The 137754-nt window shown below is 41.6% G+C and overlaps 1 protein-coding gene across 1 annotated transcript; it reads left to right on the top strand.

The window, feature by feature from the left end:
- Window positions 1-30943: 30943 nt before the first annotated feature.
- On the top strand, window positions 30944-120829 carry MET (MET proto-oncogene, receptor tyrosine kinase; the record flags this gene model as incomplete). Its single annotated transcript, XM_082308805.1, has 21 exons — window positions 30944-30989; window positions 51199-52413; window positions 66792-66983; window positions 78660-78794; window positions 80196-80369; window positions 85826-85986; window positions 87166-87268; window positions 87482-87618; window positions 90015-90179; window positions 91052-91151; window positions 99857-100075; window positions 105946-106092; window positions 108389-108545; window positions 109340-109480; window positions 111908-112138; window positions 114541-114621; window positions 115229-115410; window positions 116724-116833; window positions 119266-119431; window positions 120337-120473; window positions 120619-120829. The coding sequence occupies exons 2-21, from the start codon at window positions 51214-51216 to the stop codon at window positions 120827-120829; spliced, it is 4149 nt and encodes a 1382-aa protein (XP_082164931.1). The 5' UTR covers window positions 30944-30989; window positions 51199-51213.
- Between the last annotated feature and the right edge of the window lie 16925 nt (window positions 120830-137754).

The raw sequence follows: 137754 nt of genomic DNA on the forward strand, positions 1-137754 counted from the left end.
TTAATTAGAAATAATGCTTTAATTAAAAATTATGATAAATTTCTCATTGTAAAGCTGCCATGATTGTTATACTCCATCAAAATATTTGTATTTGAAAGTGAATAATATAATAATACCAGGTTTTTACCTTTTATCAGTATATCTCATTAGTGTGACCCACTATGAATAGGATTATCTTACAAAAGCATTTGAAAGTGTTTATGGAACATTAATGAGTTCTGTCCACAGCCCTCAGGGGGGAGAAATGTGCTTTTACAACAATTTAACAGTTGGATAAACTAAGGCAGGTGGTTTATGCAAATTATTAGAGGTCAACAGAGAAAAATAGCACCTCTTACATCCCGAATGCTCTTGTGCTCAACGAACAGCTTCCGCACTCTTTCTGTGTATATTTATTTTATTTAATTACAGTTTAAAAGACTCTTCTAAAAGGCTGCTGCCATAGCTGCAGGCAAGGTAGGATCTGGAAAAATATGCAATAATACCCTGATTAAATATTAATACATTCAAACAGGCAAAATACGAGGCAGGCATCAGGATGCTGTAAGAAGTCCATCTTCAGAACCACTGGAGCTGGGACATAGGTTTTAAAGCGGAAAGATGAATTAGCTGGTGATAAAAGAAACTTCAGTTCCACATCCACCTCCTTATTTCATCCCATAGTCCTCCTTTTGTTGTTTGTATAAAAAAAAAATCACCATATTAATGGAAAAGAATAGCCTGTCACCTGAGCTTAAATGGGAGTGGGTTAGTGATAATCTGCTGTCCAATCTATTGCATCTGGAATCTGATTATACATCAGAGCCACAGGCAGTTATCCCATTTCGCTGTTGTACAACAATATGGGTAGAAAGGCTTTTCAGATTATTATTTTTTTAATAAATAGGAAGAGGCAGAGTGTGTGGATGCCTACGTATTTATCTAACTGGAAGAAACCCTCCCCGAGGAGCAGCTCATCAGAGCGCTGTCACTCACGGCAGGGATGCGAAGGGGCTGCAGTGGGGGAATCGCACGGTTCCTCTGCTGAGCGGCACCACTGATCCTCCTGTTTTTTCTGAGAGCATCCCTGTGCCTGGCAGCTTGTTTAATGGTTTGTAAAACCACCCTGACAGAAATGTAAAGTCTCTTCTGATCTGTAAATGAAGTTATATCTTCGGAGCCACTATTTAAGCTGAGCTAACAAGCCACGTCGCTATCGGCCGGTTTGTAAAACTGTTGAAGAGCCGTTTGACAAGCAGGAGTGATGACATTTCTGAAAGATTGTCACAACATTAGTTATTTAATACTGTACTGAAGTCAAAGACACTTGCCTGTGCGGGGACATGTTTCTATCACAGATCCAGCATACTAAATACTGAGTACTGGCTGGATTACTAGCAGCTGAAAGTAAGAATTAATTTATACTTTGGGCACTTAAGTAGGAGTCTAGTAAGAAAATCTTGCTAATATTTTGTTGAATATTCAATTGTAGATGCTAAGCCTAGAACATAACCAGCAAGCGATTAAAAAGATATATACTGTTCAATTATAGTCTCAGTAGTTATGTTTTCTGGTTATTTTTAAGTCTACCTTAGGAGTAAAGATACATGTCATGATTTTTAAAACACAGTTCAATTAAGCATAAATTGATTACTTTTAATCTTCAAGAAGCTTTAGGTAATTGTTTGGAGAAGATGAAATAAACATGTAAAATACCTAGAGGTTTGCAATCACTGCAGTCCTCTTCCCTGGGAAGCAAGAATCAACATTCACATCTATGTTGGACAGAACAGACTAATAAATGAAAACCATCTGAAAGGTGCATTTGTTCTCCAAACTGTGTCTGCACAGCAGATATGTTTTTTATTCGGAAGGTGCCATGATCCATTTAGTATATGGATACCTGCTTGTTTTCTAATCACAATACACATTTACTACTCTCTACTCCATGTGGTGCTGCAGAACCATTATGGGCACCTATGGGGTCACCCAGCTGCATCTGCTCCTGGTGATGCAGGAGCTGCAGCATTGCCAGACAGGTTACACAGTCAGAATCCATGAGTCAGGAGAAGCAAACTTCACTTGCCCATGCGGGCAAAACACCTCTAGGTCTTTAAAAACATAGCATCTTTGAACTTGAGATTGGTCACGTCCCAAAGAGTTAGCAAACATGGGAGCTTGTGGTGGTGCATTCCCCCCCGCCCCTTTTCTTCATCCGAAAGTTGCGGTTCGGATACTCACATTTGAGAGTAGGACTGCCAGTTCGGTTATCTCCCCTCAGCCAATTTGAGCTGTTTGAACCAAAGGTAGATCTTACACGATACAGTCATGTATAACAAAGGAAGCCAGACTGACTGCGTGATAGGTAAACTAACAGGTTTACCTATCAAATTAGCAATCAAAATTAATATTGTAGAAGAGCAGTCTCCAGAAATATCCTGAAGGCATGGCAGGATTATTTTTTTCCTGGGCACAATACAATTACATAATACCACTATAAGACAGACAATTGTTGTATTAAAATTATCCTCGCAGCTGTAGATTTGCTACAGTAGCTTTATTAAGGCAATCAGAAAATAATACACCAAGTCATCTTGAAAGCCCATAGCCCAATTTCGCCATGGCTTTCATCCCATTGACATCAAAGGAGTCAGTCAGTGAATCGTGTTTGCTCCATCAGTCTCACAGGAGAAAGAGAAGGGAGAGACAAAAGACATAAGGTATCTTGCAAGACACAATAGTTCGTTTTCAGGATAAAATCAACTAACATGCCTAAATCCCATCAATTTTCTGTGAATTCGCTGTTCCTCAGTGCTTGTTACTTTTAAAGTAATACAAAAGTCCTTAATTGGCCTGAAACTCTGAAAATTTCATGCTTGACTTCCACTAACCAAAGAACACCTTTTTTGCTGCTGTGTGGTTAAAAGTGGGGGGCGGAGAATGGATGTAGAAAGAAATGAACACAGAGAAGCTAGGAAATGAGAATCTCTCACCAAGCACTTCAGCTGACATGAAAAACACAAGTTTAACAGAGATCATAAATGCATAAAGCATTTTAGACAAAGCCATAAGGCCCAGCAAATTGTTTTATTATAGGTGGAAAATCTTTGATTCCCACAAAGAAAGCAAAGATAGTAGTGAGCATACCATAAACCAATGGATTTTAAATCCACATTTTGGACAGAAGAAACTACTCACCAACTTGTTCTTTTTAGCATCACAAAACCTGGCTGAGGTAGCCCATTGCAATAAAAAGAGGAGAAAAATCCTCAGAGGTGAACTCAGGCAATTCAGAGACCTGAGACAAAGTGCACAAAAGGGTGAGAAAGCCCCACTTGTGCAAACAGCAATGTGAGGGGCCTGAAGAGCTGGCTGAAACGGGGAGAGGAAGGTGTCTGGGAATGTAACATCAGGACCTGCTGCTGCAATAAGGCAGCCAAAACAACCCTGCAGGTTCCGAGTTAAAAAGGCAATATATTTATTTTGAAAAAACCTAAGACCATATAGCAAGAATGAGAACAGAGATGGGAAAATAGATGACATTCAAGAGGCAGTCATGCCAAGCCTTAACAAAATAGTACCCAAGCAAGTTAAAAAAACTTCCCATGCAAGACCTTCTGGTCCAAATACATTGAAAATGAGCCTGAAATTGTTAGAAAGCAGTTGTGGGTAATGTAAAATGCTCAGTATTTTCAGGTGGTAAAGTGCTTATCCTACAGGTTCCTTACGTAGCAGAAGAGTTCGAACACCCAAGCGGAGGTGGTCAGTTCGTGTTTCCCAGTTTCCGTTGTGTTCAGTACTCTGTGTGTGCATATCTCAGGTGCAGCCATTTACAATTGCATCAGGCGTAAATCTTATAAACCTTCCTCTGGTGTGGCACAGACCAGCTCTCTGACAGAATTAGCATTATCCCTTAAGAAAGGAAACTACTTAATGATATGCAAACTCTTTATCACACTGTTTTCTGACAAGTTTTCAGCTAAATTAACTTCCTGGTGAGAACTAGACATTTATTGGACAAAATGTCATGTTTTTCAAAAAGCGGATTACCAGAAATCTAAATTAGCTTTTTTTTCTTTTTTCCTTAAATCAGATTACCAGAAATCTAAATCATCTTTTTCTTTCTTTTTTTTTTTTTTTTTTTTCCTCCTTAAAAAACCCAAAACATTTCAGGATTGTCCCTGTGGTGGTTCATGAAAGCTGTAGCTGTCTTCAGTCCCCTCTGTTGCCCATGTTTTGTAGCTGGACTAGATATCATGTAATGAGTCCTACAGCCAGGAACTCATACAGCAGGTCAAGGGAGGAGCAGTTTGTTTAAGAAGCCCACACAGCTGAAGGCTTTGGAGTATGAAGCATGCAGACTACTGCTCCCATGAGATGCTTGAGGTATCAAAACAAAACCATTTTCAACTGAAAACATGAGCTTCATTTTTCATCATAAGGCATAATTTTCATTAAGAAAAATAATTTCTGAGCAGCTCCAAAAACAACAGTCCAGTGGCATACACAGTTCAAAGGCTTATTAAAACTGAAGTGGGGAGTTTGCATGTTACGAAATTGGGGCACGGCCAAGATATTCTCGGAAAAAAAGAACCAGGGGACCTTTGCTAATCATTAACAGTCACGGATGCCAGTGATAACACCTCATCCAAAACCTGTTACCTCCAAAGTCCTGCACCTCCCCAAGACCCTGTGAAGGAGGCAATCAGGAAAGATTCAGGGAAATGTAGCAACTAATAAACACCTATTTTTGCCAAAGGTGAGCAAAACTCCTTTCTTTTGCCAACAAGCAAATAATGCAACATGCATGTGTCTTTCTCCGTCTTTATTAAGATGGAACACTCTTTCCTACATTTGATTGCTGGTCTTATTAGAAATACTGAATCAACAGACAAGATGCATATCAGCAAGAAAAGCATGTGACATTTTCAGCACAAACTGAAGCAACTTCCCCAAGTGCATGTTTGAAACCCCAACTGCGCGTGGCACAGCAAGTCAAAGTACTTTAAGATTACTAAAAAGCTCTTGTTCCCTCAACACCAGGCAGCTGGGGTTGTTTACCACTGTGGGATTTACTGGCAGCCGTGAACTTGTAAAGGCTGTCAGAAAGTGGGCACTATCTTAAGGTCATATTGCAGCATCTTAATGAAGTTTTTCCATAAAAATATTTGCTGCCCAATGGCTCTAACAGTCAGGACCTTTCTTTACTCTCAATGATTTTTCAGCACTCTCAGAGACTATGTGAAAGGCACGATAAAAGGAAACGGCACAGCCCTGAAGAGCATCACCAGAAGGTGGGTGACGGTCTTGAGAGCAAATACACTGAGCTAGCTCCAGCCCCACGGGCTGGCACCCTGCCTGAGTGCTGCCTTTGGCAGAGGGGTGTGAAGGACAGGCAACCGGGATGGACAGGCGGCCATGAAGCAGCTGTGGAGTCTGTCTGTAATTGCTACAACAGTCCTAATGTTTCAGCAGCCCTGGGATGGAGAAAGGTTGACTGAGGTACATTAAGGAAAGGTTAGATAACAAAGAGAGTGGCTTGCCAAGAGTAGAAGCCCAATCTGAAAAGGGAAGCCTATAATAGCTGGTCAAATCTATATAATAGGTCAAAAATCTGCAGGGAAAATCCTCCATTAAAGGATTATAGTTGCAGAGCTGTCTAAAACAGGGGAATATTTGAGCCTTCCTACATAGCTATTCACTACAAACTTCCTATTACTTTTTCTAGGCCCGTTCAAACTTTCAAGACAGATTCTTTACAGAAGTTTTGTACTTACAAAAAAACAGAAAAGTAAAAATCAAACAAGAAAAAGTGCAAAAAAAAAGGTTAGAATGATCAATGGTTCATTTCCAAGCTGTCTAGTGTTGGCTGACTAGCATTTTTTTAAGCAGAATTTATAAAGAGATTAATATATTTATAGTTCATACTGCTTAGCTCTATCTTTCTATATTCATTCTGCCTTGGACTCTAAAAGATCTATTGGAGTTAGACTCCTTTCCTAAAAATTTTATATCTTCACTGATTTACATTTCCAGTGTTCCTTCAGGTAAGAGAAAGTACTAAAATACAACCCTCTCTTCCCCAAAAGCTACATTTGAAAGTATATCTGCACACTGTTCCCTAAATCCCTCTTGTAAATGTTCAGTCCTTTAATTATTTGCTGATAGATGAGAAAAACATCAAACCTCGCACTGTTTTTGAATTCATAAAATAGTGTTTGGCCTCTGCTTACGCTGTGAGATTAAGACAGGCTTGCAGATAAGCATAAGGACATTGAGCCTCGCGTCATGCTCTCCATCTACGGATGGATGCTTTCCATACCTATCCCTGCCTATTAGTTTCACTCAAAGCACCTGTGCTTAGGGCAACCCATGAATAAGCTCTGGCCATAGACTGGTCCAGGGAGCCCGACCTCCCCCATGCTCATCTGTTCAGGTCACCCAAGAGGGCACCGGTACCAAGGCGGTGACCAGACCCAAGCTTTCGTCCCCAGGTGTATGCTGAATATCCATCTGAGCCCACAGCAAAGCACATACCTGCTCATAAACAATGCAGAGGCTGGGCTTGAGCACGAGCTTGAAACTAAAATAGCAGATTAGACACATCAATGGTGCTTCTTCTACACACGGCTGCAGCAGTGTATTGCATGTCACTTGTCCACGCCCATAATTATTTCCTCAGGGAAGAGCAGGACTCTGTAAAATTCACTTTATTTGCAAACGTATACAAAGAAGATCAGTCAGGCACAGTAGAGAAAAGTATTACTTGGATGCAAACTGTGCTGCTTGTATCCGCCTATGACAACAATAAAAAATACACCACTTAGGTGAAATTGCTGACTCCCTAGTATTTTGGTATTAAAATATAATATTGATATTGACTTTAGATCTTGCCTGATTTACTTTAATTTGAGACAGGCCTCTACAGAAACCTGTTGCCTAGGTAACAAATGCTGTGTACCATAATAAGGAAAATTGCTGTTGAAATAAGTAGTAATTATGGCCCTGGTTTCAAAAGTATTATCTTTCTCTTTATTTTAAACTATTCTTGGGTAAGGCTGTAAGCACCGGCTTTGTTCATTCATATCATCTCATTGTGCGGCAGCTGGGGGAAAGAGGAGCACACACTCGCCTCCCCGTCCTCCCTCTGCTCCCCTAGCAGCTCTAATCGTGTACGTATAGATATTTTCAAACAGTATTTATTTCCTCAAGGGTGCATCAACACAAAGTATAAAATTCCCATCAGGAAAGAGCAGGGGTTGACATTATTCCTGTTCAGCATCTGTTACAAGAATTGCTTACAGATAAGCACCGTAAGTGAGCCTTGGCTTACCTGAGGGCTCACAGCCTTTGCCATGCACCCTGAAGAGTCCTGCCGCGACCCGGGGCCTTGCATACCCGTTCACATCCATCGGGCACAGGATTTGTGCAGCATATATGGCTCTTCTTCTAATAGTTCGGTGATTCACAGACAAGTATGAGCTTGAAGGAATGAATAACGATGTCATGCCTAACATTCATCCATTTGTATTCATAAAGTATTTGCACTGGAAAAACAAATGTGGAAGGAAATTTTCATGGCTGCTTTCACTTTTTCCCTTCTTCATCAGTTTTTGGTTGAGTGTGGTGGTCTCAGCTCTCACAGTGTACCATGACCAGCCAAAGTCTGGCTGCCCCGTGTGTGCCCTGGGTGGGCCGCGAGGGAGCACCGACTGTGGGGAGCACTTGTTCACATGCCACCTGGGGCTCCTGCTGCAGCCCCACTGCAGCACACAGCCCAGCCAAAGTCCCATATCCCCCCTTTCTCCATAGCAATCAGGCCCCAATGCAAGAAAAAATACTGCCAAGCAGATATGTAAGGAGTAAACTGCAGTGAGACCACACAAGAGACTTTGTAACTCCATCACATGTAGGAGCCATCAGCCAACATATCGGCAGGAAAAGGGTATACAGCCTCCCTGCTTGGACCTGTTGCCCACACCGTGGAAGAAGGATGCTCAGGTTGTCACTCCACACAACAGTTCCTCTGCAATCCACAGATGGGAACAGATGCCCCCCATGTTTCCCTCTGCAGGGAGTGGGGTGCAGAAGACAAACTTATTCGGCTGTAGAAGATACGTAGAGTGACAGCAAGTCCATCCCTAGGTATACTTTCTACTGACACCAGATTTAATGGGTTGTAATGAACTAAAAAAGCTAAGCTGCAGTCCTCCCAAGCTGGTAGACCTCTGGAGTGGTGGCACTGTCTTTAAAACATTCTTTACTGTAATGATTTTCTTGTGATTTCCCTGGTGTTTCTACCTCTGTCATATGTTTGCTTCCCAGAGCTTTCAGGCATTCTGCCTGATAAACTACCATAGATCCCAGTTTAATAATATTGGTGTGACAGCAGCCAGGGAAGTGAGATGATATGAATAAAAGAAATGTTCAAAATGCCACTTTGCTCAGGAAGATGTCTTCTTTCCATTAGGAGAAGCTAAGTGCTGGGGTGAGGGCGGAGTTGGCTTTGGGCAGAAGGGGTAAGGCCAGTCCTCCTCTTCACTTCTCCTCCAGTCTTGGAAGGAACTGCAGCCCATGGGGACATCCCTGCATAATCGCATCCTCTCATCAGGTTTTTCCAACATGGCTCAGATTTGGTCACGGATCCTTTCAAATGGGGCCAGGAGTCCATCGTGGGTATCCTTATATGCCTGTTCCTGGTAAGCTTTGAACACCTCTTTGGAAATTCAATAGGAGTTTTGAAAGTAAACTGAGCTGAAGCGGAGGCAGTCGTTGTGGTGTAAGCTCTGGGACACTGCCCAGGCAATGGGTGCTTAGTCAGGCTTTAAAAGCTCCATGCTGAGAATAAAAGGATCAGCCATGGAAAGTGAATTTTCACCTACTTTGGCTACTTTTTGAGACTTCCAAAAATGTGCAGAGCATGGATTCATTGCCCTGTTGAGAAAGAATGACATTTTCTGGAGCCATCAGCCCAGCTTATTTAATGAGCCCTGAAACCACTTTAAAAGTGCCTGTGTGTGCATGCATGCATGTATGTACTGGAGGGCAGGGAGGCAGAGGGAATCAGAGACACTTTATCAGAAAACATGATCTGTTCTTTACGGAGTTTGACACACACAATCTTATCTAATTATTCAGAACATTTAACATCACCTAACTCCAGATAAAAATCTCTTTCCTCCTCCCCTGCCCCCTCTTTTCTGAAACTTAATACACAGAAACTAATATGGAACAAAACCGTCTCATTGAGCTTTAAGATGTAAGACGACAACTCGTGACCTTTGCCATTGATTGCCAGCCAAGTTACATATGTCTCAGAGTCTCAGCAGGCCACCATTTGTCACCGCGCTGACAGTGAAATACGGCTCAGCCTATTGTTCTGCAGAAGTAACCTCAGCCCCGGGCCAGTGGCGATGGGGGCAGTTTGCAGGACGTTGCGCTGTGTTCCCCGGGAGACCTTGTTGTGCTGTGTACCCTGGATAATCCGCGGGGTTTGGGAGAGGCCATCGGGGCAATGAGAGAGCTATTCCTTGGAAGAGCTTTCGAAACCAGGAGTGCCAGCATTGCCAGCCCAGAAAGGGTAAACAAACGTCATGTTTTGGGAAAGATCATTATAGCTTGGACAAAAAAAAAAAAAAAAAAAAAAAGGAAAAAAAAAGCCTTCCTCACCAGCACAGTGTATTTCTGCAGTAAGCTGCTGTTTGTGAATCCTGTGCTCTCCAAACTGGGGGTTGCCGAGTCCCTTCTATGCACACTTCATTTAGCCAAAGGAAAGAAACTCTGAATCAGACTGTTTGCTTGGGTGTAGCTGCTCTCCCACTGTGCTGGCCAAATTTCCCTTGTAGGCTTAGAAAAATAGCTAAAGGCCAAGCAGGCTGTCATTCTTTATCATTTGGTGCCCACAATTGAACAGGTACAATTGCGAGGACGCTTTGCATTTTGTGAAACAGGCATGCACACAGTCCAAGCAACCGGGTGCTTAATCTGACTTCTGCTGCGTGGGAAAGCTCTTTGCCTCCAATTACTATCTTCACAACAGGGACTGAGTTTCCTAACTGACTCCTGAAGTCCCAAATTAACATCCTTCAAACCTCCATTTAACATTAGATATACACACAGAAAACCTCCTGCCTTTCTACATTTCTGCAGATGAGTATACCAGAAGCACCTACATTTTGGCAACACTGAACTGTTTGAGCACACTTCTTTCATTTAAATCCTAGTAGCACTGCTCCATACCTAGCACTACAATACTGTGGTCTTTGCCCATCCTTTGAGAACTGACTTGATAACTAGGAATGCATTTAATCCTGTAGAAACCATGTTGTGATGAAGATGCTGGTATCCTAGGTAATGTTCTGATTAAGTACCTACTTGCACCTATTTGGGATGGCAGAGGTGCTTTCCTGTCAACAGAAGTAAAACTGCAGGAAAGCCATACGCAGACAGCTCAATGGCCCAGTGCCACCAGTATTCTCCCCAGCAGTGGCAGCCTCTGGCCTTCCAACTCTATCAACTGGACTGCTGGGTCATCTAAATAAAGGCGCTCTCAGTTCTTCCCATCTGAGGATGCTTCTGATCACATGCATAAAATATCCAGAGGAGGCAGAGACTCCCTCTCCTACAGCATATATGAAAGCTCTAACTGCTGATCTTACAATGCTAAATATTTATGGGGTGCCAAACAGAAGCAAAAGCACAAGAGAGAGCAGCCAGAAACACCTTGGAAATGGGAGGCCTGGAATCCCATCCCACCAGGCAGTGGAAAGATCTGAGTGCTGATCGCTCTCACCTCAGGTGAGTCCCCAGACTGCCAAGCTACCAAACAGAAAGAGAAGGAAAGCTCTCCAGATTGGTTATGAGAAGTGAGACGGGGGGACCCCAGCTCCTAACTTAGACAAGGTTTCCAGGCTCCCAGCCCACAGGGTAGTACCCTGGAAGTGGTACCTTCCTATCTTTTAGCATCCTGGGCTGCCAAGTTTATCTCACATGTGATTCTGTATTTAAAAACTTACAAGTGCATACGCTTTGGTAAAAGAATAAAAGCCTTAATTCTAAGTGCAAATATTTGTACTTCTGCTTCTAAGCACTATGGTATTTGACACTGCTCAAATTAAAGCCCCAAATGTTAATCCGAGGCTCAAGTAGCAGCAGCATGAATACAAGCTTTCTTCTTTGTTTTCCCAGTGACCTTAACCATTCTCTCTAGAAACAAAAATTCTTCCCCAGGATGCCTCCACGATTTCTGGCTCGTCAAAGGAGTATTGCTGTGATAAATCCAGTAGGAGCTCTCTTGTCACATGTAAAAAGACTGACCATTTCTCTTTCTTGTGTTTAGCCATATATCATTGCAGAGTAAGGAGGAAGGGAGTTTGGTGGGTTTTCTTCTATTTTGGTCATTGGTCTTTTACTAGGAAAAAAACCATAATTATTGATTATGCTGGGTTTTGTTATTCATGTTAGTATTTCCGAACTCTAAAAGATAGCGTAATTAGATTAGTGACCCTAAGAGAGGATTCAAATAATTTAACAGTAGAGTAGCAATCAGAAGAACATAATAAAGGTTGTACCATGTCAGACGGATAAGTCCACCCAGCCCAGTACTCACATATCTGACAGCAAGCTAACCTCAGAAGCCTATGAAAGGGTATTAACACAGGGTCAGCACGCAGTAATACCCCCTCAGCATCCAACAATCTGCAGATGTTGAGCTTCAGTTTGCATATCATAGACCTTGGTGGGTTTTTCTTCCTTGAGTTTTTCAGGAGAGAAAAGTCATGCGTAAGACAGGAAAATACACTGGGGAAATGAGATAAATATCAGAACTCTGCTAAAGTCAATAGACTTATATTTGAATAAAGTAGAGAAAAAAATAAAGGTAGATTTTAAAATAGACTATGGATAGGCAGAAGAAATTGTCTTGACTGGAATCAACAGGAATATGTCATGGTATTGTTTTATGCATCTTCAAGCCCACTCCCAGCTTCAGAATGTAAACTCTAAGTACACTATAGTTTTCCTACATACTATTGAACAGCTGCACTCTTCCATTTGATTTCATTTCAGCACGTGGGGTGTTTTTATCACACAAATAGTAAGTTCTATAGCAGTACAGTTTGTGTTTTCATTTTGTTTGAAATTAAGCTGATACCCCTTGAATATAATGCACGTCCTACAAAAAATAAATAATACTGTCATTCATGTGCATTTTAGGTAGATGTTACAGTAGCAAAGTCAAACCATCTCAAAGACAGTAGTCAACTGACTTCTGCCTCCCCTATGCATGGAGATGCACTGGTGGTGTGTAACACCTCTAACCAGGTGTGCTGGCCACTTCTGAAGAGCAGGTGTGATGGCCCTGCCATCTGCGCCCTCCATTCCCTGCCCCTAGAAAACAGGGAAGCACTGAGCATGCTTGGCTTGTAACTCAGCCTTGGATACATTGCAGAAGTTCAGAGGAGCAGGCAAGAAGCCTGGCAGCCAGGGATGGGACAATCTGGAAAGTGGCTGTGGAGTACTGGCTTGGTCCCTGCCAACTCCTGTGCCAGGAGTCTCTGGAGGATTATCTACAATCCGTCTCCTCCTGATGATATAATCGATTATTGTCTTTCTTGCCTTTCTCTTGAGAATTATCCAAAGCAGAGGTATACCAGCAAGAACAGAGATCATGTTATGATGGATATGACACAGAGATGTATATTTTTACTGTCACAGTGCAAAACCAAACTGTGCTGTCCTCCTAAAACTCCTTGTATATGCATGTGATCAGGCTAAAAAACCATCCTGAGAGAGGTGAATATGTGAATTCTGAATGTCTTGGGGATTCTATAATCACAGGAGACGTTTCTACTATACTCACTGTGAGTGTTTCCAGTCCTGAGAGATGTTTCCAAGCTAGTTTTAGCTTAGTTATGATGAGTACTGACAACAACAGAGCTAAGGAGGCATGGACTATAACAGGTCAAAATACTTAAGGTTCCTGGCAATTTCAGTTCATAACGAAGCTCATTACAAGAAGGGCAGTTCCTTCTTGCCGAGAACACTGATCATTAAGTTGTGTTGTGTAAAACATGAAGAAGTTCAGTCCTGGGTATAACCATCCATCAACTGCTGTCTTCCGAAGCCATTTCAAGAGTCTTAGCCCGGTTTCAAGTGTACATGTTTGGATCACAGAAACACTGTCACACCTTGTACCTTCTCACATCTCCCTTGAGCGGTTCCAGATGGGCCATCCTTTTGCTCTGAGACATAGTTCCTCTGTCAGAGCACCGCAGTTCATCGGTGCAACAACACTAGGGAGAATGTAATTATGTTCTTCAGAACGAAGGAGAAATTCATACTTACAGTGACATTGCTTCAGGGAGTAAAATTTTAAACAACCCCTCCCTGTTTCAAGACTATAAATAACTCAAATCTCTAAACTTTTTATGCTATGACTGCCTGAAATAATATGTGTTCATCTCCCACATTTCTCAAAGTAACAAGAGCAATGCTTCTGTGAAAAGCAAGACAGGGTAGCCAGTAGCAGCCAAAGTCTTATCCATGAACTTCATCACGTCCTCACAGCTGAAACATAATCAGAACTTCAGCTATACAGAAAGCCAACAAATAATAATGGCAAGGTTAGATTATGTGCCTATATAACATAAGAGGTTCTCTAGTCTTCACAGTCAAACAAAGCCAGATTACTTAAGCAGCCATCTACTGAATACCATTCCCTTCATCAGGAAAAAAAAGTGTGTATAAATATATATATATTTATATATTTACACTAAGCATAAAGGTAATTTCAAATAAAGAGACATTTGCAGGTAAACGTGCTGATGACAATCCCTCTAGTCCCAAACTGTGTCTTACACCACCCTCTATGAACCTTTTTATGGAATACCTGTTCACAGGTCTCTTGGCACTGTTTCAGAGGAACTCAGAAAAAAAGAGGTTCTTTTTAAACTGGGATGTCTTTCCTGTGATAAAGAAAAGATTGGATTCAGTGTGAGTATAATGGTGGCCCTTCATGCAGGTGCCTTGAAGGAGAAGACCTGCAGATAGTTCTGTCCCTTGGCATTGTAGATTATAGACCAGTTCCAACTCATATTGCATAATTTTATTCTGCGTGTGTTTTCCTGCATTTTCTGGAGCACAAGTTAGAATGTATCATGGAAGGTGTCAGTTATAAATGCATAATTATTACCTGGAACTTCTTTCTAAAACAGAACATCAAAATGGCAAGATCAGACTTGAGATGACAGTAATCACTCCTGTTCTTAAACTGTAATGTTTATTTCAAGTAATAAAAAATCAACTAATATTCAGGCTAATTAAAAAATGAGCAGTGATAAGCTCAAGGTATCCATCATTATAATATTTGCATCATCCTTGCAGAAAACAATACTCTTTTCAGGAAATCAGGGAAGTTTACTTGGGAGACAGTGTATTTTCCTCCAGAAAACAGTTATTTCTATACAAAAAGGTCAGTCACAAAAAATTGCTAAACCATTCTTCAAAACTCACTTTTAAAAAAGATTCTATTTATTCACATTTACAAACTTTCCTTTCTAAAATGAAGTATTGCAAAGTATAACAAAAACCATGAAGCTGACTTCCATGAAGCAAGATGATGAAATCTCATTCTAACACCCTTCCAAAACCATTTCCAGTTCTTGGATTTCTCCAAAATACTGTTTAAAGCCCAGTTCTCTATCAGGAAAAAATTTATTAAACTCTGCAACAAGCTAGTTTTATGATTGTCTGATCACATAAGTCCTCACTGCTTTTATCAAAAACATTGTGCCTCTTCAAATAGTTAATTACAGTTGTAAGATTCAAAATATTCTCAGTTATTACAGTTTGGTTTGGCTTTCACTTTTGCCTGTGGTATTTCATTTATTTTCTTAGTTTCTTTCTGTATTTTTGCCCTGTAAGGTTCCTTCTGGAATTTATGGTGTCATCTTGCCTCCAAACAGACTTTTATAGCGTCTTTCCACTCTCTGAAGTATTATGGTAGTTTCTTCAGTTTATGTGAAGCATTGCATTAACCAGTGTGTTTCTATCCTGCAGTGCTGGGAGTCAGCCTTGAGCCAAGAGCCACTGCCCTCAGAAGAAGTTAGCCCCACAAAGACTTTTATTTATCACGAAGCCCTGCCTTGCAGCACAGCCGCGCAGCCTCTAAGTGCCCTGGACCAAACCTGCTCCTCGACAGGTAAGGCGTGCCCCTGGGGAAAGGTAATGAAGGCGAAGAGCTGGAGCCTTCTGAGGATGTTGCTAGTGGCACCTCACTTCATCCTGCCTCTGAACTCAGCCACGCCAGAGCAGAGGTCCACACATCCACTCACAGAGCTGCCGGGAAGTAAATACGTACCGGTTCTGAAAAATGCCAAAGGAAAGCTGAAGCCGCAAGGCAGCTATGTACAATGTCTGATATCTGCTCTCTGAGAATCATTGCTGACTTATCTTTAATTTACACTTTTCTGCATTGTACCTTTTTTTAAGACTTTGAGTTATGACCATCCTTCGACTCCTAGACTTTACCCTTCGTGTGAGGAGTGCAGTTATGAGCTGACTCCAGCTCCCTTGAGAAGAATAATGCGACCAGCTAGGTTATGTCTCAAGTTTCCCCTTAGGTTTCTCATTTGCTGCAGTCTTGTCCCTTTACAAGTAAGTTTGTTTTCCATTTGAGTATTAGTCCACAATGGCGCTCAGGATGGGAATCACCTAGCATCAACACTAACTTTCTAAGAAGTCAGCTCTACAGTTGTTGTCTGGGCTGCTGAGGGCATGCTAAAAGTGAAGTCTAAAGTAGGCAGAATGGTTGCTTTCCAGATGGATCCACCTCTCTTCATTGACTACAGACAGGATTTGACTAGTTTACATTACTTACCAGGCTTTCACACTCTCAAAATTAGGTGCGGTGAATCTCATTTTCAGCAATTAGAGGAGCTTGAGCTTTATGTTTTGAATTCTGAGAGGATGAGCTCTGTGAAAAGCAGCTCATCAACGAAATCCAGGGACCTATGTCAGCTTAACAGCTCTGGTGGGTATCAACAGGAGGCAGATCCAAGTACTTGGTTTCTTCCGAACCCCCTGCTCTGTTCAGGGGTGTTGACCAGCACCTTTTGTCTTTACTCCAGGTTTTAATCCAAGCATGCTCTGGGCAATCTTCTCACTATAACTATTTCAAATACCAAGCACAGGAAGGATAATAATTGCAGCGTTTTCAAAAGGTTAGTAAAAATCCTCACCAAAATAGCTTGTGAAGACACAGCAGTATAAACAAAAGCTCTTATTCAAATTTTAACCCTAAAGTCCACCTACGCACACAAACAAAAAATTTTACCTTCCTTTGGATGTACCTTGAGAGCAAGTAAATTATCCCACTGCAGACTACAGTTAGACCTATATTTTTGTTAACCTGGTATTTTGCAGTGAGGATGTTGACTAACTCAGCTGAAAGCTGATAGCCTGCCAGTACTTTCCCATAATTTCCCTTGAGGGATAAACAGATTCTCCCCAAATTGACTGAGAAAGCACAAGGGCTAGGAATTACGCAGCCAGATACATGCAATAAATTGTAAAAACAAGGAAGAAACAATTGTACACATGTGGGTGTGCAGTTCACACCCAGCTTGCATTAATTTGGCTTCTGAGACCCGAGTGACAAACTCTCCAGCTAACTTTGAATGAAAACATACTGTAAAAGAAACCTGTATATTCTCAAAATCTGAAACGTTATATTATTATTAAGGAAAGTTTATTGGTTCTAGAAAGATTTGTTTTCATAGGCTTCTGGGACTGTCATTAAAACATGGTAGAACTAGAAAATATTTGAATACAGTGGCAAGGATGATGTTCAAAAAAGAGACTAAATCGATCAGGATTTGCCAGCCTGGAAAAGGGACACCAAGGGGAAAATGTAAGAGGTACAGAAAAGTGAAAGCATCACAGAGAAAAAAAAAATGTAAGGAAAAATTATTCAGTATTTCTAAAAATACAGGAATCAGAAGAAATCAAACAAAATGACAAGGCAGAGGGATTAAAACAGGCAGGGGGAAGTGCTGGGTTTTTTTTCCCACACAGGTTCTAGTTAAACAGTGGAGCTCATTGGCAGAAGACAGCGAGGGCCAGAAGTATATACAAGTACAAAACATGATAGGAAAAATGGATGGAAAAAATGTGCATCAAGAACAACGAAACAAAAGCCTGAGGAATCGGCAGCTGGCTCAGGAAGCCCTCCAGCCACAGAGTGTTGGAAACTGGGCAGGAAAGCTAGAGAACGTACGTTTGCCTTGTCTTATGCTTCTTCCCCAAACATGTGCTGTGGGTGACTGTCAGAAGTTTGATGGGTTTTTTGCACCTTTGTCCTGATCCAATATAGCAATTTTTATATACTTAGGTAGTCAGTGTCTCTCCCTGGACCTCTCCTTCGTTGCTATGGTTATAAATACTTTCTGAAGTTTCCCAGTATAACCATACCTTCAAAGTGCATTTTGTCAAAGCTGGTGAATTTTCTAATATTTCCCAGGTCCATTCTTCTCAAGTTATCTATCGGGCCTTTGTCTCCACAAATTCACTAACTTTGTCATATTGCGGATTCTGATCTATATTTCTCGATACGAGCTTTGGGATATAATGAGACTTCCTCTTCGCATGTGTTCTTTCTTAAACCTAATCAAAACAAAATGAATATTTTTTTGTGAGAGAAATAGGAAAAATATATTTAGTTATATTCTTGCCAATATTAAACAATCAAACTGCAGTAATGAGTAAGCATGTTATGAATACCAAGTAAGGCGAAAGCAATGATTAAAACAAATAAACAGAAAACTCCTTTCAGCAATTTGAGGACCATATTTCATGCAATGCATTTTTTTAACTAGCCAGCAGAAGTGTGAGTATGAGTAAGATGCAAGAGCTAAAACCAAAACAATAAGACAGTGTTCAGACTTACAGAAGAAGGAAGTATGAGCAACTTAACTTAAAAAGCAACTGAGAACTGGTAAATAGAGAAAATAATAAATGCAAATAAATCACAGCTGCAGAGGGAATTACAGAAAGTTAAATGTTTGATGATGTGAAATCTAAGTAGTTTAATTCTAAGTGTTAATTATTTCAAGTGCCTTTTGCAGCATGCTGAGTCTAGTGAAACAGTATGAATCACTGTCTAGCCTTAAATATGAACCATAATGGAGTTTATTTCAGTGATGGTGTCTGTTTTCCCATTTTTGTACTAAAGCAGTCTTCAGGCATTGTTTATTTAAGGGGTTTAAGGCCCTTCCCTGAGCTTCTGCTTAGTCTTTCTACAGCACAACAGCTCTTCTTTCACAAATGTCTTCATAGCTGACTTTTAAATATGCAGAAGTGCTATTTTTCATTCCCCTAAAGGGAAGAGCTGTCTTGATACAAATATTGATATCACTGGTTTATTACAGCTGCCAATAGTTTGGTCTCAGAACAGATTCATGTTGCACATCAAGCTGCAGCAACATTTTACAAGAAGCTCTGCTTCAGATACTGGCTCCCACGCATATGGGATTTGGGTATCCTGGTGCTGTTCTTGGTAAACTCAAAAAGCAAAAACAGCACTGAAGTTGCCATAATATGTTTTTTTTTCCTTGTGCCTTTACTCATTAGGCAGTCACTGATGGTGTGCTGAAGGAATGGTTCCGATCCTTCAGAAAAAAAGAGATTTTTTGGGGTCTCTCTGGACCCAATAGAATAGAGCACTTCTCAGTCCACGTTATTTATAGACCAGAATACCAGAGGTGAAAGGAAACCTCAGATGCACATACCCCAGACTTTCTCAGAGGTGAATTATGAAATTCAGTTTATATTACAATGAACAATTACACATGGACTAGTCTTTTATTCCTCATATTAGCAGCCTTCAACAATTTTAGAAGAATTAAATCCCAGGCACAATTTGCAAGAATCACTACACCTCAATGTAGCATTAGCTTTTGTGGATGCTATAGAGGAACTAAGTGGCAAGTTTAGACTAATATTGTTTTTAAAGCACTCCTTATGTGAGGGTATGCCTCATAATAGAAAGGAACTGTTAGGAATTTCACTTAAGCAGTTGCTTACATAAATCATAGTATGATGCTCGTCTATATTATTAGAAGCTTAAATGTTTACAAAAATACGGACTCTATATTTCAGAATTCTGTGGGTAAGAAATGAGCTATTATTTGGCCGTGAATTGTGACACACGTTTATGCCACTATGTAAATAGTGATGGTAAAATATGATCTAGATATTATCTCAGAATCCACGAGGTGGCAGTGTCATAGCTTTCTTAGCGTCGCGCCCTGAAACATGAATTTCCTTTTAAAATACCTAAATTTCATTGTGATATTTATCACCCTAGTTTTGAAAAATTTGGGGAACTATTTCGGACATCTCCTTCACTTCCAAAACCTGACAATGAAAAATTATTTTCCCAAGAAAAGACATAAACTGTGGTGTAAAGATGAGGAGCCGGCTTCCCGTCAGGCATCTGTCATGTTCCTGAGTGTTCAGTGCTGGGGTGCCTGCGGAGACTTGTGAAGGATGCTGAATTCAGACGTGATCATATCCTACAGAGAAATCAGAACATCACACCCTGAAATCAGCCAGTCCTCAAAAACTACTTTCATTTACAGCAGTAAAAGTAAAATAAAAAATTAATGGCAATTTTTCCCTATTTCAGATTTATTTAGAAAGCCTTGACTTTGTTATTTAGCAAAAATACTGAATGTTAGGCCTATGTTAGCTTATGTCTGATCTGTTTAATAAAAAGCTCCTTATTTAGAAAATGGAATACAACATATGTCCCTATGTTCATGAAAATATATCTGCATTATATTTTTAAAAACACTAAGAATGCAGAACTACTAAGAATATCTAAAGGGGGAGATACCCTTGTCCTATTCTAGTCTTCCCCAGGAAACATAACATCCCTATTGCAAATGAAGGAAAAGGTCATGCAGAATTTAACGAGTGGTTTCATTTGAATTCCCTGGCTGCCGTTGCCTTCGCACCCGCTGTAAGGCTGCTTGCAGGCTGTTTTGCTCTGTCCCGAGGGCTGGGGTTGTGGGCATTGCCCTGGCTGTTGGCTCTGTGCCGAGGCGGAGCCGGGTGGCCCACAAAGAGTTGTCATCACATTGAGAAGATTAATGCAATTGGATAGATCACATCCGTCAGGATCTGTCGGATTCCCAGGAGGATGATTAATTAATGTAGTCTTATTCAAATATGGTATATCAATCCCAAACTTTTGTCCATCCAATGTGAGCTTTCCTCCCATACTCTAGCAAGTTCTTCAATAAACACCAGGGATGTGAGGCCATGAACATGCAAATGGTGGTGTTCTCAGACGACCCAGCACTGGGATTTCCTAGCCACCTCTCGGAGCAAGAGCTGCACTTTCATCTAGCTCGACCTGTCAGCTCCTTCCAAAACAACCAGCTAGGCTCCATGGCATCTACAGTCCTCCTCTTGAAAACTCACGTCTGTGATTGTATCTCTTCCTTTTCTCCTGACCACTCCTCAGTGTGATCTTCTCCTCTTTCTTTTTCCAGTTCTCCACATGGCTCTCCCTCTTAATCCCCTTCTCTCGTCTCTCTCCCAGGGTAATCTCGCCCACACATAACATCTCAGCCACGATCCCAGCTCTATTACCGTTCCAGACTAGACCTCAGCTCGGTGATGAAGGCACCCGCCTGGAGGTGCCTACTTGCAGGTGTCTGCCTGTGAGCTGGGTGCTCAGGCCACATTGCGTGGAGGTGTCAGCCAGTTCAGGAAACATTCAGACATCTAAAATGAGTCTCATCATCTGCAAGACATACTTCATCCCTCTGTTCCAGTCAGCCTTTCAGCTTCTCTGTGGACATCTCCCATCTCCAGCAGCTTAGGTTAGACCTGGTTAAGACAAAGCTTTCAGCCTTCCTCGGTCACCTGTGTCCTGCTGCAAGCCCGAGGCATGCCACCACCACGTGCCCTGCCCAGGGTCAGCCTCGCCTCGGACCTGCCTCCAGATGCTCACACCTGGCCTGTCTCTAAATCACAGGTTCAGTCCGAGTGAGACCTCTGGAGCCTTTCCAACCCATCCATAGGTATTCAGAGCAGCGGCACTCAGCTCTAAGACCGGGCAGGGGTATCAGGACAGGTAGAACTCACTCTGAACCCCTGCAAAAGGCAGGGAGGCTGCTTCCCATCCAGGAAGGAGGCACATGAGGTTTACACTCAAGCCAGTGAAAAAACATCAAAGTTTGATTAGGAAATCCCTTACTGGAATCTTCCAAATTTAAAAATGGCAACCTGCTCCACGTAAAGTAAATGTTGATCAGACTATTGGAACTGCCAGGATATGAACAGCAGAAGAGAAACAAGGAGGTGTGTGAGCCAAAATCTCTGCTGTCTCTTGGTGTCCATTTAAGAACTATCTCCAAAACTAATGTGGCAGAAGTAGATCAGCAGTCCAAGTGTATCTCATTAGCCATGCTTTTCATGAAACTTTAATGAAACTGTTAATTATCACAACTAGTAAAATCATCTCTGTATAAGGGTTAGTTTTTTATGTTTTCATCTGTGGATTTTGTCTGCTTTCTCCCTCAAAACAAAAATGGCCTGCTGCAAAATCTCTTGAATAACACTGGAGATTACAAAATTTAGCTGGAATATTTCCACTGAGACTTCATCTAAATTAATTGGTTTTGAAACTTCCATCTATTGCACTTGTCTCAGTGCTTCCTTGGTAGCATGCAGGCAAAAAGGCCGGGTTCTTCTTGTCTGACTGCCGATCTTTAACCGAGACCCAGACAAGAAGCATTAGATGTCCTACATCTTGCATGTAGTGCATGAAGAAAAATAAAGTGATTCACATTTTAGATGTACTGAGTTACATTCTCAGACGTTTTTCTCTGTGCTGCCGTTTTCTCTAAAAGGAGACCAGACTGACAAGATCCCCAGCTTGGGCATCTCAAAAGGCATGTGAAGTGAGTTGGGTCTTGCCCAGGTGAGGGGAGAGGCTGGGAGCAGGGGCGAACCCACTCCTAACATAGAGGTCACCCCATGGTGGGGTGATGGGGCTGGAGACCTTCCTTTCCTTCCTAAAAAGGAGCAGCCTTTCTTTTTTATCTCCAGCCACACCTCCACCCCAGCCACTCCCCTGACATGTTTGGGTTGAGATTAGGCCTCTTCCCTGATTAATGCCAATAGGATGTGTGCAATGAGACACATCGCAGCCTTCTAAGATAATGTTAACAGTTATTACATCATTATTGTCATTAAAGTGCACTAACGCATAGCAGCAAAATGTTCGCAATACATTTTAGCTCTGAGAAAAGCATTAAAAACTACTTTAAGACATAAAAGATCTGTCTAGGCTTGCACATTCAGAGGAAATTGAAAACCCCCAACGAATGGCCAATCTTCCTGCATTGCTTTCAGTGTAACTTCTGAGAGTTTCGCAGAACTGGTCCTTTATTTCTCAGGGGACTGAGAGGATAGGCTGAAGTGACCTGGCTGCTTCAAAGTGGCTAACTGACCTCACAAGCTGACTTGCCCAAGGAGACCGACGTGACCTCCTTCATCTGGTGACCAGGATGCTCAAGAGAGATGATCCAAATAACTCTGCTTTCTTCCCTGTTTCTCAAGAAATGGCTGCATACAAAAATCCCTGGATTTCACAAACAAATAGTTATGGAGCAGCTGGCTGTGCAAATAAGTTACTAATGTATAGATTAACAACACAACACTGGCAAAAGGAATATTTTCAGAATTAGCTTCATAACTCAAGGTCCCAATTTCAAAGCTGCTTTTTAAATTTTATTTTCACGTGAGGCTTACCTCCCTGACCTATTTAAGCATCAAAAAAAATGTTTCCTTTAGGATTTTTGGACCTTCAGAAAGATAATTCTATATTAGACCTACTTTCCTCCCTCTGCTTCTCTAGAGGTTTCCTTCCTGTCTTACCTTAGACAAGAGAGTGGTTTTCTCTGTTCCTCAGTCCCTTGTCAGTAAAATGAAGCTAATAGCACTTCTCAGCAGTGGTTTTTGGGGAGGATTAAGACAGCAGGTGCTTGAGATGTTCTTCAGTACATTAACACGGGAGACAGCTATAAGGGGGAAGAGCGTATGCAAGAAAGAAGAAAGAAAGGGTAAAATCTTAGTTGGGAGTCAAACTTTGGGAGCTAACGTGGGAGTCAATCAGAGATGGATTTGTCCTGATGGTAATTGCAGCTTTTATAGGATCATTTAAATTGTCTGTCAAATGAAAATATTTCTGTATAATGAGCATGCTATTAAAAACACCCCTGCCAAACCGAGGGCAGACACAGTCACCATATCTATGAGGGACTGGCACAGATGTGCAGCTACCACCGAGCCAGGTAAAGAGCAGTGCACGACGCCTGAGCCTTCCCTGGTCCTCTGCAAATGGGCTGGGCAGGTAGGCAGGGTAAGTACCGTGATTTAATTTGGAAAAAAACATCACCTTCCAGTTTCTCACTTCTGATGTACTCATTATATGTCTAAATCTCCTGAACTGGATTGGTTTTGCCCTACTGTTCCCCTCTTTCCTGCTGCCCAGTTCTTGGTGGGGTGCTTTCGTTCCTTCTTAGAGATAAAACTAAACCTATGAAAGAGACCAAAATCAGGAAGGTGTTCTTACAAAACCCACATTTTAACTTTGAATTTCGCCTTTGTTAAAATACTCTCAGAGAGCAGATAGAAGAAAGTGAAACATAAAATTACAGTGCTGAAGTAATCACTTTTGGTTTGGCTCAGTATTACCTAGAAACTCCTTGTTTCATTTGATTTGAAAATGTTCCCAAACTCAAAGTTAAACTTTAAACTCACCTGAGTGCTTGCTCGCATGTTAAACATGCCTTCTCTCTGGATGTTATGCCGCAGTGTTACTAGCTCCCAAAGGAATATAAATGGTAAAATTTTAATAATAGTACAAGGACACTCTGAGTTTTACTTTTTTTTTTTTTGTGAAGAAACATATTGCTATCAGTATAGATGTATTGTTAAGGGCACAAATATTTCCTGGCTACACATTATGGGTGTGCTCCTGCCTAATTTAAAATAATGGGATTTTAACGTTGACTTCATTCTCCATAGTATTAGATTCATAATCAGCACATGCGTCTAATTAAATTATGAAAGTTATTGAAAGGAATAATCTCCTATCAAGATTCTTATGAGTTGGGCTGTGTCCTAAACCAGCCTTATGAAATACAGCTTTTGGCAAATACCATATACTTACATCATTACAGAATCAACAATGTTATTCTAAAGTTAAGTTAGAAATGCAGATTCTTTAATGATAATGAACCAAATCCAGGCCTGACTTAAAATAAATTGGCTTGATCACAGAATACATTTCTTTATCTTTAAAAATCTGTCAGAATAGGTATTGTACATAAAATGCAACATATTCTAAACCACATCTGGGAAATAGCTCATATTAAATGACATTAAGTAAAAAGCCACCATGAGTTTTTAGAACTGTGTTCTTCTTCTTCATGGCCATGTAGAAGACAAATCTGGTACACTCATATATGCATAAAGGACCAGGGTTTCCAGATCAACGAATAATTCTGTGTATAAGCCCTTAGAGGTGGTGAAAAGGTGATGATGAAACCTAGACACAGTTCTCCAAAACTAAGCATGCCATGCAAATTCCCACTATAAACTACATCAGTCTGAGGTTTTGCCAAAGACCTCCACTTTGGTAGTTACAGAGAGCTAAGATCCAAGCTCCCAAGTCTGCAAACGCTTATGTATGCAATTGATTTCATTACCAAACACGTTCTGTAATGCCTCCCCTTTCCTCCACTTGATGCCTCGTCAACATTATGCCAAGGAAATATAGGTCGATACAGGATCTATTTTCTCCTATATTCCCTGGCGTTTTATGGAAGTTTTATAATGATAATTTCTGGCTTTAAAGCACCTTCCTCTCTCTCACACATTGAAAAAATTATTGAGGAAAAAGCTTTGAGTTAACCTGATAACAAAGTGTTATAAATGCAAGAAGTAAGCAGAAAATAAAGGGATTTTTTTTCTCAAATCTCTGTCCATTTCCATCTGAGATAGTGCTTACAGCAGCATCACCTTAGGCAGTAGCATTCTGAGATGCTCTCAGACAAAGGAGAAATCTGAAGGCAACAGTTCTCTTTCAACTTGCAGGAGCTCACCAACAATAACACTTGTGCAAATGGCATACTGCGGAGCTCCGGCGTGACCTACAACGATGAGCACAACCACAAAAAACAGGCTGCAAATGCCCATGGCACTCGGCATCACCAGACTCAGGTATGTGCTCTAAGCATCCAATTAGCCCTGGTGAAGCTTATGTTCTTCAAAAGGAGGCTGAATCAGGATTGTGTTTGTTCACGTGTGCTCACGCATGTGTTCGTACAGTCACATCTTTCCCCTGCTCACCAGGTGCACACATAGCTGGGGGCAGGATTTGTCCCTGTGCTTTTAAATAGGCAGATTTTCTATTTCCAATGATCTGGCTGCTTTGTAAACACAACCAGCAAACTGAAGGGAAAAAAAAGGCTGCACCTGAGTCACAGGCACTGGACTGAAAAGAGCCTTATGGAAACTTTCTAACAGTTGGTCCAAAGATAATCTTCCAACACTGGAAATATCATATTCAGAGTGATTTTACTACAAGACAAATGCAACAAGGGGGGGAAATGCATTTAAAATGTGCTGAAAGGAATGTCAAGAAACAGTTATACTTATCAGACCATTTTAAGACAACTAAATGTGCAATACCAGCGAACATATGTATATAATACACAGCAAATTCTTCACTTGGTAAATATCTGACTTTTTAATATCATCAGGTTCGTTTCCAGTTATACAAACAAATCTACTGTGCCAAAGTGGCACGTATATGATATTGGGGTTGGTTTTTGCCACTGTGCTTTGCCTGAAGCCATTCACAATGAGCTAGAAACGTCCTCTACAGCGTGTGCTGGAAAGCCTTTGCTTCTGTTGTGTGAGCTCAGTGAATGCACCGAGGGCTACTGCGCTTCTATCCATTTCAGGGACGTGAGCATAAAATCATAAAGACCATTGAGCTTTCCATCCCTGAAATGATTTCTTGGTTTTGTACGTTCAGGGATACTTATTCAGGGATTTAACATATTTCAACACCATTAGGAAGGGAGGCAAGGCAAAGGTGGGGAGCAGCACTGCAATCCACCCCATCTGCTCTCAGTTCCCCTGCTGCTTTCCGGAGGGCGAGGTGCTTCCTCGGTTTAAACTAACGTAAATCTCGGCTGCTGCAAGCCCACCCTCCTCCTTGGTCTCTGACCTCATCCTTTTGCAGGCACTAGCACTCATGTTACTGCATAGCAGATGGATTTGAAGAGCTGATCTGTCTGTAAACTAATCTTTTGATTTGTTCTTTTGAGTGATTAATTTTTGCTGGATTCCTGAACTTGATGTACCAGCTTCCCACATGGTCACCAAGGCGCTGGGGCTGGCACAACAAGGGCACAGACCCACGGCAATCCGGACTTCAGATGCACGAACCCCATCCATATTTTCCTCTGTTCTCAAGCAATCCAATTAGTTGATGCCTGCACCGTTCAGATTTTGGAATCGCTCAGTTGTGGTGTTCAGTTACAACCAGAAAGACAATTAAGGAGGAAAACTCCGTCAAGTTAAACAAAGGACTTCCTTTTGCTCCGTCAATAAATAGAGAAAAGAAATCACCTGTGATCCGCAGCGCAACGAGTAACCGAAACATCTTCGGTTACAATCTGTGTTTCTGTACAAATGGGGAGCTGCCCAGGGTAGCTCAGTGGTTAGATATTAGGATTTCTAGCTGGGGACTTCTATTTCTGGCTTTGCCAGGGACTTTTGCAACCTTCAGCCACAGGCTGAAATTTCTTCTAGTGCCATTGTTGACCCTCTTACAAACAAACGGAAAGTACTTATTTAGCTTGCAGAATCTATGGGCTTAGTTAATAAATGCCTACATAATTAATAAATAGCTATAAAGCACAATGATGATCAAATCTTTGGAGCCTACAGTTCTAAGTATTGGTTGCGATATTCAGCCTGGTTTCCAGAGAGGCACAACAACCGTCACGGGCATGTTTTCTCCAGACCCCAATTCCCCAGTCAACGCTGTCTGTCCCTGCCCACCGTGTGCTTTTCGAGCCCAGGGAAGACAGCAGTGAAAGACAGATTTTGTCAGATGACTTGAAGGCACAAAGTAGTCACAGGGAACTGTGCCTCAGGCACAACCCCTTCCCTGAGCTGCCCATGGCATTTGCAGTCAGGCTGCCTTCCAGTAAACAAGGATCTACAGGAATTACAGTTACACATTACCCCAGCAGGCCGTTGCACTGATATTTTACCTTTGGATCACTGGTCTGTAAGGCAGTTGGGTTGGGTGGAGTCATCTAAGGCTCTTTTTTTGTACATCACCTGCCAGGGAGACTCAGACTGAGCTACTGTCAGTCCACGTTGCAGGATACTGCAGCAGGATGGTACTTGATACTCACCACTGCTAAGCTCAGATCTACAGATCTTTGTCTCCCATGTTCTTAAGCATTAAATTAATTCCTTTCCACTGTTTTGCTCCTTGTGAAATCATTTACTCATGAGTAAGCCCCGCTAAGTCAGAAGTCTCTGGAGTCTCACAATGACGTTTGCATTTGCTCCCAAAGGTGTGAATGACTGTGGCAGAGAACAAAGAGCAAATCTACTGATGGCATCATATAGCTGTGGTCGCATAAAGTATAGCGTGGTCCTACAGAAATGCACAGAAGACCCATTTTTGATTCTGCAAGTTTAAAAAAGTGGTTAGATCCAGATTCACAGAGATACTTACATTTCTTCTCCTTATTGAAATTAAATAGGAGTTGGGTACCCAGGTGAATCTGGTCTTTGGACTCCATTTTGCTACCTGTAGTTATGGTAAAGCATTTCTTAGGCTCTGAACAGAAGTCACAATCAAGCCCATAGGACTGAACTGGGCCCCTCAGTGTGTTGGGGGTGCGCTACTGCCAATACATAGAAATATGAATTATCCTGTGTTTTCATTCCTCGCTTTTACGTTTGAAAGTTCAACTTAAACATAGCCTTGCAACTCATTTTTCTAACTGTGTGTTTGTATTCTTGGACAAGTGATAGTGTTTGCTCATCAGCTCCCTATCTTGAAACACGTCAGGGCTGGTAAGCACGTGCCAGTCCTCTCCCCAGTGCGTTCCAGTTCTCTTGCTGAATAGATCACCCCGACAGACTCTCCTTTACACATTTGAATTGTTTTTTCCAGTGCCGTCAGCTTTCTAAAATGTGCCACACCGTCATACTTATGCCAGATGCCTTAACAGAGTGCAGAGGACCAGCTCCTTTTGGACAGGAGAGAGAAGAGAGGAAAAGTCATAAGAAAAACAGGATGATAAATATGAAGGTTGTAGTTTCTTTTTCACCAGTTCCTGCACCTTAAAGGAGCTTCAAGCCTCTGAGAAGCTGTTCATGGTGCATACACATCATTGCAAGCACAGTGAAGGGAGTATCCAAGGATTATCAAAGTCCCGCTGCAGTGTAGTTGCCTCATACAGCTAACCTAAAATAACATGGCATCGGCATGGTCAAAATGGAAAGGAAACATCTGTTTCTCCTTTTTATGTTAGTGACAATCCATTTGTTAGCTTTAGAATAGCACAGGCTGTCCCACTGATAACAGCTCGGGCGCTGGCTGTTCAGCCCAGGCAGGTGCACGGGGAAGCGAGGAGCGGACTGAGAACAGATAACACATGGGGCTGTCCTTAAGAGGATGAACAGCGGACTGAAATCTTTTTCTTACCATTTTCTTTCAAAACTAATGAGGAAGATTCTTCCAAATCTGGTGTAACTGTATGGATGCACACTGATTAACTGATCACTAACTGAAGCCCAGTGAGTAGCACGATCTAACTGTAATCACGCCTTTCCCTCTAGGGGCTGGCAATGTGTGTGTTGCTTCTCAATCTTCCTTTTCTAACAACTGCTGAGTATTAATTGAAGTAAAGGTCATTGAAATAAATGGACAGATTTTCAGGGACTTCAAACAAATGAGATCAGATCAGTCAGAACATCTGCATTGCTGGTTAGTTTTTAGCAATTTCGTCTTTCAGGAACAAGGAGAAGAGGCTGGTTTTATTTTCACTTGGCGTAATTTTTAGCGTGTTGCTAACATACATGAAATGAAGAGGCAATAAGTGTAACCTCACCTGTAGCCATCGTACGCTTTTCTTATTGAAATGGGCTGTCTTTTTTGCGATCTGTTGCCAGTAAAAGATACTGCAGAGTATGAATTTCACAAGTTAAACACATAAAAGGTTACACGCTGCCTCGATCACACATTTGTCTTTGCGAAGAATTGGTTTATAGCTAGGTTAGATGTCTTTATCACTAGTGCCAAAAAGCCCATAGGAAAGAGGAGACGTAAACAAATTGCGAAAGTGCTGCTGATGCAGATTAGTGGAAGGCTGGCTGGCTGCTATTGAAAAGCGTTTTGTTCTGATGTACAGCTTTGTCTATATACACATCACGGTGACATCCCAGGCCTAAACCAAATACATGCAACACTTTATTTAATTTTCCTTTCAAAATGTTTTGATGTAAGGTCTGACATTTTTCCCATGCTTAATCATGAAACTGGGCAATGTTTCTTACAGTTCCTTGTACTTTACTCATGCAAAACATTCATTGGTTTAAATGGTATGATTAAGGGGAGCAGAGTTGGGGCCAAAAAAGGAAGCATGCAACAGGAAAATAGATGTCTCCAATAACTTCCATTGGAATATGGAGCCTTTCACTTAAAATCTGGTTTAAATCAGTAGCTGCTGAAACCCATTACCACAAAAAAAGACGGGTCCCCTGGTGCAGGCCCCGCTGTTGAGACTTGCAGTCTCTCAGCAGCTCCCCAAGCGCACGTGGCATTGCTCAGTGACTCAGTTTCTCAGCACCTCTGAAAGATGATGACACCATCTGCCTTGCAAACCTTGCGAGGGAGAAACCCCAACCCGTGCCGTTTAGTACCCCGTAAGAAGCGCGTATGGGGGGAGATAGCTGTTTGATGGTCTGTACGAGTTGAGGTCGTTTACTCTGAAATACACGCGGACAGACGTTCAGAGCACAGCCAGTGCTGACACTACGACAGGGGCAATACGGGCTGAATTTGTTCGCTGCTACACAGCCTGTGGCGTCGGGGGACAAGCCTGGAGGTGCCCAAGTCTCGCCCTCTCAGGGTAGGGCTTCAGCGTCGCACCGGAGGGTGCCCAGCGGCCGGCAGCGCGCAGGGAGGCCGTGCCCGCACGCCGCCGGTGCCCGCACGCCGCCGGTGCCCGCTCGCCCCGAAGACGCGCGGGTGCAGGATAAGGGCCACCGAGGGCGGCCGCGGCGGGTCCCTTCGTGGCTTTGCCCCTCTGGGGAGCGCCAGCCATGGCTCCTGCCCCCGGGCTGGGGGAGCCTGGCCGGGAGGGATGGGGGGGAAGGAGGAACGGAGGGAGGGGAGAGGGAGGGAGGGAGAGAGGGAAGGAGGCGCCCCCTCTCTCCTTCCCCCCGCCGCGCACCCGGGCTCCTGCGATGTGGTGAGTCACAGGCAGGTCAGGACCGCGCCGGAGGGGCGGAGGGAGCCGAGGGGACCGGCTGATTTACCGCTGGGAGCCGCCACCAGCGCGGCGGAGGCGCCGGAGGCAAGGGCGCGCAGAGCCGCCCCGCAGCCCAGGTGCCGGGCGGGAGGCCCCTGCCCGCCGGGGCGCGCAGCCCCCGCCGCCCCAGGTAGGGACGGCAGCTCGGGGCCGGGGCGGCGGCGGCGGGGGCTGCGGGCGGGGGGCAGCGGGCGGCGCGGCGCGGGGTCGCGGAGGTGCGCCGAGCTGCGCCCCGCTCCGCCCCGCCCCGCCCGGGCTGGGCCGGGCTGTGCCGGCTGCCGGGGCGAGGAGCACGGAGCCAGCCCGCCGGGGTGCAGCGCTCGCCCCTGCGGCGGCGGTGCCGGCGCGCAGCCCGCTCCGGTAAGGACCGGCAGCCGCGGGGAGGACGGGGCGAGCCGGGGGACGCGGGCTGAGGCAGGAGCGGGGTGGGGGGGAGAAGGACGGGGAGCGGCCCGGGTGCTGCGCCGCGCCGCGCCCCGCCCGGGAACTTCGCGGGAACGCGGCCCCCGGGGCCGCCGCTGCCCTCCCCGGGGCGGGCAGCCTTCGCGCCGGGCGGGCGCCGCGGGGGCAGGTGAAGGGAGGACGCCGGCGAAGTCGCAGCCGCGGGCAGGGCAGAGCAGGGCGGCCGGCGCTCCCCGGGCTGCGCTCCGCAGCGGAATCGCTGCGGAGCGCAGCCCGGGGAGCGCCGGCCGCGCAGGCTGAGGGCGCTTCCCGCTCCGCGGCGGCGGCTGGCGGCGGGGCTGGCCGCAAGCGCGGCGGCCGAGTTGCAACTCGGGAGCGGTGGCTCCGAGGTGTGGGGTTTGGTGGTGGTCGGTGCGGCCGCCTTCCGTGAGGCCGAGGTCTCGGGGGGAAGCCTGTAGGATTCCCCAAGTTGGGGATTTGTACTTTACGGTTGTACAGCCTTCACAGTCTGCCTCGCTCTCGTATTGCGGTTTGGGCTTCCCCCCCCCCCATTTTTCAAATGCAGGTTTTGCTTCAAATGGTAAATAATTCGCACCATATAATGGCATTCCACCACTGTTCCGTGTCAGCATTAAATTAGGTGGTCTTTGGCTTTGAAACACTAAATGCACTCCTTAGAAATTGGAAGTTTCGCACATAGCTCTTAAAATAGGGATTAATAATCGGGTAACAGTGATGTTTAGCAAACTGTGCGTTTGTAACCCGTAGGAGGTTATTCAAACTGCAATGCATGCTTTTTCCAAAGAACCTATGCCATGTGCAGTAGTTCACTTGCTTTCATCCTACAGGTGCTTTTTGCATTGTCCACCAGCAAAAAGGGCATGGTGTCTTTTTTTTTTTTTTTTTAATGAGATCTGAGACGTTTGGATTCATAATCAGGCAAGATAGAGTGTCTCACATGTTTCTCTAAGAGCTGGTTAAATGTTTACAGATCATACATTGCAAGAGCAAAAAGCTAGCCTTTGGCAGGAGCTGCATGTTGAAAACAAAGTTAGAGAATGACTGTATTGCTTGTTCTTTGTGTGCCCTAACCCTTCTTCAGCACTGTATGATTCTTTTTCTGACTGTCTTCTAATACAAACTGAATCATTTGGAAAAAGGAATATTTTGTAAAACATTCATCCCTCTATTTACAGAAAAGAGAGTCAGCTGCTTAGCCTTTTTGGTGGGGAGGGAATGAATTGTCTGTCTTTATCCTATAGGGCTTTTTTTTTTTCCTTTTCTTTTTCTTTTTTCTCCAAAGGATAACCACTGCATAGCAGTTCTTTACTGGTAAACTAAATTGCACATGTTGTGGTTGGGAGAGTGGTTTGTGGAGGTGTCGTTTGCTGAGGGGAGGTGGCAGTGCAGCCTATAGATGGATGCGAGCACACTGAGTCAGGGTAGACCAGCCAGAAAGCCACAACTCAGCAGAGGTTCAATGAACAGCTCATGAATGCAAAGCTGAGTGGCAAATGTTGTCCTCCCAGGACTGCCTTTCCCATCCTGATCTTCCTGCATTTATAGTTTTCTGGTACCTTAGCTGATGACCTGTAACTTCCTCCTGCTGGTCCAATGCAACTGAAGGGGCCAACCCACCTACTCTCATTCTTCTATGATCTGCAAGTGACTGCTCTGTATTTTTGAACTCAGAGGAGAAATTCAAAGGCTGCTGCCTCCCAAATTTGGCTTCCAGGACTCCAGAGAGTAACTGGCACAGCTGGCTGCAGTGCAAGAGCAGCAGCTTTGCCTTCACAGCCGCAAAGGGAACCTGATGCTGGCAACATGCTGCGCCGGGGTAGCCAGAGAGCCTGAGCTGCAGCCGTGGGGGTCCGAGACCTCTGGATGATGTGCTTTGTACCATGATTGCTTTGTGGTGGTGATGTGTCTAGACTTTGTTCACTTCAGGCAGAAAGCAGAGAGGCTCTGCATCTCCACGTGTGTTTGTGGAATATCTAGCGTAAGGGAAATCCTGCTTAGGCTTTCTCAGCACTACAGAAACACACATCATTTCTTGAATGAGAAGGCGATAGAGTAGCTGAATAGCATTCTCTGAAACTACAGCAACACGAAACCCAGAAGGGAGTCACAGGATCCGTTTGGTGCAAAAGAGAAGGAACGGGTTGCAGCGTGACACTTCAAACAAACCTTCCTGAGATTTTGGGTGGCAACCACACCTTTGTGGCTGGTTTCTGTGAAACCCTTGTGTCCAGGCTTCCCACCACCCCACCCCCCCCCCCGTTGCTGCCTCGCTGGCTGGCCTTCGAGCCAGTGACACAATTTCGTGTTTCATCAGGCTGTTACCCTCAGCTGAGCCATCAACCTGTGCATCTTGTCGGCCGTGGCCACAGCCTGTGATTTTTGCCTCCCACGCAAAGTTTGTAGCCGGTAATTAAACCCATGCCACGCACCGCTGACGGTCACGCCACGTGGTCCTGAGCAGCACGCCGTCACCGAGGAGGCAGGACCACGGCTCCACGGAGGACCCTGCAGATGGCACCTCTTTGCCTGTCCCTCCCCGTGCAGCCAAGCCAGGAAGGTTTCTGTTGTTGTAAAAATGTTGCGTTTTTCTTGGCAATGGTTTTAACAAATCTATATCTCATGCATAGCGACTGATGAGAGCATGTTAGCAGAAGCCATTTTTAAATCAGTTTCCTGACCCAGGGGAAATGTAGTATAGACAGGGCCTTCAGGAAACGAATAATTAGGTGACCTTTTTCCCCCCAGAATATCAGGTCTGTTTTATGTAGAGCTGTTTGAAGTCACACAAATTCTCATTACTCTCCAAATCTCTAACCTTGCCTTGTTTAAGATACCTTTTAGGAAATCAAATCAGTGTTTCAATCTAATTTCCAAAGGCATTCAAACACATGGTATGTGTGCTAACTTGTTTCCTCTAGCATTAACAAATCCAGCAAATTGCCAAGCTATTTGCCTTCAGGAAAACTATGATGTTGTACAAGAAGATAAAGTCTCTTTTTCCTCCAATTTTAAACATTAGAACAATAAAGGAAAGGTAAAGTTATCAGACCAAATTGGTCTAGGATGCAACTCCTTTGAAGGAAACAGTGCTCTCAAGTAGATTGCCGGTTTTTTTGATCCATTCTGAGACTCTTCAGTCGCGCTGTGATCTTTTCCAGTCACTTGATGTGGCTCGATGGTGACCGAGTCCCCTTGGCTCAGAGGGACCTTCCTTGAATTAGTTGTGATTGTGTACACCAAATATTTGAGTGGAAAATGGAAGTGGAGATAAGGAATTAAAACCCTCAAATTTTAAGGGTTTTATAACCCTCCTATTTTAAGGAGAGGCTGTGTGCATAACCCAGGCGCAGGGTGCACGCGGTGCAAACAGGGAGGCGGTGGATGCCCTCAAACCCCTCTCCTCCGCCTCTGTCCCAGGCACACCAGTCTCCAGGGAAGCAAATGCCTCGGAGCATTTCATTTTTCAAGCAGGTGTCAATAACAGAAGAGTTTCTGTCACGCCGAGGAGTTTAATAAGCTCAAAATACTTAAACAAAATGCTTTTTTTGCGCATCCTACAGCTCCATGATAGTCTGCTTGTCCCAAGAAAATGAACGTGCAATTTTCCTTTTGTACGGAAGGCAGTGGAAGGGATCTTGTTTGAATTCATGATAAATTTGGTTGCAAATGCATGCAAAAGGAAAATTGCCGAATGCTTTCAGAAGATTTTCATTTTGCTCAAGTGTTCACACCACGGCCATCACCATGGTATTTGATAGCTATCCATTTTGTTGTGTACATTGCAGCTTTAACCTCTCTTTGAAGGGTCACATTGGCATATCTTTTTTCCTGTAGTCACAGAGAAATAACAATTTCTATGTAAGTTGCTTTCCTCTACCGTAGCTCCTTCATTTTGACGTTTATCCAACTAAACAGTATCAGAATCTTTTTGACATGTCCTGGTATAATTTCTGCGAAGGATCAGTGACCTAGCTTGATAAATTTAAAAAATCAGCAATATAACTAAATATGTGACATTTATTGAAATTCATTCTTTGCCATGGAGCTACTTTCTTTCAAAAATATTGAGAATAGTAAGGGATTGCAGCTGCAATTTGATTAAATCTACAGTTGTTACCATTTGCCTTCTGAAAATTGATTCCCTCCCCTCCCCGTCCCCCAGCTTGACATGTTTATTGATTAAAAACTCCACGTTGGCCTAAGCCAGCATATATTTGTTAGTGTTTGTGTGCTTCCCATGCAAGTTCGGACAGGCTTTCGACCGTGGAAGCCGACTCTACTCCTAAGCTATTGGAAATGGTAAGGTTCCTTAGCAATTGTTTTAAACTATATGATGACACATCTTTGAACCCCATTGTACGAAGGAAAAATACCTTCTGACTGGAGAGAGATTTCCTGTTTATGTGTGTGTTTGCTGGAATTAAGCCTTCCCCTGTGTGTTGGCCGAGTTTTTTTTTTTTTTTGTAATCCAAAATGGCAACATGGCAAGTCACCTCCAGAGTTTATTTTTTGGACAGGATACAGGTCTTTTATTTTCAAAATAATATGGTTCTGGAGTTGATGATGAAGCATAGGGGCCTCTCAGTTACACTTCTACAAGCAGAGTCAGTTAATTGAGGTGGCACAGTTATAAAGACAACTACATTTAGGCAATAAGTAATTAACTTTTATTGACAATTTTATACAGTGTGAGTTGTTCACTTCCCACACAGGAAGTTTTTGGCTTCAGGCAGATGTTCTTTCAGCATAAGGATATGAAATTTGCCAAATGTATAATTTATTTTATAAAATGGCTAGAATCATAGCTTGGGTTGTGACTGAAGAGAGTCTCGTAAAATCTTCTGATTGTTGTTATAGAGCGAAGAGTAGCCCAACAGGTGGCCTCCAGGCGAGAGCCCAGCTGCAGGAGGGTTGCATGCAGTACCTGAAGGGATTTCAGCTGTGTAGACATGGGCAGGTGACCAGAAACTAAAGCATATATAACACTCCTGCCTCTTGCTATCTGGGGTGCCTATGTTTGTGACCTTGTAGCGTGCCTCTGCACCCTATGTGCCATAGCCAAAGCCCCTTCAGAGGGGAGAGTTGTTGTTACGAGACTCAAAAAGGCATTTTGCCTATAACAGTACCGAGGCTGGACCACCCTGAATTTAGGCAGTAAAGTTATAGTTATTTATTAAATACAGTGTTGAGGTTTCTGGTTTGCTTCAAATGATGCTCATTTTAAACAACTGTCTGGGACTGGGAGAAATCTGGACTAATGGACTGATTACGCTGAGCAGTTGTTGGGGCCGGGAGCCACATGGCCCCAGTGTGGGATGTCCGTGTCCCAGCCCCAGCTGTGCCAGCTGCTGCCCCTGCCCACACCTGGCAGAACATTGCCCCCAGCTGAATTCCAGTCCCTCTATCACCCACCATAACGGCTCAAACCTGCAACACATGTGGGTCTTAAGCAACTTGCTTTTTATATCTCCTCTTGTGGTTGTGCTACTTGCCTGGTAGGAACCATGAGCAAGACTGTGGCCTCATGGTTGTCCCTGGGAGTTTTGCCACTGACTCTTCATGGACAGTGGGTTTTGCCCTGCCTTTGTGTGTGTTTGCACAGTATTTGCAAAATGGATTTCCTCTCCTTCAGTTTTAATAGAGGATTGAGGTATCTTTTTCCACATGAAATTTTTCTCATTAATATTTGCACAAATGGATAATTTTTGCAGGCTCTATTTATTTTTGTCTAAATTTTGTGGAAACAGAAATCCTTTCCAAGCATGTCTAATGAGCAGATGAAAACAATTACCAGCTACAGTTAGAATTTCAAACTTACTTATTTTCCCCTTATTTTAGGAGATATTATTTCTTTTGTTTCTTTGTTTATTTTTTTTAGTTTGTTTGACCTGGATGCTGAACCTCACCTTTCATTTACATTGTTTTTTTCCATACTGAAACTGTTCTAGCTAGCATGGTTTCAAGCTCAGTAGAGGTCTGTTGTGCCGTGTGAATGCCTAGAGACGTAGATGGGTTTTTTTACTGTTTTGTCTTTAGCTTTGTCATAAATAAGGATACTTTTTGGATTGGTTGGCCCAAACTAAATCATCGAAATTTCAGGACCATTAGAGATATTTATTAAGACATTGGGGTTTGCTTTCCCCTCCCCCCCCGGATGATCCTATGAGGATAAAGGTAGCATGTTTCCAAGTAAACCCCAGCCTTTGAGAAAATTCCCAGATCTGTGGGTTGTCCCAAATGCATGACTAGAAAAGAACATGTTTTGCTCTGTAAAACTGAAATAACTTCGCAAGCTTCATCTGTCTTCAGATATATGCTGGGGTCAGCTTGGATTTCTCTCTATCTTTAAGACTGTTATACAGCCAAAATTGTATTAGGATTTCTGTTATGGGAATTATATATCCTTTTATCTGTTGTTATATATCCCCGTATCTGTTATGGGTATTATTATATCATTTCATGTGTCGTCATGACATGTGTCTTCTCATCCAAAAATACCGGGTTCTATTGGTTAGGTTGTATTGGTTATCCTGAGAAAGCAGAATAAAGCAGAGAGAGGCAGCTTTACTAAAGACAATGAAAGGTGTTGGTAGTTGAATTCATGTCAAAAGTTGATTAATTCCTCTTTCCTAATGCCATTGAAAATGTTAAATTAATTACTGGAGTTATATTCGGTTTTCCTGTCTACTTCTAGAAAGTGGGTACTAATTTTAAATGTTATATATTACTGTCCTGCAAAACCTTTGCTTAAACTCTTTAGGTTTATTGCTTTTGCTCTTTGGATTAGAGGCTAATATTTTTCCTGGGGAAAAATGTTTCTTGTTAATACTCGGTATTTGATATCATTCTTACAAATGCCCAAAGCTGCAGTAAAAAAATACAGTCGCAATATTAATAATGCTTTAAAAAGTAGATGGAATGCAAACAGTATTGGACTCCAGTGAAGCAGTGAGCCAATGTGAAGCTCCCTATGTGATTAAACACTTCTGCATCAGAGAATATAATCCAAATTTCACCCTGAAAAATGTGTTTACCATCCATTTAAATCAGTGGAAAATGTTGTGCGTGTTTGAGGATGCAATTTAGCCCACGGTAGCTGATTGAAAACTTTGTCTTAACTGCTGTTTAACCCTTCTGATGAAGGAAAACTCTGGCATCCACTTTGCTGTTGCCTTCCCGTACGTGTTCAAGGATGGAGTGCTGCATGATAATGAGTTTTATCCTTGTTTGTGTTTGAAGCGCTTCCAAATAGTAAATGGGGGTGTTCCCCCAGCCAGGATGTAGGTGCCTTTAGTTAAACTCAGTGTGTCTGGATACAAGTAAATTCCATCACCTTCAGTGGAAACCATGCAAGTGCTGAGAACAGGTAGAGGACCCACACTTGTACTATGGCTTTATTTCTATCCTTTGCTCTGTTTTCCCCATTTCCTAGTATTTAGTGTTTATTAAGTGCATTGCAGTCAGAATCTGAAATTCCCAAATGTCTGTTTTTCCTGGTATTGCAAACACTGGCCTTACATATGAATCACCAGAGAAAATGGCACGGTGGCAACATTTCACTGTGTCCTTTTGCCTTCTCAGAGGATTAAATAGCTCCTTGTCTGGGGACATCGTCTCCTGTGACATTCTCCAGATCTTGCCAATTCTTCACCATGGCTTGTCAGTCAGATTTCCACAATGGGTGGAAATTCCTATTGAATCTACCCAGTATGGGAACCCTGCTATAAGTTTTTGAACTATCCTATGAAATTTAATATCAGTTCTGTTCATGCTTCAGAACTGCAATATGTTAAAACCCCATTACATTTTATCTTCCATTAAATCCCATAGAATTGCTACTCTTCTTTGTATCAGATTCCATTGGCTTTTTGTCCTTATTATCCCAACCTTATGTATACAAAAGAGATAGATTGCAAGGCATGTCCATTTGTGAGAAAGGGATGATTGCCTCCCTCTCCTGGTTATATTCAGAAAGACCTGACCAACAACAGTTTATCTTTTTGCCTGGATAACTATGGCAGGCTACATGAGAGGAGGAGCTCTGAATGCAGAGTGTCCTAACAAAAGGTGGGAGAGATGAGAGCCAGGCAGGAGATAGGTAAAGTCAGCACAGAGTGCATGAAATCACAAAAATCGTTAGTGACCTTCTGTTGTGGTTTAACCCCAGCTGGCAACTAAGTACCACACAGCCGCTCGCTCACTCCCCCTGGGATGGGATGGGGGAGAGGATCAGAAGAGTAAAAGTGAGAAAACTCATGGGTTGAGATAAAGACAGTTTAATAGGTAAAGCAAAAGCCACGCACGCAAGCAAAGCAAAGGAAGGAATTCATTCACTACTTCCCATCGGCAGGCAGGTGTTCAGCTATCTCCAGGAAAGCAGGGCTCCATCATGCGTAACGGTTACTTGGGAAGACAAACGCCATCACTCCGAACGTCCCCCCTTTCCCTCCTTCCCCAGCTTTATATCCTGAGCATGACGTCATATGGTATGGAATAGCCCAGGCCAGTCTGGGTCAGCTGTCCTGGCTGTGCCCCCTCCCAGCTGCTTCTGCACCGGGCAGAGCATGGGAAGCTGGAAAGTCCTTGCCTGGTGTAAACTCTACTCAGCAACAACCAAAACATCAGTGTGTCATCAACATTATTCTCATCCTAAATCCAAAACACAGCACTATACTAGCTACCAGGAAGAAAATTAACTCTATCCCAGCTGAAACCAGGACACCTTCTAATTGCAGAACTGAATCCCATGTTTTTTCTGGAGGGCTAAAAAGGGAGAACACCGTGCATGGTCATTATCAGTCAGGAGGACTGTTTGCCAGTTCTCTGGAGTCGTCTTTCCTTCTGAAAACACATTTACAAAAATAAGTATGTGTTTGTTCTTCTTCAGATGTAAGCTGCCATGATAAAATCAGCTTGGGGAGAGCTCAGAGACATCTTTGCTGCTTCCTGAAAATTGCTGTGTGTTTTCTTTTGTTTGTTTTCAAATTGAGAGGTTTTCATATAACATGCTTTGAAAGAACTCCTTTTATGCAAATAATACCACATTTCTCTCGTAAACTAAACACAGGCTGGGCCAACCTCTGCCTGCAGATAAGCACGCGTGGCTTCCAAAGTTCCCCTGACTGCAGCGGGAGGGCTTCTTCCTTATCTGAGGAGAGTACGCGCCTGAAATCCCTGCAGGGCACAAAAATAAGGTAACAACCAGTGAATTGTTTTCACAGTACAAAAAGCCTTTCAGGAGGCAGCAAGGAGCAATAAGAGGTGGCTAAAGGATAAGAAAGCACCCCTTTCCCTTCTGGAAAAGGCAAATCTGAAGGTAGGTTATTTACCAAGACCTCCATTGCATGCTATTAATAGGGGTAAAATCCCGTCAGTCAAATATTTGACTAGGCAGGGTTTATAGGGATTTCAAAGACATATGAAAAGATAATGCCCGTGTCCATTAGCTAGTTACTTGGAAATGCAATGTAGGTTAATTCAGTCTTGCTTTAAAGAGTAATGATTATCTTCATTAACAATATATAAGATTTTTAAAGATGTACTCTTCTGCACCTGTCATCCCTGTTAAGTTATGCCTTCTACATCTCGGTATTTACCCTGTATCATCTATTGCTCATTTTAAATGAGGTAGTATTGAGATTCTGTCATGTCAACAGATCTTCTGCCTTTCAGGCTGTTTTAAGCACCCCGTTTTCTAGTCCTTAGTCAGCTCAACTATCACAGGAATCGATGAGAATATTGTTTGCATAAAGAGTGCGGAGTCAACTCTTGGAAAAGGTGGTGGCTTCGCAGTAAAGGAATGTAACTTATCCTGACAAACCTTAGGTCTGAAACCAGGCTTTCATGTGAAAATCCAGATGTGTAAGAATTTAGATCTCTCCCATTATCACTCCCAACAGCTGTATCTTGTTCAAATTTAAATTGCTCAAGTGAGTAATTATTAATCACAAGAGTAGTCCATTTTTTTATTTGAACATGACATACATGGTGTTAATAAGCAATACAATATAATTTGAATATTATAAGTAGGAGCAGGGCTGTAAAAGAAAATGTTCTTGGTAAAGGACAGTGACCTTTGCTCAGTGCGTGAAGTATTGAATTCAGTGCTATCAACTACTTAACAAAACCTCATGCTCAGGAGCAATTGTTGTAATATAAAGTCCTAAATTAAAAACATACATTAACTGACATTTCCAATTTTACCACTGCCATTTTATTTTCCTTTTGGATAAGCAGACCAAGCTTAAAATTATGGGTAAGATCCAGAGAGGCTACTTTGGCATCTAAAATGGGGTTTAGAGTGAAATCAGGGCATAAGTCCAAGAAAGGGATCCAGAAAGCTAACACTCGCTGGCCACAAAGCTCTCAGGTGCTTAGATTAACCGTGCCTGCACTTCGTGCTGAATATGCCCTGGATCTCACCTGAGCTTCAGCTCTGCAGGAGAAGAAATCATGTGGAGCAGTAAGAGGCCCTCGGTCCTGGCCGGGTTACAGCTCCCAGCTAAGCTCGTTTGCAGTCCCCAGACAGGATGGAGCCAGGCACCACAGACGGGTCCTGCTGCTGACAGGCAGCCTCCAGTCCCAGGGTAAATCCCGGCTCTTCCTCCTGGCCCGCTCAGCTCCGAAGCATGAGGACTGCTTTGCCTAGGAGGACTCACATCCACACCTTCCACTGTCTGCATCTTCCCACCGGGACAAGAGGAGGAGAGCGAGGAACGGCCTTCAGGGTGGGATGCTGGATCTCTCACGGCAGAAGGGCAGGGGAGCACAGGCAGGGGCTGCCTGTGCCCAGCGGAGAGCAGGTGGCAGAGAGGGGCAGAGCCAAGCCCTAGTCCCAGATGTAGACCTTTGGCCAACCTGTTCATGCAGGGATGAAGACCATGGTTGTAAATCAACTCCTTTATGGCAGGCACCATCCTACAGCTCAACCTTGCTGTGCTGTGCCTCTTGTGAACACCAGGACTAAGCCCTTCGTATTTTGGAGGTGTTTTGTAAGAATGAGCTAATTTATCCTCATGTCACCCCTATGAGAAAGGTAAATACTCTCTGAAGTTTGGAAACAGCCTCTTTGCTTATCTCACAAACTCCTTGAATCTGTTTCCAGATTCCCAAAGGAGACATTCCGGGATCTGAACAAGTCCAAAACCTGGTACCAGACCCTGTATAAACAAGAACCCTGAGAGCAGCGGTTGCACATTTAAGTTTCCCAGGTCTCCCCAAAATGAGGGATGAGGAAAGGCTGAAAGAAAGTAAATGAAGCAGCTGAAAAATCTGTTCAGGAAAAAAAACCAAGACGACCTCATTAGCATGAAAAAACTCAGACGCTCAGCCATCCCTGAACACCTTCTTCAAACTATTGAGCTTTTCAGCATCTTCTGAAGGTCAGCACAATATTTCAGAATAAAAGCTGTGGCTGACAGACCCTCGCTGAGGGACATCTGCCAAAAAACAGGAGCTGAGGCTGCTCCAGATCAGCCACTCTACTGATTGCAGCTGCGACACTGTTGCCTCTGGTGAGAGCCGGGATGTCAGATAGGCTGGTCCCAGGCCATTTCGGGATTTATGAACACCAATACCGTAAAGTCCTTGGAAGCAGATCATGAATCACAGGTTCACAGCAAGGCAGCAGTCATGCCAATGAGCCATCATTAACTCAGTTTCTAAACTGAGTGAAAGTAGGGCATCAGTTAAAGTGCATTGCAATAACGTAAACTTGCAGTGACAAAAGTGAGGTCAGCATTAAAAAGAAAAGGTCATAACCCCCTAACCAAACACAGATGGGAAATGAACACTATCCTTGACATTGCTCCTGTTTGATTATCAAAAAGCTGCTATGAAGCTAAGTAGACCATCAGGTTATTAACTTTGGTACCAGATAAAGGATGTGTTCTGCTAAGCTAAGACATAAATATAGACTTCATTACTTTCACTAGGTGGTTTACAAGCACAGCCAATTCAGTTTTCTCTGTAGCCATTCTGAGGGTCTGCGTCACATTTTTTCATGGGGCAAAGACCACTGAGTTAGTTTTGCACGGAGGCAGTTTGTGTTTGGCAGGGCTAGCAATCTCACATACAACATTACACGATCGTGGTTATACTGCTTGTGGAGCCAGCTTGGGCGTGGAAGGAGTGCAGTCTACTTTCCAACACTAAATATAATACATGTGGACAAATCACAGTATCAACAGGCTGTGCCAGGCCAGACTGCTTCAGCAGCCTCACAAAAGCTCCTAGATGCAAGGGGTGGGCTTGGAGGCAACCTAAAGGCCTCTCTGCAGTGCGGACACAGGTCCACAAGCAGAGCTTTTTCCTGGTTTCTTCTGTACCTGATAAGCCACCCCCAGCAGGCTGAGTAAAGGAGAGCTGGCAGTCTCATTACAGCCCTTGGGCAAGCTCTCTGAATCTGGGGGCCCAGCTCATTCTTACAGATGTGCTGGTCTCGCTGGGACCCTGCACGAAGTTTGGCCGTGACACCTCGGCTTGATGAGCTATGTATCAAGCAAGGTGTCAGCAACTTATTGGAAATCCTTGACCCTAGGTTTTGTCACTAATTTGCCTTGTGGCTCTCGGAGACACATTGACTGAGAAGGGTGAAGTCATGGCACCCAGTGGCATGCTTTATGTGTGCCCGTGGAGCAGAAAAGCCGCTGCCTGACACCGTCCTGCCAGCTCTTTCAGAGAAAAGAACAGAGGCAGCACAATTCCTTTTGCTTGGTATCCTAGGTATTTGTACACACCTTGGAGGAATTCAGGGACTTGCAGGGTTTTAGTTGCTGTTATTATTATACTTACTATATTTACTATGACATCAAAAGGAAACTGAATAATTTGGTGTGCATGTAGATCCTTTGGTACAGTTTTCATATAATATACTTCATCATCACTATCTATTGATGTACAGAACGTTTTTTTTTTCTTAGAGATTAATGTTTGGCTATGAAGGGTTATTGTCTCAGGGACTCCTAAGACCCATTAGCACCAATTGACAATTAAACTGCAGGAAATGCCCTGCATCAAGATCATTCATAATTGCTGTTAGAACATTTAGATCAAATCTGTATGCTGTCTTGGTTACTCATGGCTATCTGCCTTTTAATCTTTTTCATTTTATGACCTATGCCATTCCTTTAATTATCACAGTATGGAAGGCTGTTAGCTTTACAAGACAGGAAAGGCTTCCAAAATCTGCTCTGCATTTCAATACAAGAATTCAGGTAGATAGATGTTATAACCATAAAGTAGAAAATCTAGGTAAGTGCTGAGAGTAGTTAGGGGAATCGAGCTAAAACTATGCTTGCAGCCAGGTTTGCCAACTTGGCTCTTTAAGAAAGGAGGAACTGCATTCCAAGGAAATTACACTGTCCCCATTCTGTACAGACAACCACAAAATGCTCAGACTCATGCAAAAAGCTGATCAACGGGATCAACTCAGAAATACAAGAAAACTGCTTTCTCCTAATGTAAGGTGTTTTTATGCACACCAAAAAGGACTTGCATCTGTACCTGAACTTGTGTGACTTCCTTGGTGAACCAGGGCGCATGTCTGCATTTATCTCAACTGTCTAGAGTCAAAGGTCTTGGCTTTGCATATGCGGTGAAAATACATTAAGAGATGAATTAGTCTGTCCAAATGTGAAAAAATGGGTGTGAAACCCAAATATCTCCATATTCACTCACCTGAAACAGAAGACCAACCTTACCCTGTGTTATTGGTCATGACACGTACAATAAGAAGCATAACATGTTATTCAACCCCACACAGAGCTCCTTTTCTACTTGGGCTGAACACTTGGACTGAATAAGATGTTCACATGTCAGTTGTCAGGCTGAATTATTTGCTGTAGATACCAAGCTTAAGTCTGTGCTAGAACTGGATTTATTTTATTGCCAGTGTAGTGGTAAAAAGCCACAATAGCATCACAGGTATTTTCTTACTGAAGCTCCACAATTGCTGACTTGCATTACAGATGAACGGAGTGGATCAATAGTGTTGTGTTGTTCAAAGTTTACTTTCTATTTTCTTGCTATTGCCAAGCAATATAATTAAAAATATCCCCCCATCCTTATGCATCCAGATGTGGAAAGCTCTCCTCCTGTATTTAAAGATCCAAATCCATGTGGAAATATAAGCATAAACAAACAACGAAGGACCTACCTTATTGTGGATATTTCCTCCCCATTTTTCAATTATTCTTTGTATATTTTGAACTTCTTTTCTAGTTCCTGTTCTTTGCAGAATTGATTCCTCAGCCTTTAGAATGAGTACCACTTCCTCACATGAGACATTTCCCTGAATCCCGACAAATGCTGTATACCACCTTTTAAATTAGTCGTTTTGAGCAAGGTATAGCTCTTGATCGGCTCCACTCATTTGTAATATATGAGTGAGTGAGTGCTGTGGTTTGTTATGAAAGAATCTGTAGTGCCATTGTAGCCCATCACAACAAAAAATGATTAAATAAATCCAGTTGTGCTACAGACCCAAGACACGAGTTGGCTTTAGAATGTTAAGATCTGAAGCAGATTTCAAAGAAAATGCTCTACGCTTTATTGCAGGACACCTACAAAAAATAATGCTAAATGAGTACAAGGATAACATTTTCTCCACTGCAAAGGATAGATTAATGTTCTTGTGTTTTAATGCCTGTTAAAAATAAACCTGGCAGACAACGAAAATGCTTCTATTGATAGCTGCTGTGAATTACAATGGTATATTGGACCCAGTAATGGACCATGTATATTAAAGAGTATATTTTATGCAGAGAGAATTTATATTCTTTTTTTTATTTGAATATTGTAAGAAAAGGCTTACAGATCAGTTGAACATGCTAATGAAAGCAATTTCTTCTGACACACACGACTGCACTGGAGATGTAGAGGGTTTAGTTAATGGTAGATCCTCCAGCAATTGCCTAGGCTGTGCCCTGCCCGCCAGTTCTTCACCGTCAGTCATCTGCATGCACACACACCTCCCGGGAGTACCACAGAAACCGCCCAGCTCCGTTATGAATGAATTTATGACCTAAATCACCACTGCTAAGTCCTGTGACTCTATACACTGGGAAAATGCATCATGTAAGCATATGTATCACGCTGCAGGGAAGTTATATTCCCATCCTAGTCAGGATGAGTAACCTAGAGTTAAAATAGCGCTGAAGACAAGGGAACATGGATTTTAACTCAGCCATTTGAAGTCAACTCAGGGATCATTTGTATGTTTGCTGCTGACTGACTTTCTCACATTTCCATGTTCTCTGTGTTATTTTAACTCAAGGTAGCTAATTCAGGTTAGCAGTTCTGACTTAAGAACATTTTTGATCTGTGGACATAGAAAATAGGTGAACCTCAATAAGTGTTTTACATATAACCAATCTTGTCTACGATGCAATCGGTTAATTGAAAAGTCTGATGAACACGTCCGCTGTGAGCTCAGTCCGTTGAAGTTGATGCCAGTGCTGTGACAGATTTGCAACAACAGATTAAAGTTGGGTGGATAGAGTTGTTATCATCTCTCCCTCTCAGTTGCCCTGTCCTGTTAAATGATGCTGCTGTCTCCATGGCAGGGCATCTGATCCACAGGGAATCAGGTCCTGAACTGGCACAGATTTTGGTCCAGGATAGTAAAGCAAACTGAACTCTCTGGAGCAGTAATCACTATGGTTACCCTATATAAATTTGCCACCAGAAGTCTGTCAGAGCCCATAGTAACAAGATGTACTATCCCACTGGAAAAAATATAAAACTGTGCTATCAAATAGTTCCATAAAGAAGGGAAAAGGCTACAATAGAGTCTGTGAAATATGAATTAACATGGCTCTGCTGGTACCTAGCCAGAAATGACCTGAGGACTAAATGAGTGATGCGCAGGACCTTGTCATTTCCTTTTCTGTAATAAAGCAAAGGAAAATGAGATGCACCAACCAACCGACAAAACGCTTGCTCTCATGTCAGCGTGTTGTCTTAGCTTGTGCAGATCCATGGAGTGCTTTGTGATCAGAGTTAAATGGGACCCGAGCTGTTGAAATGAGGGCTAGGAAAACAAGCATGACTGTGTTTTCTGGCTTCCTTGCGTATGACAGCTTGAACATTATTCCACAATAAGGCCAGGCCTGACTTGTCAGTACGGTGGCAAACAGCGTGAAGAAGAGACATGATGTTCAGTGTTTACAAATTATCACCCAGGCCATAATTAGGGAGAATGAAACTTGTAGGAAGAAGATTGCCATTGATGGTACACAAACACTCAAGACCGAGCCTGGTGGGAAGCATCAGCCATAGCACTTGAGGTTGCCAGGCACACTAAAATGACACATCATTACTAGCCACTTGCAACAGCTGACCAAAATCCATTTTCTCATCAGTTATACAAGCTAGTGTCTGCTGAGGGTTAGAAAAATGAGCACATCATGACACAGGCTTTGAAAATATCTCTTACAAAAGAAATAATCCATCCACAGCTATTGCTTGCTGATAGTTATCACAGGCCAAAGCTTGCAACTCTTCTGTAGACACATGAAAGACACTGACACACAAGTCACGGGAAGGTCACAGAAGAATGAACAGCATCCATCATTCAAACCAAGTAGAGAAACAAAGGGATTACTTGTTTTCCTTTTGCAACTGATAGGCAGCAACTAGTTCTTTGACCTGTATTCAGAAAGTATATCTACAGCCTAAGTATGTTGGTTCTAATTCAGCAAAACTCTAAGTGCTTAAGTTCAACTGAAATTACATTTGAGTATATGATAAGGAGAACTGGGACTATTGGACCTCTGAAGATAGGTGGGACTGAATTTTTAATTCTCCAAAGTTTTCCTGCTTCTTCAGGATGTATTCAAGTGAAATGTGTTTGCAATGACCTAGTCTGGAGGTTACAAAAAAGCAACTCTGTGCTGCAGGCTGCAGCAGTGAAATGGAGAAAGACCCTGGGTGAAATACAGATAAAAAAGAGGCACCAAACATCAGGGAGGCTCACTGAGGAACAGTGGAGTGTATGTGATGTGAGGACTGTGAAAAAACAAATGCCTAAAAAAAGGAGTTCCACACTGTACTCTTCACGTAACTCCTGTGTCCTCCCTAAGCTATAAATGTCTCACAGTAGAGCACGTATCTTCTGATTTCAGGCACCTTGAGGAAAGATACACAGTGTGCTAGAGACATGCATTGTGGGGAACCGTCTTCCCTAGAGCTGCCCGTAAATCTCAGCCTGAGCTTCCCATAGGTGGGAATCAGCAGATTTCTGCCTGGGAGGATGCTTGAAACACCTCAAAATCATACAAAGGAAGACACAAAGGTGGAGCTCAGATATGAGAGCAAAGATGACTTGGTTTTCATTTGTTGCTCCTATTTTCCTTTCTGTAGTGGTGAAATATAGTCCCTATTATTCCTGGCATCCTTTGCATTACACTGAATCCTGCCCTTGCTCTCGCTGTTAAGCTCTTTGCTTTGGATCTCATTTACTAAAGGATCTAAGGAGGAATTTTCTGTCTCCAGAGCACAGATTTAAACCAGTGCTGTTTTACCAACTGCATGTAGGCAGAGTAGCCTATCTGAGGATACTGGCCTCACATCCCAAGATGTGGTTTGAGGGAAAGAATAAGTCAGACAGTATTTATGGCTCTAAATCCCTCTGCAGTGCACACTGGTATTTACTGTTGAACAGCTAGGGATCCTCTTTTTCAGACACTGGAAGAATGGGGAGGATTGTAAACTGAAGACTGAGGGGCATACTGGGTCGGAGATCTATTTGGGAGCAGGTTAAAATAAGAACATAGCACAGAATGTACTGCAACAACGTAGGTACCTGTCAAGTAACCTGGCATCTTTTTTCCTGTATTGGTGGTCAATCATCCTCATCCTCATCTAGCTGTTGTCCCACTTACTGTTTTCTCTCTCCACTGCAGTGCCACCTCTGTGATGTGGGTTTAAACTCATTGTGGTGAACAATATACCTGCCTCCACGTTGTGTCAGAAATGGAGCACTTTTGGAATTTTCTGCTTACTCTAGTATTTGTTAGAACATGTTGGCTCGTCAGAAGTGAATCTGCAGGAATGTATCAGTTTTAGCAGTTTCTTGGGTGGAAGTGCTGGCTGAAAGGAGGCAGTCAGACCAGGCTCCCACTCCTCCCATTGCGGGGACCAGCGAGGCAGGGACGTGAACAGGGTTGTTCTTGGATCGGGTGTGACTTCTGGGTGTTTCACAGAAACTTTGAAAGCTCTTGGTTTCATCCCAACACAGAGCAGGAAAAATACTGTAATAGCAAGAAGTTTCAGAGGACGAGAAAACAGTTTCCTGCCCTGTACAGTATAGAAGTCAGCACTCTGTGCACTGGGGCTATTTTCTAATTATAGCAATATCCCCGCTCTTTTTTCTTCTCTTTTTCTTTTAAACTTCAATCCATGTTTGATTTGTTTCCAGGATTCTGTTATCACTAATTAATATCAGAAAATGTTGTTGATTTGAAGAAAGATCTTCATTTCTCAATACCAGAAGTGTGACTTGTTCTTACCAGCTAATACTTGCAAATAGCCTGTGTTTCTGATTTTTATCCCCAGCTCTTGATCACGATTCTTATCAGGTAGCAGGGAAGAAGAACAATTCTTTGTTTCCAAAACCTATTATTTTGTGTAATTAATGAGGTAAGCCACAGAAAGGGTTCAGTGGATGCTGAAATAAAATGTCACAAGGAATGCAGGAGAATTATTGATGGATTGTTTTAACCAATCTAGTGAAAACACTGAATTTATACACAGCTGAAACAGTTCTGGTCTCTAGTCATCTTTCCATTTTGCTTGAAGTCTTAATGAAATAAAAAGTCAATACAGAGCTCCTGGTTCCTATTATTAGTTTGTCATTTTCAAGGTTGTCTATTTAAAATCCTTTCAGTGGTCATAAGCATTTCTCTGTTAGCAACAATTGCTTAACTATAGCCAGACTATAAGTATTTTCCCAAAATATGTGATCATATTGCTGCTAGAATGCATAATTGTTTTCTCCATGAAGAAGCTAAATTTGGCTTAATAACTGTGTCATGGCATTAACAGAAGATGTCTGGTGTGACAGGGCATAGCATGGACACTGCACCGAAACGCTCATAACCACAGTTCATTTAATTGATCTTCTGAGGGGGTGAAATATCACACTAGTCATCTGCCTTTGGTTTTTCAAGCCACATCAAACAATTGTGTGGAGATGTAAAAAAAAGAAAAGTGCTAGGTTTTTTGATTTCATCAGTTAATGGCTGTAGGTCACTTGATACCCCTTTGTTTACAATACAGTGATATGCCTGTATCTTGTAAAGGTTCACCCGAGTGACTTACTGCTGTGGTACAGGGCCTAAAATAAAACTTGCACATGCCAAGCAGCACATGATGCATAAAATATTCTAACAATATATTACAAAACCTTGTCAATGCTAGGGAAAATGACTATTCCAAGAAGTAGAGCTGGCTGAAAAAAACATTCTTTTTTCTAACCCGGAGCCTTATGAAAGACAGTGATTTGGGGAGCTGGAGGGAGAGAGAGAGCGGTTTCTGCCTTTGGTCTGGTGGAGAAAAGTCTTTTCCTTGGTTCCTCAAAAATGTCAACAGAATAAAAGAGAAGCCCACTTCCAGCTCAAATCTTCACATTATTTCATGTCCTTCCTATTTCTCATTTTCAAGCAGCTGTGCTAAGAACCAGCTCAGCCCCTTGAGGAACTTGCCAAATATCTTAAATCCACGCACTGAAGTGCTACAACTGCTTTGCCTGCAGTTGTGCCCTGAGTGTCCTGAGCAGATTTGCTTTCACCTACCTGTGCACCATCATCTTCTAAACTGTATCAGTCAGCTGGTTTAATGCCAGTGTGGAAGTCGTCATCTCTCTTCTGCTGCTGTACAGCACACCAAGGGGTCTTGCAAAATTCATCAGAAGAAAATCCTTCTGTGAATCGTTCTGAAAGCAGTGAAATGGGTACCCACGAAGAACAGGAATCGTAGCAGTGTCTAGCACAAGACTCTTAATGACACTAGGCAAGGTTACAACGCTTCTTAAACTGAAATAGTTCAGCTAGTATATGCAGCCTAGAAACAGATTTCCGTTGACTGATAAAGTGATGTTTTAGTACATGAAATATAACCACTCTTTCCTTTAAATATATTTTGACAGATTAAATCTCTGACAATGAAGCCTTTTACTGCATATCCTTCTGGGTTTATCGTATTCCTGTTTGCCTTGCTGCAGCGGAGCCATGGACAATGCAAAGAAGCAGCTAAAAAATCAGAGATGAATTTGAGTGTAAAATATGATCTTCCTAACTTCATTGCAGAAACACCGATTCAGAATGTAGTTTTATACAAGCATCATGTTTATATTGGAGCAGTCAACAAGATTTATGTACTAAATGAAACTCTCCAGAACATTTCTGTGTACAAGACCGGGCCCATTTTGGAGAACCCTGACTGTGCGCCATGCGAAGACTGCAGAGATAAAGCCAATTTATCTAACAGCGTATGGAAGGATAATGTCAACATGGCACTGCTCTTAGAAACTTATTATGATGATCAGCTCATCAGCTGTGGTAGTGTGTCCGGAGGCGTCTGCTACCGTCACATCATTCACCCTGACAACCCTGCTGACATCGAAAGCGAGGTGCACTGCATGTATTCACCCCGGGTGGACGGAGAAGCCGATAATTGTCCTGACTGTGTTGTAAGCACTTTAGGAACCAAAGTTTTGGTGACCGAAAAGGACAGGTTTGTCAACTTCTTTGTGGGAAATACTGTGACATCTACATTTCAGCCTCCTCATGTGCTGCATTCAATATCGGTCAGAAGGTTAAAAGAAACACAGGATGGTTTTGAATTTCTCACAGATCAGTCTTACATAGATATCCTCCCTCAGTTCCGCGACTCGTATCCCATTAGGTATGTCCATGCCTTTGAAAATGATCACTTTGTCTATTTTCTGACTGTCCAGAGAGAATCTCTCGACTCCCAGGCTTTTCACACTAGAATTATCCGCTTCTGCACTTTAGACTCAGAGATGCGCTCTTACATGGAAATGCCTCTTGAGTGTATTTTCACCGAAAAGCGGAGGAAGAGGTCCATCCGAAAGGAGGTGTTCAACATTTTGCAAGCTGCTTATGTAAGCAAGCCAGGTGCAGCTCTAGCCCATGAAATGGGCCTTGGGTTGAACGATGATATTCTCTACGGTGTTTTTGCACAAAGCAAGCCAGACTCTTCTGAACCAACCAACAGATCTGCTGTCTGCGCCGTCTCCGTGCGAACCATCAACGAGTTCTTCAACAAGATTGTCGACAAGCAGAACATGAAATGTCTCCAGCACTTTTATGGGAAAGAGAGCAAATACTGCTTGAACAGGGTAAGTGACAATTAATTTGTTACATTTTGGGACTCTCGTTCTTTCTTTGCTTGCTTCATTGCCAGGTAGCCATCCCCTCAGTTTCAGTTACAAAATGTAAGTCCCTGATCATTTCAGATTACTTAGCATTGCTGATGATTCATCTGTGTAAGGATTAGTTCCTGTAAACTGAGTAAGAAAATCACTGAGGTCCTTATGGTGCTAAAAATGTATTAGTGGAACTGGGGAAAAAATCCTTTTTTTTTTTAATTTGTAAGTAATTGTTTTTCTTGAGAGACTATGATGGAGATAAATGGAACATTTAGGCAGTTATTTATTTTAACATCTCAAAAAAGTATTCATCAACTTTAGTATCCATATGCACTGAGGAGTCCCTGAAAATATCACTCATATTTTAAACTATGTTAGTGCTGAATCACTGCCCTTCTTGGAAAAAAATGAAAGAGCTGGTTTGGAACATGCCATGAAGAGCCAGATTGTAATACAATTACTCATGCTTGATACATAAACGGTCCCACTGAAACCAGTTTTCTTAATGAAAGAAGTGCCTATGAAAAGTGTATCTGAATGAGGATACTGGTAGTCTGGGATGGGAGGGTTGCCTCTCTCTACGCCATGTGTTCAGGTGGTTGCTGCTTTCCAACCATCTGAAATACTGTATGTGAAGGAAGCATAGAAGTTATTTCTTCCCTTCTGGCCAGTGTCTGTGCCAGTGTCAGTTCTAGTAAAGGAAATACAGAATCTGGGAATCGGGTACTTTTAACATTTATTTTGAAACGTGAAACATTAGAGCTTTCAGTTATACCTGCTTATGCAGCAGGGCCTTAAATGTCCTCTCTGGGGTCTTTCTGTTCTCAAATACAAGAAAATTGGAGCTCAGAGGTGGCACACTGTCCTCTTCCAGAGGGCAGGGCCAGAGCTGTTATGATGGGGCTCTGCTCAGCCTCGTGAGCCGGGATGAGGCCTGTGTCAGGATGGAGCAACAGCTCAACCTGCATTTAGGCCTGGACGGGATCCATCATGCCCCGTTGCTGGGATGGCTCCTGGTGAGATTGGGAACCACGGGCCTTCATCACCCCTATACCACCAGGGTCTTCCTCAGCACAGCTGCCCAGCACGGGAACTGGATGGCCTTTGGAGGTCCCTTCCGACCCAAACCATTCTATGATTCTATGATTCTATGACATCAGGACACGGGGCAGTGGCACATGCCCCCTTGGAGCGGGGAGCCTCTTGCATGAAAGGGCTGCTCTTCACTGCCAGGGGTGAGACGGGGTGGTGTGGGGAGAAGCGTCTGTTACAGAGCTGCTGTGGCTTCTCCCCAGCAGTGGGAACGTGCTCAGGGGTGGGGTCCGTCCCGGTCTCATCACAACAGCCTCAGCTTTCGGGCGACGATTGCTTATCGCAGGCTCCAGGTGTTCAACACAGATGTAGACATTGCCGGTGGATGCTGATACAGCAGCCACAACAGACGTAGCATTTTATTCCCTTTTTTTGGGGCAAAAGGCAATTTTCAGGAGCTAAAAGCAAGTTAGCAAACATTCAGCACAGTAACTTCTTATCTTTCTTCACTGTGTTATTGCTGTCCTAATTTTTCATTTCAGGTCTTAATATCCTTTTTTTTTTTCGTTTTTCAGTTCATTTTTAACAATGAACATTGTTCTCTGAAAGTACTTTTTTTCCTTATACCTGGGGTATTTCATTTGTGAGTTACTGTCGTCAAAGCTCATGGCCTTTAACTTATCTCATTCTGTACTTGCCTATACGTCCATTTCATAAGGTGATCTTTTCATAACAAAGTATACCATTAAAATATTGACAGAATAATTTGCCACTTTTCACATGCTGGGAAGTACTTTCCTGTTTCAAAAGCTTTTCCAGAGTCTGCTGCTGCTTTGCATATCAGAACTGAATGTCTTATACTGCAGACAGTTTATTATAGTTGCCCATTTTCAAGAAATGTCATCAGAACTCTGATTTCTGCTACATTAAATTGATAAAGGGAAAAATGTTTCTTGATTTCTTGTGGTTCCTTTAAATGGCATAAAGGCAGTCAGAAATTTTTGTCCTGATTGTTTGCTTAACACTGAAATATCAAGACTGTCAAGCTTTGCCATTCCATTTCCTTTGCTTTATTCCAGAGGGCTCATTAAGACTCCAATAAAAAGTGTCCTGTGAGTTTTTTCAGGTTTCAATTGGCCAAAAAGATTGGCAAGAATCTGCCAGGCATCCTTTATACACCTCTTTTTCTCAGGTGTGTAAAATAGACCTGCAAGGTTGGAAGGTGAAGGAAGGGAAGGAGCAGGCAGAAGAAGGAAAGCACAGTATTTCTTATGCTTGTGTCAGGAATGTCAAATCTGGTCTTCCTTGATTTTGCTGGAGATAAAATAATAATTAAAAAAAGAGTCCCAGACCCCTCAACTCTTCTTAGGCCCTTTTTTGTACATTATAAAAACGTACATGAGGGCATAACCCATTTTTCCCCTTTTGTAAGTCACCTTCAACTTAAAAGAAAGCTTTTATAAACTGTAAGAGTTTGTCACAGTTTATTTTGGCAAAATTCAAAACTTGCTTTTTGCAATGTAGCCAAGATGATCTTTCTCTTTGATGTGAAGAAAATGAAACCACAGACCACTGATGCAAGTGAAAGGGACTGACCACTGTGAGATTAAGTCATAGGACAGTGAAAACAGTACAGCAGTAAATATGGTATACCACTAACTTCAACATTAAAAAGAAAAATGAGCCTTTAGCTATGTTTGCAAGGGAGTGCTATCTGATAATTTACAGTTAGGGTCTGATTGATGAAGGCCATTTCATGTTATCAAAAAAAGTCCCACAAGACAATTGTACATAATTCTGCTGGACTTTGGGTAGTCCATCTTTTTAAGTGGCTGTCCCTCGGGACTGTTTAGTCTGAGGCTGCTAAAGGTAGAATTAGACCAAAATAAACCCGAATAAAGCATCCAAAACACTTTCTCAACTTGTTCTTCTCAGATTTTCAGCATTTAAAAAAAAATAAAACTTCAACTCATCTTGATGTGGTTGACAAAATTTGTTAGTTTTTAGCCTTGTTTCCTAGAAGAATGAAGTTTATGTGGTCACGCTATTGTATGCCTGTCTTTCTGTTAGTTGTCCTGACAACCCCAACAATAGAAATCTTAAAGATGTGAATCCAGGTGTGAATCCAGAGACAGATAGAATATATGCTCAGGCTGTGGAAACCGATGAACTCCAAGGAGCCCCTTTATAAACATCAGAAGGACTCACGGGACCAAAGCAGGTATTGCTCACCCATGGGAAAAGTCTCCGTCAGAGCTTAGTTGGACAGCAAAGTCAACCAACCACAAGATATAAATCTAGACACAACTGTGCTTCACTTATTCCAGTGCTCATGGAAAACTTTATAAAATCAGAATAAAACATTTCCAGTTGTGTTTAAGTGAAATACATAAGAAGCCAAAACCTGGACTCACTGAAGTCAGGGTTAGGAAAAGTGCATCCGATGGCACGTCTGATTGGTATCAGGCATACCTCAGTGGAGCTGTGACCAGGTAGCACTTGCTAATAATCTCCTTCAGCGAAGAGCTGGCTGTCACTTCAGTGAGAGCAAGGAGGAAACAGAACTGGCTTTGGATTAAAAGAACACTTTGGGGTCATAGTAAAGGGGTTTTATCGCCCAGGTCAGGACAAGGATATCTGAGAGGTAGCTGCTGTGGGGGGTTTTGAATCACTGTTGAGGAATCTCCTCACCCACAATGAAGAGAAAACTGGATGTAGGCTTTTAGCAGAGTTTATTTGGTCACAGTTAGTCATGATCAGCCCTGGTGTGGTACTCCTCAAAGCACAGGAGTACTTAGATGAGGAGACAAATGCTGCTTACTTCATTTGCAGACATGGTCCAGTAGTGTGCACCTCGATCATGGATTAAATGTGATTTGCCAAGTGAGGAAGATGGGTTGAGTTTAGCCTTGACAATCTGAACTATACATTTCAATTGTCATTAGTTAGATCATGATCTTATGGGCTTTGTTTAACCTTTCTGCACCTCTGATGTGCTAAAGAATTGTGAGCTCAATTCTCCTGATACTTCAGTCAATGGCCTCAAGTTGCACCAGGGCAAGTTTAGGTTGGATATTAGGAAAAATTTCTTCACTGAAAGGGAAGTCAGGCACTGGAAGAGGCTGCCCAGGGAAGTGATTGAGTCCCCGTCCCTGGAGGTATTTAAAAGACAGGTAGCTGTAGTGCTTAGGGACATGGTTTAGTGGTGGACTTGGCAGTGCTGGGTAAATGGTTGGACTTGATGATCTTAAAGGTCTTTTCCAACCTAAATGATTCTATGATTCCATGACTTCCATGGAAAAGCACCTCTAAAAATTAAATCCAAATTTCAAACTGTAAAGTTCCTGTGGTTTTGGTTCTTCTATTGGTAAGTTCAGGTGAAAGCCTAAAGTAATCCATTCACCTTACAGGAAAAGAGATACCACAGACAGGCTTTTGCCACCATGTTCCCAACAAGTGTCCTAAAGGAAGACAAACTAGTCACCATTCCCTGCAAATGAAAGGCACAAACAGTTGGAAGAACGTGAAATGAAAACAGAAGATCACCAAAACAAAAGATAAAGTGACAGTAAAATAAACACATGCTGATGCTTCTTTATTACCATTACACACATGATAGATGAGTAAAATTGGGTTATGCTTATATTGTAATGGAAGAAAATAATTGCTGCCTTCTATCAGGAAACCGCAAAGGCACTTATTGATCTGTCATCCTAAGGGTATGTCTAGGAATATTTAATAAAATAAACAGAGACAAATAACTCTTTTGAGGCCCTGTAACCGTAATATCCCACACCATTTGGCTTAAAATTTTTGGCAGGTTTAAAAATAACACCACGTCTCTCTGATTAGGAAGGGTTGATGTGGCTTATTTAGATAATCTCACAGCATGGAGGAAATGTTTTTTTATATTGCAAGTAAAATGTGCCTGAATATTTTCCCTAAAAGTCAGGCACCAGAATCCGTTGGATTGGTTCAGTCGTTTATTCCTCTGGAAATGCTATATCAAATGGCATACAGCCCTCTGCCTGGCACAAAGCCTGCTCCCATCCGTACAGATTTTGTATGAGCTTCTCTATGGGTTCTGACGTCTCCGAAGAGTAAGCGAAGAGGAACTGGGTGATGGGCAATGTGCACTGACACCCTTTAAAACAGGCTTAAACCTCAGTAGTAAGGTGACAGGCTGCATCCACAGTCCTGTTCTGCGCTCACTGCCTGTCTGCTGAAAGCCCAGGTGGTACCCCGAGGGTCCCCGTTGTGCCCTGCACAATACAGTGCAAGGCAGGGTGCGCTCACCACCCAGCTCCCCTCCACCATTAGGTACATGGCCATCTACCCACCTGGCCATGCAAGACCTGACTGGGGCAAATAGCATGGCCTAAGGGATTGCAGGAAGAGTCTGAACTCCAGTTAAGCTGCATATGAGGGAGGCCTGGGTGTGGGTACAGGTACAGGTAGAAATAGGGGTATGAGTGTGTAGGGAGTATAGTATGAGCATAGGTTTGGGTATGGGTATGGTTATCTCAGGCTGGGCCAGATTCAGCAGAGGTGTAACGATAGAGGTAAGGGCTGTTTGGTCCCTGGGACTGGCCACGTGGACACCGTCACAAGGGAGTTGCCGAGGAAAAGGCAAGGCAAGGAAAAAGGCAGGTTGGGGACTTACTTTGGAAAGTACCGCACCGCCCTGAGTGATAGATATCTTTGCAGACTCTTCCGAGCCCCAGGAGCTATGGGGCCTGGAGGCTGACCTGTTAGTCACTGAGTGCTGCAAAAACTACAGAGGGTTTCCTTCTCCTGATCTCCTGGTAGAGGCCTGTCTCTGTTTGCCTCCCAGTGCTGCTGCTTGGTGTTTTATCATCATCTCGATGAAAGCTGGATTTCTCTGTGAAAAAGTGGTATCCGTTAAACTACCATTTTCTGCAAATGGCACTGCTTTATCAGCCAGAGTTACTAATAATGTTCCATTTCCAGACTTTTTAATCAAATTCTTCCACTGAAGGCAGGGTTCCCTATGGGTTATTAGTGTGGAAGAGTGACTGCTGCTTTTCTCTGGAATTGCACACAAATAATTTCAGGCAGAAAGTAAATATTTTTTTTCTTAACATGGATATCTAGATTCTCTGGTCATGTGTTTTTTATGTCTCGGAGTTTCAGAAGGCCCTTAAATAACACTAGAGACTAGAACTGGATGCAGAATAATTTTCTTATCCTTTGTAACTTTGCAAATTTGAAAACCTTTACAGTCCCACAAGAAGAGATGTCTAAAATGTAGACTAGCCAGTATGCAGCATTAAGGACACTCACTAGAGATGCGTAATATTCAGAACTAAGCCTCTTCTCCTGGGTTCAGACCAAATTCTAAGGCTCCTTTGCCCCAGATTAAGTTCCTGTCTAGTCTGCTGATGGCTCTTCTGCAATGGGACTGTGTCAGCCCCTCCTGAAAAAGCTGCTTGGATTTCTTTATAAACAATTCCATGTTCCAGAGAAAGAGAAGCTGATTCTGCAGTGCACTGCATGCAGATCTAAGTCCTGGATTCATCCCACCTGGCTTTGGTAGGTAGTTGAGACATTAAGTAAGCAATGAATTTTCCTCAGGTTCTGCTGCCAAACGATGGAGAGACACATAAATCCTGACAAAGCAGACATCTGCCTTTCAGCTCACTCAGCACCAACCTTACCTCAGCAGTTTTCTCTACTTACTCTACTTGATCTGACTCAGGACCACATACTGCCGTCATTATTGCTCACTAAAGCAACAGTAGGTAATTATTATCCAGGAGAGTGTTGCGTTACTCGAACTTTCTAGGTGGCATGTGGGTTTCTGATCTCAGACAGCTTTTGCATCAGAGTGGAATTACTCCTTGTTTCCAAACATACAAGTAAAACCAGAGTCAAATCCCACAGTAAATAAAAAAAAAAGATACTGCTAAGGAAGAAGATCCATGGCATAAATGATTCAGAAAGCAAGTGTAGGTCACAAAGAAATATTATGTGCACTATCTATGGTGTGGGTGAAAACAATGAAATGTTAGAGGAGGAATGATCTTGGGGGAAAGGATAATGAGAACTTCATTTTCTTAAGGCAGATGTTACCCTGCTTTTATATACAGCCTGTGGAAATGAGGGCAAATTGCATGATTTTCTCCTACTTTCTGGACTCCTTTCTATCCCACACATCTCTTGCACCACTGTTTTGGCTAGACATGCAGTTGTTGTGCAATATTATCTTGGAATAAGAGTCTCCACACTCAGCATTATCTTAGGATAACTGGTCTACTTGGAATTCACAGCTTTTCTTTTTCATCACAGCTTCCATGTAAATAAGGACTTCTATGAAAAATGCACCTGATGTACGCTACAAATGTACAGCAAAACTGCTTTTATCAACACAGCATCTCCAATGCTTTATTTTATTTCTTCAAAAGATGTAATTAGTCAACACCTCTCCATGATAATCTGTATACTGAGTTAAATGTTAAATTAATATAAGGGAAATCAGCAAAATACAAAGATTACTTAGGTCCATTTTATCTGCTGAATCAATAGGATTTACTTAGTGCTAATGCACTAACCAGATTATGAGAACTAATGGAGCATTGTTCAATGACAAAAGCAAATAACTCTTTGAATGATCTTGACAATAGAACATGTAGTCATCTTAATTTGTATTAGCTAATTACATTTAACATGGATGTCTTTTTACCTATTACCTTAAGTGGAGCACCAGTACGGCAGCTTCCTTCCCCGCTCTCATTTTAGCAGTGAAGTAGACCGAAGCAACAAGTATTAAGAGCTAGTGGGATGGTACTATGTAAAATTTTACATCAGTGGAGTTCTTTAAAAAATTCCTTGTTCTCTAGGGGTCATAAAAATTTGTGTAATCTTTCCATTGACTTCACTGAGTTCTAGATCAAGTCCTTGAAGTTGAAAGTGTAGCTTAAAGGTAGTTAATCCGTCAGGAATTCCATCTAAATTATTCCTTATTTTGCAACAAGTAGTATTTTGAAGGGTTTGTTTCCTGTGTAGCTCCGACCATCTCCAGGCAGTGGCAACACGTAGTAGTGGCGGCTGTGTAGTTAGGATTGCTTGATTGTTTCCATCTTAAAGGACTGTTTCCAGTTGCTTGCTTTTTCAGGTCTCCTACTTCAGAGTTGAGATTTGAAAAGTTTATTCTCAGAAAGGGAACATACTTTTCCTGTATTCTATAAAAAAAATCTTTAAATTGCTTTCAAGTACATGAGGAGTTTGGGGAAGAGGAGGAAGGAAGAAGAGGGAAACAATTCCTTGTTTAAAACAAAAAGAGGAAAAAACTCTTTTACCTTTTAGAGTAAAGCTTCAGTGCCTCAGCAGAAGTTCTTAGAAACAGGAGAACGCAGTCCCCTGCCCCAGGCGTGTTCAGTTCTCCATGAAGGCTGGACTGAGTTCACAGCACCTATACCCTCAAGGAGTCTTTCACTGGTCAAGAAGAAACCAGAATCATGGTGGATCTGCTTCTATGGCAGTTGCTTAGCACATAAATTTGTGTCCGCTGGCAAAATTCAGCTGTTCCATTTATTATTTTTTTCCCTTCCTTAGGATTACAAGAAGTGCTCAGTGCACAGTGTCTGGTGCTACTGTGCAGAAATCTGTTTTACAAAGCACATAGCATTTTGAATACTGCATTTTCACATACTTTTCTCCTGTGATGTGACTTCTGAGTGATTTCTGTTCCACTTCTTCCCAAGAACATGGAGTTCTTGGGAAGAACGAGTTAGTTGTTTGACAAAACAGGGCTTGAAGAAGAAAGAGAAATTCAGCATACCTAGTAGCTATCGTGGCCACATTAACATGGAAATTAGCTGTCTTTCTGTGCTGTGAGAGCAGCAGGTGGAGTGCACACTGCGTACCCCCAGCAGACTGCTCTCGCCTAGCTTCCGTGTAGTCTCTATGGCAAATAATAGCTGATTCTTTTCCTTTTTTCTTTTTCCTGAGCACTTACTGACCCTATCGGTACGAATCTGTGCAATAGTTCAATACAAAAGACTCAATCTCTTCATTGATAATATTTGATAAAGGAAGTGAAATGGGACAATATGAATGTAATGCAATCTTGGTGCCAATAAGGAACATGGTGCATTTGGCCTGCTATTGAACAGTACCTATGAGTAGTACTGATGTGTGGCCGTCCCTGTGTAGTTTCCCACAATTGCTTCTCTTGGAAATGCAGCAACAAGTTTTGGGAACTCACACTGCAGTTATGCTGACCCAGCGGGTGAGGAGTCTCACTTTGGACTTGCAGTTGATCGTGTTGGCAAAAGCCAACATGCTACATCCAAAGAATTTCTGTTTCTCATGTTCCTCAGTTCTGGCTGGCTTCTCTTCTGCTGTTGTACAGTGCTGGAGTTTGTTCACAAGAAATTCTTTTCTGGTCAGTTACTTCCAAAAAATAAATGTGTCCATATTTTTTCCATGTATCATCCTTGAATGTGCTCATAACCGTGAAGAATTCAGACACCCTGTGACAGTTATGTATAGTGAGAACAATAAATATGACTATGACTTTTTAGAATAGCTAGTAGTAAAATTTTGTCCATTTCACAAACTTTCTGTCTTGCAAATTGCAGAGGAAAAAATATTCCTTTGTGATAGCATAGTAGAAAGCTATTTATATATTTCTCCTCTTCTCCGTTACACTTTATTGACGCTGACCAGCTATGGCATGGAACCACGTGGGAGAGGAGAAAGGAGATAGTCCCTTTGCCAAGGGAACTGACAGAAGAAGGCATGAAGTGAACAGAGTCTGTAAATGTGCCAGAAGGCAGAAAGTTTGTCCTGGTTATTTCTCTTGCCTCCTCATTTTGTCAAAGAGCTATAAGTACATGGATCTTAGTAGTCATCTCTAACTGAGTCCAGAATTAAAAAGACTGGTATGTGACAGCTGGGAAGATTTATGAGGTTTATGAAATGTAAGGAGTAATTCCTTTCAAGATAACAATGATAGACAGGCCAAATTTATAATGTCCTTCACTTTTATTTACATGGACTGGGAAACAGACAATACAGGTTCTAACTCCAGCCCTCTAACAGACCTCCCAACATGGTGCTGATCAAGTCACTCATCCTCTTCAGGCAGCACCCTGGCTTCGCTGAGTTACTGGGGCCAGAATTTCACTTCTTGTATTTCACATGGAGAGAAGCAGTGATCAAATGCACTTGTCACCTGAAAAGAAATACTGCAAACTACCCGGAAAATTCAAATGTAGTACAGAACAGCAAAACAGCGTTGGCTAAAAATACACGAGAAAATTTAGAGAGGAAAATCTGGTCAGGTTCTTCTGTGTTCCTCACAGTTACTCTTCCTGTTCAGAGTCTGCTGTTCACGTAAATTGTTCATCATTATGTGCTTGATTCCAGTAGGACACACTCCTGAAAATGCAGTTTTATTACTCATCTTAATTCACTCACCTCCACAACAGAAGAGATAAGCAACTCATACACCGTCTGTGATTTTAATTGGCATGGGAATCAATTTGTTATGTAGAATCATCTATTCATTCACTCTGCAGCAGTTTCTTTGGAAAAGGATTTTTGCCATTTCCAGATATCAGGATACAGCTCATTTAGCAGTAGCTCATTTCCTCCTGCTCCATGTTGTGCCACAGAAATGCTCAAAGGAGAAATGTTGTTGGCATTTGTGGGTGCCCACTTCTCTTGAGGAAGACTCCCAGGATCCATAGCAGAAAACAAAAGTTCATACTTAGGAATTTGATTCCTGATAGTCAACAAGTTAAAAGTCATATAAACAAACCAGCAGGAAATAAGACTCATGCTTACTCCTACTTTCACTTGAGTTCGCCTTCATAACTGTAGTATTTTACAATTGACACTAGGAAATTTTACCTAGTTAGTTTCAGACCATTTCTCCAATTTGTCAAATTAAATTTTAGTTTTAATGATTTCCTCCAAATCGCTCACAAGACAGTATTAGATGTTCTGCAGTGATTAAGTCATTAATTTCTAGTTTATTCAAGACATTAAATGTAATATCAAGACATTACACATAATATCATTTTCTAATTGAGCACTGCACTTAACTAAGAAGAACAGGTTTTGGTCAGCTCTAGAAGGATGAGCCTAGAGGAGTGTTTCTCCAAACTGCAGCTGCTGCAAATAGTAGAAAAGCTCCCAAATAGTCTTCGGTTAAAATTTTGATTTTTTCTTTTTTCCTGAGTCTAGCTATTCAGACTAGAGACTAGACTATATGATTGGTTCTGACACTGACCTAACTGAGTATTTTTTTGAGATTTTAATTAGTGGCTTTAAAATTTCCTCCTTGCTTTGCACTTTTGACTTCAAATGTGCAGCTCTGTCCAAAATATTATTTTTATGCTCACTGAATGTGATATATAAATCATCAGTTAACTGCCAAACAGCGACAGCTCCTGATAGCCCAGCTCAGTGATGTCTAGAGACTTTTTTGACGCGTTCATCTTCTGTGGACCAAATCCAGGGTAAATTCTGAAACACTACAACTTCCCTTATGAACAAACAAGATAGCGTTGGTTATCTCCTACCCTTCTGGACACGGCCGAAAGGCAGGGCTTGCCCACACCTCATTGCATTCCAGTGCACACCTACACCAGCTTCACAAAGCCCTTGCTATGAATCACACCCGCAGTTGGCACCTCTCATCCTACAAGAGAAGCAATATAGCCCAACCCAAGCACTTACCCGCTCTCTAATCGTCCATTTCAATAGTTGTGTGATTTGTCACTGGAACTTGGCATAATATGCAGAGTGCATCATCTGACATCAGTTATTTTTCCACATTGACAGCCAAATGGATACTTACGTGTATGCTGAGAAGGAGGGAGGGAGGGAGAGACTCAGGCTTCAAAGAGTTAATTTAAAGCAGCTTCTTTGCTGAAGTTTTCTGTGTTATCAATCTTCCTTTAGTTTTCTAAGTAGCCTTTTAATCTCTGCATTTCTACTCAAAGATCAAAGCCTTCCTATTTCTTAAACAGCTAACCTTACATTATGGTTAATCCATGAAGCGCCAGGTTTTGAGAGCGCCATATGTGGAACGGTCTGCAGGTTCTTGGGCAGATACCCAAAATTACGACATCTCTGAGGAAGGCTGAGCTGACTTTGTGGCTGAACTGACTTCGGGGAAGCTAGGAAAGGTGCTGGGACAAGCGGGAAAATCTAGCCACTTGTTAGAAAGAGCTTGAACAGGGTTTCATGAGGTGTGTCAGGATGTTCAAATTGTGTTAAGATGACTACATAGGAGGAAGTACCTTCTTAAGGTTAGCATAGAAACGTCTCTCCCCAAAGTCGTTTGCTCATGGCAAAAAAGGAGTTACAGCAAAGAGCAGAGATCCCAAGTTGGGGGAGGGTAAACTCAGAAATCTGCCTTATTTCAAAAAGCATGAAAACTGTACATCTTTCTGCACTTGAACTATTCATACTCATTGTATGAGTAATCTTTGCACAGATGTTTCAGAAATACTTTTAGACTGGATAGGATATGAATGCAAAAGAATAAAGCTTTTAGCTTGTTTGGTGGCCAAAGTAAAGAAAAGCTAAATTTGTCCCTTGTTGATCAGTCAAAAATATTTAAAGTGTATTCAATGAATGTTCAGTGTGCCTAGTGCAAAGTATTAGTTCAGTTCCTGCTGAGCAAAACACACCATACTTTAACAGTTAATACCAAAACTAACCACTTTAGCATGTGGATAACCAAACGGTTAAGTCACTGCTCTATCAGATCTAATCTGGAAGCCTTCTTTCTGTATCATTAGGCAGTGCACAGAGATTTCAGTTGCTCTGGTTTGGTCTTAATGCAGGTTTTTACCTAGATGATACAGTAAATTGACAGTGCACCGGAGAAAAGCTGGCACCCCAGCTGACTGCAGCTCCTAGAGATTATAGAAAACTTCACCCACCAGTGCTGTTGCTGTGCACAGTTCAGAAACGTTACAATTCAACAGCAAAGGACTGAGCTATTAGGTTGAACATTTTGTTAATAGCATTTTCAATGCCTTGTTTTTTCTCCAGAATTCACCAGAGTTAAGCCAGCAAGAAATTCTTGTTCATTGCTTGCTTTCTCATAGTACTTTGATTATAGGTAGTAGAAGGAAAATAGTATGAATCAAGAGTGTAAGAAAATAAAATTTTACTCCTACTTGTTCTTTAAGGTATGATCCAGATCTATTGAATTTAGTGGAAAGACTAGTGGAAAGATGTAGTTGTAACAACAACAAATCAATAAAAAAATTAGGAAAAAGGAAGCTCTCTATTGATTTCAACAGAGGAACCACCATAAGATCCTTTATAATCTCTCTACATGTTTATTCATAAAGTATGTCACAGTGGGAACATGCTAGATGACTTCCAAATTTAAACTGGTTAGAGATCCTTTAGGGGGTTCCTAGTTATTATCTGTACGATCTCACCAAAACAGATGATGTAGTATCAATAGTAATGGAATTATCAGTTAATAGATTACTATTGAATTGTCAGGACAGTAGGTTATATTCTTCTCTGGAGATAACTTAAAGTGTATTGTTCAAGAATTTTTCCAATGAAAATTAAAAACATGTAATCTCTATTCCCAAACTGAAAGAGAAAATCTGCAAATGCAGCAACTATTATAGTACACTCAAGACATATAGAGATTGGACAAAATAGTGCATGATCCATAGAAGATCAATACAATAGCCTAAGTAATTATAAAAAGCTGGCTTCCCCATGGTTTCATTTAGATATACAATCAGAAACATATTTTTCCTGGCTTATCTCCCTTTTCTCTTTCTCCATCTTTTTATCCCCTTTTCTCTCTTATCACTGGAAAAAGTGTTGAAAAGAGAATAGAAAGAGGAGAATACTGAAAATTGTTATTTTAATGCAAAAAAAAGGTTAAAAAAATTGCAATGTTTTAAGACAATCATTTTCTAGGAATCACTGTTTTAGAAGCAGGTGTGTCGCTTGCCAGGCTCTGCAGTCAAGGAATTCTGAGACCCTTGGAGAAGCAGCATTACGGAAGTCACTAAGAGAAAGGATACCTTGATATATGTGCTTATACACGTATCATCTGGTTAAATAAAGACCCTATGTCTTATTCCCAACCGACAGGATAAAAAAAGTTAAAAGATCATTCCCATAACATTAAGAAGTCGTTGCCTTCCTCATGGAACATCATAACTGATGAAGCAATTAAGTTTGAAACATTTTAAAATACTTTTGGTCAAATGCATTTGTGCTAAATGACTTCACTCTGACAAAGATCTATTCCTACTCGTAAAGACAGTATTCATCTGTACTTCATTTTCTAACAGGCTTTTTCAAGAAATGCTTCATACTGCAGAGCACAAGATGATGAATATCGCTTAGAAGTTACGACTCCTTTGCAGAGGGTTGACTTGTTCATGGGCCAATTCAACAGTGTCCTGTTAACTTCAATATCTGTCTTCACCAAAGGGAACCTCACCGTTGCTAATCTGGGAACTTCAGAGGGCCGCTTCATGCAGGTAAATATTACTTCGACACCTTCACAATAAAAAAACCTACTGGAGTTTAGCAGGATGGTGAAAAGTGAGGAACAGTATTATCCCAGTTTAACAGAGCATTAGAAAATTGAAATTGCTCAGTAAAATAGAGCCTCTGGAATATAAACAAAGTGCCTAACAGAGCATTCAGCAGTGTAAGTGTTTACATGGGCTTTGTGGTTTGGAGAAATGGTTTTGGAGCAGATTCCACCATGATCTCCACTTAGTCCTGCTGGTTCAGTTCACAGAGCAGTTTTGGTCCATACAAACCAGATTTCTTTCAAAGGAAACTAAACTGAAAGCTCTGTCTTGGATACATTTCAAATATGCTTCAACCCCAGCTGGGGCAGAAAGGTCCAAAACACTGATTGACGCTTCAAACAGCTTCAGATATACGCTTCCTATGGTCATTTGGTCTAGAGGATCAGATTAAACCTAGTTCAATGTAAAATGCTGAGACAGTTTATAGTGTAAAAGCAGGAGCCTTGGCACTAGTTGTTTCTATATACTGATGCACTCCTCTGGCACCAAATTACTTGCTAGTGTACCCATAGCCTATGACTCACAGCTCTAGAATTGAGATTAGCTCCTCCTCCACCTACTTTCAAGTCTCTCTCAGTGCCTCTTAGATTTTTGGGCTCTTGCTCACTCTCTTCTCACTCTGTTCTTTTGGACAGCAATTCTTCCTGTCGTAAAGCAGGTTTTCCATAATAAGTGGTCAGTCACCCTCCTGAGAAGTCTGTCTCCCATTACAGTACATGACTTCTTTGTAGGTGACTAATGAAATAAATCTAACCCATAGGGCTAACAATCTTTTAAAAACTTGGCAGTCAAAATTAAACATCAGAAGACAAAATACTTTGAAAGCACCAAGGGCTTCCTCTATTCACCCATGGTATTTCAAGAACTGTCATCCTGCAATGACCACCTTGGAGAGTTTGGCTTCTCCAGCTGCCACAGGGTCCAGCCTGGATGTGCATCTCAGCCTGGATCCCTCTTGTACCCAAGGACCTGTGTCCTTTTACTCTGCCAGTGTTATTTGTCTTCTAGTGGGCTTCCTGAAGTATTGGCAGTCTTTGGCCCTTCTTGCTCTGTAGGCTGCAGAAAGTCATCAAAGTTGTTCCCCATCCATCATTAACTGAAACCTGAAGAGATTTGCCATCATGAGTTGCTGTGCCCTTCCAGCTTTACCATTTCCCAAAACCTTCCATTAGAAAACACTTGGGCACTTGCACCTTTTCAGAACAATCTTTGTGTGGTGTAAGTCATCAGATAAGATTAACTAACAAGCCTTCCCTTTCTTCTCTATAGTAAGTATATATAGTAAGTAGGGTTACATGTTGTCCCCAGTATTTGTTAGCCCACTACTGGCACCCTTTTTGGACAAAGGGAACCCTTCACCTCCACTTCTGTCTTCTGCACAGACTGGACACAGAACCTGCCCCACATAATGCGAAATCCGTAATGCTTCTACAGGGAGGGAGGTCAAAGTGATTTACCACAAAGGACAGATGAAAAACTGGAGAAAGTTATGTTTCTCTTTCCCCCTAAAAGATAAGAATTTAAAAAAATGTTCAATGACAAACCTGCCAGTTTTACCTGAACTTCCCACGATGACCTTGGTAACTTTAAGCTGCAGTTTGTCTTCAGTGCAGGAAAGGCAAATGCTAAGAGTGACGCATTGAGCACAGGAGCAACCTACGCTCTGTTCTTAAATGTAGATACTGGTTCACACAGCGAACATGAGCAATTTGTTTAACCTTTCTGAAGCCATTTCCTTATCTACAAAATACAGTTAATAACAACTACTGTCTTTACTCGCTGCATTTCTTCTGGGCTGTCACAAAGCTTTTAGGGAGCCTTGGTGGAAAGCACAAGGCAGCATTATTTTTATTTGTAACATTCTTTAAATTATTCATTCAAGTCCTGCACCACACACTTCATTCAGACGTTTGCCCAGCTCAAGGAACAATTAAAATATTTCCAGAATACATTTCCCATTCCAGGTTCAGTTATGGATCAAAAGAAAGGCTATTGTGTAAACTGCACATTGCCATTAGCAGAAATATTCTCATCATTGAATTAGATTGGCTTGAGCTACAGGGGGAAGTCAGAATTGGGCTCATATTGTAATAAGCAGGAGGTTTTTCTTTGAGGGTTTGGTGCAACCAGCAGGAGAATAAGCATACTGACTACCTTTGATGATGCTACCTCCAAATAAAAAGGTTAGTATTTGTTTTGCCTTTAAATGTTCTTGAAAGGGATACTAGGTCTGTAGGATACAGAAGACACAGCTTTTTTTCAGAATTTAATGTTCACTTATATTAAATCTTTTTTTTTTTCACTAATAGTTATCTAGGAAGTGCTTTCAAACCTGTTCATTAGCAAATGCCCAACTAAAGCAGATTTGCAGTGTTTCTATGGAAATATAGCTATTAACTGCAATGAGATGGAGATCATTAAAAATTGAGCTATTAAACGACCATTACTGAAGTAAAATGGGTTAAAAAAAAATCAGGATAATCTAACAATGACTTAATTTATCAAAAAGATATCTCCAAACACTTCCCCCCATTTTTTAGCAAAGAAATGTGATGATGTTCTTTTTCGTTTCATTCACAAATCTGCTGGAACATATTGCAAAGAATCCTCTGTTTTTCACTTATTATGCACCTCACTTTTGCACAGTCATTTGCACTCGTATTTTTAGCTCTTTGTCCATGCAAATATTGAATTTTCCTGTGCAATCCTCTTGTAACTTGTAGGTATTCAGAGTTGACTATATCCCTTCAGAGGCAGGTATGCTTTCAGAGAAAATTAGTTGCAAAAATTCTACCTATCAGGGAACCTGTTTTAGAACTGGTTATATTGTATTAATATCTTGCGAACATATTTTCATGCCAACTATTTAAAAGCAAAAAAAAAAAAAATTCATATATAGGTTTCTAAAATTAGAAAATCAGCTCAGCCCTTCCAGTGAATCCAGTTCATCTTGTATCCTCTTTGAAATACCAAACCTTACCATATTTAGACAATTTAGTTTGTGACATAAATTTCAGCACTAGCAGTCATCCATGAGATTAAAAGAAATAGTAGTACAGTACCTCTGTCTCTGACGGCTGCACCCTGAAGTGCCCAAATATGAAACAGCTTGGTAAAGTAATGAACATTTAATTCACATTTTTACTGTATTAATTTAGGGTTTCCTTTAATTGTTATGAAACATTTTGTGGGGAAAAAAAATGTTTAAAACATAGTGATCATGCCACCTAAATTGAATTGAAGCTCCAAGGCTGCTCTGTGGAAGCCAGTAGGTGCAGCAGCAAGCTACTGATAGTCAACTTGAAAGAAATCTGTTTGAAAACGTTTCTCATATTCTCCCATTATACTTGCTTATACTTGATCAGCAGCCAGCCACTTGTTTCTCCTTCTTTTCTCTCTTTCCTTTTTCTTGCTGTCTTTCATCTCCTTTTGCACTTTCTTCTGCTCATCACTTTCTGCCTTCCTACTGACACCTCATCTCTGACTTTGTTTCCATCTCCATCCATTTTTCTCTCTTTAACACACAACTACAGCACAGCATTGCTGCAAAAGTCAACAGAAGGTTTAACATGTAGTTTCTGAGAACAAAGTTTTTCCTTCTGTAGATGATGGCTACCTGATTCTGGAGTTTTGATGTATTTGGAGATGTATCACATTGAATAGTTCCTATCTTTACAAGTGGTTCCATTGAAACTTACGGCGTTACCCATCAAAACTGTGCTAATGATGCAACTCAGAATTTAGCCTGTATTTTGCTTTAAAAAAAAGTCATCTGAGGAGCCAGTAATATCCAGAATGCAAAAGCAGGTATGTTTTATCCAACCAAGGAATAGTCACCTGTTGTTTTCTACTTGTGCTTTTAGTTCAGTTAAATAGAATGATTCATTTAAACAGCTCTGGAAAGTACTAATACTGAAAAGGAAATACAGCCTTCTTCACTAAATGTTTATTGTTTTCAGCCAAAATCTAAAACTAAAATCAAATCAATCTGGATGGTCCAAATACAGAAGATTCATGAGTTCTTTTAAGGAGGATAATTGGGGCCAGGAGGTGAATTCCAAAGCTCTCCTGGAGAGTAATTGCAGCCCATTGACATACTGAGCATGTTTTGGCTGCATCAGAAATGTTAAATCTGTATTTGGCCATGAATAGGTTGGAGTTTGTAGTTTACCAAATATTGTGGAGTTTCTGTTACAAAACAGAGCAGTAATAATTTTTCTAAGACAGCTGACATGCATGAGACGGAAAAGAAAAATGGTTTTACTTCCTTCCTAAGCTGGAGCCTGACAACAAGCTTTTTTTCCCCCCTTCTTTTTTTTCTGTTGAGAAGTTGCAGCTGTTTCGGCCTTTCTTATTGTGCTTGTTTTCAGAGTGTGACTGGGAACACAGGCTGAAAGTACAGCTGTTGGGTGCAAAGTGAATCAGGTATTTCACAGTGGTTATTTGATTAGAAAACAGCACCCAGTCACACTGCTGTAGTTGGGGAATCAGATTTTCAGCTGGTATAAAGCAGCCTTACTCTGCTCAAGCCAAAGGAGCTATGCTGAGAATACGACTCACAACTGGAAAAGACACGTTCATTACCAGCCAGTATTTTGGGAAATTATAGTTTGTCAAAAAAAAAAACCAAACACAATATATTGAGATAAAGTATCTTCTAGTTTTGCTCAGTTCCAAGGTGATTTTTTTTTTTTTTTTTTTTTTTTTTTTGCCTGGAGCCTGGTATTATTTCAGAGAGTGGCTTTTGAGTGATGAAGAAAAGAGCAAAGTTCTTCAGGAAGGGGAAATCTTTCTGATAGCTCTGGGGAGAGTGGGATATGGGAAAGTTTTACAAGATTTATTCTGAAAAGCTCACATTTGGTCTGGCCGTAACAATGAACAAGAGACCAATGCCTTTGACGTATGCAGAGGCTGGTTTTCAGCATAACGCTATGTTTGGAAGCAGGATACTGCTGTGCTCCCTACGCTTGAAGCTGGCCTCGCCGAGGTAAAGCCCAAGCAAATGCACTGCTTATTGGTGAGCTTCTTGAGGAAGAGAGGGATAGAGAAGTTCTCACTGTATGTTTTACAGCTACTAGGGGCAACCACTCTCTTTAGATGCAATTTTGGCAGCAGGGCCATCTCATCCTTCCGACTATAACAGTGAAACTCAGTGCACAGTGGGGCAGCACTGGGCTGCATGCGGACTGAGGAGCTCCCCTATGTGCCCTCTCTTCTTCACAGGGCAGTAGGACATCCATCCTGTTGCTCCTGGAGGTAAGGAAAGGGTCTTCCCATGGGTATACATACACCCTGAGATGCAGTCAGCCACATGCTGGCTGCAGTCCTGTCCAAGCTAGCTGGACATGAGCCAGCTCTAGCTGAGAAGCCAAGCATTCGCAAAACATGGTCATGCACTGTCGTGTCTGAACAGATTCTGGACTGAAAATGGCTTAGGGCACGAGAACCAAAGCATGATGGCACAGATGATAGGCCTCGTCAGGGTAGAGCACATCACACAACAGGCTATTCACCCTCCTTGGGGCCTCTCTGCACTTGTTAGACACAAAACAATGCAGAATAATAATAAGCCTTATTCTGGGGACCCATTATATCCCAGTATTTTTAACCATTTTTTTTAGCTCAGAAAGGATGTATGGGGTCAGAATAAAGGTTGAAGGAGCACAGTCTCCTATCTGTGGCAGGGGCTAAGATGGATAAGGGAGAGGTATTAGGCAAGTAAAAGCACACAGGGATACTTCTCCCAGTACCCTCCTGCTTCTGGCACTCAGTGGCCCACAGATTCCCTAGAAATTGCACCCATATCTGGTGTTTAATAGTCCTTGATGAACTTATTTTCCATCAATTTTTCTAATTGTTTTTTGAAATTATTTGTTGCTTTGTCCTCTACAGTACACTGTGACAATGACTTCCATAATTTCATCCTGCTTTGAATGATGAAGAGCTTCCTTTGGGGTTTCCTTAACCTGCTGCCTTATCGTTTCATTTGGTGCCCCTGATTCTGTCTGATGAGGAACAGGGACTGGGCTCGCACAAATCAATGGTTTGGGAAATTTTCACACACTGAGCACAAACCTGTTGTCTTTCGTGCCCAAGCAGACAGAACACTCGGTAGTCACACTCATTTCCCAGGAATACTTATGATTAAAAACAAACACCACCACCACCAAACTTTAACACACACATCTCATTTCCCTGAAAAGAGAGAAATTAGCATGTGCCATAGCTGCTTTCATAGATTACATGCCAGGGAACATAATGCATGCTACAGAAATTAGTATAGACAAAAATAATCACATCTGCTTTTTATTTGTAACTGCAGTCAAGGCTTGGAAAAATTTGTCCCAGAATTCAGCAAGAAGAGAGCCAAGTCTTCAGCATTGCTCTCCTCTTGCAAACAGCAAAGTGGCAAGGCCTCACCTCTCCAGGAATCGAGGCTCAAAGCCATGGTGCCTGTCAGCAAAACGAGTTGACGCAGAGCGAGGAAGTACAGAGCTTTGCATCTTTCAGTATGGTCATTTGAATCCATTTTATACCACAGCATACTGGAAGCCATTTCCACCTTTGAACTGATCAAACATCTTTTGATCTAGTTCCTGTCCCACTAGACAAATATAGTCATCACAAATCCCAGCAGTGCCAGTGTCAAGCCATGTTGGAAGCAAGCGCAAGGAGGTCAAGAAATGCACGAGCGCGGACCTTAAACCTTACAGAGCCAGAAGGAGGAAAGAGTGATGGGATGCCCATGGAGTCATTGCAAAGGCTGTCCTCAGTGCCCACTGCTGTCCTGCCTCGGTGGTCCAGCAATTCTCCTGGATTTTCAATACTGGCAGTCTGACCTATTTAAACCTAAATGCAAACTATGCACACCTGCGTTTGTAGGAATGCAAATGGTTGCTGTCTTTCCCACTTCATCATTTTCAAACCAACAGAAAACTGTGGCAAACTCTAGATAAGTAACATTTTCACATCTATAGCTCAACTCTTAATAGTTTTATAATAGCAGTTCTTTCTGTGGTAAAGAATGTATCTTGATGCTCCCAGAAAAAATATCAAATATTGCATAGTGCAAAATCCATATAGTCAAATTAAAATTAACACCTGATGCCAAATAACTGTTTTGAGAGCACACGTGTTTTAATATTCAGTTTGAGTAGAAAAGCTTACACCCTTCAGAGGAGATCCATTATACTCTCCATGGATTAGAATGATATACAGCACTTAGAGAGCTACATGTGTGCCTTTTGCAAGGCTACACTGCATATCCCAGGGCATTTGAGGCGTTACACAACAAAGTTAACCCTGAGCCTATCTCTGCTGGGTAATGGCCTACACCTGCCAGACATCTAGGGAAAAAATAACAATATGATACTTAGATGGGATTGCTTTTAGAAGGCCTCTCATTTTTGCAGAAGATATTTCAACATGCAGACAGTAACATTTGTAATTCAATCCTGCTGACTAGCAGAACTGAGCATCAGAATTATTTTTAAAAGAAGCTGTTGCATGCTGTTTTTCAACTCAAGTTATTACAGTCTTAATTTGCCATATTATGCATAAACGAACCTAGAGTCAAGTCTTCTTACTTAACATTAATACTAGCTGATGGCAATGAAAGAATATTTAAATGAATTATTTTAATGGTCATGGACCTAAATGATCACTGACTTCCAGTATGAAGGATATATTAATTAATATATTCATTAATTAATTAACTGTTGGCTGTTGTCTTCATGGAAGTATTTTGAGCTATGTTGAAACACCACATATCTTTTTGGTTTTCTCTTAAATAGAGGGACATAAATATTGTGTTTGCTTTGAGAAGGATGTCTGGGGTTGTAGCTACTGATAATGAATGTGATTCTTGGAGGGGTTATTTGTAAGAACATCAGAAGAGCCACATGGGTTTAAACGAAGGGTCCATCTAGTTCAGTGCTCTGTCTCCAGCAGTGGTGACAAGTGGATGCCTGGGGACGCAGGCAACATATGTAATACCTTCTGCTTCAAGCCTCCAACTATTTTCCATTCTGGGGATTTCCTGAGCTATTGAGTTTTGTCTGTTTATCTCTTTCCATGTACATGTGGAGTTTCCCTTTGAATGTGTATTCCTCTTGCATTGACATCCTTCAGCAAGGAGTCCCATAGATCATCATGTATTTCTAGGAAATCTTACTCTTTTGTTTGCTTTGAGTCTGACTCTCGCTTTTGTCTTTTGATGGTGTTTAGTACTTTTATTAGAAGAGAGTAAATGGTCGGTCTCTACCCACTCATGATTCTGTATGTCTTTTGCATAGCGTTTCCACACCTACCCTACTCAGTTGTTCATTACAGCCTTTTTATCATCTTCGTTACCCTTCTCTGAATCTTTTCCCATTTTAATATACTCTTTGTCATGAGGCGTCCAGAACTGTACAGAGAATTCCAGGTTCAGGCAAGCCATGAATTTGTATGACATCAGGATGTTTTCTGATTTGTTCTCTAATCTTTTTCTAGTAATTCCTAAGTTTTTATTTGGGGTTTGTTTTTTTTTTTTTGACTGCTACTGAGCAGTGAGATGATGTTTTCACGGAACTATCTATCATATACCGCTTTAAATTCATCTTCTTTGTTGTATTTCACCTGCCATTTTATTGCCTTGACATGCTGTCTTGTAAAGTCCTTCTGCCATCCTTCATAGTCTGTCCTCATCCTTATCACCTTGAATACCTTCAGATCATCAGAAAACTTTGTCACTGGACTGCTCAACCACTTTTCCAACTCATTTATGGGTATGTTGAACGGTATAGATCCCAGCACAGACAACCTTGCAGAACACCTGTGGTGACTCCTCGCTATTGCAAGGATGACCATTTACTGCTAACGTTTGTTTGTTCTCTTTTAGTCAATTATTTATCTGTGCAAGACCTTCCCTCTCTCCTAACTGCTTGAGTGCAGGCACGTAGATATACTTTCATTTCTCTTATGCTCTGGAGAAATGCTTGGTTATTAAATGAATTATTAAAATGTAAAAAAAACCCAGCACCACCACCCCCCAAAAAAAAAAAAAAGCAAAAACCAAACCAGCACTTTACATCCTTTGTAAAGAGAAATCCTTCTGTAGTACTGAAGCATTTCCACGGTAGAAGTAGCCCCTGTATGGTGGTGTGTCCACGGTAGATTAAAGCCACAGTGTATGCATACCAGCCCAGTCCCAGACAATAAAAATCAGAGGTTTCTGAGAGTGACACTGGAGTCCTAAGTAGCCTCTTCTTCCTGCTGTAGAAGCTGTCTTCAAATTGCCTTTTTCTTCAGGATTATGTTGGATAAGGGTAAGATAGAATTTCAAGGACTGGGCTGATGCGTGCAAAAACTGGACAGTTACATGAACCAAAAAGAGCATTTTTGCATCTAGTATCTGTTACAGCAGCACCGTAGGCTGGTAGACTACTTCCAAGCAAACTCCAAACTTTTATTCCATAGTCCCAAATGAATTAGGAAGTGTAATTTGAGCTCCCTGTGTGTCATGAGGTCAAAGTCTATTCATTTGGGCTTTGAGCAGGTGATTTGACTATCAGCCTCAGTAAAATAAAGGTCGGTCAGTGTTTAAAGTACCGAATAATTTTTCCAAGATTGTAGAGATGGGATCCAAATTTTCTTGTATTGCTCTGAGGTTGCAAAGCAGATGTGTTTAAAGGGTTAACGCTGTGGCTCAATCAGAAAGAATGCTTGGCAATAAGAGGAAGCCTGGATTAATGATAGAAAAGAATTCTTAGCATTTTATAGCAGTGGGTATTCGAGATGAGACACGGCTAATGATCAACTAAAAAGGTATTTGCAGCTGTGGTGCTACCTCTCCCCATAATGCCAACATTAATCAAGCTTTTTCATGCAGCTTTGCCGTCCATTCTATTTTTCATTGTCCTGAATATAAAAACAGAGCTCATGCCCTAATACACTGAGTCAGAGACCATACTTCTGTGTCACCGAAAATGATCAGACCTTATTGATTTCTAAAAGCTGCACTTTCTGTGCTGTGAAACAAACCCATAGCAGTCTTTAACAAAGCCAGTTTCATTTTAAAGAAAAAAAAGCCTCTTGTAACCCCAAACTGTAAATACCTCTGGGATGTGAAGCACTTATCACCATTAATTAACTGCTCATGTATTTTATTTAAGTCTTGAATTACAACAAAATGTCAGCTGTAATTACAGCATCTCTAAGTCTAGTTTTGGAGTCAGCCATCTTGTTGAAAGACCTTGGCAGTGTGAAAAGCCAGTGAAATCGTGTAAGTCAATGTCCTAGCTGTTCTGATGCTGCCTTCGGAGTCAGAAGAAAAGCTTCATTATAGTGAAAAATTAAACATTTGACATACAAGTTATTTCCAGAATGGCTTCAATCTTTTTAGATAATGAACCCCATTGAATCTCAACTTCTAGGCAAATGTTGATTATCTAAATTCCTTAAGTAAACTACATGTGATGCAGCTTTTGAAACATGAACATGATCTTCCCTCATGTAAACAATCCTCTGCCTTTGTTGCCTGATGCTATCACACTTGGGCGCACATCCTTCTGGATTGCAGGCCCAAGCCTATAAAATCTCGCTATCGAATATCCACCCCAATCTGCAGATGCTTTATGCCTGTGCTTAACAGCCATGACTCATCCCATTAAAGTCAACGAAGTTACAGTAGTAAAGTTAAGCGTGTGTTTGCAGGAATAGGCCCAAATTCTCAGAAGTATTTAGGTAACTCAAGATGCAGAGAGATGACTAGTGGGGGAATTTCATACTGGTGTGACTAATCTCCCTAAGATCTCCTGAAATCAGTAGAGAGAGAGAGGGCTCTTGCAAAGGGGCTTCAGGACAACTGAATTAGGCTCCTGTTTTGGAACATCTTCCAGAGAAGCCTCCAGCTCTCCCTGTCGTTTAAGAGGTGCTTTGAGTGGTCTGTCCTGGACACCCGGCTCCTGCAGAAACCAGCAGGAGCCAGATCTCGAGCTACCCGGCCACATCTTGCAAAGAGCCTGTCTGTAGCAATAGCCACCTCGCCAGCTCTGGGAATCGAGGTCCATGTACCTGTAGCTCTGTAGAGCTGCTCACAGCGCAACCTGCCCCTGCCGTAGATTTGCACTCTGATAGCCCCACATGCATCAAGAGCAGATACTATTGACACAGGGTAAAGTTTACTTTACAAGCTGAAGGACCGAAGTGAAAATAAATGGAAATGTCTTTGACTTTTGAAGGCCTGGAGTTTTAAGATTCTTTTAAATAGACGCTGTAGATAAAATTCTTCTTTCTTAAACGTACAGGGCTGACTAAATGACCCATCTTCATTTTTTATGGTTTATTTATAAATACCTGAAAATAAAGGACTAGAAAACATGCAATGACTCCTTCATATTTTAATAAATACGATGTTTTTGAGGCTCCTCCAACAGCCATGATTTTGCTGTGTTAAATAAAGCAGATTTTATAGCGCTTTAATCAGATCATGATGGAACATTATGCAAAATATTATGCAATGTAATGCAAAGTAATTAATGCAAGCAGAGAAGTGGTAGGAATGTGAGACCGCTGAGCAGCATGCATTTGTGTCACACGCTGCCTGCTGATTTTCCCAATTTCTTTCTTTCTTAGATAGTGGTTTCCCGTTCAGAACCCACAGCTCCACATGTCAGCTTTCAGCTAGACTCCCACCCCGTCTCTCCCCAAGTTGTTGTCGAGAATTCATTAGCAGATGATGGCTATACCCTGGTAGTGACTGGGAAAAAGGTGAGTGGTTCATAATCTAATCCTTCTGTGCACTCTATAAACCTGCCGTCAGAGCAGCAACTTTCAGTAAGAGCAACTATTCACACTGCTGCTTTATGCTCTGCATCCTCCCAGCCTTGCCATTCCCTTGGGAACACTGGAGGGGCAAGTTTCCTCCAAGATTTTTTTTCCCTACTTAACAAACTGACAGCCTAATATTGAGAAATGTTTAAATAATGTAAGAGCTGTGATATAAACCAACAAAAGCCAGGAAATGCAGATTTTAAGGCTGAAACCCTGTCCTTAATTCAAGTGCTTGCAAAGAAAAAAAACACAATGACTTAAGGAAAGAATGGTGCTCACAGTTTCCTGGCTTTTGTTGGTTTCTGTCATAACATTATAACTTTTTAAGGAGGGATGTGTGTGCAAGAGTTACGTGGGTGTGTTCAAAATCAGGAGTCAGTGTTCATAGCAAGGTTTGAAGACTGCTTTAGCATATAGTCTACAAAGGGTTAATAAAAGATGAAGAGCTGTCATAAATATGCTATTGTCATAAGTAGATACGCATTGTAGAATGGGTTTAAAACATCAGCAGATAATATTACAGATAATCCTAAACCATAATCGTAAGCAATAATTTGACCCTTTGAGTTCTATAAGAATTTACAGAAATACATCAGCCATTAGTAAAGATGGTTATTAATCATTTACTAGAAATGTATAAGATATTTATAAGAGTAATCTTCAATAAAATGTCCAAAATAAGTTTAAGGAAGGTACCGAAGTGTGAAGAAGTATGATGTGCTTATATAGTAATGTAATTACATACTCATTTTAATATTTTGACTAAAAATAATTCTTTTGTATTTAGAATTACTATTATTGTAACTATCCTGATATTTTAAATAATATAAATTTTAATTCGTATTTCAGGTACAGTATAGGTTTTTTGATGATAGGTGTTAAAAAACAAGTACATGGGCAGTCACGTGCTGTGTGTCACAGATATTAATACAGCCTTGCCAAAGTTGAAATAGCCATCATGCCTATTTTTACAAATGTATGAACTAAGACATACTGAGATACACTGTTTTTTCCAAGAACTAGTGCAGAATTGGGAAGAGCATGCTGCTGTTTTCTTTTTCCATCAGCAAAAAATGCTATCTTGCTGTAAACACCAGATGCTGGTAGTAACTGTATATAACATTAAGATGCCTTTAGGGTTTCTCCCAAGCGAATTTAAAATCATGTCAATTAAATTACTTATAAGATCCTATAATTACTGAGCTAAAGAGAAGTCAAACCGCAGCTTGCACATCTGAAATCTGAGTAGCACCACAGCGCATTGCATAAATAGAGACTCTCCTTGCCGCTTAGTGTACGTATTAAAAGGATCTGTGCATCATGTCTTTCTATTGACAGATAACGAAGATCCCGCTGAAGGGGCCGGGCTGCCATCACTTCAGGTCCTGCAGCCAGTGCCTGCTGGCACCTTCCTTCATGCAGTGTGGCTGGTGCAGCCAGCAGTGCCTCAGGTCTCCCGAGTGCCCTGGTGGCACCTGGACCCAGGAGACCTGCTTACCTAGGGTTTATGAGGTAAAACGGTGGATTTCTCCTATTTATCTCTGAGGGAAGAACGTGGTCTGCGCTCTGCGGACATTACCTGTTTATTTTTATGCAATTGTGATAAATGAAGTGTCTGCTCTCCTCGACTTCCCCTCAGCCTCAGTGTCCATAAAGCCTCTGGCTGGATGCACATACTCTTCCTGAATGCTGCGAGCTCAGGTGCTCACGGTGGACAGGTCTGTCTGGTCGTCCTGGGGGGTGAACAACATGGGTCTGAGCCAGCCTGGCAGGGGTCTGACAGGAAAGGCCAGTCACAAAAAGGGAGCACCCTTCCTCAGACCCCTCTCAAAGGGAGGAGGTGGAGGAAAGCACTTCCCATCCACAGCTGCCACAGCCTGACCCAACGTAGGAGGTCTCCAGCCCACGCTCCTCATCTGTCCCCAGGCTGGCTCCAGCGTTGGAGAAAAGGGTGGTGTTTCCCTGTGGGGAAAAGTCCCTGTCTCCCCTACCTAAGCTCTGCGACAGAGCTGTCAACCAAAACACCACCCTGAGGGAGATGTTCTTTCCTCACGTCCCTCCCTGGCTCCTTGTTCCCATGGGTCCACTCGCCGCCGAGGGGGACGAGCCTGTAGCTGCACCCCTCCCCGGGCCGGGGACAGCCGGAGGCTGCTGCCAGCCGGCCAGAGCCCACCAAGGGCGTGCGAGAGCGAATCCGCGCGGGCGAGCAGAGCGCCGCGCTGGCGCGTTCCCGTCGGTTAGCTATGGTTAGCGCGGGATTCGGACCGGCCGGCTGTACGTGTAGCCGAATCATCCCGTGTGAAGTGTGGCATAGCTGTGAAGGCGGAGGTTTATAGCGCAGCTAACGGACTAGAAAACTGAGAGAAGGACAAGCATAAAACTTTCTGGTAGAGCTTACACCCATTTACTTTTGTTAGTGCATTTAAACTACACTGTGTAGTTGAAAATACATTTTCTTTTAAGGACATTCAGCTTGTAAACGGAGATGAAAACTTGACATGCTAAACTCTCAGAGAGAAAGGTTTTTTTAAATTAATAATGTATTTCTTTCAACCAGGCAGATGATTTCACGTACAACAACTTTTTAAAGAGTAGACAGCCAAAACTGCTAATAACCCAGAAACAGATCTAGAAGCACACGTTTACAAGGGTGGTTTTTTTTTTTTTCCATGTTCACCTTTCAGGTACAAAATTTAGGACTAACAGAGGCAAAATTCAGTGAACAAACAATGAAGCACTATAGGAATCAAACCCAAAATGGATGGAGGGAGGGGCGGGTGTTTGCCTTGCCTTCTATTGCCATTTACCTTTGGGCAAAGGAGATGTAAAAAAATTGCTAACGCAGAATGTGAATAGTTTACTTTCCCTTTATACAAGAACACTTTTATTTCAGAAAAGGCTGTATTGATCAAATAGTCCTTTCTGGCCTTAGTTTGTATGAGACTATCAATCACCAGTTCAAAGGGATACATTGAGAATTAGTCCTGATACATTTTTATATACCTCTGCAGGACCAAGCTACTCACACCTATACCGCACAGCTTGTTTTGTCTTTCCTAGAGCTCAAGCACAAGTAGCATCCCTTAATATTTTTTCTTGGCAAAACTTTACAGCAGTGGCTGTATATTGCCACATCTCCAAAAAGATTTATAAGGCCTGAACTGCTTAGTTTCTGATTTTCGGAGGTGCTGAGCTCTCTTTAATTTCAATTATGAGTGTGTGCAGTCAGCAGTTTTAAGAAGCAATCACTTGGACTGCAGAGATGCTTAGACCGAGAGGTGCGTCCCCAAGGCCACCTCTGCAGTCCCCGTGAAGTCGCAGGGAGGACTCATGCAGGGGAGCGCGCCTTGGACGTGGGGCAGTGGGGGCAGGCATGGGGCCAGTCGGGTGCTCCCCTTCCCCATGTGGCTCAGCCCTGCCTGCTCAGCACAAGCCCAGTCTACCCCTGGTAATGAATATGGATCCGTGGCACTGATGGATCTTAAAGTGAATCTCGAATTACAGCATGCCCACGTTGGTAGAAGTTGCTTCTAGAAGGCTCGTAAGGAAAAAAATGCAGCTGAATACTTAAATCCCTTTGGATAGCTAGCTGTTAAGACAGATTTCATGCTCTACTGGACCATGACATTTAACATTATTATTGAAAAAAATATAAAACAGATTATTCATCATCTTCTGATCTGTCTTTAAACCCATATGCGTAAAATATGAGAAACAAGCTTGTTTTGTTCCTAACAAACAGAGGATGACCTGCTTTGCATGGTATCTGAAATTCAGTCCGATCCCCTCCTAATATTTTGCAGCTTTCAGAAGGACAGATTGCTTGAGATACGTCATACGATCGCTTTAACCTGAGGGGAACACAGAGCTTCTCCAAGGGTCTGGTCCAATGGACATTAGCTAAATCTTCAACAAAGTTTTCCCAGGTTATTACACAGAGTGGTGCACAATGGAAAAAAAAAAAAAAACCCAACAAAAAAAGAGATTTTGCCCTCATGAGGGATGGCAGAGAAGAAACCCAGCATTTTCCCATGGAATCCTGCAGATCCTTCATGTGTCTGCCCTGCTTTAAGCACTTTCCATTGGAGCCGTGGGTGGCAGGCAGCAGCCCCGCAGCCCAGCCCTGCAGGGAGCCCGGAGCTCCAGCTCTGCCCCGCGTCCCCCCTGCCACGGACGGCGCAGCAGGGCTGGCACCGGGACACGTCCCCGCCGCAGCCCCGCTCCCACCCTGCGCCTCAGCGCCCTGCCCCACTCCCGTCCACCGCCTCTGCCAGCAACGAGGCATGTTCCGTCAGCCTGGACACGCGGTGCTCGAGGAAAGCCAGGGGGATCGAGGGAGTCTCCTCAGGGATCGCTTGGTGCTGGAACAAATTGCAGGCATCTGCGTGCGGCGTTCAGGTCAAGCTGAAAGGTGAATGGCGTAAAAGAAGAAATAAATTGGTCTCCCTTTTGCTTCTTTGTTGTGGTTAAAAACCTGACATGGTTTGTTGTGTTTTTAAAGTGAGTCATTTTAGCTGGCTTTTGTCTCAGAGGTATCAAGAACATCAGTCCTTCTGCTGCGTGTTTAGGTTGGAGGTTTTGCTGGAAATTTCACATGTGGCCTGTACATGTTCTTGCCTCTTAATTAAAATGAATGGGCCGTTGAAACTTTAATAAATAAGATACTTTCTTCCAACAATTTGTAAAGTACGTGAGTGGATATTAGCATAATGGCTGTCAGCATAAACAAAAGTAAAACACAATGCTTTAAATTTTTCTGAAAAGAAAAAGAAAAGTTAACTTTCTCTCCCTTAACCCAAAGCCCAGAGAGCAGCAGGGACAAGCAGAATGGCAGGCCTTGCAGCAGGACTTGCTCCGTGTTATCAGTGGAGTTCCCTTGCTGTAGAGCACTTTTGAATCCTGAATTTCATAGTGTTTATAACTGATTTGGGTTTTGCTTACTTTCTGTTACTACCTGTGCGATGTAAGCACACAGAAGATGCCTACGTATACCTCAGTTCAAAGTCCAGGAGGTTCACTATTCATTCCTGTCGACTCTCCCAAGAAAAGTCTGGGAAACCACATTTGACTTTCAGAGGTCGCATCGTACAGAGCAAAGGGAACAAATACAAAGACATGAATAAAAACACTCTGGGGCAATTTCTGCAGAACTTAAATACAAACGTTTAAGATTCGGTTTATTTTTTGCAATGTACTTAGAGGTCTTGCCTCCTAAATTTGCTGGCAGAATGTAGTAAATACTTCTACTCTCCTTCAATTAAGGCACATGGGCTGCTATCACAAGCCTTTTTTGGCAGATAAGATCACTCAAAACCAGTTAAGTGCCTTCTGGTTTTATTCTGTGTGGTTTTGTAAAGCCTGATTTTAACGCCCTTATTTTGCAAACTTATGGATTACATTTCAAACTCTTCAAATTCCACATGTCAATGCATTATTGTACAAAACATCAAGACATCCTGTACCCCCACAGAGCAATTTCAGTTTCTGCTACGGTTTTGTTACTCCAAAAATAGATAGTGTGCTGAGATATTAAGTAGAGTGGAAAACTAGGATCTGAAGTCAATCCAGATTTCGAAGGAAAAAAAAAAGAAATAAGGGAAAGTTGAACTTTGGAATAGCACAGAGTCCACAGGACACAGTACTGCTCCATGCTCTTGGCTGCAGTGTTCTGTGTCAGGGGGCTGTGCGAGCATCGCTCCTTTTTTATGGGATTTGTGCAAAAGTGCTGTTCCTGCATAGGTTCCCTCTTCTTTGCTCATTGAGAGCTGATTCAAAGCTCATTAAAATAGGAAAGATTCCTACTGGCTTCAGTGCATTTTAGATCAGGCTCTTTGTCTGGTTTCTAATGGGGGCAGTAAATTTCCCCATATAGAATATATGGTATAATTCTTTTGAAGTATTCTTCAGCTGCCTTTCTATCTACAATAGTTCATTTGTGAGAGTCTTGAAGTGTAGCTACAAGAGAGCTGAAAAGAAATGTGCTGTCTTACTGGATTTCCAGATGAAATAATAGCCAAGTATCTCTCGAACACGTTCCTTTCAGCTTGAAAATGAAGTTGGGTCCTTTGAAAGGCACAGCTGTATTGCATTTTAGGGGCAAAATTACTATCAATAAAGCATTAAGTTTAAGACATTTAGGCACCATGACCACAAATATAAATTCAGTCTTTCATTCTCTGTTGTTTGTCCAGTGGTACTGGTATGTTTGCAAAATTATACAGTATTGTTAAAAGTCCTCATAAACCCTCAACCAATGTCTTTTTGATTTTATTTTTTTTTTACTGGCAGTACTGACCAGTACTTTTACTGAGTTTTGTAAGATTTCTATAGTGTTCCTACATTTTTCCCACCATTGTTATATTTTACAGGACAATTTACAATATACAGAAAAAAAAGCATTTCCTTTGTAGATTGTCTCTGTGTTTCTGAGGTGTAGTTTATTTTTAACTCGGAATTAGAGGTGACCAAATGTAAAAGATTTAAGGAAAGAATAGCAGAAGTCACGTTAACTTCATCACAGCCACCACGATATCGGATTTTGGTGTCTTTGAAGCTACTTCACTCTGAACCTGACTTTCATCAAGCTGACAAAAAATGGTCATTTTGGGGCTCTTTTGTGTTCAGCATTCAGCTTCTAAGAAAATAAGTACATTGTATGTTTAACATGCCAGAAATAAGATGTGAAAGACAAGAACGGCAGGATTTAAAAGACTATTACAATGCACAGCTTGTTCAGTGCCCCTAAACACTATCCTTCAAAGCTTTCTAGTGTAGGTTTTGTTATTTATTGCTACTGTCAGAGAAAGCTCATAATGTGACAAATGAAAGGTGAAGAACAATTAAGATGAATGGTAGGACATAGTCTACCAGAAGAAATGCTTTTCTAAAATTATTCCTTTGCACATTCTTTAACTCCATTTGAAGTTCAAGAAAACCTGATGTAACTAACACAATATTTTTTTTAACAGATTCTCCCAAGCAGCGCTCCCTTAGAAGGTGGGACAAAACTGACACTGTGTGGATGGGACTTCGGATTCAGCAAAAATAATAGATTTGAATTAAAAAATACAGTAGTCCATATCGGAGGACAAATTTGTGCTCTGGAAGCAAAATCTAGCAACAAAAACAAGTAAGAAACCTAAAATAGGAATTTCCTTGTATACAGATGTTCTTTATGTGGTATGGATTTTTTTACGATATAAACATTCAGTCTGTAAGTGTCATCTCCGATTCTTAAATTTCAAAGAGGAAACAATCCCTTGGTTTGATAAGCTCCCCAAGAAAAACGTGGTCAAAATGGAGATCCAATAAATCTAGTTAATGCCGATAGCTCCTGCAGCAGGTTTTTCTGGTTTGTCTGTGAAATGCTGTTCAACATCTGTGGGAGCTGGCAAGAACAAAACTATTCAAAGGTTTGAAAAGGGGGCAGGATCCTGCTGGGCTCAGTTATGTCACCTCTGTCTTCCTAATCTGTGAAGCTGCTGGAGAGAAATGTGAGAAGATGCAGGTATTTCGTCATCCAGAGGTTTATGACCCTCACCTGCACCTCTCCTCCTCCTCCTCAGAAATAAGTATTTGAGACAGTGCGATAATGGCTTAAGACAGAGGTTATTCCAGTTGTTATCTTGAAGAAATAGGAAGTTCAATGAATATCCTCTCTCGGTTCAAAGCATATGAATGACTGTCTACTACCAAAGCAATGTGCAAATCATGTTGTGGCTTCCCTATTCGTATATATAGCAGCAAAAAGATCACCCTCCAGAAGTACTGAGCACCCTCCTAACTGCTATTCTGAACAGTCTTAATGCAAACAAAATGATTTAAGGAGACTAGTTCATATACGAGACTGTGTAAATGTAATGTAATACATTGACACATGCTGCCGCAAAAGTTCAAGTTTAATTTTTGGTAATACTTAAATTTATACAACAAACGTGTATATGATGCATTTTTTCTAATCCTGTTGTCTGCCAAAATTTGACACTAAAGGAAAATTCCAGAAAACAACTCAGCCATTGAATAGGAGGTATTTGTTTTCTCTAGCATGCTTCTTTTTTTCTGAAATTTATTTGATACGCTAAAATTATTTTCTCTGGCCGAGTATAAACACCACAGTGTTTGTATTTAGTATTAAAGAAGATGACCACATTTTTTAGCTGTTATTTCTGAAATGTCCCTGACGCACATAGGTCAATGATTTGTTTAGTATAGATCCTCCATTACTATGAGTTTGAAGTGGTTCTATTTTAATACAAAAAATCAAGCCAGAAAAAAAATGTAATCCCATCTTTTTCCTTGTTTTTCAAAGGCTAGAATGCACAGTTCCTGCTGCAAAAAATCCGAGTTTTAATATATCCAGTAGTGTTTCTGTTGGACATGGCAAAACACTATTCAATACATTTTCGTACGTGGTAAGCACTATGATTAAAACTTTATTGTCAAAGTCAGCTTCAGTATTAACTGGAAGGGGATTCCTCATAAGTCCAGTCCAGTACGATAATTCTATATTCCTGTTTGCTTTATTATTACTTCATGGAAATGCTAATAACTGTTACAAGATTCTTTGTCTTCACATTTTGAAAAAAAATTAACAATCCACTGGTCTTATTTTTACCTCCCCTCAGAATCCTGTAATAACAAGTATCTCTCCCACCTATGGCCCCAAATCTGGAGGAACATTGCTAACTGTAGCTGGAAAATACCTAAACAGTGGAAAATCCAGAAGGATTTTTGTTGGTGAGAAACCATGCACCTTGAAAAGGTAATGTACTTACTAAAAAGTGATGCCTTTAATCTTGAAATGGCTTGATTAAAATGTCTTGGAGTAAAAAAAAACAACCATGCATTGCTCTCCTCTCCTCGTGTTACATATTGGACAATTGATACTGCAATAAGCACGCAGTTCTGGATTACATCCTGAGTTTAGGATGTCTGAAAGTTTCCTAGAAGGGACTACGGTTCCTAGAAGACTTGTTTATTCTGTAATGCCTTCATTAACGTCATTAAAAGGTTGCATAGAGAAGTAGCAGATCAGCTTCTAATGGACTAGAAACTGCCCATTTCCCATCATTTTTGTCAGCCCGACTCCCACACACTCAGCCCTCTCTCTTGTATTAGCGAGAGCTGCTGTTCATGCAGCAGCTCCCAGTGAGTGCCCAGTGGGTGCAGGTTACCATTTCCTACTGGTTTGTTCAGTGGAAACCTGACCAGTCTGGGACTGTGTATCCCCTGCAGAGGAGGAGCTATTTCTGCGGTACTATCAGTGAACAGCCTCCAAACCAGAAGCAGCATCAGTTTGGGACTTTTCCTGGTATATACAAACTTGTTTTGAGGATTAATCCAGAATTTCTTGTGGCTCTGTACTGGATCCAGTAGGAGCTCAGTCAAGAATCTTTGACATGCTCTGTGTGGAAATGCCTTCAATCCCAGCTGAATATAAATGTTAAATACCGAGCACAGATTCTCTGCTGTGGCAGACAAGCGTTCTGAATTTGGTAGCCGTTCTACCATTGTGCAAATCCTGCTTGGTCCTGTTTTAAGGTACAGCAGGGTGACTCCAGAATTGTCACCTCTGCGGCCAGGGGCAGAACCTGGCCCACTGTGCTCCAGGAACAGGTCGTCCAGCAATTCCTCTAAATTTTGAGTCTCTCCTAATGATTATGTAAAGTCGTAGTGGTGTAACATCACATTTGTGGAGAACGTGGGAAAGCAATAGCCTATTAGTTAACGTCAGGCTCAAAGTCAGGAGAGCTAAATTTTATTCTTTGCTGCTAAATGATTTATTGTGTGCTCTTGATCAAGTCACCCAAGTCTGACTAAATCAAGAAAGGGATTTAGGTATTCAAGTCTGATATATAATCACTAGCAAGATCTTCAGCACTTCTTTCAGTGGCTACTTAATAGTTTAGGGTGGCATTTACTGATGTCATCATCTCAGCTGGTCAACTAATAGACGAATATATAAACCTTTTGGGAATGATTCATCTGATCCATTTGAGACATCTACTGTGGGGGTGAGCTGACAGCCAGCTCAGAGGCAGACACCTGCTTTGGTCAGATGGACCTCTAGGTATCGAACCGTAGCTGGGGCTTATCCAGTAAGCATCCCCAGCACCCCTCTTTCTCACCAGCCGAGTTGTCTGGAGGCTTCTACACAGGTCTTAGCCAGTTTCTCAGGGCAGGTATTTCTCTGTCAAAACTGGCAGCTTTCCCCAGTTCTGAGGGCAGCTAGATCAAGGGTTTATTTTTTCCTTTAAAAGACGATAAAAAGCTTCCAGATACATATGAACGAATCACTAACCCCTACAGCGCACAGTGAACCCCACCTTCCTGGAAAGCTTCAGAAGTGGCAGTAAATGCCCCTTTTGTCTAATTTGGAGACAATCATCTCTCACATCCTTTGAGAACAGCCTCACTTGGAGAGCTCCCGGATGTGTTGTTACCCTTGCCTGTGATGTGCCCTGCTCCCTGAGGCCACACTTCATGTGCTTCAAGCTTCAGGATCCTTCAGCCCTCCGCTGCCTGCTCACCCACTGAGCTCGGTGTAGGAGGAGGACTTCCAGGGCCAAGCATGAGAGAGCAAGGGAAAGGTGAATATCCCAGAGGCTCTGCTGCTGTGCTGAATTCAGCCAGCTCCTCCTGAATTTTCACCTTCTCCTCCATTCTCCTTGCTCTCTGCCTGCCCCTCAGCAGCACCTGGAGTCAGCAGGTGCCCCCAGGCCAGGAGATCTCTGGCGTGGTGGTACATCCTCCACCAGCACCTTTTCTTGAGGTTTTTAACACAGGGCAAACCCTGTGGATTGGAAAGAGAAAGATGTTATCCCTTGGTTACAGCAGAACAAGTCCTTCTCCTTAAAGCTGGAGCATGCTGTCATTTTCCAGGCTGGAAGCTGCCTTTGCAGGGTGCAGGGGCTGACGTGGCTGTCAGGCAAGGTGCAAGTCAACAAAATCAAGATGAATCTTGAGCCTAAGCAGTGGTGTTGCTGTTTCTACTTCACGCCCTGCTTGTTTGTAGCAATATGGTCATCCAGTGTGGTAATCAATATGTTTTTTTACAAGCGGATCCTTAGGCGGGCTTGGGGCTCACTAAAGGACAGTGTTTTAAACCGAATACATGTTTTATAATGCTGACAAGGAAGTTTTTTTCTGTCCTTCCAGCATATCAGTGAGCACTGCGGAGTGCTACACTCCGGCACAACGAATTCCCCAGGAATATCGTGTGAGGGTGGGAATTGACGAAGCCATTCGAGATGCAAGCGGTCATTTCACATACAGAGAAGACCCCGTTGTTTTAAAAATTCATCCGGCGAAATCTTTTCTTAGGTGAGTAAAAGTTTCTTATAGAAATAAGAAAAGTAATGAGTGAAAGACGAATGGCTACGCTGCGCAGCAATCTATCAAAAGAAATTGCATTTTTATCTCTATCTGCCATGCCAATTGCTTCTATTATGGTGCAGTTGCAGAGGGCAGATCATTTCCTTTCAGAGGTGAAGGAGAAGGGGGAAGGGCGTCTCTTTTCCTTATGTGATTTAACTCCTAGCTGCTGCTGAGCGTACCTGTGATGTCCTGCTGAGATACCTACTGTACAGCTAAGTGTGTCCCTTATACCGTGTCTGGACATTACACTGATTAGTGAGGAAAATCATTTAATGTGACAAGTCAGCAGTACTCAGGAGAGCAAATGGATTTTAAAATAGTCTAAATCCAGCGCTACATAAATATTATGAATATATATGTATGGCAGTATGTGTGTGTTTTTAAGTGACATATTTATGGTCTCAGTAGCTGTAATCCAAGCCATCTGCCTTTGCCAAAAAAATGTCAGCAGTAAAAAAGGCACCTTTTTCAGCACCACTGAAAGCAGTAAGTTAAGTAAGTTACCAAATGCTAAGTACAAGTATACACCCTCCTTTAAAATGTACACATTTGTTTTATATCCTGGCATACCACAATTTTTAAAATTATTTTTCTTTTCCTGTATTTGATTAGTTGTTATAATAAGTGTAAAATCTGTTTCCCAGAAAAATAATCTCACTGCTCAGAGCTATGTATTTGCATTCACCCATATATCCCTAATTCTGGTTTTATGTTGTCATTGAGTCTAAAATATAATTTGTAATTAAGATTATCATAGCAGATGCATCATTATCCTACTCATCTTTTTTTTTTATTATTTTATTTTTAATTTTTCCTAGTGGTGGAAGTACAATCACAGCTCAGGGAATCAACTTGAACTCAGTGTGCTTTCCTCAGATGGTGATTACTGTACCTAAACTGGGAATGAACTTCTCTGTGGTGAGTCAGTCTTGGAGAAGACAATCTGTTATCTTGTCATCCTCGTGTGGTGAATGGCACAGAATTTTCAGTCAAAATACTTTGATTTTTGCCTTGGAACTTTGGGGCTTCCACTGACATTTTGGTGCTTGCTGCGCAGACTGTTTCCACTGCATAGGCAAAACTCAACAACAAATTTGAAATAAAGCTGTGGGTAGAACAACAGTTTCCAAGGAACCTCTTCCAAAGAAATAAGGCTTTTACAGTATCTGATAACGAGATTTTTATATTGCAATTTAACAATGCAAATTCAGTGACTAAACACAGAACAATGCGATAAAGCTATGTAAGATTACATGGCAAGTTCAAGTGCTACTGTGATAGTTAGGAAATGTGTGCAAATGGTGACTGCGGATATAAAAGGAAAATGGAACAAGCATCAAAGAAAGAGGAAAAGTAAATATGTAAAATCAAAAGTAAGTATTGTTTTGAAGAATTTCTGATTGCTGGATTACCTCTTGGGACAAATCTTTCCTAACTTATCAAAGTTCAGCAACTAAGTTTTAAGAGAGGTTTGGGCTTTTGCAGTTGGGTACCTCTGCATGAACAGAGGGTCAGTCAGGGATCTGGGCCTTTTTTTTTTGTTACCTGAGTTGATAATACACAGTGTCTAAATCTAAATAAGGTGTTCAGATATGACCATGTGATGTACTTTAATTTTTATAAAGCAAAGATGACATTTATTGTCTAGTTGTACTGGAACTGTTTCCTATAAGCTTTTGCCTACACATTTGTCTTGCACCTCCAACATTTTCTTATTCTGTAAGGTCTGTTTAGCCTAACTGAAGCTAAATTGACCTACACTCTTTATGACATGCTACGTTACTGCTCATATTCTCAGCTTATTTCTAATGATCATCATACACTATGTCCTGTATTGAATTCTAAGTATTAGAGCTAGGTTTGCTCAAAGCACTTTAAACGGTATGTCTGCAAATTTGCAGTCTTTTATAGCTTCAAGGTCATAATATTCTTCATGATCCTAATTTGTATAATATTATGAGTGTCAGGACCTGAATTTCAGCTGGATGTAATCGTGGCTTGTAATTTAATGGGTTCAGATTTTAATCTGAAAATCAGTGCCCCCGCAATGAAACACGGTGTTCAATGTTATCAAAAAGACACCTTACCCATGAGTCAGAAAGCAAAACATTTCAGTGAAATCAACCAAACTCAAAATTTATTAGGTTTTGAGTAATGCGAGCATGATTATTTCTAAGTACAAAAGATTTCCAAAGATCATTACTGAAATCAGCTCTTTAGATTTTGCTTTGTGTGGATTTGAGGAGTCTTTCTTTTGAAGATTATTCAGTTGCTTTCTCTGTTCCCTTGTGAGAATATGCAATATTGCTTCTCTTCAGGCCCCGATTTCTGCATACCTTGCTTGTCAAATATTCGGGACTTCCTCAGAATTTGAACAGATTTGAAAGGACCTGAAGTTTTAAAGAACTAAATCCACTGTCCAAAAGTGACTGACAATTCCAGGCAATGAACACCGTAGAGCTTACTCTCTCCCCCAAATATTGGGGAGCAGCCTTTCCTTTGAGCAGTGGTTTGCTGCCATCCTGCCTTTTAACCTGCTATTGAAAAACGACATGGACATAGACAGTCAGAATTATGTCCCTTTGTCTTTTCGTACCTTGCAGTGTGCGTGATATTTGCCAACACACAAGAAGAGGCAGGTCTGACCCTCCTTTTCCGTAAGGATACCTGTCCCCTGCCACTGCTCATCTCTAAGAACCTGCCCCAGTGTAAAAGCAGCTGTACACAAGTTCATTCTCCCTGCACAAAGGGTGGAATATAACCTCAAACGGATTATAATCCAGAGTGTTTTATACTGCCCAAGTAATATATTTTGCTCTATTGAAATTAAACCTTCTGGCACTTGGTGGCTTTCCCTGCCTCTGTGGCAGCCCAGCTCTGCTTGCCATTTGTTCTGCCACTAGTCTTTACCTTGAGCTTATTTCTCAAGGAAGTATATTAGTTCTCAGGAAGAAGGGGAAGATTTATAAGTGGCAAAACAAGATTGCACTGCGTAACTGAGGAAGTTGCTGGCAGAGGATGCCTATGGCTGCAGCCTGCCCCATCCTGCGCTGGAGATTCTGGGCCCTATGCATGAGCAATATGCCAAAAAAACAAACTTTCATCCAGTCATTATAAAAATAAACAACGATGAGGAACTATTTCCAGCAGGGATCCAGAGCACTGCAATGACCAGCTATCACATTTATAAAGGAGAAAACAGATTATGGTCCTGAATAGACCAAACGCAGACAAACAGTATAATACAAAGCAAAATGATCAAGAAGTCCTGTAGCTGAGGTTATATATCTTTTTGCTTCCTTAGTTTGGGAGAGGAGAGCTAACTGAGTCATTTTTTTAAATTGTTATTTAGGCCCTTTTTCTTTCCAGTTTTCTCTCACCAGCCTCCTCCAAGAAGCTGCTTTTGTCAGCATTCAGAAACTCTGGCTCTTGGGAAAACCAAAGCCAGCACTGAAACACATCCCAAAGCATCAAAGGAAAGTACAGCTGGGAGGGACCACAAAGACCTAGCCTGGCCCGCTTCCCTGCAGCAGGAGCAAATGTACGCAGACCATTGCCTGACGGATATTTGTCTAGGCTGTTATTAAAGCTCCTTGTGAAAGAAATTTCACAACCTTGCTTAAACAAGCTTTGGAGAGAGCTGCTCTACCTGCTTACCTAGTGGTTTGGAAAGACTTCTTTCTCATAATTAACCCAAATCCTGGCTGCTAATTAGCTGTCTTCTTGTTTAACCCTCAGTGGACACAAACAACAGAGTACCAGTCTCTCCTGCTAATTTTACATATTTGCACTACATTATGACTCAGCCTTTCTCTTTTCCAGTTAAAACAAACCAAACCGCTCCAAATTCTCCTGATAAGTGTTGTTTCCTAGAGCTCTGCTCCTTCTCTCTGCCACCTCCCAGACCCTCTCCCATTTGCCTAAAACTGGTGATGCCCAGTTTAAAAGAGGTCTCACCTTTTCTTGTCAGCTCTCTGTCCCCAGACCCTTAATTCACTCCCTGAGGCTTAATTGTGGCCTAGAGCCCTGATGGAGTCGCAGTGTGAGTGGAGGGTCACTTTTGTAAGCAGCAGGAGCTTTTGGGGATGCTCTGCATCCCAAAGCCTTGGAGAGCAGAGACAGCTGATGAGCTGATGTGTCCTGGGGTATTTGTTCTCTGCCTGTTTCTTTCCATCCCGGTGGAAGAGATGAGTGGTACAACTGGTAAAAGAGTTTTTCTGGAACAACTCCCCATAAGAAATGCAGTTTCACTGAGACTGAAAAGTTTTGGGGGCAATATGCCAGCCCCTGATTGATAGAAGAATCATTTAAGTTGATCATTTCAGCTTTCATGTTTGCAGTTCAATATTTCTGAAACTTTTTCAGGCAAAAATGCCTTGCTTCAACTTTATCATTTTCATTTCATAGTTATTTAAATTTCCTTAAAATTATTCAATACTGTGTTCACACTAGTTGTGTTTATATTACATTCTATGTTAACACTATCAAAATAATACATTTTGCCTTCTTCGAATTTGGTATTTCAACAAGCGAAAAAAATGTTCTAGAGTTATTGAACCATATGTTTCAATACTTGCAATGTGTTTCTTTTTAATTTCTATTTCATGTGTTCTTTTGACCATTTGTTCTGACTAGGAACAAAAAATACGAATTCAGGCAGTGCTGCATAAATTCCTGACAGCTCTAGATAGTGCATAAGGATACACAAATCCTCTCACTTCTGCTCACACGCAGTTCCTGTGTGAGGTGCACGAGGAGGGAAGCAGCTCATTCATTCACTTTGCCTTGTACCTGTAAAAAAGCTTTGGACAGTTTGGAATGGTGCTTGATCAGGAGCCTGTTTACAAAATAAGTGTCTTCTAACCTCTGCTATAAGTCGTGCTAGATGATTCTTCTGCTTCTGAAGCACTTGAGGCCAATATTTTCTCTTTGAAAACCTGTACTTTCCATTGATTCTGCAATAGTGAACAACAAGTGGTCATTCGGGGATCCTTTGCTGTAGCATTTTTAATATTCCATTCATTAACTAATTTGGATACCTATTCCCACTGCTTAATCTCTTCTAACCATGAATGTCCAAAGATACGCAAGTTTGCAAAATTAAGGAGAAGCACCTTTTAATGCATGACCTTCAACAAGTGACCCTGTAGCTATGCAAGATCATCTCTTTCCACAGACTTTTAATTATCTCTTCAGTAAGTAGATCTTTAGCATTTCCTAATTGCTCCCTGCTAGATGCCATTTCTTGCTGTATTACAGGAAAATTTTAAAATACCCTAAAATTCCTTCAGTGTTTACAAGTCCATGAACAATCCATACTCATAATACTCATCCAAATTCCTAGAATTCACCTGCGAGTGTCTAACTTAGATTTATTAAATAATGATAAAAGAAATTCCCTGGAAACTCTGGCTGGTGAGCATGTGATTATTGAAGATATTCCTGACTACCTATCCGAAGACACTCAGAGTTGGAGCCTCTCTCTGTGTTGACTCTGTGGCATAAAGCTACCACAGAAGCCCAGCAAAGTTTCCCTCATGACCTTTCTTTCTGTGCCGATCTGTATCTCACTCACGTCTCCTGGCAAAGAAAGAGTGCAGCAGGGGATGTCAGGGAAAGGCTCACGCTGTGAAATCACCAGGGTGCCAGGGATGTGGTGCTAGCAGGTAGATTGACCATCCCAAGCCCAGGGAGGAATTTAGACTCCCAGTCAGTATTGGTCATGTTGTGCGAAGGGCTGGCTCTCAGACCCAGGAGCAAGAGAGGTTTTACTCTACCTTCTGGTCCAATGATCTGATAGACTGGAAGTCTATCGCCTCCCATGCCTTCATCCGGGAAGACAACTAGAATAAAAATGCTACCTATCCATTAGGGCCATTCATTGCACTACCTGAAATGGCAGCAAAAGCCAGTGAGTTCTCTGAAAAATCTTCCAGCTACCCTGCTTGAGTGTCACTGCTCAGTTTCTCACCTGCACAGGAAAGTGTTCTGAATAGGCTTTCCTCAAGTCGGACCTGAATTCTCGTCTCTTTCTATTGAGAAATCATCCTTTGGCAAAGACGGTTGGAGAGTCTCCCGATCCGTCTTTAACCTCATTCATTTTTCATTCCTCACTGGAACTCCAAAAGTTTACTTTTTATGAAAGGACAAATTGGCTCTTTTCTCCCTTCTGACTGCTACAGATCCTGTAATACACATCCAACTGCCCCTCTCTTATCTGGGTCAGCTGCTGGGAGACCTCTGGAGCTCAGAGATCCTCCCTCATACTTTTCCTGTTGTTCTATCAGATGAAAAAAAATTGAATTGGGCACCGAAGTTCAGATTCTGTAGGTCAGGTTTGAATTAATTGCCTCAAGGGTCATATTTTACAAATGAAACAAGAATACATACCTTTAAGTGATGAGTCATATGCATTGTGCAATGGATTATTATTCCCTTCGGGGTATAGTATTTACTTATGCTTGTGAAATGCTCCATAGTTTTTACATCTTTTCTTCCTTATTGTCTTCAGATGTGGATTATAGTCGCAAAAAGAATGTAGGCTTAGCTTTTAAAGTGAATGTACTTTAAAGCTTAATGAAATAAAAGTTAAAGGTGCTGGGTGATAGGCAGTATCTTAATTGAGAAGGCAATAGATTGAATTAGAGATTTTTTCTTATAGATCCTCAATCCAATATTTCTTGAAAACTAAACCGTCATATTCTTCAATTGCTAAAACCAATTTCAAGGTAAAAATGTCATGTCAAATCATGTACCAATAAGGGCATCGCAAATAAGATTTTTCTTGACCTTACCAATCAGTCACATTGCATCCCCTCCAAAGAGTATTATTAGATTTTTATCATTTTCTGAAAGCTTCTTCTTCAGAGACCAGCCTGATAAAGTAAAGTACCTGATTCTAATAGATAGCCACAAACAAAGTTATGAATACCACTGCTATTCATTTAAGGGACATCACTACTCTACAGTAGATAAAAAGTCTAATGAATTTACATTAATCAAATAAATATAATGATTACCTGGGACATACTAGGGTTTATAATTATATATATTTTAATAATCCCTTTTTAGAATCGACAGAATATGATAGATATCTTTACGAATATTCATATGTCATGGAAAAGTATGGCTTGATCATACATTATACTAATGATGCATCTTATTATTACCATACTGATTCAAATGAATTTCTAGGTCCATGTGATATAACAAAGCCTGAGATATGGTAAATGATGTATAAGAAGGTATTCAAAAGAGGAAGAACAGTCTAATACCGTAAGCAAATGGAGTGAAATTCTGCCTGTCTTGTGTCCCACAGATTACCTTGTTGTCATGGGGGATGCACAAATATTTCTGAATTTGTGCTGGGAATGTAAATGGACTGCTCGTTACACGGGTGCAAGTCCCATTAGCATCACTGAGAGCTGCACCAAGTTATTTAACTGAGTGCCGAACTCGGCTCACAGACGTGTAGCCCTTGTAGTAGAGCTCTAAAACTCTAGTGCTCGGTTTCAGAGCCTTGAAAATGTTTCCCTTGGCAGATTCAAGATTTCACAGTATTATGCACAGAAACATGAATTGCTGTGGTGATAAGAAAAAGTGCTGATTTGCAGATAGCTAATTTAATCCCACTTTTCAAGCTAATGTGAGTATATAACTGATATAGCTTGAATGGTTATGTCACTGATTTGAAACAGCAAAATTACATTGCATTAATTTAGCGTATTAGAGACAAATGTAAACTAATTTCACAGCTCCTTCAGGCAGCATTTTATAATGAGAACCAATTTAATTTGAAAAACAAAACAAAAAAATACATATTTTTTGGCCTTCTCTAGATGTGCAAAGGTGTTCAACAGCACTGTTGGTTTTCCAGGGAAAATTCTTGCAGAACAAATGTAAGATTTATGATGACTAGGAGCTAAGCCCCATTCTTACCAGTCCACATGTCAGCTACTCTATTTATTAAAAAAAAAAAAAAAAAGTGTAATCTCTGCTGTCAGGGCACAGCATACAGGGAACTACTTACAGAAGGTTTATAGAGTTGGAAGAGAAATACTTCTGTGGAGCTGAAGCAACTCTGTGCCAGAAGTCCTTCAGCCATATCCACGGTAGGCAGCATGAAAGGGAGGCACAGTGAAGGGAGTACACGATACAGTCACAAATAAGCCACTCTGCGGTTTGCGTGATGCTGCCCAGCACTCACCATGCCTCCTATCAATGCTTGTAGATGTGCTGTTGACATTATAATCAAATTAGTCATGTAGAAACCTTCAGAGTCAAGAGAGAGAAGTTGACCCTTTTAGAGCACCGTTAATCTAATTAAAGCTGTTGTCTAAAATGGATCAGATGAATCCCACTCTAGGTAAGCCTGTTTCCCTCTGTTGACTGTAAAGGCAGTTTAGACAACTAACTCCAACGCAGGTGTCTGGATGCAGGCTGGATGAATCCCATCTGCAAGGATTTATATTATCCCGGCAAACTGCCTAAACTCAGCTTCAGATCAGGCTGCCTGCAAATCCCGTCCTTGCTTGCAACCCAGCGTTCCTTTCAGGAACGGCCTGGGTCCATCTTATCTGTCTCACGAGTCCTGTGTCAAGGCGGTATGGGATAGAGGGAAGCACCCTGGACAGACATTTCACACTGGATCGCACCCCTATAGCACAAAGCATGCTCTGGCAGGTCTTCTGGAGTGTAGAAGACCAGCAGCTTTCCCCTGGGAAGCACCTCCAGAGCAGGCCCTCACGAGGAATTATGGCAGAGTGAGGGGCAAGCGTGGCTTCATGCCTGGTGTCAGGCAGCTCCTGCATTGCAGTGAGGGGCAAACATCTCATCCCCGCCGGTCCAAGGAGACACAGCGTGAAGCACGTCCCACGGTCAACACTCCCAGGAGGGACTTGCATGGCACCTGTGTACCTAAGCACCGAATGCCGCATGTCTGGGGCCTTACACATACATTTTTAGAAAGACAATACACTTTGCTGAGCTTTTGTGGCCCGGAATCCCACAGGGCTTTGGCTTTAAAGTGCTTTCTCAGAGCATCTGTAGTGCCCTTCTGGAAACATAGCGGCTTAGCTATGCTGTGGGTAAGTGGTGCTTTACTTTTGTTTTCCACTATTTCAGTCAGATTCATTGGCCCTATTTTTACCTTATCCTCTGGTGCCTTGCTATTGCTTTGGTAGCGTAAAAGGAAGAGAAATCCATGTGGCAGTCGGTCTGGCATAGGTTGGATAAACTGAATTGTGGCTGCTTTGTGTCCCAGTACAGCTCAGTACATGAGGATAGCCTCCTGATGTTCCTTGGCTTTGGAAATCATTTTCCATTAATTATCTGCAAAATATTTACTTTAAAAGTGCTGTGAACAATCAGGCCAGGAAGCTTGTTTACTTGAACATTTCCTCAACAAGAGTGCAAACACCATTGACATGAAGTTTTTATACTTTTCTCCCAGCTCTAAATAAACGTTGTGTAGCACTGATCAGGATTTTGCTTTGGTTAAAGAAGAACAAGACCTCTGGTGTTTATTTTTTCAATATATGTGTATTGTTAAAGAACAGTTACATTCATCGGTGACTTCCTATGCACGTACTTACTCCAATAACCTCTTTCTTTCTTTCTTACAGGCGTGTAGCCACCGCTCTAGCTCAGAGATAATCTGCTGTACAACTCCTTCACTGAAAGCCTTCAATCTTCAACCACCCTTTGTAACCAAAGTGTTCTTTATTTTTGATGGTGTCAGCTCTTTGTACTTTGATTTTGATTACGTAAATAATCCTGTATTTAAGCATTTTGAAAAGCCAGTGTTGATCTCAAGAGGCAACCAAAACGTTCTGGAAATTAAGGTAAGAAATGTTGAAATAAGTTTTTCAATTATTCGCAAGCGTGCATCAGCAGCATAGCGTGGAACAGACATTTTGATGAAATAAAGGAAGCCCCAAGGTAGCAAGGGCAGAGAGAGCAGTGTGTTCAGTACTGCCTTCACCCGGGCCCCCAGCTGTCACAACTTAAAAGATGCAGAGCTGAAAACAAAGATATACCAAGGTGGTTGTTGGCATCAGGTGGGGTGGGAGAGGGGCTTTGCTCATCCTCGTGGGAGGACCACGCTGTGTCAGCTTCCAGTTGCAATGAGCTGCGTCACCAGTTCAGGATTAAACATGGCCAGCAGCCTAGAACCTGAAGTGTGTGGTCTGCGCGCGGGTCCTGGCTCTTACTGTCATGTGGGTTTGTGTCCTTCCTCACAAAAGACATGGACTTGCTGTTAGAAAGTGGCCTAGCGGCTTTGGCTCTCTGGAGCTGAGGAAAACTCTGGCCTGTGCACAAAGTCACCCATGAGGATCAGTCACTGCTGTAGCCTAAATATTTATGGATCCATGAAAAATGCAAAGTTGATGCTGAGTGCCTGTTAAAAGAGCTCTGAGAATAGCCTACACAGTGCTGAGAAACATCTCTTAGGAATTCAGGGCCCTCGCAGGCACAGGCTGCTCTCTACTAGAGCGCTGCAGAGAAAGTTAAATCCATTTTGAGAGAGCCTGGTTTCTTGAAAACTAGTGCTTTTCTGAGTTAGAGTGTCAAATAGTAACAGTATAAATACCAGTATTTCTAATTTACAATGAATGTTTATGAACATTTATTATTATGCGCATGTAATTTATATATATTTATATAGAATATCTATAATTTATGTAGAATATAATCTATAAAAAATGCTTTACAGAAGAGAATCATCCTTAATGCTGGCATCATCTCTTTGTCTAGCTGCTCCATACCTCTGTAAGCCAAAACTCTTTTCCCCTATGACAGCCATGAAACCTGGAAGCCCTGAGGTCTTTGACTCCAAGATGGTCCAGTGGGCCAGCTCCTGAGCTGCAGGAGAGCAGAGGGAGTTACCTCAGAGCCTCTGTCAGCCATGCTGGGTTCCAGTCAAACTCAGAATATTGAACTGTCTCCACAAAGTGTTTTGGGAAAATTCCAAAGAATAATCGGTCTGATTTTTATTTTTTTGTTTAGTGTTTCTATGTGGAACTTGTGGCCGTACACCTCACCCCTTCCTCAATGCAAAGCAATTCTCCTGTTCAGTTATGGAGAAATGCTAGAAAGAGTTTTGGCGTGCGGGTCAATGGAGAGCTGGGAATATATATCTGCTGCATGGCTCAGTGCCTCTGTGCAGTGACAGCAGTGTTCTCCAGTATTTTCCAGGTCATGCATATCAACCAATTGGAAAGAAGGCTAAGTTGAGAAGAATCATAGAATAACTTAGATTGGAACCTCTGGAGGTCTTTGTAGTCTAACCCCCTTGCTCAAAACAGGGCTAAGTTTAAAATTAGGTCAGGTTGCCTATGGTCTTGTCTGGATGGGTTTTGAAAATCTCCAAGAATGGAGATTTTACAGCTTTAAAAAGCCCACCTCCACTAGCCCTGCATTGTGCATCCTGTGCTTCAGCTCCCTTCCTAGCTCAGTGGCCCTTTGCTGTACTTCATCCAGTTTGTCAGTATCTCTCTTGTTCTGTGGGGTTCAAAACTTGACACAGTTCTCCAGGTGTGGCCTCACAAGTGCTGAGCAGGGGAGAACAATCACCTTCAGTCTGCTGAGCCTTCATCACTACAATGGCATGCTGCTGTCTCATTTCACCTTGTGGTCCAGTATATCAGCTATTTTCCTAAATTTGATGTCAACTGAAAATGCAAGGACAGTGCATCTTGTCCCTTTGTCCAGGTTGTCAATAAAAGATTTTAAGCAGTATTGGTCCCAGTGTTAGCCATTGATGAATGCCACTTGTTAGACTTCTAAGATTTGAGCTGATGGCCAATCAGTTTTTCGCCCACCTTATAGTCCATCTGTCCAGTCCATATCGTCCCAATTTGTTTTCATTGCTAGGAGAGATTGTGTTGCAAACCTTGCTAAAATCAAGGTAAACATTGTCCAGTGCTCTCCCTTCATCTACAGAGCCAGCTATCTCTGCAGAGAAGGCAATCAGGCTACTCAGGCAAAATCCACCCTTGGGAAACCTGTGCTGGCTGTTCCCGATCACGTTCTTGTCCTTCCTCTGCCTGGAAATGCTTCCATGAGGACTTGCTCTATAATCTTCCCAGAGACTGAGGGTTAAAAATTAGTTGTTTTTTTAACTCTCTTCTTTATTTTACTCTTGAACCTTTTATTCTCCCTGAAGGAGAAGTCCCTAGTGCTGTTTATCGCTGGGAAGAAGCCATTCAGATGAGAAAGGCTGGCTGATGACTGTCCCACTGACAACTGACCAAAGTCACAATTTTGTAGTATTGATGTCACCTGTAGTCATGGCACCCAAGGCAGATGTCTACCTAAGCCTAACGCTCTGGTTATTTCCTGGCAACCAACTGGAGAATAACATTAGTGAAAGCTGGTCTCCTAGAACAAAGCATGAACAAGCACCAATGTAACATCTTCCTCTAAATAGAATTAGTTATAGTGGGATGCTTCTATCAAAACACTGAGGCGACTTTCAGAAATTATAGTCAGGAGCCAAAAGATCATTACAAGCCATATTGGCAACACTTTTTCCCTCACCCCGTACCCGCATTCAAAAATACACACACACAAGTTTACATGCCTCATGGTCATATTTTGTGCAGTAATTAAGCAAGCTCAGCATGAAATTAAATGGCAGCTTGCTTCAGTGCACAGTCTGTTCTACCAGACCAAAGTTCTTTTATCTTTTTCTTAATTAGTTTCAGAGGGGCGGAGGGAGCTTTTATCACAAGTTTTTCAATCAAACTAATCTAGTGTGACATATTTGGCTTTCATCAAATGACAGTGGGTACCAATTGAAAGGTTCTGTTTGGTTTGCCCTGATGACCATAAGATGTTTTTGTAAGAAAATGTTACACACAAGAAAACATCAAGTCTTCTATCTAAAACACAGTCCAGGCACTGTGTGCCACGAATGCCAGCCCTTCTTGTCTTCAGTGCCAGCCCTTTTGTCTTCCACACTACCGAGCCGCTCGAGGTCCCACATCATCACTGTCTTCCTCTGCCAAGTATGTGGCTCTTTGAAGTTTCTCAGTGCCCACCATGCCCCAGTCGGAGGGGTCATGGCAGAATGGCTTGAGGCACTTCTCTCCTTCGACACCATGAAGACCCCACTTCAGGAGTGCTCCCGTCTCCTGCCAACACAGGAAGCTCTCGGGGCAGGAGAAATTCTGGTGTTTCACTGTTGGGGATGACCGAAGACCTGAGTCTGCTCAAGAGGACAGAGTCTACTTGCTGCCTCCCACAGGAGCCACTGACCCAGACCTGCAAGCTGGCCTGCTGACAGCCCAGTGTGTCCTGGCTGTGGGGGGGAAAAAAAAAAAAAAAAAAAAAAAAACACAAATAAATAAGGAAAGAAACAGCTTCTTACCTCAGTCTGCCCAGAGGCCTGGCCTGATCTGGGGCTGTGCTTGTGCACCAAGCTGGTGCACGTTTCCAGAGGCAGCCTAGGAAGGGGCTGCTGGATGACTAAGTTGTATTTATAAATATACATCTTCCACTACAGAAGTAAGTAGCACAATTGTCATTTCATGTTACACATCGCATCCGAGATTTTGGCTGTCCTCTGGCACATCTGCCCTAAAACTAAGAGTAGAACAAGACTTACTAAATTGTCTGTTCTTAAGGCAGTACAACACATTCTTTATGAGACAATCTCAAGGAACTCTCCCTGTATTTATACAGGTCACTCTATTTTCAATCTTCTTCCACATCGCATAGAAAATTATGTTTCTCTCAATGTCTAGTCCAAGAGAGTGCAATATGGAAACCCTGGTATTTCTGAACAAGCTGAAGTGGAAGCTCTGCAGCTGCAGTAACTCTTCATTCTTCCAAAGTCAACTCGCTCTGCTTAGGAACCTCAAAAATTCTTCTGACACCAATCTCAAAATTTCCACTCCTTGGTTTGTGGTCCTTCTACTGCTTCTAGACCTTCACCCAAATTATTCCCATCTCTCTAAAGTTGTGAGGTAGTTGGTCTATCAGATTGGCTTGCAACAGCTACTCAGTCCAGTAACTAGCTTGTCCAGCTTGCATGCAAGGGCATTGCTCAGTAAGAAGGGGGTAATACGCATTTTAAAATAGAAAATATTGTTTCCCAGTTCTCCGAGGGGTCAGTTTCCTCCTTTTCTTAAAATCATAGGCAAATTCTGTGGTCCTTAGAAGAGCCAAACCACTGCTGAAAGGGTTTTGAAACTCTTAATATATTGAGATATTATACTGAATATATTTGAAACTATAATATACTAAAGGTAATATAATGGTAATGGTTATAAGTAAAAACTACTATCTTCATTATAACTGGCTAAAAACCACCTTAGGATACGTCATTATGATTTTTTTTTCCTTTGGGTAAGTATCAGTTTTGGTGGACAAAAAATTCTAAGATTTGGTGTAGAAGAAAAAGAGAGGCCACTCACCCACACTCTCCAGGATAGTACATTTATCCTGGAGACAGACGACCCACATTCAAGTCTTTTGAGGTACATCATTCAAAGGACAGATTTGAACATGAATGGCTCACAATCTGCAGCAAGCCTCCATAGTAATAAGCAATAAACACTGAATATTTACTTAATTAACACCAAACAGAATGGCTCCAAGTAGACAAAAGATAGACTGCAAAATTGCCTTTTTTGGCCAGCAATTAAAAAGCACTCACCTGAGGTGTGGCTTTGCCAGTCAAATGAGGACGTTAAACTGGCTCTCCTGTATTTTTATTAACATTTTCCCAGGGCTTAGTCCGATTCTGCAGCAGACCCAAAACATATTCCGATGTAAGATTTTTTTGCCCCTCAGAATGGGATTCTTGTTTTCTTTCCAGTGTATCAGGCCTCGTAGCAGTGTCAGCCACGACGCCTTCCTCCCTTCACGTGAGAAACTCCCAGATCCAGCCCACATAAACAGCCTGTATTAGTGTTACTCCCCATCCTCCCTTCGCCTCTTTTACTCCCACTTAATATGCCTGTTCTTTCATCTTATCTTAAGCTGGGCTGTACACGGGGTACGGCAGCTTCTTAAATACTGATGCCCTCCTGAGCACAAAAGATCCTGCCTGAACTTGGCCTCTGGACACTACTGTCATGATACCAGAAGGAATAATATTTCATCCAAGTCTGGGATGTGAAAGCAGGTTTTCTGAGTAGGGAGTGCACTTTTCATGCTGTCATCTTTACCAGGGTTTGTTCCTCTTTGGGTCTGTGGAACGTGATTTTAACAGATTTATGCATTTTTATGATTATAATTAATTAGTTCTTTTTGAAAGCTTCACTCCTGCTACTATAACCACTTGCAAAACAAAATGTTTGAGATGCCTTTAGTTTGTGGATAATATAATGCCAGTTTTGTATAAACAACAGGGTCACATAATGCTTCCTTTCTTGTGCAAATTATGCAAAAATCTGAACAGGACCAACAGAATTTATCCCTCGGACATTTACATTTTTAGAAGTCTGTATGGACTGTGTGAGTATTAGTGACAGCAGATTTTATCTGTAAACTTTATCATCCCCCTCTGGCCTGTCTGTCCAACTCCCATTTACATGAAAAAAAAAGATAAATGCATATTGACAGGGAAATGTAAATTTACATTAGTCTTTTATTTGACAATTGTTTTTCCATTAAAAACATATTCCAAGGTAATAAAAGGACTTCTCCTTAACTTTTATGAGATGGTTATGTAATATGATATTGATTTTCTTTTTTTTCCAAGGGAAATTATATTGATTCAGAAGCTGTTAAAGGAGAGGTGCTAAAAGTTGGAAATAAAAGCTGCGAAAACCTCCTTCTGCAGTCGGAATCAATTCTGTGTACGGTTCCCAGTGATCTCCTGAAATCCAACAGCGAGCTAAATATAGAGGTGAGGCAGCCACACCACACATGAGATATTAATGCCATTTTTATTATCATTCCCAATGTCACTGTTGAACCTACAAACTTTAAATTTAAGCCTAAGCCTGTGTTTACAGAGATATCTCCATCCCTGTTTGTTTGGGATGGAAATTCAGATCATATTGACTATTTTAAAAGAAATATTATCATCATTGTTGTTATTACCTGTTTGTACAGAGACTTTCTGGAGCCTTAGGCACAAAGCAGGATGTAAACTAAGCACAGAAATAAAACTATAGTTATTAATCCAAACACAAGAGGAAACATATGGGGAAGAATGGGAAGCTATAATGGAGTAGGTTTACTTTGGAGCTCACAAGTCCTTTTTTCAGCAAAAAATTCTGCTGCAGTCAATAGGATCGGATCGTTTCTGAAAGAATTTTTTGTCTGCTTTTTATAATTTCCTTTCAATTCTTTTCGTAAGATGCAGACACTTAGGACAAATGTTTGAGTTCTAAAATTATTGTTCTAAAGGTGGTCTCACTAGAGTCATTCAGAGTGCTACTGCAAATTTAAAATGCAGACAGTTTTGACCTAGGATGAGAGGAAATGGCCTCAAGCTGCGCCAGGGGAAGTTTAGGTTGGATATTAGGAAAAACTTCTCCACCAAAAGGGTGGTCAAGCATTGGAACAGGCTGCCCAGGGAAGTGGTTGAGTCTCCATCCCTGGAGGTATTTACAAGACGGGTAGATGTGGTGCTCGAGGACATGGTTTAATGATGGACTTGGTAGTGCTAGGTAACGGTTGAACTCGATGATCTTAAGGGTCTTTTCCAACCCTAACAGTTCTATGATTCTATGACCTACTGATTCATAGAATAAGACACAAATCTTTCAGTATCTTTGTAATTTTTTTAAATATAAAAAAAGGAAAATCACAGTGGAAGGGAATTACCTTTAAACTATGAAATTTGATGATTGTGGACTGATTGACTGAAAACAGTGGAAACTTTGCCAGTCATGTAAGTGTTACTAGGATCGAAGTCTATGCAAGCTCTTTGGAGCAGGGACCATCTATTTTTTCTGTCTTTATGGCATTCATCTCAATAGGATCCTGGGCTGGGACTGGTATTCCTATGTGCCACTGCAATCTAAGTAAATAGTAATAACTAATTTGCTTTAATACAGTAAATACTAATTTATTTTAGTATTAATTGACTTTGAAAAGTACAAATTAAATTTCTTGAATGTATCAGGCAAACTGTAAAATTAGTTGCAGCTCTCCCTTTGGCAAATCTGTTTCCCCGACCTGTAAATGCCCAGTTTCATATAATACTTGTGTGTATGTTGCATTTTGTACCTGTTTGTATTTTTACACATGCAACTGGGACTGGCGCTACATTCAATCTGCTCTACTGTGTGATATTTCCTTAACCTCTAAGAAACAGATATGCATGACATGTATTTCCTACGTAGAAAAGGAACACAACATAAAGGGGTTAAATAAGGTTTCTGCTTGTTTACTGACAAGGAGCCTCAGAAATTGCAGTCTGCCCAGCGAAGAAGAAAATTTGCTCTTTTGACGGGCAAATCCATCATTACAGTACCCAGAGGAATGAATTCCACAGGAGGAAGAGAAAAGATGGCCAAATGCTTTCCAACTGACTGAGCTAGTGCTGTGTGACCTAAAACAGTTTTGCCCTGTTAGCTGCTTGGTGTTTGGTTGGTTGTTGATTTTGGGGGTTGTTTTTTTGTTTTGTTCTGTTTCTTTAAACTGTCGACAAGCTAGAAGCTGGCAAGGGACAGGCTTATGTGACCTTGGGAACTAAAATGCAGGCACACTGTCAACAGAGAGAGAGTTTGATGTTACAGCGTATTTATGCCAGAAGGACACACGTTAAAGACATTTGGGCTAATTTTTTTTTAACCTACATCTCAGCCCATATATCCATAGGCCCATACATTTCTCTGCCCCATTTGAGTAAAAGTATGAGTTTAGCATTTTGAATTAACATCTGGTAGCAGTGAGACCCTATTACCTAGAGCGCGTGTGTGAGTATGCGCCATGTGTCTGGTGTAGCACATCCATAGCTGTCTCACTAGCGGAGCTCTTGAAGGCACGTAATGAATCATAGAAATGTAGATCTGCTTTCGCGTACACCAGTATAATAATTTCTCCACTCCCAGTGTCTTATCGCAGTACAGCATGACAAAATCAAGATTTAATACATATGGGACATATCAGCTTATACTTTAGTACTAATAATCTACTTCTTACTTGTCTTTTGAAATCATTGCACTATTTTTTTTCTTTGTTTTTTTTAGTGGAAGCAAGAAGTTTTGTCAACAGTTATTGGAAAAGTGCTGATCCGGCAAGATCAGAATTTCACGGGACTAATTGCTGGAGTTGTTTCACCATCAGTTTTAATTTTTATCTTTTTGGTGTTTTTCCTCTGGAGAAGGAAGAAGAAACAAATTAAAGGTACATTATAGTCATTTCCATCAAATAATTCTGTTATTATATCTTCTGTTTTAAAAACTGACATCAATTCATGCTTTGCTTAACTGCCATGCAATGTCCTGTTGTAACCTGTCAGCAGAGGTTTCACAATCAAGTCCAATGTTTAGTTGTATTTCAGCCCTTGGCTTTTGCCTCAGGTGGGTGAAGGGCCACACTATGCCTAAGGGAGAAGGATTTCGGAGGAACTCTGAGCTATTAGGAAAACTTAGTAACTTCTTTTCCCCAGTCAGCCTTGGAAGAAGGGACGAGTAAATGACATGTGCGGAATCATGAGTACTTCAGCGTCATCCAGTTGCCTTGTAGTCCTCCAGGCTGTGCCTAAGTTGTGCAAGACAGAGGGGTGCAGCGTCCAAGTCCCCTGTTCACCCAAATCAGGAACTTGGTCAGAGTGTGCCTCCTCTCTGGCCCCTGTGTCTGGGTTTCCTTCCAGTGGGAACTGCCGCACTACGCAAGGGGGGAGGAGGAGGGGAGCTAGTATATAACCAGGTCTTGTTCTGACGCAGTATCACAATCAGATCATGAAGCTGGCCCCAGATCTCTTGGATCTTCCAGTTTGGCCAAGAGTGGGGCTTTAACACAAGTTACAGCAAGTCTTGTGCTGTACAAAGTTCAGGTCCTGCACGTGTCTGCCTCAGCAACAACCCAACCTTCTTCCCAGCAGAGCAGAACATCTAAATTTAAATAAATACCTAAATGAATGTTGACACACAGTAAACATGGGGGTTTTCTAATATTTCTTTCTCCTCCATCTTCAGATCTGGGAAGCGACCTAGTGCGCTACGATGGCAGAGTGCACACTCCTCACCTGGACAGGCTGGTCAGCGCGAGGAGTGTAAGTCCAACGACAGAAATGGTTTCAAGTGAATCTGTAGACTACAGGTCAACTTTTCTAGAAGGTACACCTCTATTATGAATCTGTACAGATTATATTTTATACATCTTGTTTTTCATATGTCTTCAGATGATAGCTATTTTGATCAATATCTTAATTTCAGTTTCTCATCTGGTTTGTCTGTGTCTGCATTGTTTGGGACTTTGATTTGTTCACAGGCTTGCTATTTGAACTGAGCTTCTCAGGTGCTTCCCAAGATTAAGGTGCAAAGGATTTTTACTTTTACTCGGGTTGGAGGAATATATAAAATACTATAAGTAAAAACTCTCTGTAAGTATGCTCCACAATTTATTAAGAGCTAGTGGATATAATGATTTTGTGTTATCATGAGGTCCATCACACCATGAGCAAATCCAGTCTAAAAAAAGTGATTTTAAGGATAGCATCGAGTGGCTATAGGTTTAGTGTGTCTCAGTGACTTCATACAGTCATTACAAAGCAGTTCTGTCAGCCCAACATGGGACATGGGATTTTGTAAACCGGTATTTTTTTGTCTGTTCATGCCCCTCCTATAAAATGGCACATTGTATGACACAGAAATGTTGATTTTAAAAATTAAGCTAAAGGGATGTGAAAACTGTGACAATCTGAGTGGAGGTCCATGTGCTCTGAGATGCCAGTCTCGGAAAACATGCTGTTCATTTTCAGGCCTGTGGGCATGAAAGAAGAATAATGCTGAGCTGAATACATTTTTGTGCTTTGTAACACCATTTTAGAGTGGGTATTCTCCAGAAGAGCACTCTGCTGCACTTGTCATACCACTTTAGGCTGAACACGTCCTTTAAGACATGTGGAGACCATGTTCTGTGATTACCATTAAAATCTTTAACTTTTAGGAGTTATCATATTATAATATTTGAGATATCACAGATGTTTTTTAGTCTTGGTATAGGCATAGTCTTGTACTATTTCAGGTGCTGCCGTATGCAACTCAATAGAAATCACTCCAAATCCTTATTCCACTTTTGTAATCCCCAATCATGGAGCTGTTTGAGAGCCAGGCCCATTCCCAGCTTCCTTTATGATTCTTTAATTGCTGCCGCCAGCTCGCACAGGAAATTTCTTAATTGAAAGATTCCCAAAGGAAAAGGAAAGCCTGTGCCACTGGTTAGAAGGGAAAGTGGTACACGAGACAAAACTATGCAAAGTTCCTTGGTGGAAGGTAAATCTGCAGTGGTCCTGGGGCCACCGTGCACTGGCAAAGCACAGCAGAGAGCGCAGCCAAGAAGGAGATGCGTTCACGTAATGTTCCTGTAGGAATGTTCATGTCAATTGCTGTCAAAGAATAAAATTACAGGAACATTGGAAAACACGCAGATTTACACGTAGCAGCTGTAAAAATTATTTTGCAGCCATGGCTAGAGTATTTTACTGTGATTATTAAGTAGGTATTTGCCCTTGGTGACATAAACATGGCTTTGTTAATATAAGAGTTTGTATTTTTGCTTCTAGATAGAGCAGCACTGAGTTTGTCTCAGCACCTAGAGTGATAACAGCCATATATGAAAACTTCCCAGGTTTTATACATAAATACATAGGCATGTCTGTACAACACCTTTTAGTCTCTGTGACAAAATAGCTATAATTTCTGTTGTTAAACTTATTCCCTTTTTTCTTTTTGACCCTGGGCTAAATTCTGCTCATTCACTCCACTAGAATCATTCTAAACTGAAATTGGTGTAAATTAAACTTAGTTCCTTGATTCTGTTACACACAATGCTAGAAAAAACCTGTTAAACAAAAGCAATTTAAAATACCTGAACAAGATACTGTTGACAAAAATAATTTTCTCAATTAAATACTCCTTGCTTGACTGAAGCATTTTAATTTCTGCTATTTTAAATCAGTTGGCTCATGTTATTTTCATGAGTAGCACCAACTGTATTATCTTCGGCAGTTACAGGATATGAATCACCTCTAGGCATTTCCCTGGTTGAATATTTACCATTGGATAAATATAGCTAGTCACCAGCAGTTTGGAAACCTTCATGAAATGTAAAGTTCCCTACCAAATTAGAACATGACAATAATAAAAGGTTTCATGTTTTTAATTGTTCACTACTTCCTTCTCCCGTATCATTGTCATTTTTCCATTTTACTCTTGTTACTTCCAATTACTAGAAATGCTGTAACCTACACTTGGCAAGAAGTGACAAGGCTTCATTGCATTCCCTCAGAAAAGTGGAAGTTTTGCCATTTACTTTCATAGAAGTAGAGCTGAGACAAGCATAAGTTTCTAGTGACACGATTTTCCTGGATTTTGGCAGATTAGCAATGCATATTTTCATTTTCCCTTTGTGACCAAAACTTCTGCAAAGCCAAGCCACTTCCAAACTGATAAACTCAAAGCCTTGCTCACCAGTGAAATAAAGCTCTTCAGTTTCCAAGGAGAAGTCTGAAAGGATTATAACAGTTTCTGTTTATCTTGCAGATCAGTTTCCAGGCATGTCTCAGAACGGATCGTGCAGACCTGCCCAGTATCCTCACTCTGACCTCTCCCCGATTCTGTCCAGCGGGGACTCGGATTTAGCCAGTCCACTTCTCCAAACTAATGTCCACATTGACATCAGCGCCTTAAACCCCGACCTGGTCAAAGAAGTGCAGCATGTAGTTATTGGTGCTGACAGCCTGATTGTGCACTTCAGCGAAGTAATAGGAAGAGGTGGGTACCGCGGCTCTTGCAAACTGCTGTTCTTTTTGCACACCCATTTGTTATAAACCATTCTGAATAAGATGTCTACACCGAGGTTTTTCAAGCTTTTTACCTCTTACAGCACTGCATCCCATGCACCAAGTCAAGGGGAGAACCAAGGGGTTCTCCTTCGAAGTCAGATGAAGGGTTGTGCAGTCGATCAGTCGGAGAAGACACCAGAGGGAGGAAGGAGTCTGCCAATTAGTGGGGCTCCTCCGAACTCAGAGACTTGCTGGCTCCCCCTCAGCTGCCTCACTCTCACGCCTTTCCAGGCTACGGAAAAGCTCAGCCAGGGCTTCTGATCCATGAGGCTGTGGTGCGGGAGTGAGGCTGCTGCAGAATATTGCACGAGCCTAAGGCACACACCTAAGTGGCAGGGGATGTCCAGGCGGGGACGCCAGCGACCTTAAACTCGGAGCCTGAGAGCTGGCAAGATGGCTGCACCACACTGAAACCTCCTGCAGTCACCAGTGCATTCAGTAAAAGTCCCCATGGGCCCAGTGAAATGCACACAGCCCTTTTTCCTCTGCAAGTTTCCCCCAGCTCTGTGGAATTCACTGTTTGTTTCCTCCTGCCAAAGCTCTCCATTCCCCCTCATTCCTCTCTCATCCCAGCTGCAGTAATGAGTAGCTCCTGATTCACTTCCCCTTATTTTTGTCCCTGATATAGCAAGTCCTGTATTTTTCTGAATTTCTCTGAATTTCTCCCATCACTCCTATTCCTCTGCATCTCCGTAAGCAGGTTCCCTCCTTCTTTCATAGTCCAAGCCAGTATTTCTGTTAGGGGCATTTATTAAACTCTGTACTATTGAGTACCTATTAGTAACCCAAGTAGAAACTGGATTTTCAGTACTTCTGCAGATCATGCGTGAGAGGTCTCTTGTTGAGTATCAGAATACTGATAAAAATTTGGCTATAACTGATATTCCTAATGCCTCTTCTGCAGGAAAATAGCCACAAATCAAACAGTGTGTTTCCCTTCCATGTATTACACTTCATCATCCCCAAAGCAAGGGTGGGCCTTTTTCCTTTCTTTCTTGTTTCAGAAAAGGCCAAGTAGTTTCCCATTTTTTACATGTTGAAAAATACCAGGAATGACACCAATATAATTAACCTTTTTTAATTTTCTCCTCCATAACTAGAAATGGGCCAAACCCAAAAATATTTCAGACACACCCGATCCAAGCTTTAGGATTTGTGCCCAGGCTCCAAACAATCTGTGGTCTGATGGGATTTTAGTTGCTTTTGTAAAACAAACTTTGTATTAATTTTACCCCAAGCCAAAATCAAAGCCAACTGGGCTCTCACCAGCACTTATGACTGGAATCTAGTAGAATTAATCAGATAGTCTTGTTCTCTGCAGAACTCACACTTGACAAAAAAACTATTTTGCTTTCTAACTGCAAATATTAATATTTTAAAAGCGTCCAGTAAATAGTACATCTGTGAAGGAAAGCCACCATTACACGTACATAATTTGATTTGGATAAATTTATGCACGTGCCTGGAGCTCAAAGTTCTCTGTGTGTCCCAGATAGGTCAATCTGACTTCTCATAGTAGGTTTCCCCGCTCTGCAGACTACCCCGTTTGCTTCACAGGAAAGCACAGGATGAGGAAGGATTTCTGTGTCGTTGGCAGTTTATTTCACTGCTTAGACCATCAGCAAGAAGGCCAATTTCGCTCCTCACCTTTTAGTGATATTTTGCACCAGCAGGTAGGCCATAGCAGAGACCATAGACTGCCTCCTAGTGATGTGGTCAGTCTGTGATCGGTAGAGCGACTCCCAGACCTTTCATGGCCAATACATCACTTTTAACACTCAACATTTTCCATGGAATAGCAAGACCTGAGAGACTGTAAGCCCACAGTGACCCTCCTTATGCAACTTTCCACTGAAGATGCATCAAGGCTATACATTCCTATGGACCACTTAGAATGGGCTTGCAGACCATTGGGAACTACCGACCCAGCGGTCACATCAGCTCCTTCTGATTGCTCCCCTGTGCCTTCCAATGCCCTCCTTTGACATATATCTAACAGGAGAGCATGGCGGGAATGGGCTGACATGGGTTTTGTGTGCATAGTCATTACAAGAATATGAAGCAGTTGTGGCACCAGCCTTGTCATTATTTATACTCTCCATCTAGCTCAAGAAATATCAATTATGCTGCAAATAGAGTTTTCATTTTATGTAATGATGGTTTTATGTAATGATTGTTTTATGTGTTAGTTATGAAGTATACATTACAAGTGTTGGGAATTGGACAGAAATGGAGTGTGATCACTTTCTTAAATCATAATTCCAACCCAGTGGAAAATACCAGAAAGCCAATTTTACCTATTAAAGCTAATCTTGCTCATTTTTTACACAGGACATTTTGGGTGTGTGTACCATGGGACATTGCTGGATAACGATGGCAGGAAAATTCATTGTGCTGTGAAGTCACTCAATAGTGAGTTACATGTTCAATAGTGAGACATTACCATAATTCCAAAGATAAGCAGGGTGAACTAATTAATTACAGTGAAGTGTACTTTCACAAGTAAAGATTCTTAGTTGCAGCTGGATCAGATTTATCTTTGGAGCAATTCCAATGTCTTTAGATTACCACGAGGCACAGGCATATATATGTGCATCAAATGAAATGCCCGTGTATTTCCTCTACAAAGAAAATGACAAGGGAAAATGAGGGAAAGGCAGTGACAATTTTTATTCTACTGACTACTGAAGACTTGGGTTTGGAAGTTAAATTGCTAAAGAGTGGGCAAAGCTGCTGGAAAAAGAGGAAGAAACTGTAATAACATTTATTAAAGGCTTTACTCAAGTAGTGTTATTCAATTCTAAATAATTCATAATAAGAAAAGGAGAAATGGAATTAAAGTCACCAACAAACAGTATTTAATAATTGTAAGAAAACTGATGTACGTAACCTAGTCGTAATGTGGGAGGTGGGGGTCATGTTTGTAGCTTCTCATTATCACTTTGTTGTGCAATGACATGCTGTACAGAAATGAACTGGGTTTCTTTTAATTATTCAATTTTATTACTGGATTTCTCAGGGATTACAGACCTGGAAGAAGTAGCTCAGTTTTTGAAAGAAGGAATAATCATGAAAGATTTCACTCATCCCAATGTTCTGTCGCTCCTGGGAATCTGTTTGCCCAATGAAGGCTCCCCCTTAGTCGTTCTTCCATACATGAAACACGGAGATCTTCGAAACTTCATTAGGAATGAGACTCATGTAAGTACATGGTGAGGTCTACAAAATGGTAATGCAAGTCTAGCCACGCCCTGCTCCAACACCACAGGTTATAAGCTCTGATAATTACATTACGTCTATAACTTGCTGCTGTTACTACACCTTAACCTTTAGCACTTGCTTAGGCTGGCACCAAGCCCAACCACAGTGCTGCCACTCCTTCCCTTCCCCCTCAAATTCCTCTCTAGAATGTTTCCCAGAAATTATCAGCAATAAGTATTTCTCATTTCCCATCCGTAAGCCTCTTTATAAACAAATGTGTTTATGAGATCTAAGTCAAGGGGCCCAACCATCTGCTGGTTTAAACTGGCATATTTCTGTTGACTTCAGCACAGCTGTGCCAGTCGTCACCATCTGCTCTTCCAGCTTCTAGGTAAGGGATCTTCATGTCCAGCTAGAGAGTGTCGCAGTCCCGTTATTATCAATATTTTTTCTTCTTATCTTAAGAGAGAAAAACAGCAATTGTTATACAAACTATGAGTTCTCTCTTATAAGAAATTTTCAACATTTTCACTGAAAGACTGCAGATTTCTCAAACGTGCCTCACTGCTTTCTCTCAAGTATGAGACCACAGGTCTTGCCTCAGGTAGCTTAAGCCCACTTTATACTGTAGTATTTCACCCATCTCACAGTGCCAGGACAATATAAAGTGACTTCTGAGCCTATGGGATTTCACCCCTACCTCTATAGCAATCAACAATAGCCAGTAAAGTTTAAAAAAAAAATGCATCTTGAAAAATTGTTGGGGGAGTTAAGCTTTCTGAGGTAGGGACCTCTTCCCTTTTGAGCTTCTTTCATTCTACAAGCACCAGGGACCTTGTCTGTGAATAGTGCAGTGGTCCTTCCTGAAATAAATAGACCACCACCACAGTTGAACAGGATTGTTCCACAGAAGAAAATAATGTGGAGCAATGGCAACAACACAAAAATCTATCGGACCATACTATTACATAACAAGTCATGCTGTTGGATAAAAGAATTACAGGTTTATGTTTATATTCATTTCTATATTCAACATTTTCAGTAAGGTCTCACCTTGTAGACCAGCACAAAGAGTTACCAATCTTTGTGGAAAATCTTCCTCTGGTAACTACTAACTTTGATTTTTTAAATTGTATTTCCTCACTGGAGGTAAGAACTTGACCTAAACTTACGCCAGTTTTACTACAAGCACCAACCTGTCTTGATCATTGTGGTGGCAAGATAGGTGTGTCAAAAAATGAGAGTCACAGCAAAAAACATTCTGCTCCTTGGGCTTCTGCATTCATTGTACCACAAATGTTTATATTTTACAGAACCCAACAGTAAAAGATTTAATTGGATTTGGCCTTCAGGTCGCAAAAGGGATGAAATACCTTGCAAGCAAAAAGTTTGTCCATAGAGACTTGGCAGCAAGAAACTGTATGTAAGTACAAACATCTAATTCCAGCCACGCTATCACACTCTCTTGTGTAAGACAGTGAGATGAGGTAAATGAAAGTTTCCAGGTTTCTCATTTTTAGTCAAAATAGAGTGTTTTTTCATTGTTCCATAATTATACTGATGTTTGTCTTGCATACTGATGAGCTACTCAGCTTGCTAAGGGCTCACTTCTTACACATAAGCTTTTTTTTGAGTGTGGGAAATAAGAAAAGCTGAGGTGAAAGTGTAGCCTCTCAAAATCATTGGTTAGAGCATTTAAAAGGCATCTCCTAAGGGAAGTTAAACTGCTGTTGTCTCAACTTGCTGTGCTTCCACCCAGCCTCTTCAGAAGCAGCACGTCTCTGCTGCCGCACCTAGCAGGAGGGAGAGGAACACAGGGGAACTTTGTGAGAAAAACAGGAACACAAAGAAACACCAGTGAGACTTATTGACAATAATCTTTCATTACATGAGTATGAGCTTACTTTGGCTCAATTGCACACACAAATTAACATTAGAAAATCAGAGCATGCAAAGAATCTTACTAGTGTCTAGGTAGCCAAACAGTTCAGTTCACACAAAGACTAACTGATACAGGAGCTGCTGATACTATTATGCTGATTCATCACCTATGTTGTGAATTAATGAGGTACAGAATTAACCACATTCCCCAGTGGCCGTGTGCAATCCAGCATTCAGAAGCACAGCCCCCGCCACAACAGCGATGTCCATCAGAAAGGAAACCAGGATGCAGATACAGTCCCTGTGGACTCTTGACTCTATTCCGCTATCCTGGAAGAGGTGCAGGAAGCTGCTGTGGCATAAACTGTCCCCTGTTGACCCATCAAAGTTCCCTTCTAGTCCCTTCATTGGTATTGATATAGTTATTACATCAGTAAATACAGCAGATGGTTGTGTGCCATTCAGAAGGACTTTAATAGACCAGAGAGTTGTCCAGACAGAAACCTCATAAATTCAAGACAGGGAAATGCCACATGTAGAGGCTCAGAGAGACGGGATTTTTTAGCCTGGAGAAGGCTCAGGGGGATCTTATCCATGTGTATAAATACCTGATGTGGTGGAGTAAAGAAGGTGAAGCGAGATTCTTTTTAGTGGTGCCCAGGGACAGGCCAAGAGGCAGTGGGCACAAATTGAAATAGAGAAAATTGCATTTAAGGATAGGAAGAAATGCTTTTATTGCAAGGATGACTGAACATCGTCGGTCTCTTCTCCCAATGTTGGTCTCTTCTCCCAAGTAACAAGTGATAGGACAAGAGGAAACAGCCTCAAGCTGCGCCAGGGGAAGTTTAGGTTGGATATTAGGAAAAACTTCTTCACTGAAAGGGTAGTCAGGCATTGGAACAGGCTGCCCAGGGAAGTGGTTGAGTCTCCATCCCTGGAGGTATTTAAAAGACGGGTAGACGTGGTGCTTAAGGACATGGTTTAGTGGTGGACTTGGCAGTGCTGGGTAAATGGTTGGACTCGATGACCTTAAGGGTCTTTTCCAACCTTAACGATTCTATGATTCTATGAACACTGGCACAGGTTGCCCAGAGAGGTTGTGAAGTCTCCATCTTTGCAGATATCCAAAACCCAACTGGTCATGGTCCTGGGCAGCCTGCAGTAGCTGACCCTGCTTTGAGCAGGAGAGGTGGTGGTGAACTAGATGATCTTCAGAGGTCCCTTCCAACCTCACCCATTTTGTGATTGTGTGATTCTGCAAAGAAGCCCAGAAGCAGGTGTTTGCTGTGGCTAGGTCTGCACATATAACGAAGGATAGGCTTAAGCATGCCAACAGCCATGCTCTATGTGTTTTCTGACAATGATACCGCTTATCAGCACAAACACCAAACTTAGGAGGAGCAAAGCTAGGGAGATCTTCTGATATGGCTGAGCTGTAACTCCAGAACTTTCCTTATGCCACCATTCTTTCCCAGTACAGACACCAAATACATCCTTAGTTACAGGACTACATTATCACATATGGGCAGTCACTGAGATAATGATGCGTCCTTCCTTATCAAAATTGAGCGTTATGAATAGGAAAGGCGATGCCTTGACTTGGAAATAAAAAAGAGGTTTCTAAGCATACGGAAGAAGAAACAGCTGTGGAAGAAATGATGTAGCACTCAATCAGGATGTATAGGCTACTAGCAAAAATCTTTTTGTACAGAGCAATTGTTTTAGAAGAACTGTAATTCAAATTATATTATCAAAACAATATCAGTAATTTCCTGAGTTCATTCACTGTGTTAAATGGGTGTCAAATATGCTTTGCTGCACTTTTTTTTCACTGTTACATTACTTAATAGATCCAAGATAAAGTACTGCCTTCCAAAGTCACGGTCTTAAAAATGCAAGTCACCCATTATAATCCACCATCGCTGTAAATCTCGCCTGCTCAGTTGCAGATAATACCTTTTGTCATTTCTCTAGGTTGGATGAAAAATTCACTGTCAAGGTTGCTGATTTTGGTCTTGCTAGAGATGTCTATGATAAAGAATACTACAGTGTGCACAATAAAACAGGAGCTAAACTGCCAGTGAAATGGATGGCTTTAGAAAGTTTACAAACTCAGAAGTTCACAACAAAGTCAGATGTGGTAATGTACAAACATATTTGCATCACCTATTAATTTCTCTTATATTGCCTGAGGCATCTCTCTAGTATTTAATGAAGGGACTAACTCCAACCCAAAACTTATATTTGAATCTAACTTTAGTTCACATAAGAATAAGAGACTGTTTCTACATCCAGAAAGGGCATTTGTCCCAATCACAAAGCAACAAGATGTTGACCTGATGATCTGTTACTGCTCAGGAAAGAATTAGGAGTTTAATCCCACTCCAAGGGAAACTAAGGACATTCCAAGAACCCAAGTTGGAGCTGAACCTGCCTATAGGAGGGGCTCTGGAAAGCTTGACAAAACAGGTTAACTTTGACACTAGTAAAATTTAATAGTTCTCAAAAGACTTTATTTGCTTTATAAAGACTTACTGACTGCCTACAGCAATCTCAAGTATTACCTGGCCATTTATGAAGAAAAAATTATAAGATGAAGTCATTAGTTGGCTGGATCACTTTGTCTTTTAGCTCTCCTTTCAATCCAGATTCAAATTAGCCTGTGATGCATAGATTTTTCACCACGTATATTCTCCTCAGTATGTATTTACACAGGGTTAGTCAGATCATCAGCTCATGTAAATTGGCAGAGCTCCATTAACCTCAGAAGAGGTCTGCCAATTTATACTAGCTAAGTAGCAGGCCTATAGGCTTTTTTTTTCTTTCATTTACTTAGCTGAGTTTCTCTGACTCTAATTTAAAGTGGCTCCTCAAGTTCCTACAGCATTTATTAGCCCACTTAAAAGAAAGCTGAATGCAGTAAAATAACTTTTCAAAGGGAAAATCCATGCATTTGAATGCTTAAATCTGTCAAACCATCTTCTAAAACTGGAATGTAAAGCCCTCCAACCCTATTGCTTATTATTTATGTCTTTGTTTTCTTAGTGGTCCTTTGGTGTGTTGTTATGGGAACTTATGACAAGAGGGGCACCACCTTATCCTGATGTAAATTCTTTTGATATAACTGTTTACTTATTACAAGGACGAAGGCTGCTACAACCTGAATACTGCCCCGACCCACTGTAAGTAAATAGTTTGCAAAGCCTTCTGCAAATGCTGCTCATTCTGATATTATAGTAAGTGAGACTGTGGGAGGAAAGAGTTTTGGGGTTTTTTTTCCTTTTTACATGATTTCATAATTGAACACTTCTTTTATTTGAATGGCAGGTATGAAGTCATGCTGAAGTGCTGGCATCCAAAACCTGAGATGCGTCCAGCATTTTCTGAACTTGTTTCAAAAATATCAACAATCTTCTCCACTTTTATTGGGGAACACTACGTTCATGTCAATGCTACTTATGTCAACGTGAAGTGCATTGCTCCCTATCCTTCTCTTTTATCATCACAAGACAACACAGACATGGATGTTGACACATGACGGGTATGTCTGAAATAGAGGAAAACTCGTTCTTAGTTGTATGAACAAAAAGCAAAACATTTTGTCCACTAGTTTTTACTGCCCGGTCTTTGTGAGAACACTGTTGCACATGTTTATGTTGTTGCCCAAGTTGCACTAGTACAAGGACATGATATCATACTGTTTAAGGCTATGGGATTCTATAAACCATCACAGTAATTGCCAAGTATTTGGACAACTGCATCAGTTTACCAAATGGAAACGTTGTGTGCTACCACCCAGAGCTAGTTCCCACTAGCTCTCATTAATGTGTGCTCAGACCCAAGAACAAAGATTCATCATTAATGCCATGAAGGAGAAAGTAGAATACCAATCAGTACGGCTGGAAGGACTGTTACTGTTGCATGTACTTTAGGATAATGAGCAGCGCAGAAATGGTTTTCACACAAAAGGCTAAGACAAACAATGAGAGTTACGAGAGTTTAAAATGTGTTTTCCTCCCGCACGGTCCAAACTTTGGATTTTTGCACCTTATCAACAAGGTTTCTTAGAGCATAGACAGCCAGGCAAGCGAGCCTCATGATAAATGTCTCAACAGAAATCAACATCAAAAAACGGTGTGCAGTAAAGTAAGTATGTCAGCCTTGCCAGTCCTCTGGTGTAGTCAGACGGTACATAAAATGAAGGGAAAAATCATCTCGCTTAAAGCATTCCTAGCGTCAGCTTTATTCCAACATTCAACCACTTCTTTGAGTAACAGCCTATATCGACAGATCTTGGGCTGAAAAATGCAGCGCCTCCATTTCTTTCAATAAAGAATTAACCGCTCTCTGCAAATAAGAACTTGAAGGCATCCCTATTAAATGCCAGGCTAATTCCTGGGATGTAGTAATATGGGCTGCATTATTCTAGAGGAAGAGGAGACAGGCAGGCAGGCTGGCAGCCTTATGGAGCTGCTGTCTGGTGAGTCACAGGGCGAGCGGCTGAAGCTCTGCCACCGACCCTTGGGTGGAGCTGCCGCCAAAGGTGAGTAAAGAGCGGAGGCACTGCAGCCAGCCCTGACCTAAAAAGACACTGCCATAGCGGGAATGTTGATAACTTCTTCATGCCAGCCCTAAAGAGCTGAGAAGACCGATCAAAAGAAGAAACAGCTTTAGGCCCCCCCTAGCCTCTTCTTGGATCACACAACCCAGTGAATTACGATACCTACTTTTATTTCTAAATTATGACCAGAAAAACAATTTTGTAAAGAGACTGTAAATAAAACTTTCATTCATTAGAGAAAGTACTATAGCTTTAGGGCAAGCATCACATGTCATTTCTGTTCCTGTGGAATTCTGTGCATACTACTGTATAGCTTGTTTAGTATAGGATAGAACTGGGTTTGTTGGTGTAAACACATAAAGTATTCTATTTTTATATTAAAAAAAAGTTTATTTTTAATGACATTTACAAAGTTTGGTTAGGCCACAAAATACTGCACTGTGAACATTTCAGAAAATGTATGTCAACGTACATGATTCATAAATTGTAGCAACCTTAAAAAAATACTGCGTAAATACTAAAAAGGAAAAGAACTGACTGTAAACACACTCCACCTTAAATATAGTATCTCCGTTGCTGCAAGCCAACCATTTTAAGATCTTCAAAGAGAGGTAGTGCAGATAAAGAACTGATATCAGGGAGACACATTGTTCTTGGGAGACAGTGTTATAATTGAAAGATTTATAATGAGGGCAGAGTGTGTAGGCAAACTATGAGCAGATAATATTGTATTGTGTTTCATCACCACTTTCATTTCAGAAACGAACTTTCATGTCTGCTGAGAGCAATACTAATTGTAGATTGCTCAAGGACAAAAGGCTTTGCTGCAGGCAAAAAAAAATCATCTCTATGGTTGTTAAAACAGCTAAGTAAGTTTATGACACACAGATTTGGAGAAGATACTCCAAAACTTGTACATACATGCTTGAGGAACGCTGCAATGTGAAACAGAGGACATTTTTACTATTTATGAACTTTTGCTTAATAAAGTTAATGTTGTGTCTGGGACACCTGTAAGAATACGTGATTCTGACAAAAATTTGATGTTAGTAAGTTCATATATCTGAAAAAGACCTGAATGGTACTTATGTTTATAGTTGTTGTTATGACCTAATAAACATGTTATTAAAATGAATTATTGTACTACTTTACACTCCGAGTCCAGTAATTACTGTTAACATTTGACTGTTAAGCTGATAAAAGTCTATATGCTTTTTCTGACTACCATGGGAAGAGCGACCTGTGGAACTGTGTGAGCAAGAGGAAACAACTCAGAAACGTAAAAATATGGAGAGTGCACCAATAAATGAAACATGCAGTTCATCAGCCTCCGACCCATTAATAGATCAGAGAAACGTGCAGAATATTTGTCATGACCAACCATGGCGTTGTCTGTTTGAATAGGAAGCCTCTTGCCTAACCACCAGCTGCACCCATGCAGAGCCTTAAAATTCTTCATGCACGTAGAGTTGGGGGTGACATTTGAAGCACAGAATTTGGGCATCGTAAAGAGTAGCTGCTTGGCCCAACAAGGATGGCAGCACTTGCGCTTAGCATCCAAGCTCCCTCATCAGTCATGATCCACAAGAAACTTCAGGCACCTGAACCTGCATCCCTCATGGTCACCCATCATGCATCCAGCATCTCTGCGAGGTGCTTTGTATCTGTGACACCTGGAGAGAGAGGGCATTGCAGTCCCCAGGGATCTTGGTTCTCCTGGGGAAACAGGAGCCAGCTCCGCTCTTCTCCCATGCTTTGCCTCCCAGTTATATGAGATGCCTCCCACTCATTTCACAAGTTCACTTCTGTGAAATGTATTTTAAGCGGGTACCCCACAAACACTGCAACATGCACTGTCCCGTGCCACTCTTAAGCCAGATGACGCTACAAGCTCGTTTCTCCAGCAGCTTACCTCAGGAGGACATTTTATACTTGACTCGCTCAGAAATATTTTAATGCACAAAGTCTCAGCTCATTAAAAACAGCATTTATACGTTCTTGTAATTTCCAAATATCAAGCACACCAACATCAAAACACATTTTCTCCAGACACATTTACTTCTTCAGAAAATGTATATGCTCAGTTTCAACTCAAAGTGTATTTTGGGGAAAAAAGGCATTGAAAGTAGCAGCTAAGGATGAAAACATTCTTCTGTTGCATCACAAGCCCAATCCAGCTAAAAGGTCTGATGTTTTTTATTCTAATTATTTAAATCTAATGTATTTTCCAATATATTTTCGGGATTTCCTGAAAAGTCAGTAAAAAAATCCCCAAGGTTTTACCCCAGTTCACGATTAATACCAGGGTCTTCAAGCTAAACGAGCATAACACACAGCCACATGATGGTCTGAACTTGAATACCAGATTTGTAACACATTCCTCTGATTACTTTTCATCAGTTCTAAGGGATGCTATATATTGCCTTTTCGAAAGGGTCAACACAATCACAAGCTTCCCATGCTCCCTTTTTCATCCTAGTAACTTTGTTTATACCAGGTACGCACTGCAGCAGATCTGCAGCTGACTTCTACACTGGCAGCCTTCCCCCTGCATGAACAGTAACAGCGGATGTGGCCCGTGGTCAAAACGATGCGTAACAGATACCCTACCCAAAAGCCAAGAGATTAAAAAAATAGGGAGGGCTATCCTCGCCCCACAGAAATTTTCCTGTTGATTTCACGCAAACTTTTTTTAGTGCACTATTACCTCAACCATTTTAAATAATTTCCCTATATTAAGGAAAATTTTTAATACATCCAACAATACTAAAGGTTTCTAAAAATCAAGGAAAACGGTACGCTGTGCCATTGAGTTGCTAAGGCTTTGCATATTGCTAATTTTCTGTCTCTGGTGTTAAACTCCATCATGAAGAAGGGACCTACGTGCCTCATGTAAATAAATGAAGAGGAAAGGTACATTTTTGTTAAATGAAGAGGAAAGGTACGTTGCAATTTTTGTTACAGTGGCAGAAGCAGTACAGGTGAGCAACCACAAAAGGGCATCAAAATAGTTTTAAACCTAAACATGAAACTCTCCCTTCAGAAATTTCATTTCTGGAATTCAGCTGTAACGCTGTATCACAGGAAAAGGTCATACCAGACAAATGAAATACAAATCCTAATGGGTTCTTTACTCACTAACCAAAACATCTATTCCTGAGATGTTCCAGTTTCCATTATTTTTAACAAATAGGTCATGAACTGAGTATTCCGAGCATCGAAGAAAAACACAGAAAATCTCAGGACTTTGCCAGACTGATTAGCTAAAATGTTTACAAGAACTTGTGATCTCACAGGCAGCAGGGAGAATTCAGAGCAACTTGATTGCCTCAGCAGACAGCAGCCCGGAGGAGATCAGCCTCTCGCCCTGGAACGCTGCTCTGACATTAAACCTGAACGTGCCTTTTGAAATCCCCATCCACATGCTAACGCTCAAGGTGGAATCCCTTCCCATGAGGATGCCAAAAGACTCTTTTTCTGATTAAGGTGAAGCACTTGTAGCCACTCCACGACCTCCTGGGGGACAGAGAGAAAAGGTTTCTGTTTTGTAAGGAACCCTGCTTCCCTGGCTGGTGTTACTATGAACCGGTGCTCTCCTTTCCAGAGCCGGGAGCCTTCTGACGACACCCCGTGCCTGGGGAGAGACCCTCAGCCGAGGGTAAACCCCTGCCAGGGTCAGCCCGGGGAGACCCTCCCGGCTGAAGGGCAATCAGCTGCAGTCCAGCCAACTCTGATGGTTTTTATTCTTATTATTTAAAGCTAATGTATTTTCCAATATATTTTCGGGATTTCCTGAAAAGTCAGTAAAAAAATCTCCAAGGTTTTACCCCAGTCCACGATTAATATCAGGGTCTTCAAGCTAAACGAGCATAACACACAGCCACATGGGAGACTCTGACGTGCAGACCACGCTGGGCTTTTCGTTTTCCAGTTGTTAGCTTATTTGGGGCTAGAAGGAAGAGGAGAGGCACGTTCAGATTTCTCCTCCCCCTGCTGTCACCTCGCCCCTTCCTCCCTGGGTCTGGAGTTGGCACGGGAAGCCCCGGGGCAGCACTCTCACCTTTTGGGTCTGCAGCCTTACCAGGCTCCCGCGTTCGACAAGGAGCATGGTTGTGGTTAGGGATTTAAGTGAATGCAGCAAGAAGCTGTAGGCCCGGCTTGGTAGGATTTATTTGCACAATCGAAGGTAGAACACCAAAGAAGGGTGATTTATTTAATCTGGTTTCCATGAGCTTTTCTCTTTCAGTAGTAAGTACTTTGCCACAGCCTAGCGCCATTAGGAGGTTTGTTACTATCTGCTGAATGTCTTCTCACATTCATTATGACAATTTAACAGGGGAGTCATCCTCGCTCGGGCCTCCGAGTCCCTGTGCGTTTCTACAAACACCATGTATTAACACTTGCCAGAGTTCTAATTACCAAGTGCACGTTGAGCCCCTCTCTGGTATAAATGACAGCTGAATATTCTCCTTTAGGATGTGAAAAGTGCTATTGCCAAAAACTTTAGGGTGCATGACCAAACATGGACACCTCAGCTGCCATGAGGTTGCAGCTCACTGGGGCTGTTGGCATAACTGTGCAAGTGCGACAAAACCCAAAACAAACGCTAAAAATACAGTCTGAGCTTCAATTAGCAAGGAAAAAAGCACTGCAGACAACAGTGGTATATTCTCTTTTGGGCGGTTCAGAAAAAAATAAAGGCAATTTAAGAAAGACAGCGGAGCTGCAGCCTGTTGGAGATCACGGAGCAGAACTCAGGGCAAGCACGTGCAATGACGTGACAACGTGTATGCCGTAGTCAGCAGGTGGGACGTAACAAGCAACGAGCCACATCCAACCCCAACTGTATGCTAATGGTTTTCCTTCTTGAAAAGCTCTTCCTTAGAAGAGGTTACTGCTACAGGAAGGACAACCAGCCTCAGAAGTTAAAAACACTGTCATCGTGTAACTTTTGCATTTTGTAGAGAAATGTAATTATCTGAATAGCTTCTTAATTCATTTTCAGTTACAGGAAATGTATCTATTGAAATCAGCTTGTCTATTAAATTACCAGCCCTGCCTATGTAATATACTTGCCACCTGGCCACAAGAGCAGTAACAGCATTCAAAGTATTTCCCTCTGAGGCCAAGGGCTCAAGAATCATAAAAACGCGCCAGCATTGCTTGTGTCTTCCCTACACCTCTGAAGCACCAAACTGCAGCAGCTATTGGCAGAACTTTCGAGCAGCAGCTGTGAATCAGCTGGGAAGAAGGTAAAAGTTTGTCAGGCCCATGCCAGTCCCCGTGAACGCTGAATCATAGAATCATAGAATCCTAGAATCGTTAAGGTCGGAAAAGACCCTTAAGATCATCGAGTCCAACTGTTAACCTAGCACTGCCAAGTCCACCACTAAACCATGTCCTCGAGCACCATGTCTACCTTTCTTTTAAATACCTCCAGGGATGGAGACTCAACCCCTTCCCTGGGCAGCCTGTTCCAGTGCCTGACTGCCCTTTCGGTGAATGTCACTGAAGTGATGAAAACAAACTCACCTTGTTGACAAGTGTAAACCTGGGCTGCTGTATGAAATGCAGGTAAATAAAGGGCATCTATGCCAGGACTATTTCTACTTCTTTTTGTGAATATTAAGTTTACTCAAAAATATCCTGGAAAAATACTTGTACATCTGCAACAACAATGATAAAATATCTTTGCTAGGTATCTTGATGTTAATTTATAGCAGCAGGATTTTCTTAAGACCATCACAAAAATACAAAGTAAATTATTTTAAAATATGTTTAAGTCTATGATGTCATACATCTAGGAGAGTGAATCCCTTCAAAATATATCTGCCAGCCTATTTGGATAAATGAAGGCTCTTCTCTTAGCCATTCTGGACATCTTGAAATAGGTTTTGTTTCTTTTCAAAGCTGAGTTGGTTGGGGAGGGGTCCATGGGAACTGATTTTGGATTATTTGACAGAAACTAGAGTTTTCTGCAGTACTTGAGGGTTCTTCTGTCCACCAGAACTGATTTACCAAACACTTCATCTTTTTTCTTGTCTTTAGTATTTTCACACTACCAGAAAGCATCATGATACAGAGCTTCTGTGTGCAAATATCTACCCAATATTATTTTCTGCAAACAATCCTGAATAGGAAGATAATGTCTGGATGGTGATGATCAATACAAAGAAATCCTTATTGCTGCGCTGAACAAATCATTATCAACGCAGCACTTTTCCCATGCACCCCCTTCCAAAGTCCCCATAGTATTTACCACAACTGCATTAAAATTTATGTAGTCCTATATTTTACTGCATAAAACCTTGAATGGTGTTAAAATAGTAACTTCATTGCAGGGAAATTGGTGGCCACGAAGGTTAACAGCCCATCCTGAAAGCCAGTAACAAATGTTCTTCCTTAATGAAATGCTTGTTTTAGATCATATTTGTTATACTGTACTTATGCATTAGTCTGCCAAGCAGATATTATAAAACAGACTCATTCATAAAGTACAACATACGGGAACAACCCTCTGGTATTTTCAACCTGAATTCAGACTAACAAGGTCTCATTTCAGTGAAAACTAAAAAAACGAAACCCACATCCTTCACCACCTGAATGAGAACACAGAAACTTTGTCCATCGTTCATACGTTCAGCCACAATCAGGAAATTAGAGACTGCAATGGGATCAAAGGATTTTACTGCTCAAGGTACCCGACACTACTTTCTACAAGTTTAATATCACTCCTCCCCACCCCCCCTTACTTAGTTATATCCTACTTCTAACAGCTAGGTCAAATTTTATGAGGAGCATTTCTGAAAGCTGGAAGCGCTTTCTCTGGAAAGAAGCCATCTGTTTGAAGCATTCAGCTCCTTCAAGATCTGAAATGCTTCCCAGTGTTTTTTCACTTCCCAGATGTATTGCGAGCTCCAAATATCTAAGCGTAAAGTGACAGACTTGCAGAGTTGCAAGGGAACTTCTATTTAGTGGCAAAGCATAGCTGAGAGGTAAGCTGTGTCAGTCAGATACAGGGATCTGAACGAGGAACGCTGCTGCTTTGGTTTATCTATGTTTTGCAATGCCAGTGTTGTATTTTTCATGTACGTGAAATGTATCCGCAACTTCAGATGCTTATGTTGTGCAGTGGGTTTTCTTTAGATACAGATTGAATATATAATACATCCTCCCACGGAGCCAAGCTACACTAGAGAATATGAGAGATCTTCCTCAGTCTACAATAATTTATACTTCAAGACAAGGGGAAACTGATAAAAGGCTGTTGAAAGCGAGGCAAATCCATCCTACCTCTGTGATCAGCTGAGATAACATCAGTACATTGTCCAACATGAAGGTATTATCCAGTAACAGGGACCACAGCACACAGCTCAAAAATCAATCACTCTGGGGAGGACTGGTTAAGGAAATTAATACCAAAATTAGTCCTGATTAGGAAATACTGAAACATTGGGAGAATTCCCTAACAGAAACGTCATCATAAAACCCTCGTTTCCTTTCTTGATCCTTCTAATCAAACGCTCCTCTCTTTAAACAGCTAGTGACAATTTCAGCCTGCTATGATAATGCCTACTGCCAAGGCCTGAGGAGGAAAGCTGACCAGAGAATGAGCAGAAAGAACCAATTTTGGAGATAAGAGTTTCTATTTGCAACTCTGCTAAGAAGTGTAAGGAATAGTACCTCCCAGTTTGGACAGAGTGCTTTTCATCAATAAATTTCAAAGCACTTGCACAGACACATAGGGCTGGAAGAAATGTCAGGAGATCATTTGGTCCATCCCATGTCACTAAGATAGTGTGAATGCACCTAAGCTGCCTTGGCAAACGTTTGTCTACAGTTTTCTTTAAAAAAAAAACCTGTACAAGCTACAAGGATTTCAGGGCTTCATTATTTGTATAGTGCTAAAGTTCTCCTAGATTTCTTTTCTAAGTCTTCCCCTTCACCCCCCTTCTTTTTTGCCCCAATACTGGCTACATAGCCAACAAATGGCTGTCACGTTATTTACAGAAAAACTTTAAGCAAAGATGTCCCATCTTAATTTCTTCTTTTCTAAGCTATAAAGTTTTTTTCGACCCTTACTCATATCCTTTCTTTTCTAAACACCGTAACTTTCTTCTTGCTGGTTCTTCCCAGTTTATCCACATTTCTTAAGTGTGGTGCCAAGGATGAACTCAATACTCTCAAAATGTACTACTTTCTAGAGTGATTAGGTCAGCAGCTCTGTTGCTCATGGCTAAAGAAAGCCACCAGTGATATAACCCAGGTTGTCCGGAAAAGCTAGGTACTACAGCACATTACATGCTTGGTGGTTTTGTCCACAAACAGATGTAGATTGAGAACTATGGCTCTAGGTGCTAACAAGGCAAATTAGTAACTTGCTTGCGGATCTTTCTGGTTATGCAAGTTAGATGGGTCTGTAGTTCTCTCAGTCCTCTCTTTTTTAAGTATATATCCTACGTTTGTCTCGGGACAATGTCCCTTCCCTAACTAATTCTTTTGTGATTACCTTAGCTGAACCATTGCACCCAAAGAGCTACGGCAAAGCCAGCAGCAGGAACTCAAGTTAGTTGGAACTCTCCATATATTTGAATGTATATGCATTCTGCTGTTTCACACTTACTTTGTCTCTATTTTAACTAATTTTGATCAATTAACTTTGAACAACTTGCATAATCCAGCCAGGCAGTGCCAGAGAACTAGAGATCTCTGGCTTCTAAATACAGTGCTGTAAATCAAAGAACGTCTTGAGCACTTATTCATGAGACGGGCCACGCAGAAACCAGGCCAAACCCAGGGAGCAGAGCAACGCGAAGAGCACAAAAGAGACATTGTTTGCGGTGTAACGGGAAGTTATGGTATTTGGAAAGATAGAAACATCTGACTCCGGTAGGTAAGGGAGGAGGTGCGCTGAGGCTCCGTGTTTGCAGTGTTATACTAACACCAGTGCCAGTCTCTCCTTCATGTCAAACCTGATGCATGGAAAAATGCCCAGGGGCCCCAGGAGGTGCCTCTTTCTAACAAGTGCTCTCTGAGGCCACTTGCCGAGCCAGAGAGCTCCGTCACGACTGCAGCTGGTGGGCGAGGGATGCAGAGGTGTCCCCCTCAAACTGGTGAGAGAAGAAGGTATTTCTTCTGCAGTGCTTACCCACTCACTGGTAATGACTCATACTGTACAAAGACAGGCACGGCAGTAAAAACTCATGAATGGACTCATTGAACATCAGCTCCCTCTACTGTAAATATATTAGTATACACTACTTTGCCACCCCAGCACCTCCCAAAATGGTCATTTTTGATAAAAGTAGTACTCTGAAGCACTGTGACTAAGATCACTGGAAAAATGCGTACTGCAGAACTGACAGACAGAAAGACAGCATGGATTTTTCTCTTCAGTTCTTGTGGTTATGATAATTGGGTTTTCAATCTTCTTGAATGCTGCAAGTATCCATCTCTAGTTTGTCTCAAAACTAGAATAAATTTCATGATCTTAATCTAATATCTTACAAACAACTGTAGACTACGGTCTACAGAGCAGTCTGCTGCAGTAACTGCAGGCTTGCCTTTATTACTCACAATATTCATTTCTGACAGAAAATGTAATGGCGTGGACCCTAACCTCTGCTGATCATTATCCTCCTTATGATGTTTTGTCTTCCTGAAAAGGTTAAAAATCTGACAAGTCTCAATAGCTGATGGCTGTGCCCATCCATACTGAGGGCTATTCTTGGTTCCAGCAGAAATCAGAGACGTTTGCAACACAGCTCAGTAACACAGTCCCATTAACTGATAAGATTTACTCAAAAGTATGACTCAAAAAGACAGAAATTGTTGTTCAGTCCAGACTGAATTCAATTAATAGTTTAAGCCCCAAAAAATACAAGAGGCTGTTTTTTTTCAGAGAAAGGGAAATATTTTTTGTTTTGAAATTGACGTTATTTTTTAATGTTAGACTAAGTAAAAGTTTAATTTCAGATTAAACCAGTGCTCATGGTTTTACTTGGCATGAAATCCAATTAAATGATCAAAGTATCAAAAGTCAGCCAAGACATCAAGGAAGATGAGGACAGCAGCGAGGCTCTGAGACTTGCCCAAGAATGGATAGCCAGAGCCTGTAGTGAAATTTTAATGTAATGGAAAGCACAGACACTAGATGAGAAAGAATTCAGACACCTGGAGAAGTGATCAATAACCTATCCATGAAAATGGCCCATTTATTGATTGTAAAAAAGGAGCAGGAAGAAGATGTTAAAGTCATAAGACAAGGATGGAGAGCCAAGTTGAGATTCTAATTTGTTTGAATGTTGAAGAACAGAGGCAAGGAAGAAGATAAAAGAAAGGATGAAAATATGATCAAGAAAGGTCAGCTCAGAGGACAAGGAAGCATCAAGGGGATGAGCTGAAAGCACTGGAAGTATTGAGCTAGCAAGTATCTCCAAGGAAGGAACCTGAGAGACGGCTAGAGCTGCCCTAGACAGCAGGAGAAAGGGAAGGGAGGCCAGGACACCAGTGTGCCCCACACACACGGGTTGGAGAGATTTCAGAATCCCCCAGCTTCTTACAGTATCCGATATGCTGCTGTATGGAGGGTCACATCTCATCCTTAGCTGTGGGCCCTCCAGAGTCCCTGAACACAGATAATGAGAGAAAAGGGATGAAAAGCAGAAGAAAGTGAATTTGATCAACTCAGTGTTGACTTTGTACCATCCCTTTGATAGGAACAGAATAGTGAAAGCAAATAAAGCTGCTTTGAAATAGGAATTGACAGGACAAAATACAGCAAGTACATGAGAGGAACTTTATCAGAATTATGCCGCAACTCATTAATCTGTATCACAGTAATAATGTTACTTTAAAGTTAACACCAGTATTTCAAAGCAGAAGGTCTCCTGGATCTCTAGCAACTCACTGCAAACCCTTTACAGCTAATCAGTATCATTGCTTCAAAAGAAATTAAACTGTCTCCACCCAGTAACTCTACTGGCATTTGATCTACAATTGGCTTGAAGTTAAAAATTAATTACCCTTCCAACATATTGATTACATGACTATAAACATAAAAGCAGCAGCCCAGAACAATGTACACTGACCCTCTGTTGAAACAGCATGTTTGTTTTCAAAAGGCAGCTAATTAAGACAAGTTTCCCCAGAAGAGGCAGGCAGCAGTAAAACCAAAACCAACAGTGCCATCTACTGCACCGCGCTCTTCAGAGAGCACCGCACGGCATCGCTCGCATCATTCTCTAGTGCAGCTCTTTCCTAAGGCTAACGAAAAAAGACTGATAAATTGCTATCACACTCCATGTGCCTGAAGTCCCAAGTCTTACCATCGGGGAACATATGACTTCCAGACGAAGAAAGTCTTACATCATATTTACATTTGTACAATTAATAAAACTATAAAGATAAATCTACTTGATGAAGAGATTTAACTACTAACTGAATTAACCGAAATAAAGAAAAGTTCTACACTGACAGTAATTCTCAGGTTTCCAAACGGTTCTGTTTCAAAACAGCTACACTGGAACATCTCTTTGTTGTCTTTAGATGGTATCTTTGTAATAGGCACTAAAATACATTAGACAGATAAAAATCTCTGGATATCTTTCATGGCTTTTTTATTAGATGTATATGTATACACACCAGTGAGTAAAAATAGAAAGCAAAGAAGGACAGTACCATTTTATTTTTCGTAGTGTAGTATCCATTCAGGATCTGCTAAATATACCCCTTGCTAATGGACACTGATCATTTTTATCAGAAAAACGTAAGCCCTTAACTTTTTTTGCCCATATGTGACTGACGAAGCATTTAGGGCTTGCTTCTAAACCCTCTTCCCTAAAAGAGCTGGGGTCCAACCCACATGAAGAGCCCTCGCAGAAGTCACAATTCCGCAGAATCACTCCCCCATTTTGTTGCCACCCAATTCTATGCTTCTCTCTGGCTGCTTTAATGTCCCCTATTATTAAATGTTCCCTTTCAGGAACACCGAATACTGACTTGGCTTCCTTTTCCCAAAACCCTGTAGAGTCCTCCCACTGCCTCTAGCATCATACTTGGCCCTCTACACTAGATTAATGTACATTCATTGTTAGCTCTTAACATAGATTGCCTTAAACTACAAAAGGGAGCCTAAAGTAAAGGCTGTATATCCTGCAGCAGGAAAAGATTACAATCTCTATGACAATTGCCTCAGATTCCCTTCTACCCCAAGGACTCATATTTCACCAGGGTTTTTTGCACCCATACCCTGGTATCACTAATCTTTAATCCATACGAAATAGTGTCAGGCACGTCTCAGATGACATTGGGCACAGAGATGTGTGCAGCACGCACAGAAGTCAAGCACGCATCCTTCAGATTTTGCAGCTTAGTCACGACTGAAATTCCTCTCTGTCTTCATCAGCTCCTCCCCTGACATCAGGGGAACTAGTCCATCGACGGCCACTGAAACCGCTTCACTATTTGTTTTGGTTTCCCTTTTGTTTTGTTTTGCTTGGCTAACAGAAATTCCTGTAAATGTTAAAACATAAAACAAAACCCTCTGCATGTTTTAGTCCTCTCCCCTCCACCTTGCGCCACGGGCAGGAGCAGGCTCTCGCCACCGTCCCTCCCAGCCTTGGCCATTTGCAGGGCTGGTCGCCAGCAGGTGACCCTAACCAGGTCCTCCACCACAGGCACGACAAAACCCCAACTTTGCCAAGTTTAGAGGGCTGCAGCAGACTTTTATGACTAGATGGAGGGTTTATTAACAGCCCATTTGAAAAATCCTTCCCTGGAATATAGCCCACGACGAGAGGCAGGCTGTATTGCACGGAAACTGGGAAGGGCAATATGCTGTAAGAAAAAAACATGACATGAGATCTGTTTCCTTCTCCTTCCCACCCTCCCATTTTCCCACTCCTTTCCTAGGTCTTCTCTTTCTTCCCTGACTCACAGGAGAAGTCCCAGCACACAAGGCAGGGAGTGATGGTGGCAGCAGCAACCTGATGTGACTCAGAGCAAAGAAAAGACTGTGACTAAAAGGACTGTAAGGCCAAACCCAGAAACAAGCAGGTAGCAATGAAGAGGTAAAAACTACCAGAAATAAACGCATACAGGTCCAACCATCACGTGCTACACAAGGGAACAGCCAGAAAACAACATCCAGCACTGTGCGAGGACACAGGTCACACGAGGAAGCTGGACTCAGTTACAGCAGGTCTACAAATAAGTTCAACTAGATTTAGAAACAGCTTTTCATGTCACCATGTCAGCAAGCAGCACAGGAAACAGTGGTCCACCTGTGTCTCACCACCTCCTGCCCATTACCGTTCCTTCTAGGTCTTTCATAGGTTATCAGTGTCTCACGCATCCTGCCACCATTAAATGTTCAAGAAAACTCTTTGTCTTCTCCTGTGTTGCACTTGAAACATCTATAAAGGCTTCTTGCTGCTCTCCTTTGCCTCTTTCCCTAAAAATGACTTTTGACTTGAGGGCTACAAAAATTTGAAAAAGAGTACTGAGAATAGAGACCCCTCTCCATCCCACTAGATGGTGTTACCTTACATATCTGGATATCCCTCTTCTGTTTGTATCTCTTTGGCACCTCATCCTACTCATTGCAACAGGGATGAGACTCCTTTTGCTGTGTGTCCTGATCCGACATGAGAGACTAAAACCAGAAGTTCAAAACCTTCTGGTGAGGAAGGAAGTGGAGCACAGTCTTTGCACTAACTTTGCACAGATTGCAAAAGCCTGAGCTTACCATCTGGAAAGAAAGTACATGAGGCTTTCTGTCAGACTAATGATCCGTATCAGTCAGGGATATCATTATAACAGCAGCAACAGGAATTAAACATAGCAAACGCAATTCTCTAAAAATCAGAAAACTGGTTAAAGCACATGTGGAATAAAACTTTGTTCCCCTTCCAGGATCAAAAGCATTTTCTTTGGTTCAAAATAGTCCATCTAGATATTGAAATTCTTTCGTGAGTTACTAATTACTACCAAAATACAGTTCTGGTTTTAATTTTTTCCACTCCCAATTATTTCTTACAAAATGCTTGCTGAAGGGCCACAAAGAGGAAAATGGCAGCATTTTTTTCAGAGTAAACATAATGTTTTATTCCACTGTGTATCTCTTGAACATGGAGAAATGAAAGAAGTATAATCTGACCTTTAATCTTTGTGTTACTTTTGTTCTGAGTTGTTCTTCTTAACCAAAAGATGACTTCTTGGGGCGGGGGGGGGGGGGGGGGGGGGGGCGCATTACGGAGGGATTTATTTCCTCTAGTTTTGCATTATTTTGTCAGTTGTCTTTCATGCCAGTCGAGGGAGAATTTGACCAACTATCCCTATATCCCAATTTACTGCAACAAAAAAGCCATCTTTTCCCCTTTTTACAAACTTCTCAGGAATAGACAGAATTATTAACCTAACCAAAATCCCATTCCCACAGAGATAATCGATAGTGGAAATGCTTGGGGGTGAGGCAGGAATTCTTCTTTGTAAACCATTGAATAAAGGGGTGTCGATATGAAGCCTATGAAGCTCACAGCTGAGTACAAAACAAGCATGAAATACGATGGATAATTCCTACAGTGAGCTTTGTTATGCTTCTGATACTAATTTTGCTCATTGCAACAGATTTCTGTATCATTATATAACCCAAGTAAGTGTAAAATCGAGGCCTCAAAATAAGAATTTTTTTTTTTTTAAGTCAAACAAGATAAACGCTATTTTGAGGCAACGTATAGACATGTAAAACTTGGTGTTCCCTCCCACAGACACACTGCCCATTTGTCTGCAACCTCCTCCTTTGATTCCTGATCATTTAATCTTACCTGAAAAGGCCCATGGTCATCATCAACTTCAGAATCCAGGTGGGTGAAATCCTGGCTCTCTTGTAGTCAGAGAGAGACCTACTAATTTCTAGAGCACCAGAAAACTGAGAACAATGCAATTATTACAGTCATATATAGGACTACTTTTGCTAAAGGAGAATGGCAAGATAAATTCCTCAGTTTCTTTTACATCTAAGGTGGTTTCACTGCACCCCTGTGCAGAGACAAGAAATAACAGATCTCCCAACGAAGCAGATCTTGGGCTCTAAGGCCACAGGTGAGTTCTGCAGGACAGGGTTTACATGACTGCTATAGGCAAATTGCACCACCATCTGTGCCAGTCTTCCATTAAACAGTGCATAATAATAAAAATAATAATAATTAAAAAAACACCAACAACAAAAACCTCTTTTAATAGATTAATGTGATTTTTATCAATACCCAACATGGCAACTGCTTCAAAAGTAGATGACTGAAGTTATGTTCCCATGTCAACATTAGGACACTGTCCTAATTTTCTCAGGTATTTAGCAGCATTCAGGACTTAGAGGTCAGAAGCAAGTGTACTCAAGTACTAACTTTGTGTATGATTCAGGGGGCAAACGATCGAGAATAAAATTACACTGCTTTTCTTCAAAATCCTAACTCCTCTTCCTACTATTTCTTCTAATATGTGACACAAGATCAAAAACTAAGGATCCACACCACTGTTAAGCAGCATGAAGTACCACTGTCTCTGAGGCATTTTTCTCTACACAGGCACAGAAATTCTCAGCCCTGCAGTCACATCTGCTTGCATGGTTTACCTTTATTGGGATTTTATCTTCATAAGACATTCAGTTCTACAGAGTGTAAAAGCAAAAGGAATTTGGACTCCTCCAGTAAATCTCAACTTCATTAAACAAATCAGCACATGTGCCATTTCCTGTTGAAGAATAAAATTGCCAAACAATGTCTTCTTTAAAATGAAAGTAAATAAACCCAGCTAGAAGACTACACTTTCCCTTTTCAGAAAGGAATAACTAAAAATGTAAACAGGAACCAGGCTTACTGAGAGGGAAGGAAAGGAATTTTTGT

The sequence above is a fragment of the Platalea leucorodia genome (genome assembly GCF_965183815.1).
Source record: "Platalea leucorodia genome assembly, chromosome: 4".
In the NCBI taxonomy this organism is placed as follows: domain Eukaryota; kingdom Metazoa; phylum Chordata; class Aves; order Pelecaniformes; family Threskiornithidae; genus Platalea; species Platalea leucorodia.